Source organism: Mya arenaria, chromosome 7 (assembly GCF_026914265.1).
Source record: "Mya arenaria isolate MELC-2E11 chromosome 7, ASM2691426v1".
NCBI lineage: Eukaryota > Metazoa > Mollusca > Bivalvia > Myida > Myidae > Mya > Mya arenaria.
Window position 1 is genome coordinate 14,757,579 of NC_069128.1, and position 144,179 is coordinate 14,901,757.

General features: G+C 35.1%; 1 protein-coding gene and 1 long non-coding RNA gene across 8 annotated transcripts; both read right to left on the reverse strand.

The window, feature by feature from the left end:
• Positions 1-3,214: 3,214 nt before the first annotated feature.
• On the reverse strand, positions 3,215-106,734 carry LOC128239984 (neurogenic locus notch homolog protein 1-like). Of its 7 annotated transcripts, none has more exons than XM_052956462.1 (17): positions 106,562-106,734; positions 102,713-102,823; positions 101,214-101,336; positions 100,578-100,697; positions 24,067-24,186; positions 23,160-23,291; positions 22,344-22,475; positions 20,771-20,881; positions 19,207-19,317; positions 13,777-13,887; positions 12,539-12,655; positions 11,887-11,997; positions 11,518-11,637; positions 8,220-8,387; positions 5,321-5,521; positions 4,083-4,280; positions 3,215-3,582 (listed from the first exon to the last, which is right to left on the reverse strand). In XM_052956462.1, exons 1-17 carry the CDS (start codon positions 106,647-106,649, stop codon positions 3,290-3,292), a joined length of 2,367 nt encoding a protein of 788 aa, XP_052812422.1. In that variant the 5' UTR covers positions 106,650-106,734; the 3' UTR covers positions 3,215-3,289. The 7 variants fall into 7 exon arrangements, with proteins under 7 accessions (XP_052812422.1, XP_052812424.1, XP_052812421.1 ...); XM_052956464.1 differs by having other exon boundaries at positions 23,160-23,279; positions 24,067-24,198; XM_052956461.1 differs by having other exon boundaries at positions 22,344-22,463; positions 24,067-24,198.
• LOC128239985 (uncharacterized) lies at positions 87,815-98,473 on the reverse strand. Its single transcript, XR_008261985.1, has 3 exons — positions 98,434-98,473; positions 96,725-96,835; positions 87,815-87,858 (listed from the first exon to the last, which is right to left on the reverse strand). It is a non-coding gene; the product is annotated as an uncharacterized LOC128239985 (long non-coding RNA).
• Positions 106,735-144,179: the final 37,445 nt, after the last annotated feature.

The following is a 144,179-nucleotide window of genomic DNA, read 5'->3' on the forward strand; positions in this document are numbered from 1 at the left end:
ATTCGATTAAATGGTTTCATGAATTGGTAGGTATACAATCTCCTACAAATTCCACTATGGTTTCTAATGTTCTTGAATCGGCTAAAACATTTCTAGGAAAGTTTAAAGTTGGGAAAGAACCTTTAACTGTCAATATTTTAGAAAAGATTTATGATGCTTTGTACGTTGATATAAATATAAAAAACCGGCGTATTATATGCGCTTGTTTGGTGGCCTTTTCAGGGTAGTTCGCAATTACTAAGCATTAGAACATGTGATATTATATACACATATGTCATTGTTTATAGAAAGCTGTAAAACAGATAAATAGAGATGGATCATGAGTTATCATACCCCGAACTGGAAAAAAATTGTGTCCTGTTGAAAATGTTATAAAGTTTATAGATTGGTGTGAGTTTAAGAATGATGGTTTTGTATTCTGCAATTTGAGTAAGATAAAACATGGTTATAAACCAAGAAATACAAGTGTAAAAATGTCATATACTAATCTGTGTGAACTGTTTTTGGACGCTATTAAACCTCATGTCACGGATGTTTCGAAGTATTGTTTACATTCACTAAGGTTGGGTGGTGCTACAGCTGCCGCGAATAGTGGAGTGAAAGAATGTTAAATAGACATGGACGTTGGTCGAGTGAAACAGCTAAGGATTGATACGTAAAGGACAATTAAAATGAAAGATTATCAGTGTCTTCAAGTTTGGGACTATGAGAATGTGCATAATTTAATCAGTGATGTTGTATTTATTTCGACATTTTAAAGTGTTTTCAATCAATCCATTAGTATTTATTTTCCCGTTCTTTAATTTTCATTTGGTTGCCTAAGTGCTTAAACCAGGATTAAATCTTAAATGCTTGAAATGATATTAGCGTTCTGAGTTTTTTTTTAAGTTAGATATGAAGTGTGTTTATGGAATTATTGTGATGTAGTACATCCCTGGAGACTATTATGACTCTAGTGTTTTATTGTGACGTAGTTCACCAGGGCGCTGCGTACTTCCCTGAAGACAGTTATAAAGCATGACCCTAGTGTTTTAGAGGTCTTATGGGCGTCCATAGTGAAGGTAAAGTAGCCATCCTTGTTATTTACATTCATAATATCGCTTCCCTGATTGTTTGGAGCAATTGTACATGCATATTTGTAAAGAAATGAACCCCGATATTGCGGCTCTTATATTATACATTGGGTTATCTCGCAACATGTATGATATTTCACGCAAACAATGTGTAAACACAGATGACGTCCAGTTCTAGAACAATATTGAAATGCTGATGCCGTGTTGGTACCATATATACCCATGTGACAAAACAAGCAAAATCATTGGTTCATCGCAGGAGCAGACGAATTGTTTCGCATTATCTATCTTTGTATAAATGTTGTAGTGTTTTGTTACTACTTTGTTTTTGTACCATGCAGAAGAACACGTTATGTATATGAAACTGGTAAAATTCATGTCTTAAACATCCCTTGACCCTGACAATTTATTAAAATAAGTTACTTTAAGGGCCCTGTACGCCCCCACCCTGGCGCCAATATCGAATGACACCAGTACTTCCAGAATACATGCCATGTCAGCAAAAGCTCCTTCGGATCAACCAGAAAAAGGGCCACCAGATCTTGTATGACTTAAAAACCTAAATTTCCTGAAAATATTCGTCGCAAGCGATAATATGTATAAAATATCATATGTACCTTACACATGGTCAAGTGGAGAAAGTAACCTCTTGCTGGATGTGGTTTTACTCGTCGTGCAGGTTGAGCTTCCTCCTTCCCCGTGTCGGTTATGATTCACAAGAGGCGGCTTATGACCTGCGACATGTTGTCATAGAGACTCTAAGCTACGACATTGTTAACATGAATACCAGCAGGGTCTCTTGTACCGTACAGTGACTTCCAATCTGTTAAAATATCGTCATTGTCGACATGTATGGTACGTTAAAGGATTAGTTTAAGCGCAACCTCTGTGTACTGATTTGTGTAAGAGCACTGACTTCCAGTTTCGCCAGGCTCCGCCCGCTGCCTGTCCTGATATATCGGTGTGTTTTCATGTAATCTGTTGCTGTTGCCGGGGGAGCGGTATTCCCATCCCCAAATGCCGCAGGTGGCGGAGTCTGCGTGCACACTTCCGGTGATGACATGAACGGGTTATCTGTAATTGTACTATGTGTTGGTCCGGGTTGTCCGTAGGTCGACAAAATTTAAAGGGGTCACCGTCCCCGCCGGCTTTGGAGTTTGGCCCCTTTGATGTGTAATATCCATCCTCTGATGAAGCATCTCACTTCTCCAATTCTAAAGAGTCTTGACCCTTAATTACATCCGCCATGTAGTTTCCTTAGAGTTGCCTTGGGTACCTCATCTGGACATGACCTTCATCGCCACGGAAATGACAAAAGACATTTACGTCGAAGATTGTTCCCATGACAATTCCAGCAACTATAGTTTTGTACGTCAGGTTTTTCTGGCATGTTATTACATCAAAAATACGGATGAAATGAGTCTCCGCAGTATCGACACGGTGTTATGTTGTTATCCGCGAATTTTTGGATGATGAACTGACCTTTGTCGTTTGAACGGTAGCACATGTTACACAGTTAAGGATTTTTAAATACCTGCCGTTGTCAATATTTGTTTCTTTGATATTTCCTTGGGTAATACTACCCGACACAAAATCTCCGTATTTGGACATCTGAGCGATAATCTTTCACCGTTACGCTGGTGGTCAGGTTTTTCTACTTCATCTATAGATATTACCCTATTTCTAATGTTAGTCGTCCCTCAAATTAACCCTCAACACCAGAAACAAATGACTACATTAAAAATATACTTATGATCCCGAATGTCATGAAATAAAAAGAAATTGAAATATAGCCCGACAATTATAATATGCGAATGTACAAACCGGTAATTCTTTTAAATGTGTGATACGCATTTTGAATATAAATGCTTAAGCAATGTTTATGTAAGCATACCGAAATATGTCGAGTACAGATGTTTTTTCCTTACATATTATGCAGGAGTGAGTGTATAGACTTCAGAGAAATCATAGCATCCGCCTGTCTGAATCGCACCTCTGATGAATCCTTAATTCTACGAAATAGTTCTTACAATCAGTACCTAAATTAGGACGTGACCATGGGAAACGGCGGAAAATCATCTAAATGGATATGGGAAATTCGTCTCCCAGTTTTATCCAAATGGGTCTGTACAGACGGCAACAATATTGAACATGTTTATTTATCCAGGTCACCTTGGTACAATGTACTAAGATATATAATACAGACACACCAAGAATCAATACTGAAATCGAGCACACTGGGTATTTTGAAGCTGCCTTTGAATCTCATCAACGAGTGTTTTAAGGTCGTCAAAGCCTGGGATACTGAATATGTGCCGACTCGGAGGTGACGAGGCGCAGTTGGTTATCTCATTCTGTCCATCCGGGGTCCTGACACCAATGGCAAGAGCGTAGACCTTGGCATATTGTTGCAACTGGTATGCCTCTTTTAACGTTTCAGCTGGGACGTTTGACAAACCATCAGTGATCAAAAGAATCTCTTGCGTGACGTCTGCACGAAAGCGCATTCCTGTTTAAGGATACACATCATTATATTGACATAGCATACATATTTTCGATATTTGACAACGCCTTATTGCGTATCCTAATTTCAATGATGATTGTAAGCGTAATGGTGTCGAGTTTTTATTGATAGTTTTCATGCAACACATGTTTAACATGATATAACGTTTATACACATGCAATAACATTAAATTCATTGCATCATAGAAAATACCTGACCAGTTTAAGTTCGACCAAACTCAATGTAAAATTATTTCATAGAGAATTGCATACACATGTCTAAAATTGTACACTTTGGTTAGAATTAGTATACTCCAGATAAAATTACAGAGACGGGAAAGGTAAAACACGAATGTGTATTATCATTGTTAATACTAAATCCTCATCAACTGTTTCTTTAATGTAAAACTTAAAAAAAAACATGCAACTAAAATATTGTTTTTTATCTATGAACAAATAACAAATGCATGTCCTCACAATATTTGCATACCTTTGCACAAACCGTACCTTTAGTGGCAGTAAGCATATGAGTTCTGGCATACTCTAAAGCAAAATCTGTACGAGTTCCACCACCATGGTAAAAAACACTGCGAATCTTTGCCTGTACTTCATTTGTATCGTGCATATCGTCAAAATCAAATATTTCATCAACTCCATGATCAAATACGAGCAAAGCTGCCTTCTGGTGATCTCCGGCAAATGGATCTGAAAGTGATAAACATAACGAACGTTGTTGCCTGGTACCTATGATTAATGTAGATGATATTGAAGAAAGTTCGGACAGTACCATTATGGTTTTAACAATTTTTGCAATCATCAATTATGATAGTCAATCATAAGGTGCATATATTTTTATTTAGTAATTAAATGATAGCAACTACAGGCACAAACAAATTAAGTTGGCCCTGTTGAAAGCTGCACTCTCACAGATTGAACGTTTTGACAACTTTTTTTTTCTTTTTTTGTCTTAGAACGAGCCATTTTTTGCAAAAATGCATGGAAACCAGGTATATAAGTCTGCTGACAAAAATAGATCGATATCTATATAAACTAAGTTAAAAAAATTGATGTTTTATGCATTTTTCTTAAACCGTCAGTAATGGTTTAAGCCATAAAACATTAATTTTCGTACGGAAATATGAAAATCTGCGATCCGATCTTTTGTCATCAATCTTTTATCATCGGTTTGCAGATATTTACGCAAAAATTTGCTCTTTCCAAAACAAAAAATAAGAAAAGTTGTCAAAACGGAATATCTGTGAGAGTGCAGCTTTAAAGGCACAATGTCAAAGCCTAACAGGGACTAGAACAATCTTCATATTCTGCCTATGCACGCCGACACATGCCTTATTCAACAATCATTACAATACTAACCCTATGTGCATTCACCAACATATTATAAGTATTATAAGTGGTGTTTGCATAAAAAATATGTTCATTTAAATATACTTGCAATCTCTTAAAATTGATTTTTAGCTAGAAAAACGAAAGTAGAATACTTTCTTAAATTGAAATTTCTTATTATTATTATTCCTGGACACTTGAACCATTTCACATTTCAACCATCAAATTAGATTAGCTCGAACAGTAAAAAAAAAAACAGACACAGTTTTAACAACAAAGTTGATAATTTTCATTTTTATTCACTTGTCAACTTTATTAACTTGAAAACTGTCAAATGAGTGTTGAAGGTCACAGTGACACAAACGAATAGATCACAAACAAAAAAAAAAGAAATATCTCACCAGGAGTAGGACAAAACATTCCGACGAGGCGACTGAGCTGTGTTTTAGCATTGTCAAAGTCAGATGGTCCGATACTTCCAGAAGAGTCAAGAATAATAAGCAGGTCCCGTAGTTTTCCATAACCTGTCGAGCCTAATCCAGTAGGCGTCATAAAGTTGGACACCAGGTTTGTTGCTTGACAGTTGGGGCCACAGGACTGGTCTGAATGAGGTTATAAGTAGTTTGACTTAAACGTTTTTATAAGCGTTTCCTTTACGAAATTTTTATTTAAACAAGAATAACGTTATCTAACTATACAAAACGATATCGTTGTGGTACCTAAGTTTTGGAAATAACATCAAAATTCGACTCTGCCATGAATTATTGATTTATAGCTCACACAAACATAGATGCGGAAAAAGGGTGAAGGAAATTAAATGTTTAAACTTGAAGTTGATCCACAATTGTGAATGATTGTAACGAGACGTGATAAAGATGTGTTATCATCTCATACATTGATGGTTATTTTGACAAGCGTTTGGTGTTATTATTTATGAATAATTGTTCTTGCTGAAATAATCCACTGTTTTAACCATGAGAGAGTAGCTTGAAACAAGGCTTAGAAGTGGAAAGACATGTGGTGCTCGAAACATGGTCATTCGTTCTGAAGTACATGCATATCGATTACACCTAGTATATCGAGAAAGGCTACCTTCTCCAAGTAAACGTGTACTTAAAACGTCGTTATTTACTACACTCGTTCACTAAAGGAGCAGGCGTTGTGGACAAATAATTAAAACGTAAACAAGTGCTGAGAAACTAGGGGGAATGTTTAAGTGGGTGGATATATTAATGTCTGATGACAAAAAGCATTCAAGAAACTTTTGCGAGAAAAGGTTCAAATCAATTGAATTACCTTGAATAAATACCATGACTTATGTGTCAGAATTGAATATGTGTGTTGATCTGCAATGCGTCAAAGCAAAGGGTCGGCCCTGAGCGCCTCGATTCAGATACAATCAAATTTCATAATTGGCGATTTATAACCAATAAAGACACAAACGAGCAAAAAACCGTTACTTGGTGAGGTGCTTAAAGCGACATTAACGACGCTTAATTTTCCTCCGACAAAGCAATTTAGGTATCGAGGAAACGTGTTATTCACTTATGCAAGCTGACCTTAAATCGACCCTCGTGTAACCAGCGAAGGCGGTTACTCTGTAGCCTCTTACCATGATATTAAATATTAACACGTTTTTTTTGAACGACCTTCATCGAGAAATAAATAAACAGTATTTTTTTATAGTTTATGGACACTTTATAATATAGCCATATGATATTAAAGGCCGTTTGGTTCTAAAACGAGACTTGAATGTTAACACGTAGACAACGGCGGATTTCTTACCAAATTTCTTTAATGTTGTACACCAATTTCGTTCAATTTTATTGCCTTCTATAAGTCTAGAATTATGTTATTCGAAAAAAAAATCTATCGGTAATTTTAAATAGGGGTTTTGTGCAAATTTGAGCATGAAACCAAACTGACCCTTATGTTTACAAATATGTTTCTTTTTAAGAAATAATTTTTATCTATCATTTTTTATGAATAACAGCTGCAGACCATTAAACCCTACTTACAATTTTGCCTTGACACTTTACCAATGTTTGCATAAACTGCCTGTGGTTTTGTCTACCGTGAACATTAAGTGTGAGCATGCATTTAAAAATGTGCATCCATTAACACATATTTAGGACTAACGATATCTTTATTTGCAAAAATAAAGTGAAAATTTGAACTGAAACGACTACAATATAATTCTCGCATGCATTATTTTACTGCACATAAAATATGCGATTAATGTTTTTAGACAGCTATTATATAGGCATACTTGAATAGCAAAGTGCCTTCCTTAGTACAAAAAAGAAGTGTGGACGCAAAACAAAAAATATATCGTTCAACTATTTACGTATCATTTCCTTTTCAGGATCACTCTTTTTCTGGAGTAAAACATACGTCCTTTGTGACATGTAATGCAATAATAAAATGATTTGACCAATTTTTACGAAAGAAGATTTTATTTAAACATCTCAATCTTTGTGTTTTGTTAATGATATATTTCAAAAAGAATACAACAACAATAAAAAATAATACAAACAAATGGTAAAAAAGTGGATTTCATTCATTTCCTGATTACAAAATGGCAAATATACTTTTTAAAATAGAAGCAATCACCGCTCGACATTGCTGATGGGGTCGTGTAGAATATTTGAACAAGAAAATATATTCATTTTTGAAAGAATGTAATTGCTTTTAATTAAAAACGTGATCAAATCTTCTTCTGTAAAATGTGCGCATTTTAGTGTTACACCTACTCATGTCGCAAAGGATGTCTAGATTATGCATGCTAAATATTGAACCTTTAATCTTAATTACAAATGACATTTTACATGTTACGCTAAGGTATTTTGCCCTTTTGAAGGCCCGTAAACAAATCGCAAGTATACAAGATCTTACCAAAGTTTGCGTCAATCATTGACTGTTTTTCGTTGTAAAATTTCACCTATTAGTAATGCACCTTAGTTTATTAAAATAATATCATCATCTGAAATGAAAGCCTCTTTTCAGAGTTTAAAACTAAAAACACGTAAGAGTCAAGCTATAGTATTAATAATTTATCAAGTATGAGTTGAGCTACCGAGCTCGTCAAAGAAATGGGAGTTTTAGACGACGGAGGGAAAAACAATGTCGGAGGGACAGACTTTGCCGTGATTTGGAATCGTGGCAGCATGTAATCTATCTTTGAACGCGTAATTTTAATAATATAATCCTTATAAAGCTTGTTTCAATTTTCTTGTTTGCGTTTCTTAAATAACGCTTAATCAAAATTGAATCAACTAAATTATGGAATGGCATACGCACTGGTGTGTCTACTTTCCGACAATGGAGGGCATTGTTTGCCCCCTGGTGATGGCTGTTTGACAACGACCCTCTGTCTATCCTGTGATCCGAATCCAGCCACCGCAGACCACTGTCCCCATGGACTTACAACGCAGTCGCCTGGAGAGAGAATTCCGGGGCCACCGAAGCCTGAAATGTAACATATGAATAAGAAACCTAGTGGTATCACGTGATTTGTCTTGTGCGTATAACTATATTAACAGAGTCTACAATAACATTTGCAGATTTAATATTGTTGTACCAGTTAGCACTATTTTATGTCAAATACATGCTAAACCAACCTATTTTTCCAATAAAATTAAACATGGAATTGCTTTCTTATAAAATCTAAGTATTTCCAATTCAATACAACCGTTACTTCCGGTACTTACATTAAATCCAAATATCATACCTAAATATATTTCAGTAACTGGAGCTCTCATTAGACATTTGATAAGTCCTTACTCCAGATTAATGTCGGTACCGTAAACAACAGACATATTGTTTCCTCAAGCCGAAATAATTGGGTCTGAGAATTCCATCAGCATATGGTTTCTACCTATCATAGTTTATCTGATATCAAGGTGAGCGTTAGCCTTGTATCAACTAAACTTTCAAAAGTACAGACATTCAGTTATCTTGTTGCAAACATGCCAGACAATTTATTTCTTGGATTAAGCAGCTTTTCGTTCGTGATAACTCAAATTGACCTCGACCCATATTCAAAACATCTTCTTTCATTGGTTCTGCTAGGACTCCTGTTTTGGAATTCGCCGTTATTTGACTAAGGCTGCCGAAGTCTTTACCTTTCTGTTGATAAATGATCGATAGTGCTTTACATTTCCTGCATTTTCTTCATAAGGTCCTTCACATCGGTATACTTTGCGGTCTTTCGTTTGCGGCGAGGCTGAATTACACCCTGGCTCTTTCTTTCAGCCCTGTAGAAAGCCTCAAGCTCTGAGACATGAAACGCTGTGTCATTCAAATTTACTGCTGCTTTTATTTTGAATCGCAAATCTGGTTATACAAGAGCATCCACAAACTGCTCCTTTTCCAAAGACACCCACACATCTACCGGTGAGCTTGGATATGCTAAATTTGTAACTTGTAATTTTCAACCAATATTATGCCCTAGCACAGTCATCGACGCTGTTTTCTGACACATGTCCTTCAGCTGACCTGTATATAGTTCAGTCTGGGTCTGAGGAGCGAAAATATCATGACAAGCTAGCAGTTTTTCCTTGTAAAACAATTAGTTTAGGTGGCCTAATTGTAATTTAGGCCTTTCCTCGCAATGACACTGACAAATAAATTCCCTTTTGAATCGTGTTACAGCCATAATCTTTAAAACGTGCCTGATAATCATCTTCATGACTGTACCTTTGTCGGAACACTGCCTGCGCGTCCAGCACTAAAAGGCCCTGATAAGTCAACAGCTTTTGAATTTTGATCACTTAATCAGAACCGACCCCAGTTTCGTCTTCTCATGCTCAGTTTTCAACTGTCGCATCAATGGCAAAGTCCGTCCTAGCAGGTGTTTGCATACCTACATCACATCTTGTGGCCAAATTAAGCCCCTTGACTTTAGGCGAAGAAGTTACAAGTCTGTCACTGGACAAAATCCGTTGTGCCATCGCTGTTTCTTTCTCCAGTTGTAGGATTTGCATCATCCGATTTAATGTTTAATTTTCGCTGGCCATCGTCTCTCACTCTTTATGCAGGTCTTTCAGGTTTATGCAGGTCTTGGCTGTGATAAAGTGTGATACATTTTTAATGGTGTCCCTTTCGAGCCTCAAATTTTGTAACGGGCCAGCTGAATCTTTGATCGGTTTGGTAAAGACTATATAGATCGCTCGTATTTAAAAAAAAGTCTCAGGCTATTTCTTATTGAACAAATGATAATAAATGATTGGTAAGTAAAGAAAGGGTTCAAACATTACTCAGCGGTTCAAATAAACTTCAATCACTTACATTATGAATAGCCTTCTCTTCTATTCTCTTATTGGATATTGCATATTGGCGATGCAAAATACCTGAACCATTGTCAGCACACAGGCCGCAATGCTCTGTGACTAGCGAATATACCAAGTATATGGCTCCTGGAGTTCCAAGCCACCAGCCACCAGCTATGTTCAACAGACAAGAACGCAATGCTCTATGTTTCTGGCTACTTGGACCCTTGTCAGCACACATATCGCAGTGCTCAGTGACTAGCGAATATACCAAGTATATGGCTCCTGGATTTGCAAGCCAACAGCTATGTTCAACAAGAACGCAATGCTCTATGTTTCTGGCTACTTGGACCCTTGCCAGCACACATATCGCAGTGCTCTGAGGCCAACGCAGATACCAGGTATGAAGCCGAATAGTGTTTGTAGCCACCAGCTCCGTTCACCAGACTGGAGCGCAATACTATATGTGTCTGGTTTCTTTAACTGGAAAACGAGATAACCCCATAATATATATCACGTTCCTGGCGTTTTTTATTGTAATGCCCTGTGTTCAATACTTAGTATACCGCCAATCCAATGAGTTAACCTGGAACTATCTTCTCGCAAGTCGTGTGCTCCACCAGTTAAACGAACCGGTCTAGATGTACCGCATACATTCGAGCAACTTTAATGATATTTCTGTATATTCATAGCACATCCATACATTGATAATGGAAACAAACATGGTGTAATTGAATAAAAACTGGGAATATATTTGGGTGTCTATATGTATTAACAGACGAAAATGTGAGTAGAAATGTACGTAGATATAAGTTTATTTAAAGTAACGATGTAATTTATTTCATAAATAGATAATTTCGCTGTACTAATTGTTTCCTTTATATTCTTCTTGCCAGCAAAGACTATCTGAGCTTGTTTAGAACTGATGTATACCTACCGCAAATGAATTCATTAGACGTTTGGTAAATGTTATTGTTTCTTCTAAAAGTAATCATAAGAAACACTTCTTAAAAAACTTTTATCAGAAACAAACAGTAGCTCGAAAGTAGTATGACAGAGTTTAGTAGGTATTTCGTATTTGTGTATTTTGTTTTCGTGATTTCGATATAAATATTCTATGTTAAAAAATAAAACATTGCTATAGTTTGCATGCTCTATATTACGTATATAATATATAAACATCATTACCCGCCATAAGACATATGGTTATTTGAAATTACAGTTATTAAAAAGTACAAGTTCTAGACAAACTTGTACCGCTATGTATAAGTTAACTGTAGTACTAATTCAATTATAAAAATATAATTAATTATTAAAAACTTAAGCACCTGCAGCACAGGTTAATCCAGTGTATCCATAGAAACAAGTACATGCGTATCCACTCCCTCCGGATGACCGCGCACAGTTACCATGGCCGTTACATGGATCCGGTATGCATGGATTGTCAGCTAAAAAATAAGTTATACTCTATTACAACGTGCTATTAGTGTATAACGAATAACTCAAGGTTAGTAATTGATGTTTTTACTTCTTCTTTATATAATCTTGCAAATTACCCCAATTTGGCTGATATGCAATACTTAGTTAGTACATACTCAAGAGCCATAGGAAATTGCCCAGAGAGGAGAGATACAAGTCAGTAAGTTGGCAAGTAGATTTTTTGTGAAATGTTTTCCTAGATTTAAACGTTTACTTACGTTGATCACAATTCTGCCCGGTAAATCCTGCTGGACATTTACAAAAGTAGCTAGAAGAGCTACTGAAACACAATCCATGGACACAAGGGTTCGCATAGCAGGGATCTGTAGCTAATATGTGGAAAAGTATTATATCAGGTTAGTGTAGGTCTATGTTTATGATGCATTTTTCAACAAATAAAGATTGCACATAGCGTCTGATCATGAATATATATATCGTTCAAAGTTAAAGTGTATTTGATCATTCTAACCCCCTTTAATTTAAAACTATACAATGAAATAGAAGGACATAATTACTTTAGGATCTGATGAATAATGATTATTATGTATACCATATCCATTCTTTCCATAACAACATTTTAAATATTGTAAAGATTTAACGGAGAATCTTTGAAAGCTGTCAAATCATCCGTTTGGATTTTATCTTTTTTAAATAAAACGGTTATATAATCAAAATATACTTGAGTGTGAATTTTCAAATCCATCATTTTCTGCGCGACCGTTTGTATACATTATGGTTAAGGTTCAATACATTTTAATCATTGTTTTTTTTTAAATTTATATAAATGAAAACTGATTGTCCATTACAAAATACATTGGTTCATATCTACGTGACAGCTTCTTATTAACGTAAAATATAACGTGTACATACGCATATACACGTCACAATCTTTTCCAGTCCACCCTGTTTGACACTGGCAAACATAATCATGGCCGTTACTTAGGCAAGATCCGTGTCGACATGGACTAGAATCACATGGACCAATAGCTGCAATAAACGTGCAGAATTAAAATCAAAGTGGTAGAGTAGAATCACACCGGTCAATAGATGTAATTGAGAAGGTAGATTAGAATCACATCGGTGAATGTTAGTGATGGAGTAGAATAACATGCACCAATAGCTGTTATTGCAGTGATGTTGTAGTATTACATGTACCACAATATAGTGGTTGTGATGGAGTAGTATATCATGTTCCAATAGTTGTAATGGTAACTACACGTACCAATAACAGTAAGGTAGTGATGGAGTAAATCGGATTAAGCATGTACAAATAGCTGAAATGGTAGTGATAGAGTAGAAGTACATTTAACAATAGTTGTAATGGTGGTAATGTAGTAGACAAACAAATGTACCAATTGATGTTATGGTTGTAATGGAGGAGAACCAATTGCTGTAACGATATTGATGGAGTGGAATATCATGTAACAATAGTTTGAATGTTAGTGCAAGACACTGAACAAATAAAGCTAATTATTGTGATGGAAGTGAATGAGTAAAAATACATGAACCAATAGCTGTTATGATGGTGATTGAGTATTCGAACATTGTTCAATGGCTGTAATGAAAGTTACGGACAATACTCGCATGGATCGTTAGCTGTAATGGAAGTTACGGACAATACTCGCATAGAACGTTAGCTGTAATGAAAGTTATGGACAATACTCGCATGGATCGTTAGCTGTAATGAAAGTTACGGACAATACTCGCATGGATCATTAGCTGTAATGAAAGTTACGGACAATACACGCATGGATCATTAGCTGTAATGAATGTTACGGACAATACTCGCATGGATCATTAGCTGTAATGAAAGTTACGGACACTACTCGCATGGATCATTATCTGTAATGAAAGTGAGTGATATAGTTGAAATTGTTATACCTTTGGTTTCAATCGTAGTGACGAACTTACCGCAAAAAATAATTCGAAAATATTTTTATATATTATATATAAGTTTTTCAATAAAACATGTGAGTGCAAAGGAAATATCTAAATTCTTGCACTTGTGCTGGCACTCTTTTTAAGATAGTGAACAACATGAATGACAACCACAACGTATCACAATTAATGTTACGAAGTTTAATTCAATTGAACATAAATGTGCTTACGCGTGTCACAGTTTAGCCCCGTAAATCCACTCAGGCAACTACACACGTAACCAGAGGAGCTCAAAGAACACATTCCGTGGACACATGGGTGGCTGCTGCATGCGTCCATATCTGAGGTCAAATAGTTTACAAGATAACAGTAACTGACAAAATTTAATAATATATTGCTTTTCGAGAAAAATGATGACACCAATAATGCAACTATTTCTGAAACTGTGTACCTAAAAATATTGTATTTATCATCAGCGTTTATTCCGTCTTGTTCATAAATACCAACAGAATTAAACCTTCGGACTAAAATAGCAGTACACTGTATTTATATATTCATATACGGATATCAAGTTTCTGAATATTTATAAGAACGAATATTGTAACAGGTATTTTATCTGTCATATTCGGATACCCCCGATTCACTACTAAGCTATCCTTCGTTGTACAACGTGGGCAATTTGGCTAGAAAAACCCTCGTAATAATGAATTATAAATGAGGCTGTTTTATTTGGTCCCACAAGGTACTTAATGCGGATATATGCACAGACAATCATACTCAAATTTCCCAGTAGAAAAAATATTATAGCGAAAGCTAAAAATAAGCCCGGTCCGCCTTTTCACCACAACAAACCTTAACATAACTTAGATCAAGACCACTCGTCTATAGAGGCTATTGACATTATATGGTTATTGAATAATATATCCTTGTAACATGCGAATTCGTTGGAAAAAGAGTACACTGTCCTGCCTTTAACGAGATTTTTTTAGTAAATTGTTCCACGTTTTTTTATGAAGTGTATCGGAATAAAGAACCATGGTTGTCGACGATGAAAAGCTGAATATTTATAAAAATTATAGAAATAAACATTGAAATATGGGTATACGTGGTCTTTAAACACTTTCATAATATTGACTTGAAATACCACCGTGTACTGAGACAAGATTAAAGACGAATTTATGAGGGCCATTTCTTGTATAAGTCTTGTTTAATTCTACTAGACAGATCATTTTTATCGCCGTTTTTCAGGCTCTTTCGGTTTCCCACAGTCATTGATATTCGCAAATAGGTTTTTGAACACAGTTTAAAATCTTTATTATTTTAACATGTGCCTCGTTCAAATTGTTTACTTACTATCATCATAATTGAGAAGTTTTTGTTTTAACAAAGCATTTTATCTATGGCTGGATACAATTTGCTATTGAATTTAGAAACTATTAATACAGATATGAATACATTATTTCTAACCATATGGTTAAATGGTTATCCACTACTTAATAATTTACCTAACTATCTTTTGCAAACGGCCAATACTTTAAAGGGGCTATACACCTTGTATATGTATATGCATGATGAAATAGCGAAAAAAAGAGAAAATTGTCGAAAACTGACATAAACTTGGTATTGATGTGTACAATGCATTGAAACTAACTAACAAAAGTACCACATAATTTACAATTAATTAATGTTTCGCATTTATTTCGTATTTTTACATTATTATTTTTACTAGGTATGTATACTTAGTAGAATACATTCTTACGCGTGATTGGCTAGTCGATGTTATCACGTGTTATTACCAAGTTAGGTTAGCTTATATATTCCGTCGGTATTGGGTAAGCCTTCGTAGCACAGTGGATACTTCACTGGACTGCAATTTTGGCGACACCGGCTCGAACCCGGTCTCCGACTCGATTTGTTTTAACATTTTGGTATTATTTTGTTGCAAAGTTCTGATCCAACAAAAAGTATTTAATCTCCGAGATAATTATGATTGTTTTCAGGACTGAATAGTATAACAACTAAAACTGATGTGCCTTACTTAGCCTTAACCAAAGTATATTCTTCTGACTATTTAAGATAAAAAAAACATAAGGGCATTCTATGCAAAAGGGACCATCTAATCGACATTCGTATTGCACGGTCGGTTTTTCCAATTGAAAAGTTATGTACGAATATTACTTACTTCTAAAGAATTTTCGTAATTTGATCGCGTCATTCAGCAGTTTAATGGAAGTGTTTCGATCTTGCAAATATATCTTTTTCAATTCGCTTAGTAACATTAACAAATCTTAAACTAAAAACTTAACGATACTTAGTCGCGCGCTCGTTTGTACGATGATCAGATTATATATTAGAAACTAAATAGCTAACGAATTGTGTAAATCGAAGGCCTATGTTCACACATGCACATCGGTTACTATAAACACAGCGTTCATCTATTAGTTGTGTTTTATTAACATGATGATATATTAATTTGCGGTTTTGCGCGCACTAACATGTATAAAGCGAAACACTGAACATCGTAATCTTTTCATAAATAAAACGTTTTTAATTTGCTAAGTGGAGAACAATTTTCAAGCGCGATTTTCTTACAAAAATTACAGATATAAAGTTGGATGTACCTTTCAGTGAATTGCAACCTTAATAGTGTCTATGACATGATAAGCAATGACTATGACGTCTGTCTGTCACACGAGTGTAGGACAATAAGGTCATGCACATGAGTGAAACGTTTATAGAAGTGATAAGGCGCTGACCCTAAGGTTTTATAAACGCTTAAATATTTTATGTCGACTACGCAACTATACTTACAAAAACCATCTCGACTTGCAAATTCATCAGTTTTTTTAATTGATGTTGAAATGCCTATACAATGTTTTTAAAGGTTTAAAGTGCCTTTTCGCCTATTTTGGTAAATTCTTGAACACATTGGGAGGCATAGTGTTTTTGCAGTTTGCACTTTAGTAATGTATGGTATCGAAATATATTATTTCTGACAATTAAAAAAAGAAAATGAGATTTTATTTCAGTTAAACGTCTTTTATTTTCTAGTATATCGTTTATGAATGGAAAACAATAAAACTATAACATTTGTCAGTGATATTTAACTGAATGAAATATAACAATATTCAATATAAAACGGATTTTGCCTAGATATGAGACATAACCATTCCACTGTTCAAGTTAATTCATTGTCTTATTATGTTACAATGACATTAAAGATAACGTAACATAGACATACTATAAAATAACTGTAAGGCAATTTTAGAAAAGGTCAACATGAATTTGAACTTTTGTCACGATTTCAGGTGTGTCATATGCATTCAATCTCTGTTAATGACACAATTGCAACTATACATGTATTGGTCTTTGTGGCTTATGAAAGGTTAAAAAGTGCATATTGAATTGCACCGTTGCGAATATAATGTCTTATAATATGCAATTGCCTTAAACCATCTCGACTGTATTTCATTCATATTTCACTATAGCCTAAAATATGGAAGTTTTAGTGCAGTACACGAATTTTCCTTATTGGCTTTAATTAAACTAGAAATCAGCTCTTCAAAATGATGGAGGCAGAGTTTCTGATACAATTGTCAATGTTAACAACCGAGGATGCTTATAGTTTAGTTATGATGAGCTGACTTATATTTCGGAACTTAAAGGAGTAATTCATAATATATGTTACTCCCAGGTTACGTTGAACTCAGTGACTATAACTTAATATTCAAGCATCATACGCTGTAATTTATTAAAACCAACATGATTGTGACTATGTAAATACAAACTCAGAAGCTGTAACAATATATCGCTGACATGGCGATTGGTATCTATATTAACTAAGTGTTCCGGTATTCTGAGCTAGACTTAGAATATTATTTGGATATGTATACATATTAAATTCACCCATTATATAACCATACTTCATAAAGACCAGATGGTTGGAGAATCTCCTTAGCAATTTTTCGAATTATTCTCAACACTATAAATTTAAGACTGTTATATAGCATTTACGATTCAGTTATCTTGCTTCACTAAAAGAGGTTTTAAGAAATATTTCACCAGTCACCATACAAAGGGAACTTGCCTAACTTTCCATAATTTAAAGCCAAAATATTTGTGGACTGCTTCACATTCAACACCAATTTACAGAACTTGTGGTCTCTTTCTATCGCGTCCGAATTAATTTAACTCAAGACTTCAGAACCATAGTTAAGCACTAATTATATGTTTGCGTCAACTATATGAAACATTACACTTATTGCAGCTTTTATATAACGCACTAGCACCATCAATAAATGAAGAGATCGCAACCCATTTCCATTTAAAGTTTTTTGTAGCTTGCAGAAATGAAACACCACTAGTAAACACAACTCTTAGATTATTGGAAGAGCTAACAATTTCCACTTCCTTGATATCATAAAGCTTTTTATCCTTAATCCCCAATCTTCAACCTTTCCTGAAAACCACAACCTTATGTTTTATCTAGGTAAACGTTAAAGAAAAAGTTAGAGAACTCAGCAGCAAATAAATTGAAACATAATCAGTTTTACTACCGACGTCCAGGTTTTCTTGTAAATGTATTTCAATATCATTTAAGAAAAGAGAAACAAATATCGTCGAGGTTATCTTCCCTTGAAACGAGCCAATGTTACTATTAAAAATCTGATTATGTTCCCAAGTGTATTACATAAACTTTCACACCTCATAATACATTGATTTCACTATGGCCAAAACTCTACCATCGATTCCCAACTTTATAAATTTTTACCAGAGCCTTTTTTAGCAATGCAATCGTAAGCTTTTTTATAATCAATAAGTCAATAGTTCAACTTTTTTTTCCTTTCAGACTGCTTTTAAAATCAATGCTTGCAAATTTAAAAAAAAAACATGGTCCGCAGTACTGTTCTTATTTTTAAACCCAAACTGATCATATGTATATACATTGTTTTTCTCCGCCCACGCTTTTATTCTTTTTTATATAAAAGTAAACTTTTCAAAAACAGCCGGTAAGAGTTATTACCCTGTAGATATAAGGATCTGATTGATTACCCTGTTTATGGATTGGGATTACAACACCAGATGCCCAAGAATCAAATGTTACATTACTTTCTTAATCTCTATCAAACTGACCATCAAAGTCATAACAGTTATCATTATCACGAGATTCAACACCTGACATGAGGTTACTTAAACAGTCTGAAATTCTTCGTTGGTGATACTGTCGGTACCATTTGCCATTTTCTATGGTTTAAATATTTTTTGTTAAATACATTTAAAGACCTCCGACACTGAAACTTTTAGTCTTTCTTCGTGTTATACAAAGATGCTCTATCAATATCAATATCAGAATGAGTGGGAATAAATGACACACTGCATGTTTATAATCGTTATATTTATGTTGACACATACGCAAAACCAATCCTGTTTTTTTTTTTTAATTTCCATTCTGGAATCCGACATTACGTTTTTAGATGATTTACGAAATACTTATATCCGTGATCACATAACAGAGTTGATATCGATCTATCTACATACCCCTTCCCGCTAATCTCAGATTTATCTCTTACAAAATAAATGTTCACAGCAGAGACCCGGTTTAACTAGAATTAGGAGTTGTTTAACATGTGTTACCGACTAAGTTACACATCATTACATACGTTGGTCGCAGTTTGTTCCAGTGTAGTTTGGGTCACACTGGCACACGTGACTGTTCGGGCCTGAAAAACATGTTCCGTGAACGCATGGGCTGCTGCTGCATTGGTCGGCCTCTTGAATAACAAACATATGTTCAATTTACATAACTGCAATGATTAGGATTTGAAATAGTTCTAAAAACCTTTGAGCAGAATCTGAGTATAATCTAAAAAGTTAGTTTTATGGAGCAAAATGTAATAACATATTATAATTCTAGCATTCAGATGATATAATCCACAACGACCATAACGAAACAAATAATCAAATATCGGGAAAATTATGAACTATTTATATCAAATGTCGAGAGAATAACTCGATCCAAAAATATACAAAGCGGTCAAATGTATACACAAATCGAGCCAAAAAAAATTATTATTAGCTTGAAGTGCTAAAACATCAGAAACACATGACGACATTAAAAATCGATAAATTTGCTACATTAATGTGTTGACTAATAACACTCAGCGAACGCCGAAGCTCGTCTTTTGTTTGTTATTGTTGTTTTTTCCAGACGAACAAGGGCCATAATTCGCCAGTTATTAAAACTCGGTTGATATACATTGCTTTACAGGGACGTATTTGTTTTGGTACCGTATAAACCAATTTCCATTGAACCTGGTTAACATTTGGTGAATAATTGCCGAGGTTGATGTACGACAAACGATTAAGCCACGGCCGCCAGCACCAAGGCAATAACCTAATTATACGAAACAGACTTGCTTGAACACACTTTGGGATACAAACTAACATTTGTGACACAACATGAGATCTTGGGCCCAAATGAGGTATCTAGGCGAAAGTGAGTTATTTTCATATTCACAAAGCTTATTCTTTTTCCAACCCAATTTTTTTTGAGAATATCATGCATTTCTTACCTGACACTTCAGCAAAAGACAGAAAATGCTTTAAAATTATTTTTTATTGGAAAAAAAAGTTAATTGCGTGACGTCAAATATGAAAACGAGGATACCTCATCTGGACCCAAAATCACAGAGTGCGTCACATTTTTTGTTTTCCAAACGTGTTTTCATTGCACAGTGAAAAATTAACACAATTAAAAACAAAACTTTTTAAAGTATTTGAAATTGCATCAGATATATTTATTTATCAATAATTTCGATATAAGCATTATTGAACACTATATATTAAACGAGTCGCTTAAAGCATAAATGATCTTGATGATGATCAAATTCATTCATTGAAAATGTTGTTTTTCTAATGCTACTCATGAAAACAACATAAATTAAATAGTACTCTAATAAAATATTGTATGAATAAGTCACTTCTTCAAAATACAACACCTTACTCACAAAGCTGAAAGAACGTAATGGCTCTGCTTGTCAAGGGAGACCACTACGTAGGAATCAAACACCGTAGGAACATTCAATTTGAAGTTTTGTAAACAATAAAAATGATTGCGTACATTTGAAATGACCCGATAAACTTAGAGTATGCCACATATAAATTCGATATTTTCAATTTAGAACAAAAGATGACAAATAAAGAAATATTGAATTTAGCGCTTACTTTGACTGCAGGTCTTTCCAATGAAGCCCTTTGAGCACACACACGTGAAGTCATTGTTACTGTGATAACAAACGCCGTTAACACAGGGGTTAGAACTACAGGGGTCCGTTCCTGAAAAATAAATGTTGCAGGGGCAAGATATAGATTGGTGCAAGGACAAAACTTGGTGAAATGTTGGCAACATCAAGGATGCGTCAGGATATGTCTTAGTAAGATAAGATTTAGATGCAATTGAGAACTATTTGATTCGGCATTTTCATCTGTTTCAATCAATATCGCTGAGGTATTGTATCAGAATAACGTACTGCATGGTGTAAACAATTGTTCAAACTGTTAACATTTCTTCACAAACTTGAAGATTTCATCTAAAATGTAAATCGTATGTGCACAGCGGCCCATTTTTTGTAAAAGCCCGCCATAAAACATATGCTATGAGTCAATGTTTTCATATGTCTATTATATTTTTTTATTTAAAAACACATATCGCATGTGGAGAATATACACATCGCGGCCAGGACATGGTCAAAATATATCATACAAATGCGGTATTTTCTATACGGCTTACGCCTGAAGAAGAATTTCAACCACTGGCGTAGCTCGAGGCTTTTTTGCCTTAGATACAGCGGAAAACGCACCTACGGACAACAATGACACTTCGCCGAGGGAGAATGTCCCAAAAATACTGGTCATATGAGGTCGCTTCTGCACATCTAGATCGCTCATGGCCTTGCAAATTATGGATTTTCGGTTTTAAATCGTTTTTACTGTTATCATAATTTTATAATTATTGTTAACTTATTGTCTGTGTCGCTGTTGATAAAACATCAAAACCTTAGTGTCATTTAAGGTATCCGATGCACACATTAGCTTAACAATTGTTACGCCGTTAAAAATTATGTTAAAAGTTTGATGCTTGACGACCTCATGAAATGAGTTTTTCATTCAAAATGGTATTCGATACTAATTACAATAATGAAAGAAATAACAACTCTAAAATACATTGTTGGTGAAGTTACTGCAATTTGTTATTTTGTTCTTAATTTCCTCTGAAATCGACAATGAATGGCCTGTGTTGCAGTATTTCAAGGACTAAAAAGTACTTTTTGCAATATAGTATGCTTTTTTATATTTTACATGTCACATTTCACCTATTGAAACCAAATACCAAAGTGATACGAGGTCAACAGGCATTTAAAATTAAAATAAATGTATGAAGTGCTTCTTCAACTAGGCCTAGATTTAAAATCTTTCATCAGCATGTTCTTGTTAATGGAAGCGTTTCCGATCGATTGCAAATCTGTCGAATGATATTTTGTTATTTGTTACTACGCTGCTTGTTATATCAATGACTAGGTACAGGAGCAACGATCAGTTAAAACTCAGGGGGAAACAACTGCACCTAACCCTTCATATCGGACATCCAGGTTATAACAAACTGTTTATGAATAAGCTAACATCCATCAACCAACTCATTTAACACATATATATATAATTCAAACTGTTTACATGTGTATGCAAAAATGAATATTACGATAAAGTGAGGTAGTAAGTCCTGTGTTCTATAATAACCCACCAGTGGCGCAGGTTGTTCCCGTGTACCCTTGTGAACATTGACAGTAGAATGTGCTTCCGCTAGAAAGACATGACCCGTGCATACATGGATCTGGCTTGCAGGGATCAGGCGACGTAACAACTGAAGGGGTAACTGATGTCATGTGGACAAGACGTCATGTTAATAGAATAAGCAAATAACTGGCATAGTGAAAGCAATCTAATTTTAAATGTCAACTGGTAACGTTTATTTATAATAATCTGAAAACTTTTGTACTGTTGAAGGCCGTTTAGAAACATTAAATATAGTTTCAAATGTGCATTTTACTTTCATGAAATGTTGTTAAATAATTCTTTGATGATTTCGTTTCTAAATATAGCAAAATGAAACAAAATGCAATAAACCATGGAAGTGTTTGCGATCGATGGCAAATCTGTCGAATGATATTTTGTTATTGTAGCTACGCTGCTTTTTATATCAATGACTAGGCACAGGAGCAACGATCAGTTAAAAACTCAGGGGGAAACAACTGCACCTAACCCTTCATATCGGACATCCAGGTTATAACAAACTGTTTATGAATAAGCTAACATCCATAAACCAACTCATATAACATATACAAACCATCCAGTTGTTCAATGAAACATTTTGTGATAATATGTTTAAGCATACGATTCGGGTTAATAATATGATTCAAATTTTAAGATCTAAACGATTAAAACATGATAGAAATGACATATATATATACATGTATAATTCAAACTGTTTACATGTGTATGCAAAAAAGAATATTACGATAAAGTGAGGTAGTTAGTCTTGTGTTCTATAATAACCTACCTGTGGCACAGGTTGTTCCCGTGTACCCTTGTGAACATTGACAGTAGGATGTGCTTCCGCTAGAAAAACATGACCCGTGCACACATGGATCTGGCTTGCAGGGATCAGGCGACGTAACAACTGAAGGGGTAACTGATGCCATGTGGACAAGTCGTCATGTTAATAGAATAAGCAAATAACTGGCATAGTGAAAGCAATCTAATTTTAAATGTCAACTGGTAACGTTTATTTATAATAATCTGAAAACTTTTGTACTGTTGAAGGCCGTTTAGAAACATTGAAATATAGTTTCAAATGTGCATTTTACTTTCATGAAATGTTGTTAAATAATTCTTTGAAGATTTCGTTTCTAAATATAGCAAAATGAAACAAAATGCAATAAACCATGGAAGCGTTTGCGATCGATGGCAAATCTGTCGAATGATATTTTGTTATTGTAGCTACGCTGCTTTTTATATCAATGACTAGGTACAGGAGCAACGATCAGTTAAAAACTCAGGGGGAAACAACTGCACCTAACCCTTCATATCGGACATCCAGGTTATAACAAACTGTTTATTAATAAGCTAACATCCATAAACCAACTCATATAACATATAGAAACTATCCAGTTGTTCAATGAAACATTTTGTGATAAAATGTTTAAGCATACGATTCGGGTTAATAATATGATTCAAATTTTAAGATCTAAAATATATATATATATATATATATATATATATATATGTATATATATATATATATATATATATATATATATATATATATATATATATATATATATATATATATATATATATATATATATATATATATACATGTATAATTCAAACTGTTTACATGTGTATGCAAAAATGAATATTACGATAAAGTGAGGTAGTATGTCCTGTGTTCTATAATAACCTACCTGTGGCACAGGTTGTTCCCGTGTACCCTTGTGAACATTGACAGTAGGATGTGCTTCCGCTAGAAAAACATGACCCGTGCACACATGGATCTGGCTTGCAGGGATCAGGCGACGTAACAACTGAAGCGGTAACTGATGTCATGTGGACAAGTCGTCATGTTAATAGAATAAGCAAATAACTGGCATAATGAAAGCAATCTAATTTTAAATGTCAACTGGTAACGTTTATTTATTATAATCTGAAAACTTTTGTACTGTTGAAGGCCGTTTAGAGACATTGAAATATAGTTTCAAATGTACATTTTAATTTCATGAAATGTTGTTAAATAATTCTTTGATGATTTTGTTTCTAAATATAGCAAAATGAAACAAAATGCAATAAACGAAAATAAAAAGTTTACCCACAAGGTTATCCGGAACTATTAACCGCATACAGAGTTATTGCCCGATGATTTGTATATTAGTCATAAGAGTCATGTAATAAGATTAAAAAACAAGGGTTACCATAGCGATCAAGCAACTAATATAAATGGAAATATTTCTTCTTTATAACAATCATTTTACTTTAGTTTTGCTTTATCCATAATTTAATTCCGAAACCATAGTCTAACTTAAGATAAAGCAAGACTTAAACCATGATTGCAGTTCGGCCCTGTAAAGCCGCTTTGACACGCGATGCACGACCTCCTATGGTCTATCTATATACATATACTAAGCAACAAACAGAACACAGGCACTGGAAGTTTTATACAAGCAATGACTCTTAGCTTTAATCAATGATTGGGCATTAGTGTATCGATTTTTGGTTGCAAAGATCTAACAACGGTTTCTCCATAAACCATAAAACATGGCGAAATACATTTTACATTTAGAACATGTTCAAAAAAAAAATGATTGCACGTTTTAACATATATGATTATTTCTATAGCTCCAAAATTCACATCCATAAAATAGAATTGATTTTACGACTTTTAAGGTTATGCACAACTAAATCTTTTTCTTATACATCGTTGACCACATCATTGTACATAGTATATGTTACATCGATCCTTGTTTGTAAGTCAATCGACAAACATAAAACACTTATAGTTTTTTATATAAATATTGATATAATATATTATATGGTCTCAAACTCATACTCAAGACGTTCATGCAAAAAAGACCCAGCAGTTTCAGAGATAATAATTGTATTGTCAGCTCACGCAAGTATATATTTTTTAGAAGTTTATTGCGAGATAAAAACAGACAATTTATAAGCATCTTTAATTCAGACATATTGTCTTCCCTCGAACTCTTGGTATAAAACCGGCTTTAAGTTTGAATGTCATACTATATTATATTTTCCGGGCATTTTCACGTTCCTGATTAAACCACGCTTTTAAAAATTTCTTAATGGTAAGTGTTTTCCATTATAAATAAGACAACGTGGTGGTGGTAGTGGTTGTGGTGGTGGTGTTAGTGGTGGTGGTTATGATGGGGGTGGTGGTGGTGGGGATAATAATTTTAACTTAAAGTAGAATGATTTGATCATTTGGCTATAAGAGTAAATCATATTTTATCCCTAGACAGCTAAAAATCGTATTGTGGCTGTTCTGCTTACAGACTACATTCAAGACCAGTTTGAAAATTATTATCATGCTTTATACCCTGCATAGCGAATTAGAATTGCTGCTTTAATTGTTTCGGTAATAAGTTCATAATGATAATTTTAGCTTAGCAATACATATTACGTTAGAAGTTTGTTTAGTAGGTTATAAAATCACAACATTTAAAGGCATTGATCATTGTTTTGTTATAAAAATGTCCCTTTAAAACACTCGCCCTACAACATACCGATTTGATCACAGTCATCACCAATCCAGCCCTGGTGACAGACGCACTTGTAAAGGCTGATAGGACCCTGGTAACATGAACCATGCAGGCAGGGGCTAGGGTTGCAGGGGTCTGAAATAAGAGCAACTGAATCATATAGGTATCAGGAATGTTAAAACTAAGTATTTAATCGGTGTGTGAATCAGTTTGTCTAATCAAGTGAGGTTATCATGCTATCAGTGTTCTTAGAAGAAAGAGTCTTGTCCAATCCATAAATCATGGGTCTTACAACATTGAGTCTAAATCCGTCAAAAAACAGGTCTGGAGACAAAGTTGTAACATGTCTACATATTTTAAATTCCGTATTTCATTGTTTAATATTCTTGTTTCTTCCGAAGTGTCCTGGGTTCTTTAAAATAAGCTTTGTTTTTCCTCAATGCTGTATTAAGAACGTATTTATCAGGTTTTGTTATAATGATCTAGACGTTTCGCTAAATTTAATGATTAAAATATATCAGATATATTTATAAATTTGAGAAGAAGGTTTTAAAAAATTAAATGTGTGTTCTGGAACATTATTATTTGGTATTTGGAAATCTTCTCTGATCACTGGTTTTTGAAATTACAAGTTTCTTGGAAATTGTTATGTCATTAGGTGTAAGGACATTTCAAAATCCGTGAATATTTTCTATGAATTTTTTGACATAGAAGATTTCTTTTGTAAAACTAAAAGTGCATAATTGTTCGTTTTGTTTTTAAGCGTTTTGGTGGTTTCCCTTATCTGCTGCCATTTGTGATCGTGTTTAACTAGACAAGATCACAGCCAGCTAATCACACAGTATTAATTGTCTACACCAGTCAAGTAATCGGGTGTCTGAAACAGTCAGGTAATCAGTGGTAAAACAGTGTTCTCTAAACAGACCAGTAGAAAGAGGTTTGATAACAGAATGTCTAAATCATTCAGTTATTAAGGAGCCTAACTTATTACGATTTTAAAGAGTAACGTTTACGATGCTCTGAATATTTAAGATAATCATGAATCTTATTTCAAATTGCCACATTGACTGAATCAGTCAGGCAATCAGGTGTCTGAAAACATTGTGTCTGAAATAAATAATAAGGTTTTAAACATCAAACAATTGACAATTACATATTGCACGTTGCTGGAGAGCAGCAAAGACGTGTCAATAACGTGGTACGCGTGGCTGGATAGCAGCAAAGACGTGTCAATAACGTGGTACATGTGGCTGGATAGCAGAAAAGACGTGTCAATAACGTGGTACACGTGGCTGGAGAGCAGCAATGACGTGTCAATAACGTTGTACACGTGGATGAAGAGCAGCAAAGGCGTGACTATAACGTGGTACACGTGGCTGGAGAGCAGCAAAGGTGTGACAATAACGTTGTACACGTGGCTGGAGAGCAGCAAAGGTGTGACAATAATGTGGTACACGTGGCCGGGGAGCAGCAAAGGCGTGACAATAACGTTGTACACGTAGCTTGAGAGCAGTAAAGACGTGACAATAACGTTGTACACGTGGCTGGAGAGCAGCAAAGGCGTGACAATAACGTGGTACACGTGGCTGGAGAGCAGCAAAGGTTTGACAATAACGTTGTACACGTGGCTAGAAAGCAGCAAGGGTGTGACAATAACGTGGTACACGTGGCTAGAAAGCAGCAAGGGTGTGAAAATAACGTTGTACACGTGGCTAGAAAGCAGCAAATGTGGTAAACGTGGCTGGAGAGCAGCAAGGGTGTGACAATAACGTGGTACACGTGGCAAAAAAGCAGCAAAGGCGTTACAATCACGTGGTACATGTGGCTAGAAAGCAGCAAGGGTGTGACAATAACGTGGAACACGTGGCTGGAGAGCAGCAAAGGTGTGACAATAACGTTGAACACGTGGCTAGAAGGCAGCAAGGGTGTGACAATAACGTGGTACACCTAGCTAGAAAGCAGCAAAGGCGTGACAATAACGTGGTACATGTGGCTAGAAAGCAGCAAGGGTGTGACAATCACGTGGTACACGTGGCTAGAAAGCAGCAAGGGTGTGACAATAACGTGAACACGTGGCTGGAGAGCAGCAAAGGTGTGACAATAACGTTGAACACGTGGCTAGAAGGCAGCAAGGGTGTGACAATTACGTGGTACACGTGGCTAGAAAGCAGCAAGGGTGTGACAATAACGTTGTACACGTGGCTAGAAAGCAGCAAGGGTGTGACAATAACGTTGGACACGTGGCTAGAAAGCAGCAAGGGTGTGACAATAACTTTGTAAACGTGGCTGTAGAGCAGCAAAGGTGTGACAATAACGTGGTACACGTGGCTAGAAAGCAGCAGGGGTGTGACAATAACGTGGTACACGTGGCTAGAAAGCAGCAAGGGTGTGACAATAACGTGGAACACGTGGCTGGAGAGCAGCAAAGGTGTGACAATAACGTTGTACCCGTGGCTAGAAAGCAGCAAGGGCGTGACAATAACGTGGTACACGTGGCTAGAAATCAGCAAGGGAGACAATAACGTTGCATACGTGGCAAGAAAGCAGCAAGGGTGTGACAATAACGTGGTTCACGTGGCTAGAAATCAGCAAGGGTGTAACAATAACGTGGTACACGTGGCTAGAGAGCAGCAAGGGAGACAATAACGTTGTACACGTGGCTAGAAAACAGCAAAGGTGTGGCAATAACGTGGTACACGTGGCTTGAGAGCAGCAAAGGTGTGACAATAAAGTGGTACACGTGGCTAGAAAGCAGCAAGGGTGTGACAATAACGTGGTTCACGTGGCTAGAATGCAGCAAGGGTGTAACAATAACGTGGTACACGTGGCTAGAGAGCAGCAAGGGAGACAATAACGTTGTACATGTGGCTAGAAAACAGCAAAGGTGTGGCAATAACGTGGTACACGTGGCTTGAGAGCAGCAAAGGTGTGACAATAACGTTGTACACGTGGCCCGAGAGCAGCAAAGGCGTGACAATAACGTGGTACACGTGGCCCGAGAGCAGCAACTGTGTGACAATAACGTTGTACACGTGGCTGGAAAGCAGCAAAGGCGTGACAACAACGTGGTACACGTGACCGGGGAGCATCAAAGGCGTGACAATAACGTCGTACACGTGGCTGGAGAGCAGCAAAAGTGTGACAATAACGTGGTACACGTGGCCGGGAAGCAGCAAAGGCGTGACAATAACGTTGTATACGTGGCTGGAGAGCAGCAAATGCGTCACAATAACGTTGTACACGTGGCTGGAGAGCAGGAAATGTGTGACAATAACGTTGTACACGTGGCCGGAGAGCAGCAAAGGCGTGACAATAACGTGGTGCATGTGGCTGGAGAGCAGCAAAGGCGTGACAATAGCGTTGTACACGTGGCTGAAGAGCAGCAAAGGCGAGACAATAACGTGGTACACGTAGCCGGGGAGCAGCAAAGGCGTGACAATAACGTGGTACATGTGGTTGGAGAGCAGCAAAGGCGAGACAATAACGTGGTACACGTGGCCGGGGAGCAGCAAAGGCGTGACAATAACGTTGTACACGTGGCTGGAGAGCAGCAAAGGTTTGACAATAACGTGGTTCACGTGGCTAAAGTTCAGCCAAGAAGTGACAATACTGTTACAGTGTCTGAAGCATACTAGTAATAAGGTGTCTTAAAACAGTGATAATCTGACATAATAGTATACTTAACATTAATGCGACCCTTTGTTGCAAGGTTCGTGTTTCACTGTATTTTAAAACAAATCAAGATGTCATTGGTCCGTGAAATACTTTTGGCTGTTCCGTACCGCGTACGTCATAAAAATGATGAGTGCGGCTTTGCGCTTTTCATAACGGCGTAGAATAATTGTGCATTGTTTGTTTTGTTCACAAGTGCGTTATTAATGAAGCTATAATGGTAATATAAATTTATGTTATAATATTTGACAATTGAAACATGACATTGCTGGCCATACGACTTTTTCACGGACTGGACAGTCGGACTGAAATTATTTTAGACCGAAGAGAAGCGACGGATTAGGTGCCAAAATTCGATCAGGTAAACAGGTCCTCAAAATCGGCCAGGTAATCAGGTGGCCAAAATGATAAGGTAATCTGATGCCAAACATCGGTCATGCAATCTGGTACCCCAAGGCGTTCATGTAAACAGCATTATTCCCAATAACCATCCATTATCGGTATTGTTATGATGGGTATGTAACATTAGCCTAAAAAGTAGCCGCTGGTTCGAAATAACAGTACAGGCGCTTTTTGCAGAAAAGCATATTTACACAATTGAAAATGAATGAATGCAAGCTTAAACTTTTGAAATATATTTTCGAACAAGAAGCTGAATTCTGCTGTACGGTGGTGTTATGTATGCATTTACTCTGGCTAATAAAGGTACGTGGTATCTAAATGCAATCTGTAATTTAAATTGAATTTTTCAACATGGAATGTTTTCGCGAGTCCTTTAAGAAGTACAATTGTTACCTGCACTTGATCCTGTTATGATGGCCGACGACAATACCGCCAATGCTGTATAGAGAACGACAGGAAATGATACACCTCGAAAAGCCATGCTCACAAAAAGAAGATATTACCCTTCCTCTTTTTAGAGTAATTGCTAATGCTTGCACAGTGATGACCTGAGTTAAATGTGTATCTGTTTGCCTTATCTTTCAATGTGTGTCTCATAATGCCCTTTACGAACTGGAACGCTTCAAGTTGAATTTTAACGTAGGCTGATAAGAGTCGATTCACTGAGGGATTCACAGTGGTTATAGTAGATATTGATATTTGTTACATCAACAAGTTTCATGGAATCTATATTTTATTTGTATGTTTTTGTTTCTCTTATTTAACACCTTAGCCATCAATCAATCAAAATCGTCTTTAATCAACTACATGTATTACGTATGTGACGAGATACAGAGACAACTGTGGTACCAATACTAGACAATTGAAGACAATATAATTATGCTTGAACCCGCTCAATATCGAACAAACTCGGCCAAAATCAACAAAACTCGGCTTATAAGAGATTCCTCCGTTTTCATTGGCTACATTACTCGCCTAATATGGGATTTGAGAAATGGGCCATTTTCATTGGCTGTCGAAAATCGCCTAATATGAAAAATATGCTAGAAATTATCTTTAAAGGTAGACATTTTGTTTCCCGTTCCGATTGTTTTGAAAATTTTGTGCTTTGTATAAACCTATTTGGAATACTTGAACCTATTAAATGATTGAACGAAATTTTACGGTTTGATATTACAGTGGTATTTAGCCCGTTGGTGGATTTTACGACTATGTGGTGTCTTTCAACTTACTTTAATATCGTTGTGTACACACCGGTCTTACTGACCTGTGTGAAAGCACTCTAAGCATGATGGGAACGCACTACTTTTTCAAGATGGCGGCTTAAACACGGAAGTGTCAAAATGATAAAATTGTAAAGCGAAAAACAATTCAATTTAAACGCCGTTTGTGTGATCTACTGCAGATATTGATAATAAGCGAATAGAGAGTTACGAAGGGCGGATAAATGCAGATTTTAATCAGAATTATTGTTTATATGATAAAACAAAGTCAGGCAATGACAGTTATGTAGGAAAGACTGCTATGTGCAAGAAAACACTCTGAACTTAAGACTGATTTTGAAAAAAAAAGAAAAAAAAAGAATCCCTACCTCCCCTTCCTAGAAATTTTGGGAAGGTTACCCTAAACAAACATTTTTTTTTGGCCTTATACAAATACAGAATGAGCCGTTTATATACTTATACTTCTGGTTTAGACCCAGGGGTAAAATTCAGGATATAATTAAAAAGTTATGTAATTTATTAAGTAATTGTCCAAGGGGACCTGCTAAGCATACACTGACAAATGAAACATTTTATCTACAGAAATTACCATTCAAGTATCATGTGTGCTTCATCAATAGCTATGCAGGAAATAATTCCCTCTCTTTCCATTGCACTCAATAGACGGGTTCCATTATCATTGCTAAGTAGTGCTTCTGGATGTGCGTATATCAATGTGTATTTCCCTTTAATAATGTCATCTAGAGGCACATTAACAATACTTTGTCCCTGTTGAACAGTGTCTTCATCATCAGAATTGTCGTCATCGGCTGCGGCCTGACCACTTTGGCAATTATAGTCCAACCAGCACGCATTAATTCCTTGTTTGCTCATTGAATGTATTTGATCCATCATGATGCTGTTCAACGGTGTCAATATTAAGCAAACAGAAGAAACAAGGTCATACTTTGCTTTTAACACAAATGGGGCCACTTGAAAAATCAAACTTTTCCCATATCCGGTTGGCAAAATAGCCATCACATCATGTTTACTTAAAACATGCATCAAACATTCCCTCTGACAGTCTTTCAGTGGTTTTACAAACCCAATTTCCTTAAACACGCGTGTTATTATTTCGTCCATTGTTAGATAAAAACCGAAAGTGAAAGTACATAGTTTTAAATATCTGAATAAAATAATAGTAACACGGTCGAACTTTTAATTGTATCTTGAATTTTAAGACCACTGAAGAATAAGTAAAACATTTTTAATCACTTGAAAAAGATATTATGTGTTTTATTAAAAAATCGCCATCCCTACGCGGACTACTTTATGTCGGAGTCTTTTTTACCCGAAATGGGGGTGAGTAATGCGTCGTAAGACACAGGTCTATTTTTGAGACCGGTGTGTACACATTGACTTTAATATACCAAGTAGCATAAGTTACTTGGGACAATTACCTCTCCTTAAGGTATATGCGTAACCCGTATATTCGTCTAAGAAAGTGGCTTATTACCTTCAACTACAGCAAGCATGCTCCTGGTCTAATGCCTCGGATTCGTCTCCCTTCTTCCAGGTATTGGTTCCCGGATATCTCCCTTGGACTAATCTACTAGCTGGGTACCAGTACCCAGCGATAACACAACCATTATGATTTTGTACACCGACAAAATGGACGACGAAGGTGAAACATTTGACGTTTTGGCAAACGATTTACGAAATTAGGACGAAAAGACATGATTCCTTACAATGTACAGTGCTTTATTCAAGTATGTGCAAAGGATGCATGTCAAAACAGCAAAGTCAAGTCTAGAAAGGCAGACACCATTAATGAATAAGGGATAGAACGGCCTCACTGTGAACTAAAGGTAAGTTATAAGAATGTTTTTAGCCAAAATGGTAATAGTTAATTAATAGAATACTTATTAATAAGGTGATTTGATATTGGCCCAGTTATTTGTCATCGGTCAGCTCTATTTCCCTGCGCCCTTTTGGGCTCAGGCACATACAGCTAACCTCGGACAAATAACTAGGCCAATATGAAATCACCTATTTAATAACATTATAGTATTCCCTCCTGATAGGAAATATGCATACATATGTACAAATATACAAGCATTTCAAGGAAACATATCAGTAATTTGTAATTTAAAATGAAAATAACGTATAACCATATATAGTCAAGATTAGGGGTATCATCATCATACAACAGTATAATATTTGTGTAACAACTCACATACATGACAGACATTCACTTATAAATTGGTACGATAACAGGAGAAAGTCCTTATTGTCATTAATGGTAAGCGCTCCCACCTACCAAATAGACCCCGAGTTAACCGCTCCCACCTACCAAATAGACAGTGCGTTATCCGCTCCCACCTACCAAATAGACCCCGAGTTACCCGCTCTCACCTACCAAATAGTCCCCGGTTACCCGCTCCCAACTACCAAATAGACACCGGGTTTCTCGATCCAACCTACCAAATTGACACTGGGTTAACCGCTCCAACTTTCCAATCAGACAGTGGGTAACCCATCCCAACCATCCAAATAGACAGTGGGTTACCCGTCCCAACAAAATAAACGCTTATCCAACCGTTTTCTAATAGTTGGTTAGTTGCAAAATATAAGTGAAATTGTGTGTGTGTTTAAATGTATTAAAAGCTTATACTGAAACATAGATTACCTAAACAGTGCTTATGTTTTGACACCAAAAAGATGCTTTTCTGACTATTCATATGCAATAATTTATGTTATAACCATTTTAATATTTGATATCGAAATTGCAGAAAACATAATTGAAGTAAAAACACAATAGCACCAACGGTGACATTATGATTTTAGGACACTAAGTTTGGTGATAAGTGTTTGTGCGTTGGAGAGCAGACACTGTAAACACGGTTAAAGCCAATGTAAGGGTCATAACATTGGAGTGACTAAGGCAACATGGCTGGTTTTTGAGATATGACACCAAAATAAATTCTGACTACATTTTGCGATTATTGAACAAAGGCTTCTGAGTGAAGTTATTGAGCGGACAAGACCGATTTTAGGTAATTTCTATATTTAAAGGGCGAGTGTCAAGAGCGATAAGGCTGGTTATTAAACTTGTCCAAGATAATATGCCAATACACATTCTGACCAAATTTGGTAATGATAAGAACGGTCCTACTAAACACTGCAAAGCCTAGCAAAGTCAAGCAAAGCCTAGCAAAGTCAAGCAAAGCCTAGCAAAGCCAAGCAAAGTCAAGCAAAGTCAGTTGTATTTTCATTTATTTGTATTTATTTTTATGAGTTTTATATATTTAGTTGGAAAAATGTATAATTTATTGCCAATATTGTGTCAAATTTGTAAAATTATATTACTTAAAGATTGAAAAATCCAGCGAAACCTAGCAAAGCCTATGAAAACCTAGCAAAGTCAAGCAAAGTCTGTTTTATTGTTATTTATTTGTATTTATTTGAATAATTTATATATATTTAGTTGGAAAAAATTATAATTTACTGCAAATATTGTGTTAAATTTGTAAAATTACATTACTTCAAGATTGAAAAATATAGTTAATAATAAGACAACCTGCTAAAATCATTTAAATATTTTCTATGATGTCTAATGAACAATTCAAAAGACAATTTATGATAGTTTACCGTTCAGTTTTGAAGAAAATATACATAATGTCATGTAACTATACATATTTATAACTAATAAAATGCTTAAAAATCAACCTTTTTCTTGGACTTATTCATAAAATGTAATCATTCAAATAAATGAATTTTACTTATGATACTAACTCAGAATTCAGATTTAAAAACAATGAATGTAGTTTTAAATTAAAATATGTAAAGAAACAAGAACACTAAGTAGGCGGTAATGCCCCTCCAAAAATGTCAGAGTGAAAGTTCTCAACTAATGTCTTTTTAATATTATAACATGTAAACAGTCTCTGTTGGTAATCGATGTCTATTTGTTTTATTTAGTCAATGGTATTCTAACATTTAGAACTTTTCACAATAATTCTTCACTCTTCAACATTTGAAGTTTGGTTTGTTCCCATGCGTTTGTACTTGTACTGTCTGCACAGATGAAAATTACTCAATGCTGAGTCAATGCTGATTTAACAGGTCTTTACCCATCTAGAATGTTTAGTGCTGTAAAAGAAAAAAAGTACTTTCTAACTAATTTGTATAGATAATAATACTGCCATGCATATACAAAATAAAATATAAACAGTTTAATTTTTCTCAACATTATTTAAAAACAACAACAATAAGCTGATACATACATGTATATAATATAAAGAAAATTACTAAATTTATCAATACAATTCATCATCACCACCACCATCACCACCACCTCAACCACTGGATTATTGAAAACAGTGAGTTTATAAAACAACAAACACCAACTCAAATATGTTTTATATGAACTATTCACATCATCTCTTATCAGATGTGGATAGACATGGATGTCAAATCTGTCTCAATGATCCAACAAAGTATTTAATGCAGGCTGGAATTCTTCATATTATAGTAATATTCCGTCCTTTTCCTGCCTGAAAGAAATTAGACTTCTGATTATCAACCAACAGAAACTACAACCGTAAAATACAAATGCACATGTATTAATTATACATTCTGCACTAATATCCGTTTTAGCCAAGAGTAAGGGTTGGTAGGCACAAATGTGTAGATGTTGTGCATATGGTTGATAATGATTCACAACAGTATGGCGTTCAACGAGACCTACACCAAGCAAATGAATGTCGCTTGTGTCCAAGCTGTTGTGGCTTCCAGCCCGAAACCATGTACATCTTGTAATACAGGTTTATTTTGAAAATATGCAGTTTGTAAACAAATAATGGGTATTTTTAAGTCTAATATTTTTCTAAGATAAAACAATCAAATAAAAGATTACATACTCATATCATACATAAATGATGTACATAAGTACATTTAAAAATATGTAACATGTACATAATGCACCAGTCAATTGTAACCACGGCCCTCCAGGTCTGGGGAATCCCGGATATGCCGGGGAAATGGGCTGTGTTTTTAACTTTCAGGTGGCCTCGCAGTGCCGGGTGAATACGGTGGTTTTGTCTTTGAGCCAGATATAGCAGGGAATATGCCTTACCTAGGCTCCCTTGGGTACGGGGCATATGGCGAGGATTTGACCATCAGTTCGTCCCCGCAGGACGAGGATTTTACCCGGGGTTGGCTGGACAGAAAGTCAAAGTCCCAGCTATTCCTCGGACCTGGTGGGGCTTTGGTTACAATTGACTGGTGCATTATAAGTAGATGTAAAGCATGTAACATGTATATTTATAGTACATGTAGAAATATTAAAACGCTGTCTTAACGTAAAATTAAGATATATGATTTAAGAATTCCAAAGAAATTAAAAAACAAACATATTTAAACACATAAACTTACACAACTACTCAAGGATACTTACATGAATAGCCCATTGATACGAATATCCCAATTCCATGCTGATTGTTGACATTAGTTTTTTCGACAGAAAATCTTTTCTTACGCGTATAATTCACTTATAATCCATGTTTTACTGTAATGACTCAAATTGTTAGATGTATCGTAATCAACTGTCAGTGTGCACTTTTAGTGTTTACTTATTTTAAACGTATATTCATGACAAAACCGAGTTTCCAACTATTAATCGACGATGTAGAAATTCCATTATTGACCTATGAATAGCGGGGAAATACCTTCTGGTTCTAAAAATAGCAACATCCGAATATGTGTAGTGTTCTAAAAATAAACAACTCGGGGGCAATCGTAATACAATTTTACTAATGTCACCTTCAACACATTAAAAATAAAGTTAGGTGAACATTTAATCCAATATCGATTAAATTAAAGAAAACAGCTTACCTCATTGTTTATTAATGCAGTAAACATAACAAAACAACATAAAACATAATTATTCCGATTCACATAATTACCGGTCCACACATTTTACATTTCATTCGGAACTCCTCCGAATATTTACATTTCCGGCACATGATATTACAGTTAACCAATCGGAAAACGTAAACGAAACGGGAACAGTTATTAAACTTATTTGTCGTTCTTCAAATATAATGTTTTGAAGATAAATTGAAGACACTCTATTAAACCACAAATAGCATTTTTAACACCCATGCAATCGCCACCCATTTGCATTTTTTGATCATAATAAAATAACAGTAAAACCCAACTGTCAATCAACTTAAAAACGGCTCCTACCACTAACTAAAATAAATTCCCATTCCATAATAGGCGCGCTCTCCAGAGCGGCGCCAATAAACTAATTATTCACTAATCTCAAAATACAACAACACAAACAGTTTAGGAATTGGCAATGTATTTGGTGAACAAGTACACATGAAAAGACAGTATTCGGATGCTGGAAGATTGGTAATAGCGTCTAAGCACATCTGGATCGTAACCTTGGTCAAACGTGGCCACGTCGCCATTAGAGTCAGCAACAACTTTAACGGAATCTTGGAAAACAACATAAAGCAACTGGAACGACACTGAATTTACGGTGAATCTCAAATCATAAACGTAACAAATAAGTTACTAACTTATGTAAGACACTCACAGTGGAACTCTGTAAATGAAATAAATATACATATTAATAGAACGCATGATACAGCAAAATCAACCTGAAAATAGGGATGGGATGGGCGGGAAGTATGATCAAATTTATATCTTCACTTTCAGACATCGTAAAATACCTTCTAATGTCACCAAATGCAAAACATTGAGTGACGAAAACAGAATAGTTTCCCCCATATATCCAGCAAAAACACGAGGAAATCATGTTACTAGTGTCCCGCCACACTAATTCACCTGAATACTGAAGTACCACGGGTACCTGAACCAATCTGCTGAAATCAATAATGCATCTCAAAACGTGAATAGTTGTATACACTTAAGGACTAAAACATAAAAATTGCATGACAATCTAAAATAAAGGCAAGCAATAAATGTTACAACGAGCCGGTCGATATTGAAAGTTCAAGACATCATGTATTATTACCATACACTGATTTTCATGGTAACGGCAAAAGAGGAGGATTTTTTTAGCACACTTTACAAAATATATTCAGATTAGTGTAGCGCATATCAATTAGTTCTATATATTAAACATTTCCTATTTTTAAAATATAACCTTCATTTCAAGCAAAATCAAATCGCCTTTTTTCCATTCTGCCGGTCTGATTTGTAGTTTTACGAATAAATAAAGCAAGGGTGGTATTCAATATGCATCTTCAGTCAACATCATCATCATGCATCCGTGACTTTATACACTGTAAAGGATGGTTATTTATGAACATTCGGAACTCCTCGGCCATTTTTTCGAAAACAACCTCGGATGTATGCCGGTACATCAGTTGAAGTAGTTCGTAAATTTTTGAATTATATCATTTATGAAATATTGTGATTTAGAATTGTTTTTATTGATCCAAGTTTAAATTGATTGTCAGTAAAGTATATTATTGCAAACATAATTGAGATTTCCAAGAGTTAAGTCATAAAGTTTAACTGCTAAATAAAATTAATACGCGATCTACTTGCAGCGGACTTAAACGTACCTCTTTTTGAGTATGTAAACCGTCCAAATACATCCGAGGTTGTTTTCGATAATAATGGCCGAGGAGTTCCGAATGATTTATGACATGCTATCAGATTACCTACATTAATCATAGATCCAGTCTAGACCTTTACTGAATACCACCACAATTTGGTTCACCTCCTGAAGAGAACAGCTTATAATCTTAGATGTATAAAGTAACTTAGTGACAGAGTCATTATGATATTACCAACTACGCTCTTAACATATTGCAAACATAACCATTATGGCATTTTGAGTAACTATATTATACAAAGATTTTTAAATTGGAAAAAGTTGACCAAAATGTGTCTTATACTGACCTCCACCTTTTCAATGTCCGTCATATGTTAGTGGGCTGTCGTTGCGATAATATTGACATCATATAACAGCTAGTTCAGCAGTGTAACAACCAGTGTAACTCCATTTAGAATGCGACCTACATTTTCAGCCTATCATTAATTTCTATGCTTTATCGTTACGTATTTCAACTTCACGGCATTTAACTATTGCATAATTGTAATGCGGCAACCCTAACATTATTGACAAAGCTTATACGTATCCTTAATGGCCGCGAGTGTAAGATAGGTAAATCCCAACTACAGCGTAGGGTCTTTTGCAGAAACGGGATTTGCGAGTTTCCGTAGAACACCCTGCGCGAGGTAATTGTTATATCGTTGCCCTCGGGTAAGATAACGATTTCCAGCATGGCCAAGCTTTGGGATCTACTTATCAGAGGTGGGAACAATTTTGTTTACTTATTTATTTACCTATCATTACCAAACAACAGCAAGCCGTTCTGAAAAAGTCAGCATAATGCCAGGTGCTGAGTGCTGAGTGCTGCCTTTGGTAAACTGCAGTGCATCAGTTTTTACGACACCTTATGATAAACCAATAACATATGTAGAAGGTCCGAAGTTTGATAAAGACAAAGACACTTCTCGGGTTCTGGTTTATTTATTGTGGTTATTTAAACCTATAAACATAACATTCATTATAGAAAACTAAAAACATAATATATTTGAATAGAACACAAGACCAATGTTAAAAATACAGGTTACAATACAATGACCACGCCCGTGTAATGGATCATAATAGAAATACAAATGTGTTTAATAATTATTTAGATATTATCTACTAACCTTTATCTGTGTAATAAAACAAAATAACTCACCCGGATATGATACGATATACTTATAATATTAAGAAGAATAAACAGTTTTGCGATAAACTGAGTAATACTGTAGTAAAATACCTTCAAACTTTACATTTTGAAGTTCAGATCAAGAGTGGTTAGAGGAAAGGAGAAAGTTAGCGTGGTGCAGTGAAGATACAAATATCGTCCAATGAAATTTTGAATTAAATATATAAAACCTGTTTAAAACATCACCCCATACAGAACATTGTACATACATGAAGATTACATGGACTGAACGAATGACAATTACATGGACAGCACAAGTGACAAAACAAAACGGACTGCTAGGGTGGAGTTGACCTGTATACAATATTAATTTCAGGAACTGTTTTTCATAAAAAAAAAAAAATCCGAAAAAGTCATCTGCTGTGTATTCATTTCATTGCATCAGAAAATAACCATTTTTAGAATAAAGAGATGCCAACTTAAACGCCGTTTATATTAAAAGATTTACCATAGGTGGCAAATTTGCTTCGCACTCCGTCTTCTGGATTTGCCACACATTGTTTAACATTATGCTAATATCATGCTAGCTGAGTATATGTATATATGCAGGATTCTAATCGAGACATAACATGTTCAGTGAGGATAAAGAACTATCAATTAAGCAACGCATTCAAAAATTATAAGTGCATGTATGTTTATCACCCAGTATACATGTGGTTCAACACGCAGCCATCCATCTGTGAGGTACTCCCCATTGCTAATGGCAATCTACATTGTCTGTCGTATACTGTTGAGGTACTCTCCATTGCTAGTGGCAATCTACATTGTCCGTCGTATATTGTTGAGGTACTCTCCATTGCTAGTGGCAATCTACATTGTCCGTCGTATACTGTTGAGGTACTCCCCGTTGTTAGTGGCGATCTACATTGTCTGTCGTATACTGTTGAGGTACTCCCCATTGCTAGAAGAAATCTACATTGTCCGTCGTATACTGTTGAGGTACTCTCCATTGCTTTTGACAATTTACATTGTCTGTCGTATACTGTTGAGGTACTCCCCATTGCTAGTGGCGATCTACATTGTCCGTCGTATACTGTTAAGGTACTCTCCATTGCTAGTGGCGATCTACATTGTCCGTCGTATACTGTTGAGGTACTCCCCATTGCTAGTGGCTAATCTACATTGTCCGTCGTATACTGTTGAAGTACTTCCCATTGCTAGTGGCAATCTACATTGTCCGTCGTATACTGTTGAGGTACTCCCCATTGCTAGTGGCAAATCTACATTGTCCGTCGTATACTGTTGAGGTACTCCCCATTGCTAGTGGCAAATCTACATTGTCCGTCGTAAACTGTTGAGGTACTCCCCATTGCTAATGGCAAATCTACATAGTCCGTCGTATACTGTGAGGTACTCCCCATTGCTAGTGGCGATCTACATTGTCCGTCGTATACTGTTGAGGTACTCCCCATTGCTAGTGGCAAATCTACATTGTCCGCCGTAAACTGTTAGGGTACTCTCCATTGCTAGTGGCAATCTACATTGTCCGTCGTATACTGTTAAGGTACTCCCCATTGCTTGTGGGCAACATGATCATTTTTTAAAGGAAGGGTGAATACTTCAAATACAGTTACTATCACCTAAACAGCAAGCTGTTGTTATTGATATGAATCAGGTTTATAAACAGTGGCTGGCCCAGTTTCCAGGTAGTTTACACAATATAATGTAGACCACTATTAACAGCGTCGCATCTTTGCTTTTATTTCTGTATGAACATACTTACAATCTTCATCCTAATTTTTTTTAAATACTCATGTAAACGGGCATGGAGCGGGGTTATATTTGACGCGATATTACATTTATTGTCTGCTTCACATAAACCATTAGGTTGAGTGGGTATATTTACCGCGATATTACATTTATTGTCATCTTTAAATTTATTATTAGGTTGAGTGGATATATTGACCGTGTCTAAAATTCATTGTCACCTTTACATGTATTATTAGGTTACGCGACATATTACTGGGATTTTATCCGTGCTCATTATGCGAGCGTTACGCAGGAAAACTTTTCTCTTAGGAATTATATTTGTTGTTAGTTCTGTGACAGTGCTTAGGCTGACAGGTTTGTATATACATGTATTTGATATAAGAAGTTCTTTAAAAAGGAAGTATTTTTCAAAAAATATAATACTATGAATAAGCAAATATAAAATCATGTTTCGTTACGGTTCACGCTTAAATCAAGCTTTTGAATCGATTGCCGTTATTCGTACTACGCTGGTTTAAAATTCTGATTTCCCTTAAAGCGGAATTAGGCTAAGCACACTATTTCGGGGTCGGTATAAATTGTATTTGTAACTATTTTCACATAATTTTTAGACTTGAAGGAAATTGTTTTTATCATGATAATCTATATTACATTAATAAAATCTGTGTTTGTGTTACAGATATGGCTAAATGAACTAAGATACTAATATACTTGAGGGCAATATCCATTACACTTAAGATATTTCGAGATATTTGAGCTTGAGGATTATACGAAAGTAAATTATCAATTTGTTATTTCTATCTTCAGATATGGCTAGCGGTGTTATGCAAACGTTTCCACAAAGGACACAAAGCGTTCGGGAAATCATTGTACCTGTTGAACTGAACATGTCGGTTTTCCAAGATTTTCTTGTACCCACCGATGCGAGAAAACCACTTATTCCACATCTCATACACCAGACGTTTGAGACGGTCATGATTCCCTCTAAATTGGAGAGTCATGTTCGCACAGTTGTCAACATGAACGCCAACTGGACATACCATTTTTGGACAGATGACTCAGCTAGGAAACTAGTGAAGGAGAGACATCCAAATCTGCTTCCTATTTGGGATAAATACAAGCGTAACATAATGCGAGCTGACGCGTTACGCTACGTTGTGTTGTATGAATTCGGTGGTGCGTATTTGGACCTTGACGTCGAGGCATACCGCTCGTTTGACCGGATAACATACAAGTACGGATGTATTATCCCCCCAGAGCCAATAGAACACAGTGCGTTGTTGTACAACATGTCCTTACTGTTGAACAATGCAATCATGTTTTGTCGACCAAAACATGCGATAATGAAGGCACTAATGAATGGACTAGAAGGTACAATGAACCATAAAAATGTTTTGGATGCAACAGGTCCGATGTATCTGACTGAAATCTTTATTTCCTTTGTAAAAGAACGTTTATTGAACAAATCTGTCACAATAAACAATGACAACAGCGGGATTACCGTGTCATATCTGACAAGAGAAGACTATATACACGACATTCACGTCGCAAATGTTGCATTCTTTAATGATGAAATTGACTACAATTTGCAGGATAAGAGATTTCATAATACCTGTAAAAATGTCTCAGATTCCTCGAATCTTGTGAGACAAGCTTGTGGCCACTTTCTCAACAAGGCGGTGAAAAGACAAAATAATTCTCTGGCATTCACAGGACATAAATGGGTTCACCTGTGGCTCCGAAGTAAAGCGGAAATACATAAGAATTTAAAGAATATTTCTGAAATACTCGCAGGAAAATCAATTACGATATTTTAAACCACGTACAATTATGAAATTTGACAGTGTTATGTCACGTTAATGATATATTTTGAAATCTCAATCGATAAATTTCTATCGTTAATGCATTTAAGCATCGATTCCGATTTCAAAATATAACATTTACTTGACAAAACGGGGTAAAATGTATGTTTTCCCGAGTCTTGGAAAGACTCAAAAGCAAACAAGTTACTTAATTTTATTGTTTGTAATAAATAAAAAATCAATTACTGGGTCTGAATCTCAATACTTATGTGAAAAACTACAGAAACAAGCTCAGTGGTCAAAAGTTTAAACAAGTTAAAGTTAAAACTCATCAAACAGCACAGTACTATATAAAAAAACTAGATACGTTTATCAAGGATTGTTAGATACCGCCTTGGATCGGTCAGTAAAATGTAAATTTACAGTGAAAATTGTGACTTGTTGGTATTGTATTTTAATTATAGAATGATACATGGTTGACCATGGCCTTTGGTAGATAATTGCCCCGGTGAGGAAGAATAATTACCCGACGGCTTTAGCTCTAAAACCTTTATTATATCACAACATAATTTTAAAGACCGTTTGAAATCATCGGTCAATTGTTGTTTCCACTGGGGCAATTATAATTCTGTAAGTAACAAACATCCAAGGATATTACGGAGCTAATTATTTAAGGACACGTTGCAACAAAAATAAAAACAGCACTTATTTTCATTTCCTGTAGACGTAACGAGGTCATTTTAACAAAGTGAATGTTCCTGGGATTTTTTGACGATTTTACATGCAGAATTGCGCGAAGTTCGTGAGTCAATCCCTATTATTATCGAGACGCGGATTCGCCTCCTTCTTTGTATTTGCGAGCTGCTCATGTTTATGATAATGCTACAATTTGTTATTTCGAACTGGCAGACAACTAGTTGTCCAAATAGATTTGAAGTGTTCGCAGCTTCGTGCTTATCATCATATTTCTTTGAAGAACAATGTTGCGGAATATTTACATGCTTCTGGTGGCGTGAGTAAAGTTAGGTAATTTTATGTATCTAAAGTTGACAAGTTTAACCAGTTGTTTGTCACCTTATTTTTAGCGATGCCAAAGTAGTTCCTATACTAAACACGATACAGTAGAAACTCACTAAACCGGAACTCCACAAAACCGGAATCCTCGGGATACCGGATTTTTTTCAGAGTCCCGGTTTTCCCCTTCTTTTTTCAATGTAAAAAATCCCTACAAAACCGGAACCCCGGAATTCTGGATACCGGGGAAAAAATCGAGAAAATTTGTTAGTTGTCAACGTAATTTTACCTCACCAAACCGGACATATATTTGTTCCAACATGTCAAAATAATGTACTAGCATGATACGGAATCAGAAAAGGACAGTATGGTGATACTGTTTTTTAATACGGCTTGCTGTTTTTTTCACTGTTGGATATGAAAAATGAAATTGCAAATAATAGCATATATCATATGCCGTAGGACAATACGTTATCATTTGTGTGCGTATGCAATAAAATGGCGTAGTTCACTTCTTATTTTTTCACACAAACAACATGTTTAGGAATCATTGATAATGCTGTCACTGTAGTGTGCTTGATTCCCTGTGTGCGTCATTGTTTTGTTAAAACTTTATGCTATATATCAGCCTTAATATTCTTGTACAACACATACATAGCAGGGGATTTGTTCTTATAAAAATGATTTTTTCTATGTCCTGACTGTATTCATGTTAACACTTTATAGTACCTTCTTGCTTGTAAACGTTATATATCAATCAACGTGTCGTTATATCGTTATATTATCGCGATGGGTTCAAGACATTATAAAGAAATAGGCATGGACAAACTATGAAAGTCTTATACATCCACCTCCGCAAACAGTATACTATGTCCACAAAATCCTCCTTTTTTTAAAAACAATACATCATACAAAAATGAATAAAGTTTATACTATATATTTCAATAAACGTATTCGAATTGCTGATTTTGTCCCTACAATTAATTTCCTTTATATCTTGTTTCCTAAAATTGATCTTGATGTGTCATTCAATCGATGGAACATCTTATGATTACAATTGTTGTGATAAAATATAGATTAATAACGAAAGATATCAAAAGTAAAATTTCAGAAGAAATATGGATGTTACCCATTTACTACTTACTATACTTGACCCTATAGAAGGCTTTACTAATTGTTGCTGTCCACGTGATCCTAAATTCTGTGTCATGTGAGGCTTGACCCTGGAGAACGCTTTACTAATTGTTGCTGTTCATGTGATCCTTCAATCCTGTGTCATGCGAGGCTTGACCCTGTAGAACGCTTTACTAATTGTTGCTGTTCACGTGATCCTTCAATCCTGTGTCATGCGAGGCTTGACCCTGTAGAACGCTTTACTAATTGTTGCTGTTCACGTGATCCTTAATTCCTGTGGCATGCTATGCTTGACTCTGGAGAACGCTTTACTAATTTTTGCTCTCCATTTAATCCTTCAATCCTGTGACATGCGAGGCTTGACCCTGTAGAACGCTTTACCAATTGTTGCTGTCCACGTGATCCTTAAATCCTGTGTCATGTGAGGCTTGACCCTGTAGAACGTTTTACTAGTTGTTGCTGTCCACGTGATCCTTAAATCCTGTGTAATGCGAGGCTTGACCCTGTAGAACGCTTTACTAATTGTTGTTGTCCACGTTATCCTTCAATCCTGTGTAATGCGAGGCTTGACCCTATAGAACGCTTTACTAGTTGTTTCTGTCCACTTTATCCTTAAGTCCTGTGTCACGCGAGGCTTGACTCTGTAGAACGCTTTAATAATTGTTGCTGTTCATGTGATCCTTCAATCCTGTGTCATGCGAGGCTTAACCCTGTAGAACGCTTTACTAATTGTTGCTGTTCACGTGATCCTTCAATCCTGTGTCATGCGAGGCTTGACCCTGTAGAACGCTTTACTAGTTGTTGCTGTTCACGTGATCCTTCAATCCTGTGTCATGCGAGGCTTGACCCTGTAGAACGCTTTACTAATTGTTGCTGTTCACGTGATCCTTAATTCCTGTGGCATGCTAGGCTTGACCCTGAAGAACGCTTTACTAATTTTTGCTCTCCATTTAATCCTTCAATCCTGTGACATGCGAGGCTTGACCCTGTAGAACGCTTTACCAATTGTTGCTGTCCACGTGATCCTTAAATCCTGTGTCATGCGAGGCTTGACCCTGTAGAACGCTTTACTAAATGTTGCTATCCACGTAATCCTTAAATCCTGTGTCATGTGAGGCTTGACCCTATATAACGCTTTACTAATTGTTGCTGTCCACGTGATCCTTCAATCCTGTGGCATGCAAGGCTTGACCCTATAGAACGCTTAACTAATTGTTGCTGTCCACGTGATCCTTAAATCCTGTGTCATGCGAGGCTTGACCCTGTAGAACGCTTTACTAGTTGTTTCTGTACACTTTATCCTTAAATCCTGTGTCATGCGAGGCTTGACTCTGTAGAACGCCTAACTAATTGTTGCTGTTCATGTGATCCTTCAATCCTGTGTAATGCGAGGCTTGATCCTATAGAACGCTTTACTAGTTGTTTCTGTCCACTTTATCCTTAAGTCCTGTGTCACGCGAGGCTTGACTCTGTAGAACGCTTTAATAATTGTTGCTGTTCATGTGATCCTTCAATCCTGTGTCATGCGAGGCTTAACCCTGTAGAACGCTTTACTAATTGTTGCTGTTCACGTGATCCTTAAATCCTGTGTCATGCGAGGCTTGACCCTGTAGAACGCTTTACTAATTGTTGCTGTTCACGTGATCCTTCAATCCTGTGTCATGCGAGGCTTGACCCAGTAGAACGCTTTACTAATTGTTGCTGTTCACGTGATCCTTAATTCCTGTGGCATGCTAGGCTTGACCCTGGAGAACGCTTTACTAATTTTTGCTCTCCATTTAATCCTTCAATCCTGTGACATGCGAGGCTTGACCCTGTAGAACGCTTTACCAATTGTTGCTGTCCACGTGATCCTTAAATCCTGTGTCATGCGAGGCTTGACCCTATAGAACGCTTTACTAATTGTTGCTATCCACGTAATCCTTAAATCCTGTGTCATGTGAGGCTTGACCCTATATAACGCTTTACTAATTGTTGCTGTCCACGTGATCCTTCAATCCTGTGGCATGCAAGGCTTGACCCTATAGAACGCTTAACTAATTGTTGCTGTCCACGTGATCCTTAAATCCTGTGTCATGCGAGGCTTGACCCTGTAGAACGCTTTACAAGTTGGTTCTGTACACTTTATCCTTAAATCCTGTGTCATGCGAGGCTTGACTCTGTAGAACGCCTAACTAATTGTTGCTGTTCATGTGATCCTTCAATCCTGTGTAATGCGAGGCTTGACCCTATAGAACGCTTTACTAGTTGTTTATGTCCACTTTATCCTTAAGTCCTGTGTCACGCGAGGCTTGACTCTGTAGAACGCTTTAATAATTGTTGCTGTTCATGTGATCCTTCAATCCTGTGTCATGCGAGGCTTAACCCTGTAGAACGCTTTACTAATTGTTGCTGTTCACGTGATCCTTCAATCCTGTGTCATGCGAGGCTTGACCCTGTAGAACGCTTTACTAATTGTTGCTATTCACGTGATCCTTCAATCCTGTGTCATGCGAGGCTTGACCCTGTAGAACGCTTTACTAATTGTTGCTGTTCACGTGATCCTTCATTCCTGTGGCATGCTAGGCTTGACCCTGGAGAACGCTTTACTAATTTTTGCTCCCCATTTAATCCTTCAATCCTGTGACATGCGAGGCTTGACCCTGTAGAACGCTTTACCAATTGTTGCTGTCCACGTGATCCTTAAATCCTGTGTCATGCGAGGCTTGACACTATAGAACGCTTTACTAAATGTTGCTATCCACGTAATCCTTAAATCCTGTGTCATGTGAGGCTTGACCCTATATAACGCTTTACTAATTGTTGCTGTCCACGTGATCCTTCAATCCTGTGGCATGCAAGGCTTGACCCTATAGAACGCTTAACTAATTGTTGCTGTCCACGTGATCCTTAAATCCTGTGTCATGCGAGGCTTGACCCTGTAGAACGCTTTACTAGTTGTTTCTGTACACTTTATCCTTAAATCCTGTGTCATGCGAGGCTTGACTCTGTAGAACGCCTAACTAATTGTTGCTGTTCATGTGATCCTTCAATCCTGTGTAATGCGAGGCTTGACCCCATAGAACGCTTTACTAATTGTTGCTGTTCACGTGATCCTTCAATCCTGTGTCATGCGAGGCTTGACCCTGTAGAACGCTTTACTTATTGTTGCTGCCCACGTGATCCTTAAATCCTGTTTCATGCGAGGCTTGACCCTATAGAACGCTTTACTAGTTGTTGCTGTCCATTTGATCCTTCAATCCTGTGTCATGCGAGGCTTGACCCTGTAGAACGCTTTACTAATTGTTGCTGTCCATTTGATCCTTCAATCCTGTGTCATGCCAGGCTTGACCCTGTAGAATGCTTTACTAATTGTTGCTGTCCACGTGATCCTTAAATCCTGTGTAATGCCAGGCTTGACCCTGTAGAACGCTTTACTAATTGTTGCTCTCCATTTGATCCCTAAATCCTGTGTCATGCGAGGCTTGGCCCTATACAACGCATTACTCATTGTTGCTGTCAACGTGATCCTTAAATCCTATGTCATGCCAGGCTTGACCCTGGGGATGGCTTAACTAATTGTTGCTATCCACGTGATCCTTAAATCCTGTGTCATGTGAGGCTTGACCCTGTAGAACGCTTTAGTAATTGTTGCTGTCCACGTGATCCTTTAATCCTGTGTAATGCAAGGCTTGACCCTGTAGAGCGCTTTACTAATTGTTGCTGTCCACGTAATGATCCTTAAATCCTGTGTCATGTCAGGCTTGACCCTGTAGAACGCATTACTAATTGTCGCTGCCCTCGTTATCCTTCAAGCATGTGTCATGCCAGGCTTGACCCCTTAGAACGCTTTACACTATTCAAATGTTTATAGCATCGCCTTCGTTCCACTCTCTTTAATTATATAATTAAAAGTAAATCAAAGTAAACAATATATGTTAATAACATTTATCAATAAAATGCGAACAATTATATAGGATCTGACACGAGTTGTCATTTAATACAAGATTTTATTAAACGAGTTTATGAAATTTGTTAGTAAGCGAGCCTCTGGCGAGTAGAATGTCAACGATGCACCATATAAATAGTTTTAAATTAAAATGTCAAAAGTAACTAGCAGTTATTAAGTTTTAATTCTGATAAAGCGCTTAACAAGTCACAACAATAAAAATGTGTAGTAAAATATCCAACAGCATGAATAACGAACAATTTTAATAAAAAAAAACCCAATAAGTACACAATTTGATGACGTCACACTCAGAGTACATGCATTTACGCGGTTTATGTGACCTACATCGGTCTGTCAAGTTTTACTGTTTGTACGGATTTAAAAGTTATTTGCTGTCTACGATGATTTTGCAGCGTTTTCTTAGTGTACATGGAGTTTCACAACATGCAGATGATTACGGCAAAGCCTTACTCTGTACTGCATGGATGTTGATGTTGAAAATGTTCCACCAAGAATGTTTCCAAAAACATGATGTTCTAGCCGCCATGGGATGTGTAAGGAGATGTCTGTGCTGCGGAATTCGTATTTATGTTTTCGGTAACCGACAGCTGATTAAACTGGCAAGCAAATGGCATTGAATGCATATTGCTTGTGTTGGTCAAGATGGAAATGTTTGAAATGTTCTTGTGGTGTTTGTCACTAATGTGGCTGTATTTGTTGACTGACTGGATATTTCTGTGACTAATGATATTCATTATCTGATTGGCGGAACATTGTTATCAGAAAGTTTTTGTACAAGATGCTTTCTGGCACTATGATTCGTTAGTCATTTGTCTCCCTGAAGTCTTACAGCTTCATTATTGAGGTAAGTATTTGTTGGCATTTAAACCATTTTGTTTACAAACAATGCGGAGGGATATCTAGGTTGCGTGTGATTAGTCTAGCCAATAGAAATGTGTGATAGGTTATCTTACACATGTGTAAGATAAAAATATTCTTAATGGGTATATTACACGGAAAACAAGGGTAAGCATGTGATAAATATTAGTTCGTCATGAGTTTTGCTATGATCCAGCTATTCCGAAATGTTAAAAATGTATGTAATTTTTAAGTTGCATTCACGTTTTGAAATAGGGTTACAGCTTTAACACAGATATCACTCGCATCTGTAACACATATTGCAAATATATAAAAGGAAATATATCTGTGACTATTAATTGGAATCCGTAGCCTTGTTAAGTATCACAGATAACCTGCTCAGCATGCTTTAAGAAATTGGCTATACACTTTCCAAGAAATTCTAAGCCATAATGAAAAAGATAGTGTTCCCGAAGGGAAAATATTACAAAGATCATCTTAGAACAATGCATTTTCAAGAAATTCTAAGCGATGATGAAAGCGATATTGTTCCCAATGGGAATGTCTTACAACTATCATATTAAAACAATCACTGGTATTTCTGATTGCCAATTTTTCACTACGTAGACATGATAAAAACAATCCTGTTTAATAAGTGTCGGCTTTGGTGACGAGATTCCCCATTACCTTACCCCCCAATACGCGGTGTATACATGTGTACGACAAACGACATATGATTTGTAAGAAATGCCGCTATACCATAGTTATTAGCTATTTCTTTTTCCACTGCTGTGATTGTTTTCATTTCGGTGCTAACTTATATTGTGATGATAAAGTCACTGTAAGCGGTCGTCTCAACTAGTCCTAAGGGATAATTCGAAACTTAGAAACTTATTGCCCCTTTTCAAGTAGGGGTTCATGCAGATAGTAACGATGAAAGGCTCCAAATCCGTTATGAACGAGACACCTTTAGATCGATAGGTGTAGGTCACCCACTGATTTACCATACTTGAATCAAAAGAAAAACAGTCCATGGCTGAAATCTGATGGTTTCGTTTTGTCTTTGTTCATTACAAAAGTTTTTAACTTTTAGGTGAAAACAAATATATGGAGTTCAAGACTGCATGGAAACTTGCTATTTGCAAACCAAACTTGTATTGTGGTTCATTTCTACATATTTCTTATTGTTCCTTTTGTATCGTTTTTTCGCCGTATTTGATCACTCTACACAAATATGTCACTACTGATGTAGCCAAAACGTGAGTTCTAGCACAGAGCACCCCCTATCACAACGAAAGTGATTGTTTCCATTATTGTGAATGATTTAGTCGACTAAAATAGAGTTACATATTCATTGAAGATCCTTGCTTTAGAATATAAGAAGCATACTAATTTATTTCAACGAATCTTAGTGATTTCTCAGTTGTTTTACATAATGGAACGCACAACGGAAATGTCAATAATAATTTAAATATTCTAAGTTGACAAAGTGTAGGTTTTCAAATATAATTCATAACAACTTAGTATTCAATGTTCGAAAATCAATTGTATGACCTGCTAGTTGATAAATAGAACAAAAAGATGTTCCAGAAAGCAATTCGAAAAAAATAATATATTTCCCTCCGTCAAGTCTTCCAATATCATACCCTGAATTAATCACAATACATTTAAGGCATATCTATATTGACATCAGTGCTATTACGATTTTTTATTACATTCCTTCAATAATATAATTTATAAGAAAACTGCAATAGCTAGAACGGTTTATAAGCTATTCAATCTCAAAACCCCCAGTTTTTTCCTATCTGAAAGGATGATAGTCAACTTCGTGGCTCTGTGTACCCCATGGGGGTGATTCACTGCAAAGCATAGTCGGTCAGCATTTTACCGCGGTTGATCACTGTCTCCGCTTCCTCGCGGATGTGTATAGATTTAGATGGCATTCATCGGTGTTAGAAAACCACTATTAGTTGCCAAGATATTTTTGTTGGCTTGAGACCTCATTCAACCCTCCCCTTTTCAACTTAAACCACTGAGGATGCGTTAAGTCAAGCCATAATGCAGCAAGTAGACGTGGACAGACCTTTAAAACTATAACTCTTCTATCTCCAAAATGTCGAACAATATTTTTTTATGAAACAAGACAAGACGGTATATTTATATAAGTTACGACAGGAAATTCAAGTAATATTTTTTATTCAAAATTGCATGTATGTCATTGGATAATTGTTGATGCACACGTAAAACTTTAATCCTGAATTAAGTTTGGTTTGTTCCTATAGATCGTTTACAATTTATTGAGATCAGTCTGGCAGTGCCTACATTAACCTCCCTTTAAACTAAAAATAAACTGTCTACTGATTTTGAAATAGCTTTCACTTTGATTTAGGTAGTTCGCGTACGGAAATGTTTCCGCAATTGGTGGGCATTACAAGCATTTCAAAGTATGATAAACATACCCTAAAAAATATTCATATTCATACCAAAAGCGTTTAATTTATATGTGACAACGGTCGCAAAACATACGCGACAGCGCCATCATTACATAACGACACCATCACTATAGCAACAGCGCCATCACTTATATAAATAATGTGTTCATCTTTTTTAATTAGTACCAGTTAGTTGTGCTGTGTTCCGGGGTAGGTACTATACATAACAGCTATATGTGTATGCGCCATAAGGTTCTTAAGGTGTGTGTAAGCAATGAAGTATACTTGAAATGCTAGCAGATCTACACATATGCACAAGTCCGATTTGGAAGAAATGCTCCTGGCACGATAGTTCGCACAATATTGAAAGGATATCGTAGTCAAATTTCAATTAAAGTGTTCTTCCACGGTACCTCTTTCTCCGATTTTCGAAATATATCCGTTTGATAAAATTATCAAATATAATTCATTCGCACGTGTGTAGAATTAACCACAAGCCATAGCTGTACCATTTAAGTCTCGACAGCTCATTTTCTTTGTGACTCTGTAAAGTGGCGGAGCTGGCGGTTAATAGCCATGATATTTGGTCTTTGTTATTTTGGTCTTTTCTCAAAATGTGTCCAACTGAATTTGTTCTAAATGTAATATCGAAAAAAGTGTTTATATCAAGTGAAGAATAATGGGTGTCAACACAAACACTTCTTCAATGGGTAGTGAAAGATGGCGAAACAAACACTGTGTAAATGGTTAGTAAAGGCTGGCAACTCAATCACTGTTTCATTGGTTAGTAAAGGATAGCGAAACAAACACTTTTTCAAAGGTAAGTAAAGGAAAGCAACACTGCGTCATTGGTAAGTAAAGCATAGCAACACAAACAGTACTTCAATGTTAAGTTAAGCATGGCAACACAAAAAGTACTTCAATGGTAAGTTAAGCATGGCAACACAAAAGTACTGCAATGGTAAGTTAAGCATGGCAACACAATCAGTACTGCAATGGTAAGTTAAGCATGGCAACACAAACAGTACTTCAATGGTAGGTAAAGCATGGCAACACAAACAGTACTTCAATGGTAAGTAATGCATGGCAACACCAACAGTACTTCAATGGTAAGTTAAGCATAGCAACACAAACAGTACTTCAATGGTAAGTAAAGCATGGCAACACAAACAGTACTTCAATGGTAAGTAAAGCATAGCAACACAAACAGCACTTCAATAGTAAGTAAAGCATAGCAACACCAACAGTACTTCAATGGTAAGTAAAGCATGGCAACACAAACAGTACTTTAATGGTAAGTTAAGCATGGCAACACAATCAGTACTTCAATAGTAAGTAAAGCATGGCAACACAAACGGTACTTCAATGGTGAGAAAAGCATGGCAACACAAACAGTACTTCAATGGTAAGTAAAGCATGGCAACACAAACAGTACTTCAATGGTAAGTAAAGCATGGCAACACAAACACAGTTTCAATGGTAAGTAAAGCATGGCAACACAAACAGTACTTCAATGGTAAGTAAAGCATGGCAACACAAACAGTACTTCAATGGTAAGTAAAGCATGGCAACACAAACAGTACTTCAATGGTACGCTAAGCATGGCAACACAAACAGTACTTCAATGGTAAGTAAAGCATGGCAACACAAACAGTACTTCAATGGTAAGTAAAGCATGGCAACACAAACAGTACTTCAATGGTAAGTAAAGCATGGCAACACAAACAGTACTTCAATGGAAAATAAAGGATGGAAACATAAACACTGCATCAATGGTTAGTAAAGGATGACAATACAAACACTGCTTCGATAGTTAGTAAAGGATGACAACACAAACACAAAAGTAAGTAAAGGATGGAAACACAAACACAGTTTCAATAGTAAGTAAAAAATGGCAACTCTAAAATTGTTTCAATAGTAAGTCAATGATGACAGTACAAACAATGCTTCAATAGTTAGTAAAGGATGACAATATAAACGCTATGTCAAGAGTTAGTAAATGTTAGCAACACAATTACTGTTTCAATAGTTAGTAAAGCATTGCAACTCAAACACTGTTTCAAAAGTAAGTAAAGCATTGCAACTCAATCACTGTTTCAAAAGTAAGTAAAGAATGGCAACTCAAACATTGCTCCAATGATCAGTTAATGATGATGATACAAACACTGCTTCGATAGTTATAAAAGGATGGCAACACAAACACAGCTTCAATGGTAAGGACAGGAAGGCAATCCAAACACTGCTTCAATGGTAAGGATAGGAAGGCAAGTCAAACATTGCTCCAATGATAAGTTAATGATGACGATACAAACACTGCTTCGATAGTTATTAAAGGAAGGCAACACAAACACTGCTTCAATGGTAAGAAAGGAAGGCAACACAAACACTGCTTCAATAGTAAGTAAATGATCAAAACACAAACATGGCGTCAATGGTAAGTAAAGAAATGCAACACAACACTTCGTCAATAGTAAGTAAAGGAACGTAACGCAAACATTGTTTCAATGGTAAGTAAGGTAACGTAACACAAACACTCCGTAAGTGGTAAGTAAAGGATACACTGCCTCAATGGCTAGTAGTGGATGGCAACACCAACACTCCGCAAGTGGTAAGTAAATGATACACCGCCTCAATGGCTAGTAGTGGATGGCAACACAAACACTTCGTAAGTGGTAAGTAAATGATACACGGCCTCAATGGCAAGTAGTGGATGGCAACACAAACACTCCGTCAGTGGTAAGTAAAGGATACACTGCCTCAATGGCTAGTAGTGGATGGCAACACCAACACTCCGTAAGTGGTAAGTAAATGATACACCGCCTCAATGGCTAGTATTGGATGGCAACACAAACACTCCTTCAGTAGTAAGTTAAGGATGGTAACACAAACACTGCTTCAATGGTATGTAAGGGATGGCAACACAAACACCTCGTCAGTGGTAAGATAAGGATACACTCCCTCAATGACTAGTAGTGGGTGGCAACACAAACACTCCGTCAGTGGTAAGTAAAGGATACACTGCCTCAATGGCTAGTAGTGGATGGCAACACAAACACCTCGTCAGTGGTAAGTAAAGGATACACTGCCTCAATGACTAGTAGTGGATGGCAACACAAACACTCTTTCAAAAGTAAGTTAAGGATTGCAACACAAACATTGCTTTAAAAGTTAGTAAAGGATTAAGAAACAAACACTGCTCCATTTATTAGTAAATGATGGCAACATCAACAATTCTTCAATAATTAGTAAAGTATTGCAACACCATTATTTCTTCAAAGGTAATTAAAGGATGGCAAAACAAACATTTCAATACTGGTAAGTAAAGCATGGCAACACCAACATTTCTTCGATAGTTAGTAATGGGTGGCAACACCAACATTTCTTGAATAGCTAGTAAATGATGGCAACACCAACATTTCTTCGATAGTTAGTAAAGGATGGCTACACCAACATTTATTCGATAGTAAGTAAAGGGTTGTAACACCAACATTTCTTGAATAATTAGTAAAGGTTGGTAACACCAACATTTCTTTAATAGTTAGTAAAGGGTGGTAACACCAACATTTCTTTGATAGATAGTAAAGGATGGCAACACCAAAATTTCAACGAAAGTTAGTAAAGGATGGCAACACCAAAATTTTAACGAAAGTTAGTAAAGGATGGCAACCCCAACATTTCTTCGAAAGTTAGTAAAGGATGGCAACACCAAAATATCTTTAATATTTAGTAAAGGGTGGTAACACCAAAATTTATTCGAAAGTTAGTAAAGGATGGCAACACAAAAATTTCTTTAATAGTTAGAAAAGGGTGGCAACACCAAAATTTATTCGAAAGTTAGTAAGGTTGGCAACACATTCACTGCTTCAATGATAGTGACGGATGTCAACTCAAATACTAACAACAGAAAATAGTTGTTATTTGTTCTTAAAGAATGTGTTTACCTAATAAAATACAATACAATCACTATATATGTTCTTTGTAAGTCATTGACCACCAACGCAATCAGTTTTTGTTTGGCCATAGCTGCCTTTTCCCTTCATTTAAGGAATGAATTGCGGGGTTGATGTCATTATCTGGGTATGAACGCAATTGGGTTGGTCAATGTGTGTGGAGTCCGAAGGACTCCACGCGTACTTTGACCAACCCAATTGCGTTCATATCCCCGATAATGACATCAACCCCGCAATTCATTCCTTATATTTACACCAATAGTCCATTATTTTATTCAAGAAACGTTAAAAAAATACTTCATGTCATTAAGGAAAACCTTTCAGTAATCCGTTCTTACCCATTCTGTAAATAGAACGACCCGACTATAACCGGAAACATTTTTTTCAAATGACGTCACAATAACGCGGGAAAAGATCAACCACTTGAAATCACTTTAAAACGTAAAATTGAAACACTTCTGGTACCAATATATTTAAAATATAATAAACTAACACTTTTAAAAATGTTGATCTATATTTTACGGGACCTGCATACACAATACAACCAATAACAAGATCAATCGCGTTCAGGTATATTGTTATGCAATGAATTACGATCCGAACATATTCGAATATGTTGCGTTTATCGATTGATGAACGCAATTGCATAAAGGCAGTTCATTTAAGGAATGGAAGTTGAGGTGTAAATATTGTTACTTGATGGAGTTTGATATAAGGGTATGGTGTGGTATAAACTTGTAGTTTGTTAAAAAGACAAACAAAACGTAAACGCCTTTACATATTAATCGTTAATCACTTCTATCTTCCACTTACCAAATATTAAATCCGATTTGTTTACAAAACTATTTTTACGTAACATAATACACCCAATATACTCTATAAAGACTATAATTTTAAAATGTTCCATGAAAAAAAATGTTTGATATGTGGAAACTGTGTTGCAAATATAGGAAAAGACAACGATATATAATTTGATTAATCTGAGATTGTGTCCATAATCGTGTTGGGATGTCTGTTGTATACAAACGATTTGTTTACATTCATGTTTTTCCCGTAGTGTTCCAAAAACTTTCCTATCAGATCGATGAAGAAGCTAATCTCGACTTAAACACGCAAAATATACTCGTTACTTAGCATTCTTACTTGGACATGATAGTAATCGTTGCAAAGAGATGTTAAGCAATAATGAAAGCTTACGTTTTGAAATCCAAGTCTGAGAAATGATATCAAGCTTAGAATTTTGGGAGGTGTGTCAAACTTTGTTCTTCAACATCCGACATTATAAAAATATGTTTTACTCCGCAATATTCCAAGTCTTGAGTAACGTTTTAAAAAAAGGGTGAAATAAAAATATTAAAAGCACGTATTTCTTTTAATACCGCCAAAGCCAGCGTACTGATGAATCAATATAGTAATTACAATAAACAAAAGAGAACCTACATTTTTATTTGATATGTGTTTTATTTGATTAATAACTTGATAAATAGAATAACTTCTGCCATGACAAATACAGGGAGAAACCAAGAAGAAGAACATAAAAAAAATATGAGGCACAAGGGAATGACCAAAACGACAATGTTAAAATGGCTTTACCGATATATGATGGGATTGTCGCATTAAAGCGGTCAGTGAAACCCGAGTCCACTGGTAAACGAGTCTTCTTGGGACTTAAATTAGTTTTTATAGCCATTGCCTCAATTTTGTTCCAGAATTAATATAAAAAAATCAGAATTCGAAACATAGACCTCATCAAAGATAGCATCAACCAGAAAACAATGTACAAATAAAGTAAATTATAGCAAACAAACTGATATTGAGCACTCAATCATTTATACAAACATCACATGAAAACGCATGAATATAGCCGGTGCAAGAGTGCTAGGTTAATTAAAGCGCGAATGCGCTGAAAGACTATCTGCGGGCAAATATGTGAGAGTTGCAAATTGTATTTGAACAATGGGAATGGGTGAAGGGCACATAATTTTTTTTTTATATAAAAGTGAAATCTGTGCCGAAGGTCAAGAGCGCTTGTGCAAAGATTGAGCGAGGAAACAAACATATATATATATTTGCTATGGCGTCTTGTGTCATTTTGTTTATGTTAACGTCCCTTCAATCGTCGTAATCCACCATTTTCATGTATTTAATGTAACAATGCATGCTCCTTTCAATCGTTTCTAATGGTTTTTCGTTGCTTTGATTAGATATCATACGATTGAAAAGTATGATACATCATATATATCATTTCCTTTTATGAACATACACGTTTAGCTTAAGGAAAATCATTTGTTTACAAACAACTTCAGCAATAATTACATTCAAAATGAACAGCTTATCACTTCAGTCGACGTATCCCCCATCCCCATGTATTTAAAGTTATAATGCATGCCCCTTTCAATCACTTCTAAAGTTTTATCGGTGCTTTGATTAGATATCATAGGTAAGGCAAGATTTATGAACATACACGTTTTAATTGTTTAAGGAAAATGATTTTATTTGTTAGTGTATAGCAGGCAAATCATAATAGTTGAAGCATTAGCAACACGAAACCTGAGATATAACTTTTTTGACACTCAGACAAGCATTCACGTTTCTTATCTCATAAAAGTAATATAAAAATACACCATTACAAATAATGGTACTTCAGGGTCATGTCAGGTTATAATAACAAACCCTGCAGGCGATGGGACATTTACGGTGGTAATAATTTCTGGAACATCTTGGGATAAACTCAGAGTGAATATCATTATGTTACCTTCCTACAAGAGCCTCCATTATTTTGACCCACATAAATCTGATAAATATAGCGATCTAAAAATATTTATATTCTGCTAAAAATAAAACGCCGGGATACAGAAATACAGCGCTGAAATAGCCGAACAAGGTAGAACTCATACTCGGACTGCAAAACAACTAATCTATTTTTATGGTTTCGACGTCATTCTGCTAAACATGGAGCGCATTGAGACAATAATTTGGTTAATACGACATGAAAAGAAGTAGTTCGTTGGAGTTTGCGGTCTACCTGCGCGCATGCGTGAGGAAGAACACAATGAAAATAAAATAAAATGTTTATAAAATGTCCAATATCTTGCGAGATATAAAAACGAAATAGTAAACTTTATGAATAGTATCGTATATTTGAGGCAGGATCGGCAGCTGAACCCAGAAAATTATATTTTAACACAATTACATCTAGCTAAACGTTAGAGACCTTTGACGGTATGCACATATATTTTAGTTCCAAGATACTATAGACTTTCAAATCAACAATTATTTGCAACGTTCGAATGTTAAGATAGATTGTCAAATAAGGAAGACAAATACATCCATAATTTACTTTAAAAACTCTAATATTATTAATAAAGTTCATATAATATAATCAATTATCAAAAGGAAAATGAACAATGTTCTTTTGAATCTCAAATATTAGGTCACATGGAACTACTCCTTATCTTTCAGTACTTTTTCCTTTGAAATCAAATGTTGTTCGAAAATCAAATAAAGCATTTAAGGGTCATGACCACGTTCCTCTGAAAAATATGAATGTCGGCCGATTTTAATGAAACTTGGAACAAACAATCGTCAATGACCCTACTTTAACGAGGTGTGTTTATTTATTTTTTAAATCCCGTTGTTTGTTGATTTACAGCGCCACCTAGCGGACACCTCGTTAAAGTAGAATCATTGACGATTGTTTGTTCCAAGTTTCATTTAAATCGGTCGACATTCATATTTTTCGGAGGAACGTGGTCATGTACCTTAACCCTACTTACAATTTTGTCTTGACACTTTACCAATGTTTGCATAAACTGCCCGTGGTTTTGCCTACCACATATTGAGGCAAAAATTAGGCTGAAATTAGAAAAAGAAATACATTTTTATTAAACAACATCTTTGAATGTAAATGCAACGAACATTTCTAGATATTGTAATATAACTAACATCCGCATACATCACTTTAATCGTCACTAGAGATAACCAATTGTTTTTATTTAGGTCCTTTCTTGTTCTGCCGTATTCACAATGATGCATCGTTAATGCGCAATATAGGGAAAAAATTGCTGCTTTGTGTTCCATAAATCTGAAGTATAGTTTGGCCTACATCTGCTAACTAACATTTGTTTTAACAGATGTAAAGTTTTATTGCATCCTGATATATAATGTTCAGTAAAGTTTCGTTTGAATGTCCTTTAACACGAATTATTTTATACAGATCAGATGTGTGTGTGTGCGTGTGTGTGCGTGCGTGCGTGCGTGTGTGCGTTTACACGTTCACCTTTTCTTTCACCCGACCATTGAGTGTGCACTTCACAAGCAACTCAGTTGCAATATACATCACAGGTTAAATATAGCGTAAACTACTGGGAGTAATGAAATATCTGTCATGTTACTACACAAACCATTCAAATTACAAAACTGTTGTACAAAATGAAGTTTGTCCTTAATTGTAATGATAATTGTTTTAAGTTGGCGAAAAAAGTAGTGTCATTTTTCTAAGCGTTTTAACAAGAATATCAATGGTATTATTGGTACTGATGCAACAACAAAACATTGTTCTACATTATTCTTAAAACTGCACAACCTGCCTGTACCAAAAATAAAAACCCAGTCACATTGTTTGTTAAACATATTTATATTTCTTATACTTGCTTAGGAACATACCTTTATACTACTTTATTTCCATCAAAATCTATTGCTGAAAACAAAAAAGAGACTTATAAAAACGAGTTATTTCGTCTCAATTATGGAACGCTTTCACTTTTGTTTACCACTCCACTTTATCCTTAAAATTGTCAATATGTTGAAACATATTTATCTGATTCAATGCTCACAATTTGATATAATTATATTTGTATATTTGTAAGTAAGGCAGATTAACCCCAAAACGATCAAATACGTGGCATTGCTGTCACATTACGAGCTTGTTTTAGCACACATGACATTATCAACACGGGACTAGTTTCGCACATATTTGTTGTGAAAGTACAATTCTATGAAAACGTTATCAGCGATTTATTTAATAAAATAAAATATTTCAAAAATCTACCCTTTGAGCAAACACATGTTACGTTATTTGTAAAGGAGATTGACGCCTTTGGAAGACAAGTCTTTATCAGCTACCAAATCATATGCGCAAAGGCGCTGATATACAGATAAACAGATATGCAACTAAAACACTTCGCAAGAACACAATAACAAGTTTCGCTAAATGTGTAATAATGATGGATTGGAAAGAGATAAACTCAATGCATTTTAGCAACGGCATACTTTATTCAAAGAATATTATTCATTGACATCAAGAACTGTCGCGATAGATCAGCGACAGTCATCACTTTCAATTGTTTGCCATGCGAGGTTTCACATAAATTTCTCCTAATTCGTTTATGCATTGCATAAAAGCCAAAATGGGCCATCTAAAGAAAGACATAAAACGGACAGCAGTTATTTTAAAACGGACAACAGTTATTCCTCCAATGCCTTTTGTCAGTAATTTTTTTTATAGAAATAATGCATTTAATACAGTTTAAACACATAAGCAGACACTTGCAGCGACGTGCTTCATATTGGAACAACAACCTTTCTAAAGTGTTACAAATTTGAAGTTTTTTAAGGAAATAGCCGCCATTTAGCCCGAAACATGTGCATCATGTTCTGATCGGGAACTCAGCAGGATTAAAAAAAAATATCATATGCTCTCCCTTTATAAAACCAATGCGTGACAGTTTTCAATTCAACACGAAAGGGAGATAAAAAACGCGATTTCCTTTTTAGTTACTTAATAATCATATCTGTAAATTGCAAAAAAAGTATTTCAAATACACTGTAGAAATGCTACATTACATAACGTCTAAGCAATGAGGTGCTGTATCTAGACACATTTGGTAAAGGCCACAATTGTCCTTCTAGTCTCGTCTGCTTCATCTAAAGTCGTATCTTTTCTTTATTGAAACTCGTTGTGATGCGCAAGTTCACTATTCTTTGCTCCACAAAAGGTGAACATGTGTTTGTCATGTTTGTGGTGTTTGTCATGTTTGTCTCCCGGTCAGTTTCATTTGGGCACTGACCTAAAGTTTATTTTTTTTATACAACTGCACTTATTCCTATAAAAGAGTATCATTGTTATGACCAAATATATTTTAAACAGTTATGAAAGTAATAGTTCTCGGATATTTTTTTAACAAATACTAGTAACATCTCTGAAAACAACCGCCGATATTAAAAATTAGAATTTAGCGTCAAAGTAACGTATTTTCTTAGAACACACATATTTGTACAAACTACATTTCTCCTACACATCTAACACTTGCACAGCTCAGGGTAAAATGCTACAATATCCTTCAGTTGTAGATTAACAAGAATACTACAACGCCTTTGATTGTTGTAAGTTCGGGTGATAAGGTCAAATATGCTTACGTACAAAGTGACAATCGCAACAAAACAGGCAACGCTGAATTAAGAATGCAAAATAATAATGCCAATTTAACATTGCCAAATTAGCTATGATAATTAAATATTGATTAAACCAATTTAGTGCCAAAAACAAAACTAATGTAACACCACTAATTTAACAAAAACAGTTGAACAAGACTGATTTAAAAATAAAACAGTTTAAAACGATACCAGGTTTACAATACCTGGTTAACTATATTTAGTTTACTATGCCCATTAAAAGTACTGGAAGGAGAAACAGCGAGGTCTGAACATTGTTGGCAATTTGATACACAAAACAAAAACATACAATCCAACCTCTTCGTCAATTTGGTTTCTATTATTATTTATTCATGAATGAATACAATTATAGTAGCTCTCTAACAGAAGAACACTTACGGTTTACGTTCAAAGGGACTCTACACTAGATTGGCACCAAAAAAAAAGTTTTTTTCTGTAACGAATCTCAGGACAATTATTTAATAAAATGTTTTACTCTTTGATATCATAATTGTAAAAAAAATACCAAAATGTAAAAAAAAACAAACTCGGAGATCGGGTTCGAACCGGTGTCGCCAAAGTTGCAGTACAATGTTGTAACCACTGTGCTACGAACGCTTACCTTGATCAGTTGGAATAGTTAAGCTATAGACCTAACATAGTAATATCACGTGATAACATCGACTAACCAATCACGCATAAGGAATTAATTCTACTAGGTAGACATACCTAGTAATCTTTTTTAATGGAAAAATACGAAATATCTGCGAAAAATTAATTACAAATTATTGTAAATTAAGTGGTACTTCAGCTAGTAAGTTACAATGCATTGTACACATCGATACCAAGTTTAAGTCAGTTTTCAACAATTTTCTTCTTTTTTTTGCTATTTCATCATACGGAGTAAGCCCCTTTTACAAAGACTGATAAGAATGTTTGTTTATGGATAAGTTTTTTTTACTTTTTGACATCGCCAGACCTTTTTTCATTACGTTCAAATGATGTGATTCATCGAAAGGTTTAACCCAATACCTTGGTAATTAGTTAATGAATTATTTGTACAAGGAATATTATCAGCATTAAAAAAACATTAAACGGAAAGCAGTTACTTTACTCCAAGGTTTGATTTCGTGTCTATAATTCTACTTTGAAGAGATACAATCTAAGACATTGAATACAATACATTACCAGGCATTCAAAGCGAAGTTCAGTATTTTTAACATTAACCTTAAAGGCTTTCGAATATTCCAATTATTTCGTTTTGCCATATAGTTCTCATGAAAAATATATTCTGATTCAGGATTAAAAGCATATATCATATAAGCTCCGTTTAGAAAATCGTCAACGTCTCATCCTTTGAAACAATGATTTCTTACCATTCATTGCTGCTATGAAATCCGTTTATCTTACAATGTTTGCAAATCCGTGAACTCTAGTAATAAAATAATCGAATGATGAAATATATGTTTGCTTACATAGTATAAATTTGCTTCAGGAAACATGTTTACAAATAAATTTAGACAGGACAAGTTCCGATTACTTGGGAGACTGACTGGAAGAATTGCATCAAATATGTAAGTATCAGGGAGATATATAATATATAAGTAAAACATATATCGACACATCATTTGATTTTTGATTAATCACGTGACTTAGCGTTTATAGGTAAAACATTTTCAGAACGTAAAATAATTTATAAATCGATTCGACAGCAATTTCCAGTGACCATTTTGGTGTTGATTTGTACTTGAATGAATGTTCGAAACTATTTAATTATTGACATACCATGTGGTTTGTGACGTCACATTTGTTTATTGCAGAAAGCAAAAACACCTTGATTCAGATAGGATCATCGCTGTAAGTTTGTTATCTTCATTTCAATTTATACAAAACATAGCACAGGCTAAGGGAAAAGATAGTACACTATACTCGGTTACTGAGCGATATGTTGAGCAATTTATACGTTTATCAAAAAGCGTGGGCAAATGGGCAGAATGTATAAAATATTGTTTGTTATAGCGAAAAGTAAATTACGTTTATAGTCTTAAAATATGTTTATATATTCATTCACAGTGTTTGCCTTTTTTAGGCACAATGGTCAACCTCTCTCCTTCTACTCATCCATCATTTGTTTTCAATATTAAGCAGCGCTGTCGAAATGCATCACAATACCATTTATACAAACAACACTATCGAGGTAACAGCAAATCGAGGAAATGTTAGAGTGATGAAATATAAATGATTGATATGTCCTGAATGTGGCGATAAAGTCGACAATCATTCCAGTGGGAACACGGAGACAAATAACAAACTGACGTGACTTGCATCAGTCTTTCTATGCGGAGAGGCGACAGTTTTCAATTCCAAGAATACGGAGAACAATATCTGAAAGCAATATCCCTTTTTACTTTTGTTTTTCTATATTGCGAAGAGCAATAAATAATCGAAAATAAAATTATGATTTTCAGCAAAGTATTGAGATAATGTAACATTTCATAAGAATTCAGCAATGAAGTGCTGCCACTTAACACAACACTGATGAACCATTGTCCTTCCTGTCAGGTTCGGTTGTAAATTAGTCGTATTTATATGAACAACTACAGAAACAAGTAGTCGCTAGCTTAAATTACATCCCAGTGCACATACACAGCGCCAAAGTCAGACTCATAGTACAACAACATGTATATCAACAAACAACACACATATCAACAAACAACACACATATCAACACACAACACACTTGTCAACAAACAACACACATATCAACAAACAACACACATGTCAACAAGCAAAACGCATATCAACAAACAACACACACACACATATATATATATATATATATATATATATATATTTATATCAAATATCAACAAACAACACACATATCAATAAACAACACACGTATCAACAAACAACACACGTATCAACACACATATCAACAAACAACACCCATGTCTACAAACAACACCAATATATAGGATATATAAAAATAGGAGTGTGTATCGAGGATAGTTAGAGAACAGCTTTAAATAAAAGGTTTAAAACTGAATGATTATATGGTTTCATAATAAAAATCATCACTTGATAACGCTGGTAATAACCAAATTAGTCTATAGATGCTGATGGTTTCTTCCAAATGCCAAAACTCGGAGAAAATATTGGAGGTATGTGACGTCATACGCTGAGGCAGAAAGTGTTCAATAGTTCAAGCAGAGTATCGATGGAAATTTTATAGAAATACGCTGCATGTATTTCAACGCATTTATTTACAGGATGGATACACTTGTAATGATTAATAAGAACATACATAATAAGACTATCATCGTACCTAATGTAACACACCTGTCTCATTTTAATTTCTGCCAGGATGATGTCTAATCGACCGATGTGAACAACTTCAACAACACGGTGATGATGCAAAGCGGATTCTTTCCATCCCCATTTTTCATTTTCACGGTGCCGGATAGAACCAGCAAATGAACAATGTGGACAGAAAGAATTCGCTTTGCATCATCACCGTGTACAAGAAAAAACAAAGTCTTTCATTTTGCGATAACGTCCTATTTATAGCTTCATAGTTTAATTATGTATTTACATATATATACACTGACGAGGCGTATGTACAAACACCTAGCGGCACAATGCCCAGTGTCTTCTCTAAAAGCAAAACAATTGTTATTATGTCTGCGTATTCATAACCAGCTAGCTATCTTCTCGGTGAATAAATAATATCAGCTATTAAATACTAACGTAACGGTATAATATATTTAGTTTGTGTTTTTAAATATTGCCTACCAGTTTTGGAATTTCAAATGGCGATGACATTTAAGGATCTCTAGGTTGTTGTTTAAGAATGTTAAATCGTTGAGTGATCAAAACTGAGTTCGACCCACAGGGTGGTGGTGTTAGTAGTTTATATTCCGTGTCCCGGCGTGAGCACATTAAAGGATCCCGGAATAAGAGTTCAAGCACCGCACACCTATCCGGGGCAGACAATCTGGCGGTTAACAAGAAACTGACAACTTATGTACATGCCAGGGGAAGTGTTGCTATGCGAATGGTCGTAAAAAGGAGTTCATAACCAATCACAACAAAGTTACCTAGTACGCCCGGGAATCAACTCAGGGTTGTCCGAACCAGCGCTCTACCGATTTCAAGAGCTAACCGGGCAGATCCACTGTTTGTTTGTTTATTTGAGTTTATCAAGGTCTGCCCTCGCCAATTGGCTGCATTTTGGATTGACTTACCCGTGACGCCATCACGACTTAAATTGTGAATAAATGTCATAAGCGACATAGTTTTTTTTTTTCTTTTCTATGATTTCAATTTTATTCACGGAAATCAAGACAAGTAATTGATTCAGTAATACTGTTTTTCGAGTTTTAATTTACAAAGCGCAAAACGAAAATCAATTTTCATGTTTTCACATGTACTTGATGAATTCACCATATATGTTAACGCCTACTAAGCTACATAAGGGGCGATATTTCCAGAGGCCTTTCAAGAATCCAACGTGAAGTTAACACAGATTTATTTCTGAGGTGAGTATTTTTATTAAATGTTTTCATACTTATAGCTCTTGCGTTCATGCTTACATTTCAGGCGTTCATGCTAATAGCCCCGGCGTTCAGGCTTATTTCTCAGGTTTTCACGCTTATAGCTTATAGCTCTTGCGTTCATGCTTAAATATCACAGGCGTTCATGCTTATAGCCCCGGCGTTCATGCTTATTTCTCAGGCGTTCATGCTTATAGCCCCGGCTTTCATGCTTATATCTTAGGTTTTCACGCTTATAGCTTACAGCTCTTGCGTTCATGCTTAAATATCTCAGGCGTTCATGCTTATAGCCCCGGCGTTCATGCTTATTTCTCAGACGTTCATCCTTATAGCCCCGGCTTTCATGCTTATATCTCAGGTTTTCACGCTTATAGCCCCGGCGTTCATGCTTATATCTTAGGCTTTCACGCTTATAGCCCCGTCTTTCATGCTTATATCTCGGGCGTTCATGCTAATAGCCCCGCCGTTTATGCTTATTTCTCAGGTTTTCACGCTTATAGCCCCGGCGTTCATGCTTATATCTCAGGTTTTTACGCCTATAGCCTCGGCGTTCATGCTTATATCTCAGGTTTACTTGCTTATATCTCAGGTTTTCATGCTTATATCTCAGGTTCACATGCTTATATCTCAGGTTTTCATGCTTTCATCTCAGGTGTTCATGCTTATAGCTCAGAAGTTCATGCTTATATCTCAGGTTTTCATGCTTATATCTCGGGTTTACATGCTTATATCTCAGGTTTTCATGCTTATAACACAGGTGTTCATGCTTATAGCTCAGACGTTCATGCTTATATCTCAGGTGTTCATGCTTATAGCACAGACTGTCATGCTTATATCTCAGGTTTTCATGCTTAAATATCTCAGGCTTTCATGCTTATATCTCAGGTGTTAATGATTATAGCTCAGACTTTCAAGCTTATTTCTCAAGTTTTCATGCTTACAACTCAGATGTTCATGCTTATAGCTCAGACTTTCATGCTTATTTCTCAGGTGTTCATGCTTACAACTCAGTTGTTCATGATTATAGCTCAGACTTTCATGCTTATTTCTCAGGTTTTCATGCTTACAACTCAGGTGTTCATGCTTATAGCACAGACTGTCATGCTTATTTCTCAGGTTTTCATGCTTACAACTCAGGTGTTCATGCTTATAGCACAGACTGTCATGCTTATATCTCAGGTGTTCATGCTTATAGCACAGACTGTCATGCTTATTTATCAGGTTTTCATGCTTACAATATAGGTGTTCATGCTTATAGCACAGACTGTCATGCTTATATCTCAGGTTTTCATGCTGACAACTCAGGTGTTCATGATTATAGCTCAGACATTCATGCTTATATCTCAGGTTTACATGCTTATATCTCAGGTTTTCATGCTTATATCTTAGGTTTTCATGCTTACAACTCAGGTGTTCATGATTATAGCACAGACATTCATGCTTATATCTCAGGTTTTCATGCTTACAACTCCGGTGTTCATGCTTATATCTCAGGTTTTCATGCTTATTTCTCAGGTTTACATGCTTATATCTCAGGTTTTCATGCTTACAACTCAGGTGTTCATGCTTATAGCACAGACTGTCATGCTTATATCTCAGGTTTTCATGCTGACAACTCAGGTGTTCATGATTATAGCTCAGACATTCATGCGTATATCTCAGGTTTTCATGCTTAAATATCTCAGGCTTTCATGCTTATATCTTAGGTTTTCGTGCTTACAACTCAGGTGTTCATGATTATAGCTCAGCCATTCATGCGTATATCTCAGGTTTTCATGCTTAAATATCTCAGGCTTTCATGCTTATATCTCAGGTTTCATGCTTAAATATCTCAGACTGTCATGCTTATATCTCAGGTTTTCATGCTCAAATATCTCAGCCATTCATGCTTATATCTCAGGTTTTCATGCTTAAATATATCAGGCTTTCATACTTATATCTCCGGTTTTCATACTTATAGCTCATGCTTTAATGCTTATACCGTATATATGATCTACAACTCTATTACTACCACATATGGTCAAATAAATAGTTAACCGATACAACTCGGCAAGCGGACCATGAAATAGATCATATAAAACTGTGTAAGTTTATCCATTTATGATATGTATAATCAATCAAAAGTTTGTATTAAAAATATTGCATAGTTTGATATTGACAGATCGGCTATAATTTGTCTATGATTACACTATAGACGACAACAGATGTAAACTTTAAAATACCTTTTCAATTCAAGGGAAGCGAATGTTATAAAAGGGAGAAAAAGGTAAGTCCCGAGTTGTCTGCAGTGAAATGGTCGTTAAGCGATTGAACTGATCAAGTTATCACCCAATATTTTTTTCATTCTTTCACCGATATGCCTAAAATAATGTTGTTTATACGTTTTTATTTCCTCACGATATACCTTAATTTACAAACTCTATGTTAACATGAACAAATGGAACTTGTGTCCAATAAAAGTCCCTACTTACTTGGCAAACTCCATGAATGTTTCCTCCATTGTTCTTCTAGCAGCATCAACCGTACAACGCGCTACTGAGAAATGTGTGCTCGAAAGATTTTTTTTTTAGATTAAATCATATTTACATCATATGGAGATTATTAACATTTTTATAATTGCCATAAGAAAAGTGATGTCAAATGTGATAATTAGCTAGTATATATTTTGCTATATATGTAAATAAACATTCAAACATTGACAGTATATCTTATATATTATCATTTGAAAGACAATAAGTTGTAAGTAACATAATGTCCAATGCCAAGACCTAACTAGTTATACATATACCTTGACACATGGAATATACTATGCGCTGTGCCTTCTTATTCCAACATCCATGACGGAAAGTATTTATAATTTATAATTATATTATTTGTATGCCGTTCATAGTTATTGAATACGAGGTAAAAACGGGCACAAAGAGTGTAGAAAGTATTAATTTCGAAAAAACTACATGGAATATATTTCAGAAAATCGTCTCAAGTGTTTATATATCAGTGTGTGTATATCACGTGATAAATTGCGTCATAAATGCTAATTCGGAAGGCCATATTTTGCTTCGAATGCAGACTTAAAACAAATATATCTTCACTATTTCTTCACCATATTAGATGAAACATAGCACAGTCTACGCCTTTTACGGAACCCCGCCTTCGGTCTTTTACCAGAGTTTGATTGAGAGTTTTGTTTCTCCAAACACGGCCGTCTGACGGAGCACATTCAAAACATTATTATGGAAACATGTTCGTGTGTCCATGTTAACCTAACAATGTACCTAGTCGCGTTTTAGTCTATGAGATCTTTTAAATGTATTTATAGACTTGTTCTAGATAGGATTCTTTCGTTTAGCTTTATAATGAGTCCTACAGTATTGAAAATTCATTCTTGAAGTCAGTAGTAAACCTTATCTAACTATGTACAAAATGCATGCATGTAAGTCCGTCCGTTCGTACGAGAGCGCCGGGCAATGTTGGTATTGACTGATATTGTATTATGCTTTACGTTATTTGGGTATTTCGTTATTTTGAGTGTCAACTTTCGAGATACTTGCTTAAAAAGTTTTAGGTATGTACGTACAAATAATCCCCGTCAAATGGTATACAAACATCCCGTCGGCCTTTAAGGGCCGTTGGTGGTCAGAAGCTCAAATGAACAATATGTATACGTGTTTAAATGGTAATGGTGGAATCTTGGCCCGGGTCAAATGTCAAAATGGGGTAACTCTTCTACTAACATCTTCAGGCTCTCGGCGGCCGGCTTCCATTGACGACTGGAAGTCAAAATGAGCAATGTCTATGTCTAATTATGGAAGCCATGTACCTCTCGTGGGAATGAAGCCATAACATTTCGGGTTGGCTGGGGATACTATATTAACTTGACAACGTTTAACTTTGGATGTTGTTTTGAGAATAGGCCGAGTACCCATAATAATACTGACATGAATAGTAATTCTATATGATATAACACGTCGACATATGTACTGTTCACGGAGTATTCACTGGGCTCAAAAGTTATCTACTATTTATTATTTACAATTTTAATCAGAGCAGAACAGAACAGTCATTTCATTCAGACGTGTGCAATATACATCGTCTACATATACATACATAGTTTTATATATCATATCAACGTATAAATGAGACGTGCAAATGAATAAATAAATACTTGACAATGTAACTTATAGGATGCCCCATCTGTTATGTTGAATAAAAATCACCAATCCTTATTGTGAATGTTATGCGTTATGTAATGCCGTCCGTTGTTCCAAAGTATAATTTTATGTTTTATTCTGTATCAGTTACAAAAAAGACTCTATTAGGCAGAATATATGGCAAATATGATACTGTTTATTTTCCGCCAATATATGTAAAATGTAGCACCTGGTATTTAATACCTAATTGAATTATTATATTTTACCTCATTAAAAGTATTTCTCGCTGTTCCTGTAGGGATTTTACAATACCACATGTGTTTAAGAAATTGTAAAATAACAGATTGATTACAACACTTATAAGAGGCTGAACTAAACAATTTAAATGAACTATTACTAAGTAAGCAAGTAAGCAAGTAAGCAAGCAAGCAAGCTAGCCAGCCTGCCAGGCAGCCAGCTAGCAAGCAAGCAAGAAAGCATACATGTATGCAAGCATGCAAGCAAGCAAGGCAGCCAGCAAGTTAGTTAATTGTTTATTACCGTTTTGTAAGGGTTTTATACATCAGTAAATGGAAGTATAAAGACAACAGGAGAACATACAGCCCTATGGGCCTGTTTGTCGCCGTTTTACAAAATAAACTATAAATGTACAATCATGATCAACATCATTTTACATAATACAGTTGATCAATACGTTAATATGTCGTTGTCATACAATAAGCACTTCAGATACAATGTGGTTAATATAAGGTGTTATTTATGATGATTTGAAATTGCCGTCTATATATACCAAATCTCCTTATGGCTACTAAGACTGTTGCAGTTTCTTATTGTAAAGAAGTGTTTTTTACATAGTCAAGACTGAACTATTGTTTAGCGTACAGAGCCAAATCTTGTTTACAGTATCTAATAGTTTAGCTTTAAATTCATACACAACTATTTTTCAATCAATTGTGGCCACATAATCGAAGATAAAAGAGAAACCTTGGTCGTCTAACATTGAAAAAGAGTTAATTTCTTCGTAAGTCAGGTGCCGTCCATGGCGCTTCTGCCAGATACTGTTTCTTACCTTGTCTATGATCTGTTTCTCGGATTTCTCCGGAAACAGACTACCCCTCAACATCCTGACAGTGGCGACTGGAGTTGTTCTGCAACGAAATTTTTGTTCAAAAGTAACCAATCAATTTACAATCATTCCATGCATGCTATTACTCAAATAGATATATGTTTACAACAGTAGTGAAATAGCCTTAGCAGCAAATTAGTGCCCAACACTATGGTTGTCCTTTACAAATGTGTTATACAAAAATATTATGTTATTGACAACCATTTTGAATAGGTATTGAAACTACTTACAACAGGTATGTCTAAAATTAGAAATGAGATGCTGTGACTTATTTGTATAGACATATCCAGTGTCAGTATACCGCGTGATAAAATGCTTCGTCGGAAGGCAATATTTTGTTTTGAATGAAGACTTCAAACCACTTTAAATGAATCATAGCGCAGTCTACGACGCTTACAGTCGCCCCGCCTTTTATAGTTTATTTTCACAAAACCTTCCTCTGACGGAGCACTGTCAAAACATTATTTTGGAAAGGTTTGTCGAAGTGCTTAAAGAAACTAAAATGTTGACTTCCGACATAGCATATATTACAATATATGATATCGTTAAGTTGATGCTAATCGGCGTGAAGAAGGCACTTTTTGGTAAATATATTTTCGATAAAAATGGCCGCGGAGCTCCGAATGTACTTCCACCAAAATAATGTCTGCTCTGATCAGCGTTTCTTATTATAATTTACAGGCATGGTCGTTAACTAACCCTCCGCTGCTTGGCTGAAAAGTGGCCACAATACAAGAAGCTCTCTCACCCAAATATCTTTTAACAATTTTCCCACTCTGTGGCATCTTTATTTATTTATGATTACCAAATATCCCAGCATTCTTGTTGTTTTTTCATAATTAGTATATGGCCTTACTAGTTTTAACAGCCTTTAGTAGGGATTGCTAATTGTGTTCCTTCAAGTAATTAAATGTTAATTGTATTCAAATAAATTACCAGATTGTATCAAGACTGTTAATGGAATGACTTCCAGATCATTTTCATACCATACTCCCAAGTCACCTAACACGGTGTGACTTTCAGGGCTCAACCGGATGCTGCTGTCCCGAGATAGGAGGTCTACGGCGGAGCTTTAAGACGGTTGTGGTTCTGAAATAAGTATGGCTAAATACGTTACCATGAAGGAAAATTGTAAACTGGGTAAATATGTTGTATTATTATTTTTATAAGTGTTTTCTTAACAATATGACAGTTTATGTATTAAATCAATTGAATATACCTTCCCACAGGGCGTCTTGCAACAGGGCATTTTCCTGGTCGTCATTCGCTTTGATCGCACATCGTAAAAGCGATCTGCGGTCGCAGCTCTATGACTCATCAGGACTGCCAGATCCTCACGCCTCTCGCGAAACCGGGAACCTGATTTCGCTCGAGGTGAAGGTCTTATCGGTTCCCACTCTGAAAAAAGTTAACCTATTTTAACATCAATTAACAAATTACCAGTATTATTTGGATATGATTATATTGTCAAAGTTGAATATTGTCAAAATTGATGGTACATTGCTCAACTTACACTTTCCACACTCTGTTCCAGCACGGAATACAGGCTCTGTGAGGGCACAACTGAAAAGGAAGTGCTTCACGTGATTGTCAATTTTACTAAAATAGGTGACCACCAATGTTTTCATTTTCATATTTTTAAACACTGATTATTTTATGAATAATTTAAGATGCACAATTACTCCTTAAAAAGATTCACCACAATTTGAACACCAAAAAGGATGAATACGTACATGTCGAAGGCAATGATTCGTATGAAGGATACCGAGTTTAATTGGTATATGTACCTTTTGAGACGAAAGTAGATCGCAGTAAATATTCAAGCACGCACAATTATTTAATATTAGTGTGTTTATGGCCATTAAATACACGGTCATAATCTTGTTATCGGTAATTTATATATACCATGAATGCATTTTTTAGGAAATATTTTAAGGTTTATGCCTTAAAATTAATGTTTGATATGCATGACTTTGTTTTTGTTTTGATTTTGAATAAGAGTGTCACTTTAATCATACCCAAACTTGCTCCTTGTAGCTGTGTGTTGTGACGTAGTTCAACAGGGCGCTGTATAAATCCCTGAATACTGTTACGAAGCAACACGTTGAATGTAGCATAATATCCGCTAGGTGGCGGATAACAGAAGGTTGCAAGCACGAGGAATTAAAGTGTAACTGTCATTCAGCTTTGGGCAGTTGACGTGGTAACTTCAAATACTTTTCTATCGATTGTACATGTACCTGTAATAGCTAGTGACGAAAACCGGTCTGACCAGAATGCGCTCGAACAAGTGTTAGCTGAGCTGAAGCAAACAGAGGCAGGACTATTTATCTGTAAGAGACGAAGATCGTGGAAATTCAGCGAGTGTTGCTAACGACGTAAAGAATTTAAAATCAGGAAAAGACATATCTTTGAAATATCAGGGCAATTAACTGCAATTTGATTTCAATAGCGAAATTGAAGATATCGCCAAGCAGTCACTCTAGGCGTCAGAGCATTTTAAGCAAGAATATTGTCAGGAGCAGCTCTAGGAACTTCTTGACAAATTGCGTAAGCGCAACAAACTTATTCACATCGCTGACTCTTCTTCCGGTGGCTGGGAAACAGTCCAGCAATTCGAAAGTAATCCAGTAGCCAGTGACTCGAATGATGGCTAAGTCAGTCAGTCTGCAGGGGCCGGCTTTTTTCGAGGCCACTACGGAGCTTTATACGGATCAGGATTCGCTGCCAGTTCATCTTCCGGACCCACGGGACCCTGTTTTGCCTGTGGCGAATTCAGTCATTTTCGCAGAAACTGTCCATACACTGCAAGAACCCCATCATCCGCCACAGTTACGTGCGGGGACCAGTCAGCAGTCCGAAAATTAGAGTTCGGGTTCCGTTAGTTCTTCAGTTTTGAAAGATGAGTATAATTATGACTTTGAGACATTTACACACGATTTTTTTAATATGAACAAGGTCAAAAGAATAATATTGTTAGTGGCAGGTTAGGAAAGGATGTTCAATTTAGGCGAGATATTGGTTGTAATAATTTTATATTAGATGTATTAGAGAATAGGTATAAAATTCCCATCTGTTCGCAACCTTTTCAATCATTCAATATCCATCCTCTGATGAAGCATCTCACTTCTCCAATTCTAAAGAGTTTTGACCCTTAATTACATCCGCCATGTATTTTCCTTAGAGTTGCCTTGGGTACCTCATCTGGGCATGACCTTCATCGCCACGGAAACGACAAAAGACATTTACGTCGAAGATTGTTCCCATGACAATTCCAGCAACTATAGTTTTGTACGTCAGATTTTTCTGGAATGTTATTACATCAAAAATACGGATGAAATAAGTCTCCGCAGTATCGACACGGTGTTATGTTGTTATCCGCGAATTTTTGGATGATGAACTGACCTTTGTCGTTTGAACGGTAGCACATGTTACACAGTTAAGGATTTTTAAATACCTGCTGCCGTTGTCAATATTTGTTTCTTTGATATTTCTTTGGGTAATACTACCCGACACAAAATCTCCGTATTTGGACATCTGAGCGATAATCTTTCACCGTTACGCTGGTGGTCAGGTTTTTCTACTTCATCTATAGATATTACCCTATTTCTAATGTTGGTCGTCCCTCAAATTAACCTTTCTCAACACCAGAAACAAATGACTACATTAAAAATATACTTATGATCCCGAATGTCATGAAATTAAAAGAAATTGAAATATAGCCCGACAATTATAATATGCGAATGTACAAATGTTTACCGGTAATTCTTTTAAATGTGTGATGCGCATTTTGAATATAAATGCTTAAGCAATGTTTATGTAAGCATGCCGAAATATGTCGAGTACAGATGTTTTTTCCTTACATATTATGCAGGAGTGAGTGTATAGACTTCAGAGAAATCATAACATCCGCCTGTCTGAATCGCACCTCTGATGAATCCTTAATTCTACGAAATAGTTCTTACAATCAGTACCTAAATTAGGACGTGACCAAGGGAAACGGCGGAAAATCATCTAAATGGATATGGGAAATTCGTCTCCCAGTTTTATCCAAATGGGTCTGTACAGACGGCAACAATATTGAACATGTTTATTTATCCAGGTCACCTTGGTACAATGTACTAAGATATATAATACAGACACACCAAGAATCAATACTGAAATCGAGCACACTGGGCATGTTGAAGCTGCCTTTGAATCTCATCGACGAGTGTTTTAAGGTCGTCAAAGCCTGGGATACTGAATATGTGGCGATTCGGAGGTGACGAGACGCAGTTGGTTATCTCATTCTGTCCAGCCGGGGTCCTGACACCAATGGCAAGAGCGTAGACCTTGGCATATTGCTGCAACTGGTATGCCTCTTTTAACGTTTCAGCTGGGACGCTTGATATACCATCAGTGATCAAAAGAATCTCTTGCTTGACGTCTGCACGAAAGCGCATTCCTGTTTAAGGATACACATCATTATATTGACATAGCATACATATTTTCGATATTTGACAACGCCTTATTGCGTATCCTAATTTCAATGATGATTGTAAGCGTAATGGTGTCGAGTTTTTATTGATAGTTTTCATGCAACACATGTTTAACATGATATAACGTTAATACACATGCAATAACATTAAATTCATTGCATCATAGAAAATACTTAACCAGTTTAAGTTCGGCCAATCTCAATGTAAAATTATTTTATAGAGAATTGCATGCACATGTCTAAAATTGTACACTTTGGTTAGAATGAGTATACTCCAGATAAAATTACAGAGACGGGAAAGGTAAAATACGAATGTGTATTATCATTGTTAATAATAAATCCTCATCAACTGTTTCTTTAATGTAAAACTTAAAAAAGAAACATGCAACTAAAATATTGTTTTTTAACTATGAACAAATAACAAATGCATGTCCTCACAATATTTGCATACCTTTACACAAACCGTACCTTTAGTGGCAGTAAGCATATGAGTTCTGGCATACTCTAAAGCCAAATCTGTACGACTTCCACCACCATGGTAAAAAACACTGCGAATCTTTGCCTGTACTTCATTTGTATCGTGCATATCGTCAAAATCAAATATTTCATTAACTCCATGATCAAATACGAGCAAAGCTGCCCTCTGGTGATCTCCGGCAAATGGATCTGAAAGTGATAAACATAACGAACGTTGTTGCCTGGTACCTATGATTAATGTAGATGATATTGAAGAAAGTTCGGACAGTACCATTATGGTTTTAACAATTTTTGCAATCATCAATTATGATAGTCAATCATAAGGTGCATATATTTTTATTTAGTAATTAAATGATAGCAACTACAGGCACAAACAAATTAAGTTGGCCCTGTTGAAAGCTGCACTCTCACAGATTGAACGTTTTGACAACTTTTTTTTCTTTTTTTGTCTTAGAACGAACCATTTTTTGCAAAAATGCATGGAAACCAGGTATATAAGTCTGCTGACAAAAAATAGATATATCTATATAAACTAAGTTAAAAAATTGATGTTTTATGCATTTTTCTTAAACCGTTAGTAATGGTTTAAGCCATAAAACATTAATTTTCGTAAGGAAATATGAAAGTCTGCGATCCGATCTTTTGTCAGCAATCTTTTATCATCGGTTTGCAGATATTTACGCAAAAATTTGCTCTTTCCAAAACAAAAAATAAGAAAAGTTGTCAACACGGAATATCTGTGAGAGTGCAGCTTTAAAGGCACAATGTCAAAGCCTAACAGGGACTAGAACAATCTTCATATTCTGCCTATGCATGCCGACACATGCCTTATTCAACAATCATTACAATACTAACCCTATGTGCATTCACCAACATATTATAAGTATTATAAGTGGTGTTTGCATAAAAAATATGTTCATTTAAATATACTTGCAATCTCTTAAAATTGATTTTAAGCTAGAAAAACGAAAGTAGAATACTTTCTTAAATTGAAATTTCTTATTATTATTATTCCTGGACACTTGAACCATTTCACATTTCAACCATCAAATTAGATTAGCTCGAACAGTAAAAAAAACCCAGACACAGTTTTAACAACAAAGTTGATAATTTTCATTTTTATTCACTTGTCAACTTTATTGACTTGAAAACTGTCAAATGAGTGTTGAAGGTCACAGTGACACAAAAGAATAGATCACAAACAAAAAAAAAGAAATATCTTACCAGGAGTAGGACAAAACATTCCGACGAGGCGACTGAGCTGTGTTTTAGCATTGTCAAAGTCAGATGGTCCGATACTTCCAGAAGAGTCTAGAATAATAAGCAGGTCCCGTAGTTTTCCATAACCTGTCGAGCCTAATCCAGTAGGCGTCATAAAGTTGGACACCAGGTTTGTTGCTTGACAGTTGGGGCCACAGGACTGGTCTGAATGAGGTTATAAGTAGTTTGACTTAAACGTTTTTATAAGCGTTTCCTTTACGAAATTTTTATTTAAACAAGAATAACGTTATCAATACAAAAAAACGATAACGTTGTGGTACACAAGTTTTGGAAATAACATCAAAATTCGACTCTGCCATGAATTATTGATTAATAGCTCACACAAACATAGATGCGGAAAAGGTTGAAGGAAATTAAATGTTAAAACTTGAAGTTGATCCACAATTGTGAATGATTGTAACGAGATGTGATAAAGATGTGTTATCATCTCATACATTGATGGTTATTTTGACAAGCGTTTGGTGTTATTATTTATGAATAATTGTTCTTGCTGAAATAATCCACTGTTTTAACCATGAGAGAGTAGCTTAAAACAAGGCTTAGAAGTGGAAAGACATGTGGTGCTCGAAACATGGTCATTCGTTCTGAAGTACATGCATATCGATTACACCTAGTATATCGAGAAAGGCTACCTTCTCCAAGTAAAAGTGTACTTTAAACGTCGTTATTTACTACACTCGTTCACTAAAGGAGCAGGCGTTGTGGACAAATAATTAAAACTTAAACAAGTGCTGAGAAACTAGGGGGAATGTTTAAGTGGGTGGATATATTATTGTCTGATGACAAAAAGCATTCAAGAAGCTTTTGCGAGAAAAGGTTCAAATCAATTGAATTACCTTGAATAAATACCATGACTTATGTGTCAGAATTGAATATGTGTGTTGATCTGCAATGCGTCAAAGCAAAGGGTCGGCCCTGAGCGCCTCGATTCAGATGCAATCAAATTTCATAATTGGCGATTTATAACCAATAAAGACACAAACGAGCAAAATACCGCTACTTGGTGAGGTGCTTAAAGCGACATTAACGACGCTTAATTTTCCTCCGACAAACCAATTTAGGTATCGAGGAAACGTGTTATTCACTTATGCAAGCTGACCTTAAATCGACCCTCGTGTAACCAGCGAAGGCGGTTACTCTGTAGCCTCTTACCATGATATTAAATATTAACACGGTTTTTTCGAACGACCTTCATCGAGAAATAAATAAACAGTATTTTTTTTTATAGTTTATGGACACTTTATAATATAGCCATATGATATTAATGGCCGTTTGGTTCTAAAACGAGACTTGAATGTTAACACGTAGACAACGGCGGATTTCTTACCAAATTTCTTTAATGTTGTACACCAATTTCGTTCAATTTTATTGCCTTCTATAAGTCTAGAATTATGTTATTCGAAAAAAAATTAATCCATCGGTAATTTTAAATAGGGGTTTTGTGCAAATTTGAGCATGAAACCAAACTGACCCTTATGTTTACAAATATGTTTCTTTTTAAGAAATAATTTTTATCTATCATTTTTTATGAATAACAGCTGCAGACCATTAAACCCTACTTACAATTTTGCCTTGACACTTTACCAATGTTTGCAAAAACTGCCTGTGGTTTTGTCTACCGTGAACATTAAGTGTGAGCATGCATTTAAAAACATATTTAGGACTAACAATATCTTTATTTGCAAAAATAAAGTGAAAATTTGAACTGAAACGACTACAATATAATTCTCGCATGCATTATTTTACTGCACATAAAATATGCGATTAATGTTTTTAGACAGCTATTATATAGGCATACTTGAATAGAAAAGTGCCTTCCTTAGTACAAAAAAGAAGTGTGGACGCAAAACAAAAAATATATCGTTCAAATATTTACGTATCATTTCCTTTTCAGGATCACTCTTTTTCTGGAGTAAAACATATGTCCTTTGTGACATGTAATGCAATAATAAAATGATTTGACCAATTTTTACGAAAGAATATTTTATGGGATGATAGATATTTTTTAAAAGCCTTTGAAGATGAGTAAATGATTTTTCAAAATGCTTTAAACATCTCAATCTTTGTGTTTTGTTGATGATATATTTCAAAAAGAATACTACAACAATAAAAAATTATACAAACAAATGGTAAAAAAGTGGATTTCATTCATTTCCTGATTACAAAATGGCAAATATACTTTTTAAAATAGAAGCATATCACCGCTCGACATTGCTGATGGGGTCGTGTAGAATATTTGAACAAGAAAATATATTCATTTTTGAAAGAATGTAATTGCTTTTAATTAAAAACGTGATCAAATCTTCTTCTGTAAAATTTGCGCATATCAGTGTTACACCTACTCATGTCGCAAAGAATGTCTAGATTATGCATGCTAAATATTGAACCTTTAATCTTAATTACAAATGACATTTTACATGTTACGCTAAGGTATTTTGCCCTTTTGAAGGCCCGTAAACAAATCGCAAGTATACAAGATCTTACCAAAGTTTGCGTCAATCATTGACTGTTTTTCGTTGTAAAATTTCAACTATTAGAAATGCACCTTAGTTTATTAAAATAATATCATCATCTGAAATGAAAGCCTCTTTTCAGAGTTTAAAACTAAAAACACGTAAGAGTCAAGCTATAGCATTAATAATTTATCAAGTATGAGTTGAGCTACCGAACTCGTCAAAGAAATGGGAGTTTTAGACGACGGAGGGAAATCAATGTCGGAGGGACAGACTTTGCCGTGATTTGGAATCGTGGCAGCATGTAATCCATCTTTGAACGCGTAATTTTAATAATATAATCCTTATAAAGCTAGTTTCAATTTTATTGTTTGCGTTTCTTAAATAACGCTTAATCCAAATTGAATCAACTAAATTATGGAATGGCATACGCACTGGTGTGTCTACTTTCCGACAATGGAGGGCATAGTTTGCCCCCTGGTGATTGCTGTTTGACAACGACCCTCTGTCTATCCTGTGATCCGAATCCAGCCACCGCAGACCACTGTCCCCATGGACTTACAACGCAGTCGCCTGGAGAGAGAATTCCGGGGCCACCGAAGCCTGAAATGTAACAGATCAATAAGAAACCTAGTGGTATCACGTGATTTGTCTTGTGCGTAATTATATTAACAGAGTCTACAATAACATTTGCAGATTTAATATTGTTGTACCAGTTAGCACTATTTTATGTCAAATACATGCTAAACCAACCTATTTTTCCAATAAAACTTAAACATGGAATTGCTTTCTTATAAATACTAAGCATTTCCAATTCAATACAACCGTTACTTCCGGTACTTACATTAAATCCAAATATCATACCTAAATATATTTCAGTAACTGGAGCTCTCATTAGACATTTGATAAGTCCTTACTCCAGATTAATGTCGGTACCGTAAACAACAGACATATTGTTTCCTCAAGCCGAAATAATTGGGTCTGAGAATTCCATCAGCATATGGTTTCTACCTATCATAGTTTATCTGATATCAAGGTGAGCGTTAGCCTTGTATCAACTAAACTTTCAAAAGTACAGACATTCAGTTATCTTGTTGCAAACATGCCAGACAATTTATTTTTTGGATTAAGCAGCTTTTCGTTCGTGATAACTCAAATTGACCTCGACCCATATTCAAAACATCTTCTTTCATTGGTTCTGCTAGGACTCCTGTTTTGGAATTCGCCGTTATTTGACTAAGGCTGCCGAAGTCTTTACCTTTCTGTTGATAAATGATCGATAGTGCTTTACATTTCCTGCATTTTCTTCATAAGGTCCTTCACATCGGTATACTTTGCGGTCTTTCGTTTGCGGCGAGGCTGAATTACACCCTGTCTCTTTCTTTCAGCCCTGTAGAAAGCCTCAAGCTCTGAGACATGAAACGCTGTGTCATTCAAATTTACTGCTGCTTTTATTTTGAATCGCAAATCTGGTTATACAAGAGCATCCACAAACTGCTCCTCTTCCAAAGACACCCACACATCTACCGGTGAGCTTGGATATGCTAAATTTGTAATTTGTAACCAATATTATGCTCTAACACAGTCATCGACGCTGTTTTCTGACACATGTCCTTCAGCTGACCTGTATATAGTTCAGTCTGAGTCTGAGGAGTGAAAATATCATGACAAGCTAGCAGTTATTCCTTGTAAAACAAGTAGTTTAGGTGGCCTAATTGTAATTTAGGCCTTTCCTCGCAATGACACTGACAAATAAATTCCCTTTTTAATCGTGTTACAGCCACAATCTTCAAAACGTGCCTGATAATCATCTTCATGACTGTACCTTTGTCGGAACACTGCCTGCGCGTCCAGCCCTAAAAGGCCCTGATAAGTCAACAGCTTTTGAATTTTGATCACTTAATCAGAACCGACCCCAGTTTCGTCTTCTCATGCTCAGTTTTCAACTGTCGCATCAATGGCAAAGTCCGTCCTAGCAGGTGTTTGCATACCTACATCACATCTTGTGGTCAAATTAAGCCCCTTGACTTTAGGCGAAGAAGTTACAAGTCTGTCACTGGACAAAATCCGTTGTGCCATCGCTGTTTTTTTCTCCAGTTGTAGGATTTGCATCATCCGATTTAATGTTTAATTTTCGCTGGCCATCGTCTCTCATTCTTTATGCAGGTCTTGCAGGTTTATGCAGGTCTTGGCTGTGATAAAGTTTGATACATTTTTAATGGTGTCCCTTTCGAGCCTCAAATTTTGTAACGGGCCAGCTGAATCTTTGATCGGTTTGGTAAAGACTATATGGATCGCTCGTATTTAAAACAAGTCTCAGGCTATTTCTTATTGAACAAATGATAATAAATGATTGGTAAGTAAGAAAAGGGTTCAAACATTACTCAGCGGTTCAAATAAACTTCAATCACTTAAATTATGAATAGCCTTCTCTTCTATTCTCTTATTGGAGCTTGCATATTGGCGATGCAAAATACCTGAACCATTGTCAGCACACAGGCCGCAATGCTCTGTGACTAGCGAATATACCAAGTATATGGCTCCTGGAGTTCCAAGCCACCAGCCACCAGCTATGTTCAACAGACAAGAACGCAATGCTCTATGTTTCTGGCTACTTGGACCCTTGTCAGCACACATATCGCAGTGCTCAGTGACTAGCGAATATACCAAGTATATGGCTCCTGGATTTGCAAGCCAACAGCTCTGTTCAACAAGAACGCAATGCTCTATGTTTCTGGCTACTTGGACCCTTGCCAGCAAACATATCGCAGTGCTCTGAGGCCAACGCAGATGTCAGGTATGAAGCCGAATAGTGTTTGTAGCCACCAGCTCCGTTCACCAGACTGGAGCGCAATACTATATGTGTCTGGTTTCTTTAACTGGAAAACTAGATAACCCAATAATATATATCACGTTCCTGGCGTTTTTTTATTGTAATGCCCTGTGTTCAATACTTAGTATACCGCCAATCCAATGAGTTAACCTGGAACTATCTTCTCGCAAGTCGTGTGCTCCACCAGTTAAACGAACCGGTCTAGATGTACCGCATACATTCGAGCAACTTTAATGATATTTCTGTATATTCATAGCACATCCATACATTGATAATGGAAACAAACATGGTGTAATTGAATAAAAACTGGGAATATATTTGGGTGTCTATATGTATTAACAGACGAAAATGTGAGTAGAAATGTACGTGGATATAAGTTTATTTAAAGTAACGATGTAATTTATTTCATGAATAGAAAATTTCGCTATACTAATTGTTTCCTTTATATTCTTCTTGCCAGCAAAGACTATCTGAGCTTGTTTAGAACTGATGTATACCTACCGCAAATGGATTCATTAGACGTTTGGTAAATGTTATTGTTTCTTCTAAAAGTAATCATAAGAAACACTTCTTAAAAAACTTTTATCAGAAACAAACAGTAGCTCGAAAGTAGTATGACAGAGTTTAGTAGGTATTTCGTATTTGTGTATTTTGTTTTCGTGATTTCGATATAAATATTCTATGTTAAAAAATATAACATTGCTATAGTTTGCATGATCTATATTACGTATATAATATATAAACATCATTACCCGCCATAAGACATATGGTTATTTGAAATTACAGTTATTAAAAAGCACAAGTTCTAGACTAACTTGTACCGCTATGTATAAGTTAACTGTAGTACTAATTCAATTATAAAAATATAATTAATTATTAAAAACTTAAGCACCTGCAGCACAGGTTAATCCAGTGTATCCATAGAAACAAGTACATGCGTATCCACTCCCTCCGGATGACCGCGCACAGTTACCATGGCCGTTACATGGATCCGGTATGCATGGATTGTCAGCTAAAAAATAAGTTATACTCTATTACAACGTGCTATTAGTGTATAACGAATAACTCAAGGTTAGTAATTGATGTTTTTACTTCTTCTTTATATAATCTTGCAAATTACCCCAATTTGGCTGATATGCAATACTTAGTTCATACATTCTCAAGAGCCATAGGAAATTGCCCAGAGAGGAGAGATACAAGTCAGTAAGTTGACAAGTAGATTTTTTGTAAAATATGTTTTCCTAGATTTTAACGTTTACTTACGTTGATCACAGTTCTGCCCGGTAAATCCTGCTGGACATTTACAAAAGTAGCTAGAAGAGCTACTGAAACACAATCCATGGACACAAGGGTTCGCATAGCAGGGATCTGCAGCTAATATGTGGAAAAGTATTATATCAGGCTAGTGTAGGTCTATGTTTATGATGCATTTTTCAACAAATAAAGATTGCGCATAGCGTCTGATCATGAATATATATATCGTTCAAAGTTAAAGTGTATTTGATCATTCTAACCCCCTTTAATTTAAAACTATACAATGCAATAGAAGGACATAATTACTTTAGGATCTGATTAATAATGATTATTATGTATACCATATCCATTCTTTCCATAACAACATTTTAAATATTGTAAAGATTTAACGGAGAATCTTTAAAAGCTGTCAAATCATCCGTTTGGATTTTATCTTTTTTTAAATAAAACGGTTATATAATCAAAATATACTTGAGTGTGAATTTTCAAATCCATCATTTTCTGCGCGACCGTTGTATACATTATGGTTAAGGTTCAATACATTTTAATCATTGTTTTTTAAATTTATATAAATGAAAACTGATTGTCCATTACAAAATACATTGGTTCATATCTACGTGAGTTCTTCTTATTAACATAAAATATAACGTGTACATACGCATATACACGTCACAATCTTTTCCAGTCCACCCTGTTTGACACTGGCAAATATAATCATGGCCGTTACTTAGGCAAGATCCGTGTCGACATGGACTAGAATCACATGGACCAATAGCTGCAATAGACGTGCAGAATTAAAATCAAAGTGGTAGAGTAGAATCACACCGGTCAATAGATGTAATTGAGAAGGTAGATTAGAATCACATCGTTGAATGTTAGTGATGGAGTAGAATAACATACACCAATAGCTGTTATTGCAGTGATGTTGTGGCATTACATGTACCACATTATAGTTGTTGTGATGGAGTAGTATATCATGTTCCAATAGTTGTAATGGTAATTCTTTTGTGAAACCACACGTACCAATAACAGTAAGGGTAGTGATGGAGTAAATCGGATTAAGCATGTACAAATAGCTGAAATGGTTCTGATAAATTAGAAGTACATTTACCAATAGTTGTAATGGTGGTAATGTAGTAGACAAAAAATGTACCAATTGATGTTATGGTTGTAATGGAGGAGTACCAATTGCTGTAACGATTCTGATGGAGTGGAATATCATGTAACAATAGTTTGAATGTTTGTGAAAGACACTGAAAAAATAAAGCTAATTATTGTAATGGAAGTGAATGAGTAAAAATACATGAACCAATAGCTGTTATGATGGTGATTGAGTAGTAGAACATTGTTCAAAGGCTGTAATGAAAGTTACGGTCAATACTCGCATGGATCGTTAGCTGTAATGGAAGTTACGGACAATACTCGCATAGATCGTTAGCTGTAATGAAAGTTACGGACAATACTCGCATGGATCGTTAGCTGTAATGAAAGTTACGGACAATACTCGCATGGATCATTAGCTGTAATGAAAGTTACCGACAATACTCGCATGGATCATTAGCTGTAATGAAAGTTACGGACAATACTCGCATGGATCATTAGCTGTAATGAAAGTTACGGACAATACTCGCATGGATCATTATCTGTAATAAAAGTGAGTGATATAGTTGAAATTGTTATACCTTTGGTTTCAATCGTAGTGACGAACTTACCGCAAAAACCAATTCGAAAGTATGTTTATATATTAAGTTTTTTAATAAAACATGTGAGTGCAAAGGAAATATCTAAATTCTTGCACTTGTGCTGGCACTCTTTTTAAGATAGTGAACAACATGAATGACAACCACAACGTATCACAATTAATGTTACGAAGTTTAATTCAATTAAACATAAATGTGCTTACGCGTGTCACAGTTTAGCCCCGTAAATCCACTCAGGCAACTGCACACGTAACCTGAGGAGCTCAACGAACACATTCCGTGGACACATGGGTGGCTGCTGCATGCGTCCATATCTGAGGTCAAATAGTTTACAATATAACAGTAACTGACACAGTTTAATAATATATTGCTTTTCGAGAAAAATGATGACACCAATAATGCAACTATTTCTGAAATTGTGTACCTAAAAATATTGTATTTATCATCAGCGTTTATTCCGTCTTGATCATAAATACCAACATAATTAAACCTTCGGACTAAAATAACAGTACACTGTATTTATATATTCATATACGGATATCAAGTTTCTGAATATTTATAAGAACGAATATTGTAACAGGTATTTTATCTGTCATATTCGGATACCCCCGATTCACTAGCTATCCTTCGTTGTACAACGTGGGCATTTTTTTTTTTTTCATGACTACCACCAATGAAAAGTTTTTTTTTTGTGTTTTTTTTTTTTAGTGTGTTACCTTTTATTGTCCCCGTACATTTATGGTATGCGTGGTTCGGGGCACACCACAGGAACATACCTCACAAAACATTTCATAAATATAGGGAATTTTATACATACTAGTGTATTAAATTTTAGTTATATCAATAATGATACCATCTTCAACAAAACATCATCTATAATTTGAATTATTATATTACATCCTTGTCTTTTTATTTCTATTTCAGATGTTAAAACAAGTATGACATAACTAAAAGGGTGAACATATACTATGTATATATATATACATATATACACATACACACACATACACACATATACATACATATATATATACACACATACACACACATACATACACATACACACATATATACATATATCTATATATATAAACAAAGCAAAGAGGTGAAAAAATAAAGAAAATATAAACACTATGTTCTTGTACAAAGTATATAAGTTTTTACTGTTTTTAAAACGTATGTGGTCTAGATAAACAATTTTACAACTGACCAACTTTTAGGTTCTGTTTCATTAATATTTGATTTTTCATAAATATTCCAAGCAAATTTTAAACTACTCTTTAAACCAATAAAGGATGGTCTTATTTTTCTCCTTTTACAGAGATATATGTATTTTTTTAATTTCATAACTAAGTATATTATATTTAATTGAATTTTTACAAGTGGTTCCCAACAAAAATGTCTGGCAATTTAATGGGAAAAAAACATTTAGGGCTGATAAAAACTCTTTAACACAGTTTATTAAGGTTTGAATAATCTCACAATTCCAGAATATATGAATCAAGGTTTCCTCTTCAGACAAACAAAATGTACATAATCTATCATTAACAATATTCATTTTAAACAAAAGTGAGTTTGTAGCTAAAATCCTATGTATGATTCTTGTTTGAAACCATTGAATATATGTATCTCTTGTAATACTAAATACCAATCCATAGATCTTTTTCCAATTTACATCCTGGAAAACAATGTCCCATTTAGCCTGACATGTTGGAGTATCCTTATTTTTTATCAATTCATTATAAACTTTTTTACTTCCTTTGGTTTCAAGCAAAATATCCTTAGCATAACATGACATTGATGGGTTTTGAGTTATATCATTATTACTAAATGTAATTTTACATGTTTTAATGTAGTTCTTAACAACTCTAATTAAACCTTCAAACAATATGAAATTTATATTTGTCCCTGTACAATTCTCTAAGTATCTCTTTGTTACAAATGTGCCTGTATCATCAACAATATCTTTAATAAAACGTATTCCTCTATTATAAAGACTTTTGACAAAAATACCTTTATTACCAATCTTCAAATGATGGTTGTAAAAACAAAGGTGTGTCTAGTATATTCTCAACAGTATCAGTGGATAATTTATCAATGTAGCTATTAAATATGTTTAGTACATCAATCTAAAAATTATTTTTTAATTTCTTTATTATACTTTCAGCAAACAATTTTCCTGTATTAAATACTTTACAGACATCAAACAATGAGTTCATTAACACATAACATTTTCCTTCACTATTCACAAATTTTCTAAGCCAAGAGAGTTTTAAGCTATTACAATATGCTACAACATCTATCATTTTTAGACCTCCATTACTGTACTCTTTTACTAAAACAGAGTTTTTTTTATCTTATGGGGTCCATCCCAAATGAAATCATAGAACATATTTATGATTTTATTGAACACATGTGTACTAGGGTTTGGCAATGACATAAAAGGATGTGTAAAAATGGGTAATAACAATGATTTTACAACAGTGATCTTTCCAATTGGAGTTAACTTCCTTCTTTTCCAATAACTGATACATATCTTCACCTTTTCTAGTTTGCTTGTAAAATTTAATTCTATCATTTTGCTAAGATCTACATCAAAAATTAAACCTAATAATTTAAACTGTGTAGCTCCCCAGATCAATTTATATTTTGTTTTAATTGACCTTGTGCTATATTTTAGGGAACCAACCCATATTAAATGTGTCTTATCAAAGTTAATTTTCAAGCCAGAATATAAAGAAAAATCATGTAATAATTTTAAGGTAGCATTCAATGATAAATCTGATCCATCAAGTAACAGAGATGTATCATCTGCAAATTGAGATATTTTGTATTCAACACCGTCCACTGAAATGCCCTTGATAGATTTACAATTTCTTATTTTTATTGATAAAATTTCAGCACACAAAATAAAAATATAAGGGCTTATCGGGTCTCCCTGTCTACACCCTCTCCCAATTTTAAAGAAATTTGACAGAAAACCATTCATTTGAACAGCAGTTTCAGTATTATTCAGAAACAAAGAAATCCACTGTATAAACATTGGTCCAAAATTAAAGAAAGAAAAAGTTTTTTTAATAAAACTAAAAGACAAAGTATCGAACGCTTTCTCAAAATCTATCATCATTAACAGACCAGGTATATTATTATCCTCAGTGAATTTCATCAAGTCATATAGTAGCCTAGTATTTTCACCAATGTGTCTTCCTTTTATAAAACCAGTTTGGTCTTTTGCAACTAAAAAATCTAATACAGTCTTTATTCTGTTTGCAATGGAACCAGATGTAATTTTATAAACTGTATTGAGCAAGGTAATAGGTCTAAGGTTTTTAAGAAACTTCCTTGGTTTATTATCTTTTGGGATACATGTAATGATACCTTGTTTTTGTGTAATAGACATTGATCCATTTTCTAAAGCAAAATTTACAGCTCTAACTACAAAATATCCAATACGAGACCAAAAAGCCTTAAAAAATTTGCAGTGAATCCATCCGAACCCGGGCTTTTATCATTTTTCATATTTTTTAAGAAAGAAGAGGCTTTTTCAAAAGTTATAAGACCTTCTAAAGACTGTGCCTGATCAATTGACAGTTTAGGAACAGAACATTCATTCAAGTCATTTTCAATATTATAGTCAACTTCTGAAGTACTCTTAGAGTATAATTTTTCATACAACAAGGATGTTTCTTTTAAAATATCATTTTGCTCATATACAAAACAACCATCTTCCTTCTCAATAAAAGGAATGCATTTACTAATAGAGTAATTCTTTTCAAGCCGACAAAAAAAACTGTTGGTTTTTCACCATTATCAATAAATTCTGCTCTTGATCGGATAATATGTCCTCTTATTTTCTCTGTTCTTAATGTACTTAATTCATTCTGTAAAGCCTCTAATCTATCCTTATTTTCATCATTCAAATTCTTTCATATATTTCCAATTTTTGTTAAAATATCATTTTCTGAGTATTTTTACTTTTAGCTTTATATACAACGTGGGCAATTTGGCTAGAAAAACACCCTCGTAATAATGAATTATAAATGAGGCGGTTTTATTTGGTCAAACAAGGCACTTAATGCGGATATATGCACAGACAATCATACTCAAATTTCCCCGTAGAAAAATATTATAGCGAAAGCTAAAAATAAGCCCGGTCCGCCTTTTCACCATAACACACCTTAACATAACTTAGATCAAGACCACTCGTCTATAGAGGCTATTGACATTATATGGTTATTGAATAATATATCCTTGTAACATGCGAATTCGTTGGAAAAAGAGTACACTCTCCTGCCTTTAACGAGATTCTTTAAGTAAATTGTTCCACATTTTTTATGAAGTGTATCGGAATAAAGAACCATGGTTGTCGACGATGAAAAGCTGAATATTTATAAAAATTATAGAAATAAACATTGAAATATGGGTATACGTGGTCTTTAAACACTTTCATAATATTGACTTGAAATACCACCGTGTACTGAGACAAGATTAAAGACGAATTTATGAGGGCCATTTCTTGTATAAGTCTTGTTTAATTCTACTAGACAGATCATTTTTATCGCCGTTTTTCAGGCTCTTTCGGTTTCCCACAGTCATTGATATTCGCAAATAGGTTTTTGAACTCGGTTAAAAATCTTTATCATTTTAACATGTGCCTCGTTCAACATGTTTAATTACTATCATCATAATTGAGAAGTTTTTGTTTTAACAAAGCATTTTATCTATGGCTGGATACAATTTGCTATCGAATTTAGAAACTATTTATACAGATATGAATACATTATTTCTAACCATATGGTTAAATGGTTATTCACTACTTAATAATTTACCTTACTATCTTTTGCAAACGGCCAATACTTTAAAGGGGCTATACACCTTGTATATGTATATGTATGATGAAATAGCGAAAAAAAAAGAGAAAATTGTCGAAAACTGACATAAACTTGGTATTGATGTGTACAATGCTAACTAACAGAAGTACCACATAATTTACAATTAATTAATGTTTCGCATTTATTTCGTATTTTTACATTATTATTTTTACTAGGTATGTATACTTAGTAGAATACATTCTTATGCGTGATTGGCTAGTCGATGTTATCACGTGTTATTACCAAGTTAGGTAAGCTTATATATTCCGTCGGTATTGGGTAAGCCTTCGTAGCACAGTGGATACTTCACTGGACTGCAATTTTGGCGACACCGGCTCGAACCCGGTCTCCGACTGGATTGGTTTTAACATTTTGGTATTATATTGCTGCAAAGTTCTGATCCAACAAAAAGTATTTAATCTCCGAGATAATTATGATTGTTTTCTCGCTGAGTGAAGGTTCAGGACTGAATAGTATAACAACTAAAAATGATGTGCCTTACTTAGCCTTAACCAAAGTATATTCTTCTGACTCTTTAAGATAAAAAAAACATAAGGGCATTCTATGCGAAAGGGACCATCTAATCGACATTCGTATTGCACGGTCGGATTTTCCAATTGAAAAGTTATGAACGAATTTTACTTACTTCTAAAGAATTTTCGTAATTTGATCGCGTCACTCAGCAGTTTAATGGAAGTGTTTCGATCTTGCAAATATATCTTTTTCAATTCGTTTAGTAACATTAACAAATCTTAAACTAAAAACTTAACGATACTTAGTCGCGCGCTCGTTTGTACGATGATCAGATTATATATTAGAAACTAAATAGCTAACGAATTGTGTAAATCGAAGGCGTATGTTCACACATGCACTTCTGTCACTATAAACACAGCGTTCATCTATTAGGCGGTTTTATTAACATGATGAAAGATTTTTTTGCGGTTTTGCGCGCACTAACATGTATAAAGCGAAACACTGAACATCGTAATCTTTTCATAAATAACACTTTTTCAATTTGCTAAGGGGAGAACAATTTTCAAGCACGATTTTCTTACATAAATTACAGATATAAAGTTGGATGTACCTTTCAGTGTATTGCAACCTTAATAGTGTCTATGACATGATAAGCAATAACTATGACGTCTGTCTGTCACACGAGTGTAGGACAATACGGTCATGCACATGAGTGAAACGTTTATAGAAGTGATAAGGCGCTGACCCTAAGGTTTTATAAACGCTTAAATATTTTATGTCGACTATGCAGCTATACTTACAAAAACCATCTCGACTTGCAAATTGATCAGTTTTTTGAATTGATGTTGAAATGCCTATACAATGTTTTTAAAGGTTTAAAGTGCCTTTTCGCCCATTTTGGTAAATTCTTGAACACATTGGGAGGTATCGTGTTTTTGTAGTTTGCACTTTAGTAATGTATGGTAACGAAATATATTATTTCTGACAATTAAAAAAAGAAAATGAGATTTTATTTCAGTTAAACGTCTTTTACTTTCAAGTATATCGTTTATGAATGGAAAACAATAAAACTATAACATTTGTCACTGATATTTAACTGAATAAAATATAACAATATTCAATATAAAACGGATTTTGCCTAGATATGAGACATAACCACTCCACTGTTCAAGTTAATTCATTGTCTTATTATGTTACAAGGACATTAAAGATAACGGAACATAGACGTACTATAAAAAAACTGTAAGGCAATTTTAGAAAAGGTCAACATGAATTTGAACTTTTATCATGATTTCAGGTGTGTCATATGCATTCAATCTCTGTTAATGACATAATTGCAACTACACATGTATTGGTCTTTGTGGCTTATGAAAGGTTAAAAAGTGCATATTTAATTGCACCGTTGCGAATATAATGTCTTATAATATGCAATTGCCTTAAGTCATCTCGACTGTATTTCATTCATATTTCACTATAGCTTAAAATATGGAAGTTTTAGTGCAGTACACGAATTTTCCTTATTGGCTTTAATTCAAACTAGAAATCAGCTCTTCAAAATGATGGAGGCAGAGTTTCTGATACAATTGTCAATGTTAACAACCGAGGATGCTTATAGTTTAGTTATGATGAGCTGACTTATATTTCGGAACTTAAAGGAGTAATTCATAATATATGTTACTTCCAGGTTACGTTGAACTCAGTGACTATAACTTAATATTCAAGCATCATACGCTGTAATTTATTAAAACCAACATGATTGTAACTATGCAAATACAAACTAAGAAGCTGTAACAATTGTCGATATCGCTGACATGGCGATTGGTATCTCTATTAACTAAGTGTTCCGGTATTCTGAGCTAGACTTAGAATATTATTTGGATATGTATACATATTAAATTCACCCATGATATAACCATACTTCATAAAGACCAGATCGTTGGAGAATCTCCTAAGCAATTTTTCGAATTATTCTCAACACTATAAATTTAAGACTGTTATATAGCATTTACGATTCAGCTATCTTGCTTCACTAAAAGAGGTTTTAAGAAATATTTCACCAGTCACCATGTCTTTCAATATACAAAGGGAACCTGCCTAACTTTCCATAAAAGCCAAAATATTTGTGGGCTGCTTCACATTCAACACCTATTTACAGAACTTGTGGTATCTTTCTATCGCGTCCGAATTAATTTAACTCAAGACTTCAGAACCATAGTTAAGCACTAATTATATGTTTGCGTCAAATATATGAAACATTATACTTATTTCAGCTTTTGTATAACGCACTAGCACCATCAATAAATGAAGAGATCGCAACCCATTTCCATTTAAAGTTATTGTGGACTCTTTCTATCGCGTCCGAATTAATTTAACTCAAGACTTCAGAACCATAGTTAAGCACTAATTATATATTTGCGTCCATAAATAAATGAAGAGATCTCAACCCAGTACCATTTATAGTTTTTTGTAGCTTGCAGAAAGGAACCAGCACTAGTAAATACAACTCTTAGATTATTGGAAGAGCTAACAATTTCCACTTCCTTGTTATCATAAAACTATTTATCCTTAATCCCTAATCTTCCACCTTTCCTGAAAACCACAACCTTATGTTTTATCTAGGTAATCGTTAGGAAAAAGTTAGAGAACTCAGCAGCAAATAAATTGAAACATAGTCAATTTTACTACCGACGTCTATCTTTTCTTGTAAATGCATTTCGATATCATTAAACAAAAGAGAAAAAAATATCGTCGAGGTTATCTTCTCTTCAAACGAGCCAAATGTTACTATTAAAAATCGGATTATGTTCCCAAGTGTATTACACAAACATTCACACCTCATATTACATTGACTTCTCTATTGACAAAACTCTACCATCGATTCCCAACTTTATAAATTTATATCAGAGCCTGTTTTTATCAATGCAATCGTAAGCCTTTTTATAATCAATAAGTCAATAGTTCACCTTTTTTTTTCCTTTCAGACTGCTTTTAAAATTAATGCGTGCAAATTTAAAAAAAAAAACATGGTCCGCAGTACTGTTCTTATTTTCAACCCCAATTTGATTATCTGTTGATACATTGTTTTTCTCCGCCCACGCTTTTATTTTTGTATTTAATATAAAAGTTAAAATTTTCAAAAACAGCCGGTAAGAGTTATTCCCCTATAACATAAGGATCTGATTGATTGCCCTGTTTATGGATTGGGATTACAACATCAGATGCCCAAGAATCAAATGTTACATTATTTTCTTAATCTCTATCAAACTGACCAACAAAGACATAACAGCAATTATTACCACGTGACAACACCTGACATGAGGTTACTTACACAGTCTGAAATTCTTCGTTGGTGATCCTGTCGGTACCATTTGCCATTTTCTATGGTTTAAATATATTTTAGTTAAATACATTTAAAGACCTCCGACACTGAACCTTTTAGTCTTTCTTCGTGTTATACAAAGATGATCTATCAATATCAGAATGAGTGGGAATAAATGACACACTGCATGTTTATAATCGTTATATTTATGTTAACACACACGCAAAACCAATCCTGTTGTTTTTATTAATTTCCATTCTTGAATCCGACATTACGTTCTTAGATGATTTACGAAATACTTATATCCGTGATCACATAATAACATCATAACATATCGATGTCGATCTATCAACATACCCCTTCCCGCTAATCTCAGATTTAATATGATGTATCAGACTATCAATATGTTGTGTAATATCTCTAACAAAATAAATGTTCACAGCATATATACCGGTTTAACTAGAATTAGAAGTTGTTTAACATTTGTTGCCGACTAAGTTACACATCATTACATACGTTGGTCGCAGTTTGTTCCAGTGTAGTTTGGGTCACACTGGCACACGTGACTGTTCGGGCCTGAAAAACATGTTCCGTGAACGCATGGGCTGCTGCTGCATTGGTCGGCCTCTTGAATAGCAAACATATGTTCAATTTACTTAACTGCAATGATTAGGATTAGAAATAGTTAAATTTGCATACTATATACGAAATATGTAATTTTATTATCTGTTTAAACGCAAACTGTTGTATCTCATTATTACATTTGCTAACCTGTTAAGTTCACATCAAAGACCTAACAATAGCTGGACTATACTTTGACATAGTTCTAAAAACCTTTGAGCAGAATCTGAGTAGAATCTAAAACATTTAAGTTAGTTTTATGGAGCAAAATGTAATAACATATTATAATTATAGCATTCAGATGATACCATTCGCTACGACAATAACGAAGCAAATAATCAAATATCGGGAAAATTATGAACTAATTATATCAAATGTAACGTCGAGAGAATAACTCGATCCAAAAATATACAAAGCGGTCAAATGTATTAACAAATCGAGTCAAAAAATTGATTATTAGCTTGAAGTGCTAAAACATCAGAAACACATGACGACATTAAAAATCGAAATATTTGCTACATTAATGTGTTGACTAATAACACTCAGCGAACGCCGAAGCTCGTCTTTTGTTTGTTATTGTTGTTTTTTCCAGACGAACAAGGGCCATAATTCGCCAGTTATTAAAACTCGGTTGATATACATTGCTTTACAGGGACGTATTTGTTTTGGTACCAATTTCCATTGAACCTGGTTAACATTTGGTGAATAATTGCCGAGGTTGATGTAAGACAAACGATTAAGCCACGGCCGCCAGCACCAAGGCTATAACCTATTTATACGAAACAGACTTGCTTGAACACACTTTGGGATACAAACTAACATTTTTGACACAACATGAGATTTTGGGCCCAAATGAGGTACCTAGGCGAAAGTGAGTTATTTTCATATTCACAAAGCTTATTCTTTTCCCAACCCAATTTTTTTTTTTTGAGAATATCATGCATATCTTACCTGACACTTCAGCAAAAGACAGAAAATGCTTTAAAAAAAAAAATATTGGAAAAAAAAGTTAATTGCGTGACGACAATTATGAAAACGAGGTTACCTCATCTGGACCCAAAATCACAGAGTGCGTCACATTTTTTTGTTTTCCAAACGTGTTTTCATTGCACAGTGAAAAATTAACACAATTAAAAACAAAACGTTTTAAAGTATTTGAAATTGCATCAGATATATTTATTTATCAATAATTTCGATATAAGCATTATTGAACACTATATATTAAACGAGTCGCTTAAAGCATAAATGATCTTGATGAAGATCAAATTCACTCATTCAAAATGTTGTTTTTTCTAATGCTACTCATGAAAACAACATAAATTAAATAGTACTCTAATAAAATATTGTATGAATAAGTCTCTTCTTCAAAATACAACACTTTACTCACAAAGCTGAAAGAACGTAATGGCTCTGCTTGTCAAGGGAGACCACTACGTAGGAATCAAACACCGTATGAGCATTCAATTTGAAGTTTTGTAAACAATAAAAATGATTGCGTACATTTGAAATGACCATATAAACTTAGAGTATGCCACATATAAATTCGATATTTTCAATTTAGAACAAAAGATGACAAATAAAGAAATATTGAATTTAGCGCTTACTTTGACTGCAGGTCTTTCCAATGAATCCCTTTGAGCACACACACCTGAAGTCATTGTTACTGTGATAACAAACGCCGTTAACACAGGGGTTAGAACTACAGGGGTCCGTTCCTGAAAAATAAATGTTGCAGGGGCACGATAAAGATTGGTGCAAGGACAAAACTTGGCGCTTTTTAGCAACCTGATTTGTGGATATTTGTTGTAAAAACACATTTATAAAGGCTCATTTCTTATTTCGATTTGATCATTAACTTTATGTGAGTCAAACATAATAAAGCATTCAAATTAAACAGATAAAAATACAAAGATCCATCTTGTGCCTATTAAAGGATAATGTCATAAACAGAACAGGACAAGGACGCAATGAACCCATACGAATAACTTTATTTTGGTCTCTCAAAATGGACTCAAGGTACAAAATTGCTCCCATGTATCCGTGTGTACACTTACAGAAGAAGTTTGCGCCAATGACATAAAATGACCCGTGTATACATGGATTTGGCTGACATTGGTTTGACACTGAACCTGGTATGTACACACGTGAAAAGTTGGCAACATCAAGGATGCGTCAGGATATGTCTTAGTAAGATAAGATTAAGATGCAATTGAGAACTATTTGACTCGGCATTTTCATCTGTTTCAATCAATATCGCTGAGGTATTGTATCAGAATAACGTACTGGTGTAAACAATTGTTCAAACTGTTAACATTTCTTCACAAACTTTAAGATTTCATCAAAAAGGTAAATCGTATGTGCACAGCGTCCCGGTTTTTGTAAAAGCCCGCAATAAAACATATGCTATGAGTCAATATTTTCATATGTCTATTATATTTTTTTTAATTAAAACACATATCGCATGTGGAGAATATACACATCGCGGCCAGGACATGGTCAAAATACGTCATACAAATGCGGTATTTTCAATACGGCTAACGCCTGAAAATGAGTTTCAACCACTGGCGTAGTTCGAGGCTTTTTTGCCTTAAAACGCACCTACGGACAACAATGACACTTCGCCGAGGGAGAATGTCCCAAAAATACTGGTCATATGAGGTCGCTTCTGCACATCTAGATTGCTCACGCCCTTGCAAATTATGGAATTTCGGTTTTAAATCGTTTTCCTGTTATCATAATTTTATAATTATTGTTAACTTATTGTCTGTGTCGCTGTTGATAAAACATCAAAATCTTAGTGTCATTTAAGGTATCCGATGTACTCATTAGCTTAACAATTGTTACGCCGTTAAGAATTATGTTAAAAGTTTGATGCTTGACGACCCCATAAAAAGAGTTTTTCATTCAAAATGGTATTGGATACTAATTACAATAATAAAGAATAATAACTCAAAAATACATTGTTGGTGAAGTTACTGCAATTTGTAATTTTGTTCTTAATTTCCTCTGAAATCGACAATGAATGGCCTGTTTTGCAGTATTTCAAGGACTTAAAAGTACTGTTTGCAATATAGTATGCTTTGTATATTTTACATGTCACATTTCACCTATTGAAACCAAATACCAAAGTGATACGAAGTCAACAGGCATTTAAAATTAAAATAAATGTATGAAGTGCTTTTTCAACTAGGCCTAGATTTAAAATCTTTCATCAGCTTGTTCTTGTAAATGAAAGCGTTTCCGGTCGATGGCAAATCTGTCGAATGATATTTTGTTATTGTTACTACGGTGTTGTTTTTTATATCAATGACGAGGTACAGGAGCAACGATCAGTTAAAAACTCAGGGGGAAACAACTGCACCTAACCCTTCATATCGGACATGCAGGTTATAACAAACTGTTTATGAAGAAGCTAACATCCATAAACCAACTCATATAACATATACAAACTATCCAGTTGTTCAATGAAACATTTTGTGATAATATGTTTAAGCATACGATTCGGGTTAATAATATGATTCAACTTTTAAGATCTAAACGTTTGAAACATGATAGCAATGACATGTGATATATTTATATATATATATATATATATATATATATATATATATATATATATATATATATATATATATATATATATATATATATATTTATACATGTATAATTCAAACTGTTTACATGTGTATGCAAAAATGAATATTACGATAAAGTGAGGTAGTAAGTCCTGTGTTCTATAATAACCTACCTGTGGCACAGGTTGTTCCCGTGTACCCTTGTGAACATTGACAATAGGATGTGCTTCCGTTAGAAATACATGACCCGTGCACACATGGATCTGGCTTGCAGGGATCAGGCGACGTAACAACTGAAGCGGTAACTGATGCCATGTGGACAAGTCGTCATGTTAATAGAATAAGCAAATAACTGGCATAGTGAAAGCAATCTAATTTTAAATGTCAACTGGTAACGTTTATTTATAATAATCTGAAAACTTTTGTACTGTCGAAGGCCGTTTAGAGACATTGAAATATAGTTTCAAATGTACATTTTAATTTCATGAAATGTTGTTAAATAATTCTTTGATGATTTTGTTTCTAAATATAGCAAAATGAAACAAAATGCAATAAACGAAAATAAAAAGTTTACCCACAAGATAATCCGGAACTATTGACCGCCTACAGAGTTATTGCCCGATGATTTGTACATTAGTCATAAGAGTCACGTAATAAGATTAAAAAAACAAGGGTTACCATAGCGATCAAGCAACTAATATAAATGGAAATATTTTCTTCTTTATACCAATCATTTTACTTTAGTTTTGCTTTATCCATAATTTCATTCCGAAACCATAGTCTAACTTAAGATTAAGCAAGAGTTAAACCTTGATTGCAGTTCGGCCCTGTAAAGCCGCTTTGACACGCGGTGCACGTGAAATTCGTTCCCTGGCTCATGCATGTTCCATGGAGGCAAGGGTTTGGGGAACAAGGACCCGGAGTACTCGCAGCTGAAACATAAGAACACAGACCAAAATGGTTAATTTAAACTCATTCAAATAAATGAAATGAAACCTTTTCACATTGTTCTCCATCATCCATTCACTATATAATCTTCGAAACCATTGCATTCTTTAAACAATATATAGCTAAATATTTTCTCGACATATTTAATGTAGAAAACCATTCATTTAAGAGTGCCAGAAAATGCATGACGTACCCAAATATAAACCATAGGAGGTATATCTATATACATATACTAAGCAACAAACAGAACAGAGGCACTGGAAGTTTTATACAAGCAATGACTCTTAGCTTTAACCAATGATTGGGCATTAGTGTATTGATTTTTAGTTGCAAAGATCTAACAACGGTTTCTCCATAAACCATACAACATGGCGAAATACATTTTACAATCAAAACATGATCAAACCAAATGATTGCACTTTTTCACATATATGATTATTTCTATAGCTCCAAAATTCACATCCATAAAATAGAATTGATTTTACGACTTTTAAGGTTATGCACAACTAAATCTTTTTCTTATACATCGTTGACCACATCATTGTACATAGTATATGTTACATCGATCCTTAAACATTGTTGTTTGTAAGTCAATCGACAAACATAAAACACTTATAGTTTTTTATATAAATATTGATATAATATATTATATGGTCTCAAACTCATACTCAATACGTTCATGCAAAAACGACCCAGCAGTTTCAGAGATAATAATTGTATTGTCAGCTCACGCAAGTATATATTTTTTAGAAGTTTATTGCGAGATAAAAACAGACAATTTATAAGTATCTTTAATTCAGACATATTGTCTTCCCTCGAACTCTTGGTATAAAACCGGCTTTAAGTTTGAATGTCATACTATATTATATTTTCCGGGCATTTTCACGTTCCTGATTAAACCACGCTTTTAAAAATTTCTTAAAGGTAAATGTTTTCCATTAGAAATAAGACAACGTGGTGGTGGTAGTGGTTGTGGTGGTGGTGTTAGTGGTGGTGGTGATGATGGTGGTGGTGGTGGGGAAAATAATTTGAACTTAAAGTAAAAGTTGATTTGATCATTTGGCTATAAGAGTAAATCATATGTTATCCCTAGACAGCTAAAAATCGTATTGTGGCTGTTCTGCTTACAGACTACATTCAAGACCAGTTTGAAAATTATTATCATGCTTTATACACTGCATAGCGAACTAGAATTGCTGCTTTAATTGTTTCGGTAATAAGTTCATAATGATAATTTTAGCTTAGCAATACATATTACGTTAGAAGTTTGTTTAGTAGGTTATAAAATCACAACATTTAAAGGCATTGATCATTGTTTTGTTATAAAATGTCCCTTTAGAACACTCGCCCTACAACATACCGATTTGATCACAGTCATCACCAATCCAGCCCTGGTGACAGACGCACTTGTAAAGGCTGATAGGACCCTGGTAACATGAACCATGCAGGCAGGGGCTAGGGTTGCAGGAGTCTGAAATAAGAGCAACTGAATCATATAGGTATCAGGGATGTTAAAACTAAGTATTTAATCGGTGTGTGAATCAGTTTGTCTAATGAAGTGAGGTTATCACGCTATCAGTGTTCTTAGAAGAAAGAGTCTTGTCCAATCCATAAATCATGGGTCTTACAACATTGAGTCTAAATCCGTCAAAAAACAGGTCTGGAGACAAAGTTGTAACATGTCTACATATTTTAAATTCCGTATTTCATTGTTTAATATTCTTGTTTCTTCCGAAGTGTCCTGGGTTCTTTAAAATTAGCTTTGTTTTTCCTCAATGCTGTATTAAGAACGTATTTATCAGGTTTTGTTATAATGCTTAGACGTTTCGCTAAATTTAATAATTAAAATATATCAGATATATTTATAGATTTGAGAAGAAGGTTTTAAAAGTTAAATGTGTGTTCTGGAACATTATTATTTGGTATTTGGAAATCTTCTCTGATCACTGGTTTTTCAAATTATAAGTTTATTGGAAATTGTTAAGTCATTATGTGTAAGGACAATTCAAAATCCGTGAATATTTTATATGAACTTTATGACATAGAAGATTTCTTTTGTAAAACTAAAAGTGCATAATTGTTCGTTTTGTTTTTAAGCGTTTTGGTGGTTTCCCTTATCTGCTGCCATTTGTGATCGTGTTTAACTAGCCAAGATCACAGCCAGCTAATCACACAGTATTAATTGTCTACACCAGTCAAGTAATCGGGTGTCTGAAACAGTCAGGTAATCAGTGGTAAAAAAGTGTTCTCTAAACAGACCAGTAGAAAGAGGTTTGATAACAGAATGTCTAAATCATTCAGTTATTAAGGAGCCTAACTTCTTATGATTTTAAAGAGTAACGTTTACGATGCTCTGAATATTTAAGATAATCATGAATCTTATTTCAAATTGCTACATTGACTGAATCAGTCAGGCAATCAGGTGACTGAAAACATTGTGTCTGAATTAAATGATAAGGTTTTAAACATCAAACAATTGACAATTACATATTGCACGTTGCTGGAGAGCAGCAAAGACGTGTCAATAACGTGGTACACGTGGCTGGATAGCAGCAAAGACGTGTCAATAACGTGGTACATGTGGCTGGAGAGCAGCAAAGACGTGACAATAACGTGTGGCTGGAGAGCAGCAAAGACGTGTCAATAACGTTGTACACGTGGCTGGAGAGCAGCAAAGACGTGTCGATAACGTGGTGCACGTTGCTGGAGAGCAGCAAATGTGGTACAGGTGGCTGGAGAGCAGCAAAGGTGTGACAATAACGTTGTACACGTGGCTGGAGAGCAGCAAAGGTGTGACAATAACGTGGTACACGTGGCCGGGGAGCAGCAAAGGCGTGACAATAACGTTGTACACGTGGCTGGAGAGCAGTAAAGACGTGACAATAACGTTGTACACGTGGCTGGAGAGCAGCAAATGCGTGACAATAACGTGGTACACGTGGCTGGAGAGCAGCAAAGGCGCGACAATAACGTTTACACGTCGTAGAGAGCAGCAAATGCGTGACGACAATGTTGTACACGTTGCTGGGGAGCTGCAAAGGCGTGACAATAACGTTGTAAACGTGGCTTGAGAGCATAAAAGGCGTGACAATAACGTTGTTAACGTGGCTGGCAAGCAGCAAATACGTGACAATAACATGGTACACGTTGCTGGAGAGCAGCAAAGACGTGTCAATAACGTGGTACACGTGGCTGGAGAGCAGCAAAGACGTGACAATAACGTTGTACACTTGGCTGGAGGGCAGCAAAGGTGCGACAATAACGTGGTACACGTGGCCGGGGAGCAGTAAAGGCGTGACAAGAACGTTGTACAGGAGTCTTGAGAGCAGCAAAGGCGTGACAATAACGTTGTACACGTGGCTGGAGAGCAGCAAAGGCGTGACAATAACGTGGTACACGTGGCTGGAGAGCAGCAAAGGCGTGACAATAACGTTGTACACGTGGCTGGAGAGCAGCAAAGGCGCGACAATAACGTGGTACACGTCGTAGAGAGCAGCAAATGCGTGACGACAATGTTGTACACGTTGCTGGGGTGTGCAAAGGCTTTACAATAACGTTGTAAACGTGGTTTGAGAGCAGAAAAGGCGTGACAATAACGTTGTTAACGTGGCTGGCAAGCAGCAAAGACTTGACAATAACGTGGTACACGTTGCTGGAGAGCAGCAAAATCGTGTCAATAACGTGGTACACGTTGCTGGAGAGCAGCAAAGATGTGACAATAACGTTGTATACGTGGCTGGAGAGCAGCAAAGGCGTGGCAATAACGTGGTACACGTGGCTGGAGAGCAGCAAAGGCGTGACAATACCGTGGTACACGTGGCTGGAGAGCAGCAAAGGCGTGACAATAACATTGTACACGTGGCTGGAGAGCAGCAAAGGTGTGACAATAACGTGGTACACGTGGCCGGCAAGTAGCAAAGGCGTGACACTAACGTTGTATACGTGGCTGGAGAGCGGCATGCGTGACAATAACGTTGTATACGTGGCTGGAGAGCAGCAAATGTGTGACAATAACGTTGTACACGTGGCCCGAGAGCAGCAAAGGCGTGACAATATCGTGGTACATGTGGCTGGAGAGCAGCAAAGGCGAGACAATAACGTGGTACACGTGGCCGGGGAGCAGCAAAGGCGTGACAATAACGTTGTACATGTGGTTGGAGAGCAGCAAAGGCGTGACAATAACGTTGTACATGTCGTTGGAGAGCAGCAAAGGCGAGACAATAACGTGGTACACGTGGCCGGGGAGCAGCAAAGGCGTGACAATAACGTTGTACACGTGGCTGGAGAGCAGCAAAGATTTGACAATAACGTGGTTCACGTGGCTAGAGTTCAGCCAAGAAGTGACAATACTGTTACAGTGTCTGAAGCATACTAGTAATAAGGTGTCTTAAAACAGTGATAATCTGACATAATAGTATACTTAACATTAATGCGACCCTTTGTTGCAAGGTTCGTGTTTCACTGAATTTTAAAACAAATCAAGATGGCATCGGTCCGTGAAATACTTTTGGCTGTTCCGTACCGCGTACGTCATAAAAATGATGAGTGCGGCTTTGCGCTTTTCATAACGGCGTAGAATGATTGTGCATTGTTTGTTTTGTTCACAAGTGCGTTATTAATGAAGCTATAATGGTAATATAAATTTATGTTATAATATTTAACAATTAAAACATGACATTGCTGGCCATACGACTTTTTCACGGACTGGACAGTGGGACTGAAATTATTTTAGACCGAAGAGAAGCGAGCGATTAGGTGCCAAAATTCGATCAGGTAAACAGGTCCTCAAAATCGGCCAGGTAATCAGGTGCCCAAAATGATAAGGTAATCTGATGCCAAACATCGGTCATGCAATCTGGTACCCCAAGGCGTTCATGTAAACAGCATTATTCCCAATAACCATCCATTATCGGTATTGTTATGATGGGTATGTAACATTAGCCTAAAAAGTAGCCGCTGGTTCGAAATAACAGTACAGGCGCTTTTTTTGCAGAAAAGCATATTTACACAATTGAAAATGAATGAATGCAAGCTTAAACTTTTGAAATATATTTTCGGACAAGAAGCTGAATTCTGCTGTACGGTGGTGTTATGTATGCATTTACTCTGGCTAATAAAGGTACGTGGTATCTAAATGCAATCTGTAATTTAAATTGAAATTTTCAACATGAAATGTTTTCGCGAGTCCTTTAAGAAGTACAATTGTTACCTGCACTTGATCCTGTTATGATGACCGACGACAATACCGCCAAAGCTGTATAGAGAACGACAGGAAATGATACACCTCGAAAAGCCATGCTCACAAAAAGAAGATATTACCCTTCCTCTTTTTAGAGTAATTGCTAATGCTTGCACAGTGATGACCTGAGTTAAATGTGCATCTGTTTGCCTTATCTTTCAATGTGTGTCTCATAATGCCCTTTACGAAATGGAACGCTTCAAGTTGAATTTTAACGTAAGCTGATAAGAGTCGATTCACTGAGGGATTCACAGTGGTTATAGTAGATAATATTTTGATATTTGTTACATCAACAAGTTTCATGGAATCTGTATTTTATTTGTATGTTTTTGTTTTTCTTTTTTAACACCTTAGCCATCAATCAATCAAAATCGTCTTTAATGAACTACATGTATTACGTATGTGACGAGATACAGAGACAACTGTGGTACCAATAATATACAATTAAAGACAATATAATTATGCTTGAACCCGCTCAATATCGACCAAACTCGGCCAAAATCAACAAAACTCGGCTAATAAGAGATTCCTCCGTTTTCATTGGCTACATTACTCGCCTAATATGGGATTTGAGAAATGGGCCATTTTCATTGGCTGTCGAAAATCGCCTAATATGAAAAATATGCTAGAAATTATCTTTAAAGGTAGACATTTTGTTTCCCGTTCCGATTGTTTTGAAATTTTGTGCTTTGTATAAACCTATTTGGAATACTTGAACCTATTAAATGATTGAACGAAATTGTACGGTTTGATATTACAGTGGTATTTAGCCCGTTGGTGGATTTTACGACTATGTGGTGTCTTGCAACTTCCTTTAATTATCGTTGTGTACACACCGGTCTTACTGACCTGTGTGAAAGCACTCTAAGCATGATGGGAACGCACTACTTTTTCAAGATGGCGGCTTAAACACGAAAGTGTCAAAATTATAAAATTGTAAAGTGAAAAACAATTCAATTTAAACGCCGTTTGTGTGATCTACTGCAGATATTGATAATAAGCGAATAGAGAGTTACGAAGGGTGGATACATGCAGATTTTAATCAGAATTATTGTTTATATGATAAAAACAAAGTCAGGCAATGACAGTTATGTAGGAAAGACTGCTATGTGCAAGAAAACACTCTGAACTTAAGACAGATTTTGATAAAAAAGAACAAAAAAGAATCCCTACCTACCCTACCTAGAAATTTTGGGAAGGTTACCCTAAACAAACAATTTTTTTTGGCCTTATACAAATACAGAATGAGCCTTTTATATACTTATACTTCTGGTTTAGACCCAGGGGTAAAATTCAGGATATAATTAAAAAGTTATGTAATTTATTAAGTAATTGTCCATAAGGGGACCTGCTAAGCATACACTGACAAATGAAACATTTTATCTACAGAAATTACCATTCAAGTATCATGTGTGCTTCATCAATAGCTATGCAGGAAATAATTCCCTCTCTTTCCATTACACTCAATAGACGGGTTCCATTATCATTGCTATGTAGTGCTTCTGGATGTGCGTATATCAATGTGTATTTCCCTTTAATAATGTCATCTAGAGGCACATTAACAATACTTTGTCCCTGTTGAACAGTGTCTTCATCATCAGAATTGTCGTCATCGGCTGCGGCCTGACCACTTTGGCAATTATAGTCCAACCAGCACGCATTAATTCCTTGTTTGCTCATTGAATTTGTTTGATCCATCATGATGCTGTTCAACGGTGTCAATATTAAGCAAACAGAAGAAACAAGGTCATACTTTGCTTTTAACACAAATGGGGCCACTTGAAAAATCAAACTTTTCCCATATCCGGTTGGCAAAATAGCCATCACATCATGTTTACTTAAAACATGCATCAAACATTCCCTCTGACAGTCTTTCAGTGGTTTTACAAACCCAATTTCCTTAAACACGCGTGTTATTATTTCGTCCATTGTTAGATAAAAACCGAAAGTGAAAGTACATAGTTTTAAATATCTGAATAAAATAATAGTAAAACGGTCGAACTTTTAATTGTATCTTGAATTTTAAGACCACTGAAGAATAAGTAAACCATTTTTAATCACTTGAAAAAGATATAATGTGTTTTATTAAAAAATCGCCATCCCTACGCGGACTACTTTATGTCGGAGTCTTTTTACCCCAAATGGGGGTAAGTAATGCGTCGTAAGACACAGGTCTATTTTTGAGACCGGTTTGTACACATTGACTTTAATATACCAAGTAGCATAGGTTACTTGGGACAATTACCTCTCCTTAAGGTATATGCATAACCCGTATATTCGTCTAAGAAAGTGGCTTATTACCTTCAACTACAGCAAGCATGCTCCTGGTCTAACATTCGGAGCTCCTCGGCCATTTTTTCAAAAACAACCTCGGATGTATATGGACGGTTTACATACTTAAAAAGTGGTACGTTTAAGTCCGCTGCAAATAGATCGCGTAGTAATCTTATTTAGTAGTTAAAATTTATGACTTAATTCTTGGGAATCGTAATTATGTTTGCAATAATACACTTCACTGGCAATCAATTTAAACTGAGAGCAATGAATACAACTCTTAAACACTACATTTAATTAATGCTTTTATTAAAAAAAATACGGACTACTTCAACAGATGTACCGGCATACATCCGAGGTGGTTTTTGAAAAAAATGGCCGAGGAGTTCCAAATGCTGGTCTAATGCCTCGGATTCGTCTCCCTTCTTCCAGGTATTGGTTCCCGGTTATCTCCCTTCGACAAATCTACTAGCTGGGTACCAGTACCCAGCGATAACACAACCATTATGATTTTGTACACCGACAAAATGGACGACGAAGGTGAAACATTTGACGTGTTGGCAAACGATTTACGAAATTAGGACGAAAAGACATGATTCCTTACAATGTACAGTGCTTTATTCAAATATGTGCAAAGGATGCATGTCAAAACAGCAAAGTCAAGTCTAGAAAGGCAGACACCATTAATGAATAAGGGATAGAACGGCCTCACTGTGAACTAAAGGTAAGTTAAAAGAATGTTTTTAGCCAAAATGGTAATAGTTAATTAATAGAATACTTATTAATAAGGTGATTTGATATTGGCCTAGTTATTTGTCATCAGTCAGCTCTATTTCCATGCGCCCTTTTGGGCTCAGGCTCATACAGCTAACCTCGGACAAATAACTAGGCCAATATGAAATCACCTATTTAATAACATTATAATATTCCCTCCTGATAGGAAATATGCATACATATGTACAAATATACAAGCATTTCAAGGAAACATATCAGTAATTTGTAATTTAAAATGAAAATAACGTATAACCATATATAGTCAAGATTAGGGGTATCATCATCATACAACAGTATAATATTTGTGTAACAACTCACATACATGACAGACATTCACTTATCAATTGGTACGATAACAGGAGAAAGTCCTTATTGTCATTAATGGTAAGCGCTCCCACCTACCAAATAGACCCCGAGTTAACCACTCCCACCTACCAAATAGACAGTGGGTTATCCGCTCCCACCTACCAAATAGACCTCGAGTTACCCGCTCTCACCTACCAAATAGTCCCCGGTTACCCGCTCCCAACCTACCAAATAGACACCCGGTTTCTCGACTCAACCTACCAAATTGACACTGCGTTAACCGCTCCAACTTTCCAATTAGACAGTGGGTAACCCATCCCAACCATCCAAATAGACAGTGGGTTACCCGTCCCAACAAAATAAACGCTTATCCAACCGTTTTCTAATAGTTGGTTAGTTGCAAAATATAAGTGAAATTGTGTGTGTGTTTAAATGTATTAAAAGCTTATACTGAAACATAGATTACCTAAACAGTGCTTATGTTTTTACACCAAAAAGGTGCTTTTCTGAATATTCATATGCAATAATTTATGTTAAAACCATTTTAATATTTGATATCGAAATTGCAGAAAACATAATTGAAGTAAAAACACAATAGCACCAACGGTGACATAATGATTTTATGACACCAAGTTTGGTGATAAGTGTTTGTGCGTTGGAGAGCAGACACTGTAAACACGGTTAAAGCCAATTTAAGGGTCATAACATTGGAGTGACTAAGGCAACATGGCTGGTTTTTGAGATATGACACCAAAATACATTCTGACTACATTTTGCGATTATTGAACAAAGGCATCTGAAGTTATTGAGCGGACAAGACCGATTTTAGGTAATTTCTATATTTAAAAGGCGAGTGTCAAGAGCGATAAGGCTGGTTATTAAACCTGTCCAAGATAATATGCCAATATACATTCTGACCAAATTTGGTAATGATAAGAACGGTCCTACTAAACACTGCAAAGCCTAGCAAAGTCAAGCAAAGCCTAGCAAAGCCAAGCAAAGTCAAGCAAAGTCAGTTGTATTTTTATTTATTTGTATTTATTTTTATGAGTTTTATATATTTAGTTGGAAAAATGTATAATTTATTGCAAATATTGTGTTAAATTTGTAAAATTACATTAATTCAAGATTGAAAAATCCAGCGAAACCTAGCAAAGCCTATGAAAACCTAGCAAAGTCAAGCAAAGTCTGTTATATAAATGAGCAATTGTGCATGTGAATTATATCATTTCCTTGAACAAAACAAATATTTGTCCATTCTAAAAAAATCGTACCTTTGTGAAAATAATGTTGAAACGAAAGAGCGCTAACTTAACAGAGGTGAATATATCTCGCCCCATATTTTCTTCCTGTTGAATGGCGGAAAATCTAAATGTTGATTCACCTTAATTATATTAAGCAATTTATCAAATCCAATAACCAGAATTCATAGATGTATTCAGCATTCATTCAGTAGGACTAACCTCAATGAGGAACTGTAAAAAAGTGTCAAGAGTTGTGTCCCTTGGTTAAGTGTAAATAGCCTTTAATAATATTGAGGCAATGAAATAAAAAGCAGAATATAACTAAAACTGTAGCCTTGTGTATCTAAACATGGTACTGGATAAAGAATTGGCTACTGGGCTTGTCCCTGTAGTGTCCCCTGTAGCCTTGTGTATCTAAACATGGTACTGGATAAAGAATTGGCTACTGGGCTTGTCCCTGTAGTGTCCCCTGTAGTCTTGTGTATCTAAACATGGTAATCAATAGAGGTGTGGCTACTGGGTTTGTCCCTGTAGTTTTCATTGTAGCTTCGTGCATCTAAACATGGTACTGGATAAAGTTTTGGCTTTTGGGCTTGTCTCCATAGTTTACATTGTATACTCGTTGTAGTTCATATCAATAGATCAATGGATACTAAGAGAGTCCATATCAATGGCAACCATAGTAGTTTTGTTCAATTCTGCTTTTGACAGACTTGCATATAAGGAATGTTAGAATGCCAAAATGTCAATTAAGTGTACCTGAATGCCCATCTTTGTAACTACCTTCAGAATCAAGGATATATCTCAATGTATATATCTACTTGTAGACACAAACTTATAAGCCAACACTTGAGAGAAACTCTTAATACACAGGCACTGCTTTACAACAATCCAAGATTTACATGAAGGCATTTATTATGAAAAAATAGCATATCAAGAACATACAAAATAACAAGTTTACTTATGATAAAGATGTAAACTAAGGTAATAATATATACAGTACATCAGCAATATTCTTCACCACAGAACAAATGCATTTACACAGAAAAAAAAATAAGAAAGCAAGAGGGCCTTGATGGCCATATCAGAGGCGGTAATCACGTGGTACATTGTTTTGATACCAAGCACTAAAAAAGCCAGCGCCCAATGAGATTGTATGTATTTTTGTTTATTTTCTCTCCATAATTAAACAATTAAATTTCCTTACATCAACCATGTTCCAGCGCCCAATTTTCCCTGTAATTTGGTACCTTCATTTTGTCAGACATTTCTGTAATTTACATGGAATGCGTGTCACAAGTTTTCAAGGCGAAATGTGCTGCGGAAATCTTTGAACCAAGTATGAACTGTCCATTTTTTCATAATTTTGTGCTTAATATATGCAATTTCGTTAACAGAGCTATTTATAAACATTGCATGTTCACCTATCGATATGCTCTAAGTTATGTTTCCATATCAACGTACGCATGTTACAGAAATAGTGCTACAACCATTTTTCAAACCAAGCACTTACGAAATATTATTCAAACCAAGCACTACATAATTTTTATTCTGTTGTAGAATATGCTACGCCGACATTGTGGGAAATCATACAATACCAAAGGCACAATATGTTTTAAATTAAGGAAAATATAGAGGCTAAGCACCATACAGATGTTCTTTAGCCAACGCCACTTGAAAAGCCACAGGTAAACTATCCCTTTCAGACTGCCGCATTGCCAAGTCGTTACTTTTATGATAATGTATGCATATGAAATAGTAAATTCAATGTAAAGAAAGATTTAAAATGTTTCAATTTGCAAATACATGATACGAATACTCTTAAAATAGTTATTAAATCATATTTCAGGGGATGTGCCCAAGTTGAGGGAATGCAGTGCAAGTGCACCGACTTTGACAAAGCGTTTGCCACCAATGGTGATTTTTAAACCATCTGAGAATGGTACATACAGAAGCACAGATCAATTGTGACATTTGTGGTGCTTAATACCACATTTGACGAGATCTGGCGGTCATCTGTCATCCCACCGAGGGGAGAAAATGTATAAATGTAGCTGTGCTAGAGGATACGTTTCACGTTCCGGCCTGAGCTATCATAGAAGGGTCCAGAAGTACGCAAATAAGTGATTTTGTGAACTGTTGTCTTCATATTAATGCGTTGTTTAATTACTTAAAACATTTGAGAAAGGCTAGGCTTGAATTAAAATAACTTTATCACAAAAACGTAGTTCAATTTACAGTACGCGCTTTTGCCATGGTACAAATTTGCTTAGGCAAATACACAAAACGTTACTTTATTTAACAAACATGGTTTTATAATTCTTTTTCCGGAATCCTGAAGTCAACAAATATATTTTGCAACGATAAGCGATATACTTGCCATGAATCTTTTGTATTGATTTCATTGTTTATGTCCTGTTATACATATAATGTGTTGCCTTGCTCGGCACCGGAAGTGCAATTCTGTAATTAACACTCTCATTATTTAAATGATCTCTCTTATATTTGTTTTGCTAAGGCCGGGAGCGGCTATAATCGTGTTCTTTGTAATTGTGTAACCTTGAAGAACGATTTTTAATAGTTGTATCATATATCTTTATATAAATGTATATATATTGGGCTCAAACTGTATTTTTTCCAATTTATTGCATGTTCTGTGCATTGATAGAGGGTGTATTGTTGTAAAATTAGAGTCATTATTTGCTTAGGTCAGGTTTTATTTCCTAAAGCATTTAACAATTTGGTATTGTGTAAGAATGTTGGTCAATTTGGGTTTTATTTCAAATTTAAATTAATGATTACTTTTGTAAACTGTCTACATTAAAGCCAATAAACATCATTAAAAGAGTATTTCTGATTTTGGTCAATTAGGGGGCAAAATTGATAAACTTAACCAATAAATTAAGATGTTCGTCATTTATATTCGGTGTTTAATTAAGCACCAAATGTGCAATAAATTGCTTATCTTGTAAAAACATCTGTGATTATCAGCTCGCCTATGATTTAAGTACAAATGGAGAAATTGTGATAGCACTGTAGTCCTTATCGTCGGCGTTCAAAATATTCACAAGAAACCTTTAGTATTATAATAATGTTGTTGAAGCGTGCATACGCACACGTGACTCAGTTTTTTTTTTATTTTTTAAATTTAATAGTGTTATCATCGGCTTGCGATGATAAGTTTTTAATCCAAGTTATTGTTATATTAATCTGTGATAATATTCAGTTTATGTTTGCCATTTGCAATTAATATGTTGATAACACGGTTCTCGAATTTTGTTTAATTATTGCAATATGGTTATGGTTGTACATATTTGCAGAAGTCAAAGAAAAAAATTACAATATTTATTACATGAATATAGCATGTCCATGTTTAACAATGTTTTATACAAAGTTTATACACATCCAATACAAACACTAATACTGTTACGTTAGTTATGTGTGTTGTTCACACTGTGCACATTCTTTTCTCAGGAAAATAATAATCATTTATTCCAAATGATTATTTGTTCCTCAGCCAGTTCCCGAAACTAATACTTTTAAAGGATAAGAAATTTATAAGCTAAATGTTCATTGATGTAGTTTTGATTTTTTAAAAAACAATATGTTAAGGTAGGCAGATCAACAAGAGACAATTCGACAGACACATTCAATGTTAAGAGCTAAAATGCATAGCAACATATATGCTCTTGGTTATTTTTAAACGTTATAATATGCGAAGTTATTGTACGATGTACAATGATGTTCAGTACACTTCTCATTGAATTAATACTACGGTAAATCGTTATTTATTCAAAGCCCTTCCGTTTTGTAGCAAGCATTTTCGAGACATATCTACAGACTTTCTCCGAACGCACACCCAGATTGCCCTTAAGTGAGGCGTTTCTGTCAGTTGAGACAGTCGCATATGTTGCCTCATATTGGTGATGAATCAAATGCATGATACCTGTTTATGTATTGCTACTGAATAAGGAGGGTTCAACTAAGTGAGAGACGTGAATAATAATCCACAGTCATTGAAAAGGACATTTATTCAATGTCAAAACTAAATAATAAATACGAGTTTGACATCCTCGTAAAATATTATTCACGACTAGCACATTGGGCGTCCAAATAACCACCATAAGTGTAACCACACGACGCCCAAAGAGAGGAACGTTGGCATGGCACTGCGCCGTAACATACACGAAAACAATTTAATTTATGTTTTCCTATATAACGTGAAAAAAGAAAATGAAATAAAAATCTATCAAAAGAAAAACACTTTGACAACGTACTTGTTACAAAAGCTACGGCATAGACACGTTAGATAACATAGCAACACTACACACATATGTACAAGTTACAAGCAAAAACAAGCGAATACAAACAGTTTTTAGACTGTCGGCTGCAGTCTTTAGAGAGCGGTATTTCAGAAACGCGACTAGTCGCCTGACACGACATATTGAACATGAATATATTAATACACACCACCTGCGTAGCAACAGAACTACTTACGTGAATGCGGGGCGTCAAGTACTTGCTTATTTGTATTTAACGCGTTATTGCCTTTTTTTATGACAAACATTGCGTGTTACTCTTTGTATAGTTGTACTTGCAATTTGGTGAGTTTTATTGAACAAAGTAATGAAAAATAATGAAAGTATAGCATTTACATACGAAGTCATTTTACCATACAACCAATAGTAAGCTACACCACATGTTTGCACCCCGTGTGACGTCACACATATCCCGGCATTCAAGACTGACCCGGCAAACCCCGGCAAAGAACATATTTTGTGAATGAAAGCTATTAAGAAATAAATCATACGCGGTTAAAGAGTTCATATCATGTAATATTTTGTTAAATTTTAAGCTTTTATGTTTCAAATGATTTATTTTCAGCAGCAATCGAACTATTGTATTTGTTTGAGTAAGTTATTCGGATTATCACAGTGTGTCAACGTTATGCCTATTGTTATTTTGCACTATACGGTGTATTTTTTAAAGTCATACACAATATGGCGGCGATTATGCGGAAATAAAATTGAATGTTACTTCGAACACGTTCCTCTACAAAATAACCGACCTGTATTTAGTGTTATTGCTTCAACATCAATCGAAAAAAATGGCATCAATGTATGCGTCTAAAAATGTTAAATTTAGATGGAGACAATCCAGAAATGAGCTGCCCGGAAGTGATCGATTTCGGACACGAAGGTACATGTACATTAGTCTGAAATAATAGACGTGTTATTCGGGATACTTCCAATCCCTAACGTCTAAACGGGTTTGTGCAAAAAGCGGGAGTGTTTGAAAAATATTGAAATTGTTTTAAATGAAGTATTTTATGGTTGAAATAGTTTATAAAGGTTTATATTCATATTTCACCATGGAAGTGCAAAGCTATTTTGCAAAAAAAGCATTTAATGCATTAAAACACAGTTTTTACTTTTCCATTGAAAGTAAAGTTGACTGACACAGACAACAATTATGCCAAGCGGAACAACTTGACCCAATCGTAATAACTCGGCCACCTTCGACAAGCTTCGAGATAATACAATCGTAACAACTCGGCCATGGCCGAACAATGGGAACACCTAAGCCAGTATCCAACAGGAATTGACTATCTCGAAGCTTACAAAAGATGGCGAGTTGTTACAATTGATGGCCGAAATGTTCCGATTGTTGTAAAATTGTGAACTGCAGCCTTGCAGGTGCCCTTCATGTATATATTGTTATGTTTTGACAGAATGAAATGAAGAAAAAAACATAAAACTCATAATTATTTGCTAGATATTACTTTTTGGTTACGGAATTTATATAAAATAACATTGTCTGGTAATATTTCTTGTTTTTATGAAATGTTATAGACGCAATATGCTTTAACCCCGGAATGCCGATCGGAGTAACTACCCACTTGTCGTACAAAACAATTTGTACGTGAAGGATTTGTTGTATCAAAAATCGTTAAAAAAATCTGTCAACATACAATTATTTGGACTGGAAGGTACATCTAGCTGATCTACATCTCTTTGTCTAAATATTTGTACATTGACGGACTCTTTTTACGATTCCAAAAAAATTAAATATACATATATATACATTATATAAATATGGCAAATCCTTCACTACAACATCTTCATGTTACTTTCAATTCAGAGTTGATTATTCACTAAAATTATTTTGAATTTTTAATTGTTTAACCTGAAACGTCTCAACCATCAAAAAAGAACATATGTGCTTCAATAGTCGTGTTATATTTGATTCTTACAATCCGTTACGTCTAATCGGGTTTTATGCAAAACAGATGGGGGGGTTGAAAGATATTGAAATCGTAGTTAGATAAGTATTATATGTTTGATATAGATATTAAAGGTTTATATTCGTATTTTAGTTATAACCATTTAAAGTGCAAAGCTTTTTTTCACAAAACAAGCATTTAATGCATTTAAACACAACCATTTTACCTAGCATAACAACTGGACCATCTCAGGTTAACTTTGAGATAGACCAGTCACCTTTTGTATATATAATTTTAACAACTTGGCCATGGCCAAAAGGCTCCGATTGTTGTAAATCTATGCACCGCAGCCTTGCAGGTGCTCTTCATGTATAACAAGTTATATCATTATGTTTTGACAGTATGAAATGAAGGAAAACACTCATCAAACTCATAATAATTCGTCGCATTTTATTTTTTGTGTACATAACTTATATTATAGATAATTATCTGACCAGAATCCCAATCGGAATAGCTACCCACTTTGGGTACAAAAAATGTATGTGAAGGATATGCCATTTCAAAATTTGTAAAAAGATCAGTCAAGTTACTATTATTTGGACTAGTGCTTCAAGTGTTTGATTTATTTTCTTTATAATGTATAATGCACCTGTCAATTGTAGAGTCAAGCTGGGAACTGCCTAAAAATCAGTTACCCGGTTAGCTCAATTTGACAGATCTCCATGCATGTGTTCACATGGTAGTGGGTTCAAGCACCATACCAGTAGTATCTTTTCTCACAGGTTTACTTTAGAACCCATCATCCAGGGGTTGACGATTATGATTTTTTTATTAAATATTACAGGCCATGTTCTTTTGTAAACTTTCAGATTGAGAAGTGCCTGGATACAAGGCTAGTATTGTTAACATCATCTGATAAAATCAACTGGATCAAAGCTGAAATGGCTGCCTGACCTGACTTAAAAATCGGATGGCAATACATCAGACTAGAAGATTATTAGTATTGAGATGGACAAAATGAAACCTGAGCCTACCAAAGCTGACAGATTGTACAGGAAACACATAAATGCAGGTATTTGCTGAGATATTGTAATTATTGTTTTAAACTTCTCATTCATTAAGGAAAGTTCAGTTGAAACAGAGTTGGCAAAAAAAAGGAACTAAGGTATATATATTTTGAATCCTAATTTTTAAATGAGAACTTTACTGGCCAGCACAGATTGGTAAAATGCTAGTCTACCAATATAAATGTGCCTGGCTCGAATCAGTAAAGCTGATGAATGTACTGGTTGTGTAGCCAGGATGTGAATAGGTCTGCACTTGGCTGATACTGCATATCACATTAAATGTTAAAGCTGCACTCTCACAGATTTTCTGTTTTACTTACTCTCTTTTTATTTCTTGATCTTGTAATGAATTATTTTATGCGAATTTCTGAACACTGGTCATAACAGACAACTGGAAAAAGTAGATCGCTGCTTTCTTATATTAATTCAGTCAAAAAAGACAACTGAAAATATTGGAACGCTGATTTCTTATTTTAATATGGTCAAAAGATGATGTTCTATGCCAAAAATCTCATTATTAGTAAAGCGTTAGTAATGCTTTTAACCATAAAACAATAAGTTACAAATGTAAATATAAAAAAAACATGATCATATCTTTTGTCAGCAGTCTTATATCATCAGTTTTCATACTGCTTTTCATTAGCTTATTTCAAGCCAAAAAGTAAAAGAAGTTGTCAAAACATTCAATCTGTGACTGAGAGTGCAGCACTCTCACAGATTGAACGTTTTGACTACTTTATTTATTTTTTGTCTTGGAATGGGCCAATTTATGTGAAAATGCATGTTAACCATTCATATAAGATTGCTGACAATAAATTAGTCAGAAATTGTTTATATTTAAGTTCAAAATGTTTTATGCATTTTTCTTAAATCGTTAGTAACGCTTTAAGCCATAAAACCTTAGTTTACGACCTGAAATATGGAAGTCTGCAATCTAATATTTTGTCAGTAGTCTTATATCACTGGTTTGCAGATATTTACGCAAAAAAATAGGTCATTCCAAGACAAAAAATACAAAGGTTGTATGGCACTAAGTAAATCTGTGAGAGTGCAGCTTTAAATGACTAAATGTTTTGATTTGGCTCAATTCTCACCTAAAATCTTATAGTTTTGTTGCACCTAAATGGTTTGTTTTTAACAACATTACACTTGCATATGTATAAATTTGTTCTTGAATTTGTAATTGAGATTGGAAGATTCATTCTCTGGAAAGTAGAAAAGGGCATGTTACATACTGTTATCATTGCCATGACAGAAACCATATTGAGGAGCTGGTCCACCTGTAGGAAGAATTGCGCTATTGGTTGGAGCAGCACTATTCCCCAGCCATACACCAGCACTTAATTTGTCATAGGGAGCATTTCTGAGCAGTTATGGAGACCACTAACTATGCAGGTATGTCATAATCAAAATCTTGGTTTATATATATTTTTTTTATAATTTAGCATATATTGAGAAGAAATTTATTTCTAGATTGAAGGCACACACTCTAATTTGATGCCCAAAAATATATTTCTTATTTTAATGCGTTATCATGTCTAACTCATTTGACTTAAATGATCAAAGCAAAAGAAATGCAATTGATTAATCTGCAGATATGCAAATGTAAGCTTTTTAACTGGGGAAATTGTTGCCACTTGCCTATTTATTCAAGAACATATTTATAATTAATAATGTCTAATCTGTACACAAATCATATGCCTTCTTTGTTTTAACCATCAATGTCAAAGAATCCAGCATGATAATGGATTAAATTGAAAAAATGCATTAATTTATATGAACCCTTTAAAACAAAGACATTTCCTAAATCCAATAAAATATAATTGAATATTGATGCAGAGTTCAGTGAGAATATAATATAACTTTTTTTGCAGTTGTTGCAGTGAAACTTGCACCAGTGTGTTTTCTGTGGAAATAAAGAGACAGTGTCCGGCAATAAAGACCCAACTCAAGATCTGACCTTGAAAGGCCAATATGAAATAACTGTGTGGAAAAATGGGAAAAACCTGCAGTGAGGAATGCACGGAAATCATTAAAAGAACAGTGTTAAACTAATCTTGAATAACTTGACATTTATTTTGTTTGACATATTTATTCATGGTGCGGTGAAAACATGTTGTTTTTTCCTCATGGTTATTTAAATTTAGAATTGATAGGAGGGAACATCACTATGTAGTTTCATGTTCATAGTCAGATCAAAACCCATGTACATGTATAAATGAGCATTCTAGAATATCAAAATGGAACTTGTTGTATGTAGTGCAAGTTAATTAACATAATAAACAAAAATATTTAATAAATTTCAATTTATTATGCCCCCTTCAAAGAAGAAGAGTATATTCCTTTGCACATGTTGGATGCTACGTCCGTCTGTCTGACAGTAGACCAAAGCTTTTCCGGGTGATAACTCTACAATTCCTAGACCTATTGTCAAACTTGACATGAAAGTTTGGTTTGACTAGTAGATGACGCCTTTTGATTTTAGGGGTAATATGGTCAAAGGTCACAGTGACCTTGAACAGGAAGGTGTCAAAGCATGTCTGATTGATAAGTTGACAATACCTGCACCTATGGCCCTGAAACTCAACATAGAGGCTAAGCCTGACTATTAGATGATCCTATTGATTTAAGGGATCATTGGGTCAAAAGAAATGTCACAGTGACCTTGAATGCTTAAAGGTTGTACTAATAATGACTGGACAAAGCCTGCACCCACGGCCCTTCAACAACTTGACTTTGGGGTTTGGCCTGACCAGTAGGTGAGCCCTATTTATTTGTCACAGAGACATTGAAGCAAAAAGCTTGCCTGTGTGACAACTCGACAAAGTCTGCAACCATGGCCTTCAAACTTGAAATTTAGGTTTGGGGTGACCAGCAGATGACCCCTTTGGATTTGGAGGTCAAGGTCACAACTCCAGTATTGGTCATTAAAACTATGTCATTTACTTATTCCCTGCTGCTAAGAGGATACATGTTTATCAGCAAATATCAGCCATCATCTGAATATGACTGAAAATTTTACCAAATACCCTCATATTTTGAATAGCATAATCTTATAACTGCCTCTAAGGCATCTTTTGTCAATGAAAAACCAGCTGTCATTTCGGTCCAATTGTCCAGACATTCTTGACAACATGGCGCTAATTAATGCTGCAGGTTTGAAATTTAAGACATTAGTTTTTTTTCTTCAGCACCATGCAGATTTATTAGCACTTTTATAATAAAAACAAACTAGAAACAAATTTTAAAGATATTGTATTTTTCATGGTATGATGCCACAGCACCATGCAGATTTGTTTTCATTTTTATATCAAAGAAAGTAACTCGAGCACAAATTTTGTAGATATGTGGACTCTGTTGATAGAAGTTCTGGGAGGCATTTTTAGGCTTGAAAGAGCATCATTTTAAAGTTATATTTTTATTTTGTCCCTTGAATCTTGGGTATAGTTTGTATTGTATTTGCATTTTAGAGACATTGGCTTCTACAGACCCAAATGAAATGAAGGAATGTAATTGCTTACTGAAACTGTTAAAAGCGACGTCATAAATTGAAGCAATTTTAACATAATGAATATGCATTTAACTAATTTAAAGCGGTTAAGACTTAGGAAACTTGAATAAAGAACCTTGTAGGCCATTGGATACATGATTAAGTAGGGCCAATATATTTGTGCTTATTATAATCATCATGATCCTTCTTCATCTACCTTAAAAAGAGTGTTCATCATTTGTATAAAATCATTTGATCACGTTTCATTTGAAAGAACTTTGCGGTAGTGTTTGCTTGCGTCAGTTACATCACCGACAGTCTTGCAGCGCTTTCAGCGCTTTGATTTTACACGGTAAGTACACAATAAAATAGAAACCCGCTTTTCACGATGGGCAACACAGTTACAATTGGGTCTCCGCTTCGTAACGGTAGGTAACACTGTTAATAAACATATTGAAATAGGACCTCCGCTTTGTAACGGTAGGTAACACTGTTAATGAACATATTGAAATAGAACCTCCGCTTCGCAACGGTAAGTTACACTGTTAATAAACGTATTGAACTAGGACCTCCGCTTTGTCACGGTAGGTAACACTGTTAATAAACATATTGACTAGGACCTCCGCTTTGTAACGGTAGGTAACCCTGTTAATAAACACACTGAAATAGAACCTCCGCTTCGTAACGGTAGGTAACACTGTTAATAAACATATTGAAATAGGACCTCCGCTTTGTAACGGTAGGTACCACTGTTAATGAACATATTGAAATAGAACCTCCGCTTCGTAACGGTAGGTAACACTGTTAATAAGCATATTGAAATAGAACCTCCGCTTCGATACGGTAGGTAACACAGTTAATAAACATATTGAACTAGGACCTCCGCTTTGTAACGGTAGGTACCACCGTTAATGAACATATTGAAATAGAACCTCCGTTTCGTAACGGTCGGAAACACTGTTAACAAACGAATTGAACTAAGACCTCCACTTTGTCACGGTAGGTAACACTATTAATAAACATATTGACTAGGACCTCCGCTTCATAACGGTAGGTAACACCGTTAATAAACACATTGAAATAGGACCTCCGCTTCGTAACGGTCGGAAACACTGTTAATAAACATATTGAACTAAGACCTCCGTTTCGACACGGTAGGTAAAACGTTGAAATGTTTACCCCTGCTTTATCACAGTGAGTAATAGACATAGTTTGACCGCCACTGGGTCATTGTAGAAACTATAGGAACAGGTAATGGCACACTGAGTCATACAGAAAGTATGGGAGCAAAATGGCGACCCCGTGCCCCTAACTGGTAATAGGCACTGGTTTCAGACGGATGTACTTAAGATATGCATTAGAACGCCAGCGGCCAAGTTGTTGAATCTGTGTTGCAGGCATATGCAATAGATGGGCGTGAGTAGTGCCTCCGATCCGCAGAGAATGACTCGTATAGGGTTTTGGGCCAAGATTACATTTTATAACGCATTGTCTTAAAACCTGACGAAACGCAGATGTAATTATTGGAATGCCATGGGGTTGATGAAATAGGGAGCCCTGATAAGCGCATGAGCGGCGTAGATAACGAGTTAAAGCGCGAACCGGACAGAGTGATTTTAAAGGCTGTCGGGACAATGTAATCCTGGCGCCCCGACCCGCGGAGTGTTTATAAGCTTGTTACTCAACCTGAACACCGGATACTTTACCGTTTGCGTATTCAAACTGAATGCCTGCCTTTTGGATCAAATTGTTTTGCCCTAACTTTGATAATGCCAATTCGCCGATGCGGAATAGACCGAAAAAAGCAACCAGTATTATAGCTTTATATAACACCGCATAATAGCCGTTCACGCAGAAGGATGGTAAATAAGAAATTATGTTTTCTAGGTCGTTGAGGCAGAACGCGAGCCATTTGTCTTTCGCACCATCACGCCGAAGACCGCGTAACAATTTTTGTACTATCAATGCTTCTGCCAGTTCGGAAAGTTTTGAATTTTATGAACATATGCAATAGCAGATACGTATGATGTGACTGTAGAAAGTTTGAGCTGACGATGTTGGCAAGTGGCAATAAACTGTGTAAGATGTACTACTGGTACGGGCAAAGGAGCGCATTGTGAATAATACAGTTGGTGAAAGGTCATGTAATGCTTCCAAGCATTTCTATAGCTATTTATCGTGGAGGGTGCCAGAGACGTATTTAGAAAGGTACACACACTGTAGTTCAGAAAATTGTGGTCAGATGTTCTTGCACTTCATACACGCTAGTACCATGCGACGGACCAAAACCATAATATTCGAAACTTTAGACGTTTGCCTATTAATTATATGCGTGACAGAAATGTTCTCAGTGTGTAACACAACACAACAATTTGTAAATGTTGACCCCATAGCTCCAAAGCCAAAACAATAGGAAAACGTTCTTTTAACGTTATGGCTGTGTTTGTGCAGATACTGTGTTGAAAGAGGTACACGCCAATAACCATAATTCTGTGTGTAACCTGTCCCATGGCAAAGGTGCAGATGCTCGGGCCATACGAAACTGGGTGTCGTAGAAAGCAAATGTAAGACCTGGGCGCCGTGAAGCGATATCCCGAACTATCTCCATATACTTCGTGAGCTGAGAAGTTTCAAGTGGATATCTGAATGAGTAGACGGCGATAAACCGAATAAAAGCCGATGTCCATGACTCAATGGTAGTAATTTTCTTAGCTTTGTGGGGTGGTGAGATAGATATATTGGATTGATTGTCCACATGTAAAGAAAATGTTGGAGATTGGTGTTGATTGATTAATGCCGGCAGAAGCGAAGCTATGTCGATATATTTATGTGCCAGGTAGCTTTTTGGACCGACTTCTTTATTTGCGATAGGATTGGGGAGCTAATAGGCTCAGAATATTGAATTAGTGTGCCATTACCTGTTATTAACTCCGAGTGTTGGCGAGAATGGTAGTCTGTGTCTTCCACAGACTCATCTGAGTCTGAAGTGTTGCTTCCAGGAGTATGAACAGTCTGAACACCTCCAGGAGGGATATACATTGTGTAGATGGTTGATCTTCTCAGACGTGAACTGTTAGGGTTCGGAAGGGCTGGGATGACTATCTCAGCTTCACTTTTGGAATCTTCATGAGATAATGATATGAAGTGATGACTGCTCATCGATGTAGAAGATACAGACGGATTTGCCAGAACCGGGGCTTCCGCCTCCGCCTCACAATCCGAATTGCCATGTGACAGCAAAAGCCTAGTACGTTTTGACACGTTTGGAGAGGTATCCGGAAAAGCGGTGGCGCTGGCCGTTTTCTTACTTCTAGGCCGTCTAGTCCGCCTCTCAGTTGCCACCTTCTTATTTCGACCTGCAGTCAGGGCATGACGAGAGTTGTCTCGACTTGTTCCATGTAGTGGAATTGGTGCTTCTTTGTTAGTGTCTGTGACGGGGCAGCAAGGACAACTAGATACTGTGGCAGCCTTACGTTTTTGACGCCGCATCTGAAAAATATCAAAACCTATAGAAAAGAAAATGTGGTTGCATTATGCACCGCACAATGCAACAGAAAAAATGTCATGCTGCACCAAACAAGGTTGACCCGCGCCACAACGTGGTCGCAATGTGCACAACACAAAGTCAAAAGATGTGCACAATGCACTAAATAAAAAGTTGACCCGCGCCACACCGTGGTCGCAATGTGCACCGCACAGTCAAAAAATGTGCACCGCACAAAATAAAAAAGTTGACCCGCGCCACACCGTGGTCGCAATGTGCACCGCACAAGGCCAAAAAATGTGCACAATGCACTAAATAAAAAGTTGACCCGCGCCACACCGTGGTCACAATGTGCACCGCACAAGGTCAAAAATGTGCACCGCACTAAATATGGTTGGCCCGCGCCACAACGTGGTCGCAATGTGCACCGCACAAGGTCAAAAATGTGCACCGCATTAAACAAAATATTAAAAGTTGACTCGCGTCACACCGTGGTCGCAATGTGCACCGCACAAGGCCAATAAATGTGCACAATGCACTAAATAAAAAGTTGACCCGCGCCACACCGTGGTCACAATGTGCACCGCACAAGGTCAAAAATGTGCACCGCACTAAATATGGTTGGCCCGCGCCACAACGTGGTCGCAATGTGCACCGCACAAGGTCAAAAATGTGCACCGCATTAAAAAAAATATTAAAAGTTGACCCGCGTCACACCGTGGTCGCAATGTGCACCGCACAAGGTCTAAAATGTGAAGACTGCAAAATCAATAACAATGACCACACCGTGGTCACATTCCAAAGCCACCTGTGGACATTTTGTGCACCACACAGACAAGAACATGTGCATACCCCACTGAAAACAGTGAAATCATGACGCACTGTCGTAACAAACAATATTTTTAAATTAATAAAACTGTAAAGATGTATTTTCAACTAATCAAACTGAAATATCAAGCATAAAGCTTATCGTAATGGAATATCATTGACGAAGTTGAATATTCGTCATAAATTAAAGAAATGCAAAGCTATTCCAAACTTTTGCGTAATGTACCAAACTAGTTATTGAAACATAAAAACGTAACTTGCGTATCACTCGACTGTGGTACGGAAGGCTGCAACTATGGCTGCCCGAAGATTTGTCAAAAGTTTGAACTGCCTGTCTCTGATGGCAATCATCCGAACTGAAGTGTTTTGCCTTCGCCTCTGTCGACCAAAATCCCTTGAATCGCCATAGATATGCACGCTCAGGAAAACGGGAATGCAGATTGATGTAAAGTTTTATGTTCAATGCCTCCACTCGATCATTGAACCACTCAATGTCAACTGGGTAGCGGATTTGCACAGATGCTGGACATCGATGTAACACTTGGCATACTATGACCTGTGTAATGTTCAAAATATGAAGTGCACTGTCAACTTTCAAGTACGTTTAAAACAAAAAAGTGAGCCTTGGATTGATTCTGATATATTGGACCTTATAAAGAATAGGGATTTTTATAAGTATAAGTTTAGGAAAACAGGCAATACAGATTTTTACAAGCTCTTTTGCTCATTTAGAAATAAAGTTCAAAAGGCTGTTAAGAAAGCCAAATCTGAGTATATATGCAACAAACTAGAAGAAAATAAACACAATCCAAAAAGTCTGTGGTCTCAGTTAAAGGATCTAGGATACAGTAATAGTAGTAAATCGTCCCCTAGTGTAGTTCTTAACATAGGTGACAAACTGTGTTTTGACGCTAAAACAATAGCAAATCATTTTAATCATTTTTTTACAACGGTCGCATCAGTTCTAGTGGAGAAACTGCCTGTTGCATCAAATTTGTTCAGTGTTTCATCTAGTGTTTTCCAAAACTTCTACAAGCACAGAAACCCTGAGTCAAAATCCTTTAAACTACATACTGTTTCAAAGCAATTTGCCCTGAATGAATTATCCAAACTAAATTGTTCAAAAAGCACTGGGCTTAATTGATGATATTTCTGCTAGATTTTTAAAGGATGCAGCTCCTTTTATTAAGATACATATCACATTTTTAATAAATAGTTCTATTGTTAATGAAAGCGTGCCAAATGACTTAAAGAGTGCCAAGGTCAAACCGCTTTTTAAGAAAAATAGTAGGTCAGAAGTTTCAAATTATAGGCCTGTTAACATTTTATCAATTGTGTCCAAAATTCTTGAGCGAGCTGTCTACACTCAGCTGGAATCCTTCTTAGTAAAAAATGGTTTGGTGTATGAATATCAAACCGGTTCCGTGGTAACTACTCTACCGACTCCTGCCTAATACACCTTACAGATTATATACGTAGACAATCTTCTAAAGATCTATTTACGGGCATGATCATGTTGGATCTACAAAAAGCTTTCGACACAGTAGATCATGATATTTTATGCCGAAAACTACAGGTCTTGGGTGTGGAGTCGGTGGAGTGGTTTCGCTCATACCTAACCGACAGAAAACAGTCTGTTCATGTTAACAATACCAAATCAGATTTTGATCAAGTTGTGTGTGGTGTACCTCAAAGAAGTATATTAGGTCCTCTGCTGTTTTTATGCTACATTAATGACATGAATACAAGCATCAGTTCTAAATGCAAACTTATACTTTATGCTGATGACAGCGCTATCTTATTTTCTCATAAAGACCCAAGAATTGCAAAACTGCAGCATGTGGTTAACTGATAACAAATTATCCCTTCATTTAGGAAAGACCGAATGCATTCTTTTTGGCTCCAAACGTAAACTTTGCAAAATAGGGGATTTCAGCATTCAATGTAATGGCCATGAAATCAAGTCTCAAGATTCAGTCAAATATCTTGGGTCAATTTTGGACTCTGATTTGTCAGGTACATCTACTGTGAACAATATTGTTAAGAAGGTTAACTCTAGAATCAAAATTTTATATAGACAACGTGAATTTTTAAACAAATATCTTAGGAAAACTCTTTGTAATGCATTAGTTCAATGTCATCTTGCTTATGCTTCATCATCTTGGTACTGTGGCCTTACCATGAAGTCTAAAAATAGACTCCAGGTGGCACAAAATAAAATTGTTCGTTTTATTAATAATTTTCATTGTAGAACCTCGCCTTCAGTGGCAAGTTTTGCTGATCTTGGTTTTTTAAATGTCGAACAAAGATGTAGACAACTTAGGCTAAATCATGTACACAAAATATTTTATGACAAGTGTCCAAGTTACATGAAGGATAATTTTGCCAAATGTAACGAAGTTCACTCATATGGCAGTAGATCCAACTTAAAATGTTATGTCCCACATAATGGTGGTTTTACAGCAGCTTCTTTTTATTTTAATGGTATACGGGATTGGAACATGCTTCCAAATAACATCAAAGACACAGAATCAAAGTATGTTTTTAAGAAATTAGCCAAAACTCACCTTTTAAATGAGATGGAGAAGTTTGAAAAGTATGTCTTTTTGTATTCATATTTTTTATGTATTAGATAAATATAAGTGCGCTTTCTAAGAAAACGCACACTTTTTATATAGTTGCTTTGGTATTTTTTAAATATTCCTTAACTATTTGTATAATTGTGTGGTATATTATATAATTATGTGATACTGATAGTACTTTATTTGTGATGAATGTCATATATTAATTTAATTCATCTGAGTATATGATACAATATTATATAATACTGTTCACTAAATCAATAAATGCCAACTTTAATACCTTAGACATGGACCCCGTTGGAAATAAGCTTTTATACTTGTGTAAATCTTTACGGGTTATCCTGTGCAATGTCATTTATTATGTTAAACTTTATTTGGTAAAACTTTATTTGGTAATAAATTAGATAGCTTTATCATTAACACCAGAAGTAATACTTGTTTTAGTAGATCTAGTATTATGTATTTCATGTTAAACTTTCTGTGATATAACTTATTAGGACTCTAAATATCATGCAAATACAATATGTGATATATCCTATATTGATGTAAAATGTACTGTAATTGACATAATGCACGAATAAAACTACTTACTACCATAACTATATCACAAATTTGATTTGTAATGCCTTGCACGGTTAATTTAGAGTTATATACGTCAATAGTGCCAATCAGTAATAGGAGAATATCCGGAGAAATAGCTAAAGAACTTCAGCGAACACGTTGTATATTACCGTTAAATGAATATAAAACCAAATGGGATTTGTCTTTCTAGTACCTTTTATAGGCCTTAAAATCAACAAATCAGTACTAAATAATCACATCAAGAATCAACTTAAATGTTCGTTTTCTAAGCAAATTGGAAATTAACTTGTTTGAGCGCTCGAACATTGAAAATCCTGACACAGAGAGACAAACTCAGAAAATGGGTCTGAACAGGCCAAATTGTTTGAGCGCTCAAACAAAATTATAGGAAGATGGCCGGTTTGAATGCAAATGGTTGGTTCAAGCGATAACACATTATTTCATTGGTGGCAAATTGTTTGAGCGCTCAAACATTTTCCTGTTTAGAAAGTTTGCTTGGGCACCTAAAGACTTTTTCATTGAATGCATTTTGTTTGAGCGCTCAAACATTTTAGTGTTTGAGCAGTGTGTTTGGGCACCTAAATTTCATTGAAGGCATTTTGTTTGAGCGCTCAAACATATTCCCCAAAAGCAGTTTGTTTGGTTCCCCATACCCTTTTTATTCAAAGTATTTTGTTTGAGCGCTCGAACATTTTCCTGTATTAACAGTTTGTTTGGGCGCTCTAAATTTCATTCCTGGAATTTTGTTAATCTAAATGTTGAACATTTTACTTTGTGTCTACAATGTGTTTTGTTGCTCGAACACTTTCAGTAAAGGCATATTGTTCGAGTGCTCAAACAAAATGTCAATGCATAAGGACTGTTTAAAATTCTCTAAAGTTGATGGCCGAAAGGAAAAAGTCAATCGCACTACATAAAAATATAATTTATTTTTTAAAAACACATAAACAACAAGAGGTTATTCTATCACAATATATATGCCTTAATTTCACAAGACAATGCTTGTTGTAAAACTTGATGAACAAATTCTGCCATTACACATTCTCACAAAATTTGGTGACTGGAAATGCTTGTAATTGATTGGACAAGATTTAATTAAGGTAATTTATAAAATATAAGGATGTGACCTTAATGTGACTCAAGTTATAGGCTGGTTAACAAACTAGTCCAAAACATTGTTTTCATACACATGTTGACCAAATTAAGTGAAGATTGGGCAACAATTCAACATAAAATGATCTTATATTATAATTTCTCAAAAATAAATTTGATAATCTCAAAAATGACTTAAGAAATACTGTTGGGTATCAACCTTGACCAACATATTATGCTCATACACCTTTAAACCAAACTTGGTGGTGATTGGACAATGGCCTCTTTATTTATTCCTTAAACTATATATACTATATACAAAATACTGAAGGCTACTAGCCTGACAGCCCATACACTGTAGGTTAAACTGTAAAACGTTCTGCACTATGAATGAGTGTATAAAAGGGGCCAAATACAAAACATTACCATTTGCATAAAAATAACTAAAAAATACAAGAGTAACTAAAGATGTATAAATACAGAAATATATATAATAATATCAACACATCTCAAATTTGATGACTTTGTTTTACTACAGCTTGTTAAAACAAGAGAATAATACAGCTCAGTAATATATGAAAATAAACCAAGAATAGCTAAATTTAACCAATTATAATCATTTTGGTCTATATCATCAGTCTACAGTATGTATGCACTTAGTGCATCAATAAAATAAACTTTTACAGCTGAAAGTCAATTACTTTATTGAAGCAAAACATCTTATACATTCTGCAGTGCTGCATCCAAACAACTAACATATAATCATCTTAAATATGAGACAAGAGCAGTTAATTGTATAAAACTTGGATAATATCCCCACAGGTCATCTTTAGGCTAATTTGTAAAGGTAAATGATATCATTGGTAATTATGACTTTTTAGACAAATATTGACCAATCAAAAACAATTTTGGCTACTTTTACCTTACCAAAGAACTTAACCAGTTTTATTCAATAAACTGCAGAAAATTAATTAAATTCATAGAAATCAACAGATATAATTACTATATCCTGTTTGATTCTCAACCAATAGAACAATAGTATTTATCCTATACAGATGGGAACAGTGTAAAAAGGAACCATATATATTTACATTATTTACATTATTAACAACATCACAAACATAACAATTGTTTTAGATTTGTCTTTGTCCTTTACATCTTCTTCAGGGATGCCTGTCCAACTCTACACCTGTGGTTATCTGCACCATACTTGATGTAATACTCTGAAGATGAAAAACAGGTTCATGACTGTGAATCAAATAATCAAGTTAATATTAAAACAGACTCATAATTAAACATGGTCATTTTGGCCATAAATTACTCTATATTATATATATCTTGCATTATGACAGCTATTTGAACAGACTGATAGTTCACATAATTTTCTGATGATACACAACACGGGATTGTTATGTCCGTTTGAGATGAAAAACACTTCATTTTCTCAAAGGAAAGATAAAACGAATACGTACACAATCACAAACATATTAAATGGATGTCGGTAACACAAGGTAAACTTATGAACTAAACATAAATACTGAATGCTTAAAGGGTCTGTGTCATGTGAGTTCAAAGAAAATTGCTAATAAGAGTTAACTAAATAAGTGTAGTGAAAAAAGGAATCCCGGAATCAGCTTTTAACTCCAATGTCAGTTTTTGAACAATTTTGGTGAAGAATTACTACATGAGTCTACATACTAAACTAAAGAGCTGTCACAGGAGTAACGGATACCACCTACGCACAGGAATGGCAAGGTATTTCTTTGTAAATAGGCCATACCATTATCGAACACTATATTTTCATGTATCATGCTTATCCAATGTGTGTTGTTTAATTAAATCCATTGAAATCTATTTGAAAAAATGACGCAGTTGACAAGAAAGGTGACCAAGCACTAAACTTGCTAGAAATTGCATACTCCAATAGTACTAAAGTATGCCCCCCCCCCACTTCCAAATGTGTGACTAAAAAAACTGTTTGATATATTGAAGGCATTATCCATTTGAAAATAATCCAACAAAAATTGAGGAAAATAAGTTCATTTCTCAAAATCAACCAAAATCAATAAAAATTCATGTTATCACCCCAAATGCAGGTGAGTCACTCAGCATCTTTAGGGTACAATTTTAAGAAGAGTATTAGATGAACAAGTTACCCAAGTTTCAAAGTGATAGCTTTGTTAGTTTCCATGTAAGTGACCTAATCGAAAAACTAACTAAAACAAAACGCCAAAGCGGCAACGCCGCATTAAAGCCGGATTTTTTTTTTGACAATGAAATTTTGCAAACTGAAGATTTGAGCTAGTGACCTAGTATTTTTAACCAAAATAATTAGCTGAAATAGAATTGCGGTTCCTGTACACTGCAATCCCTCTCATTATGATCTATCACTGTATGAAGTTTTATTAAATTCCATCTAAAGGTTTTCAAGTTATGCTCCAGACAAGAAAAAGTAACAAAGGGCAGTAACTCTGTAATAAGCTGAAATAGAGTTATGGTTCTTGTTCACTTCACTTCCTCTTATTTGTGCTTTACCATTGTATGAAGTTTTAATAAATTCCATCTAGTAGTTTGCAAGTGAATGTCTGGAAAAATAATTGACAGCAAAATATAAAATAAAGGGCAATAACTCAGTAATAAGTGTAGGTAGAGTTATGGTTCTTGAACACTGCACTTCCTCTCACTGTGCTTTACCATTGTATGAAGTTCCAATGAATTCTATCCAGTACTTTTCAAGTTATACTCAGGACAAAAAACGTAACAAGGGGCAATTACTCAGTAATAAGCAAGAATAGAGTTATGGTTACTGTACACTGCACTTCCTCTCATTATGCTCTACCATTGTATGAAGTTTGATTACCATGGGATAAAAACTCTTGATCTTATTACATAAAATGAAAACTTTAACGCAAAATTGTTAACGCCCACCCGCCCGGTTTTTACCATTCTATAACCCGTAATTTTGCGATGAAAAATCCAGCTAAAAACAATCAACCTAGCTTAAAAGATGCATTCTTACTCCCATATATGATTTACAACAATTAATACCATCCTTCAAAAATACCACAAGGATTAAAAATATCAAAAACAATGGTTCTTATGAAGGATACAGAATTTAATTTGTAAGAAAGATGCAGGAAACACGGTACTTCTACCTTAAAAGATGAAAGTTAATCACCCGTAAATCTTATAACACTCACCAATCATTTGATATTTTTGCGTTTTCAGCTATTAAATACACGGTTACAATCTTGTTTACAGTTATTGATAGGTTCCATAAATGCATTATTTTGTAGGTATTTAAAGATTTATAACTCAAAATGCATGTTTGTTATAAATGTGTCTGTACTGATTTTGAATAAGAGTGTCACTTTAAAATTACAAAGTCAAAGAATACTTAAATATCTCCAACCCTCTCCCTACCAATCCAAATGTGTGACTCAAAAACATGTTTTAAACATTGATTGCATTATCCATTTATTGTCTGTGAAAAATATTGAATTCAATCCATTAAAAATTGAACAAACTATGTCCAATAATCTAAATCAGCTAATATTCATGAGACAGAATTTTCAGGGTACAGTGTGAAGAGGCGTTCAAGATGAACAAGTTCCCCAAGTTACAAAGTGATAGCTTCGAAAGTTTCAATCTAAGTAAGCTACAGTCAAAACATAACAGACACCTCCGGCAATGACAATGATGACAATCAAGTGACGACAATAGCTCCTTATTTAGTTAAGAAATTAGACGAGCTAAGAAAAGACAATGACTGTAGTAGGCTAAGCTAGAGTGATTGTTCTAGTTCAATTAAGCTAAAAAGCAATGTATTTTCTGTTGAATTCAATATGAACAGAAGTATATGTGAATTTAACATGGATCTTCCATATCGGGTGTGCCATTTACATGTTATGACATTTTTTAAATTTATTTGAAGCGTTACTAAACAACCATGTGAATGTGTATTCAAGTTAGAGCAAACAGACAGTGTCATGTTGAAATGTTACTATTAAATAAATCCAGTGAATAAAATTAGGGTAGTTCCAATGTTACTTAATTCCAATTTTATGTTCCTTTTCCCATTGATCACACTTTAAGCTCCAGATGGTTAATAGTACTCATCTTGGGGCAAGGCCTTTTTGACCAATTGTGGCAGGAAGAAAATTCTGCGCTCTAAACCCAACATCATGTTTGGGATATTTCTACTGAAAAACCTTAGGGCTATTCCATTTAAACATATAACCCCCAGGGGAAAGGCACTTTTAAAATACACCACCCCCCTACAGAAGCAAATTTTCTCTTTCAGGGTCTAACTTAGCAAAAAAGACACCCACCCATATACTATTTAAATAATATTGCCTTCCCCCTAGGCCTGTGGGTTATATGTTTTACTGGAATAGCCCTTAGTTATTGTGTGAAACATTATTTTCTATTTAGAACTGATGTGAGTGGTTTTGAAGTAAATGTAAAGGCAAAACACATTACCTTTCTTTATGATAACAGCATCATACCAAATGGTCTGACCGTCCTCAACCCACTTGGCTGATACCTCCTCCCCATCACTGAAGTCCTGCAATATGATAACATAAGTAACATTTTGAAATACAAAAATTTTAAACTATCACCATCAAATTCTTAACTTTTCTTGTTTCTTTCAAAAATTCATTACATCAAATACTAAGAATATGAACATACCCTGAACTACATCTAGGGTTCTCATTTGTCTAAACACAATCATTTACTCAACCAATCCCAATATAACTGAAAGTAATCAGAACTTACTTCTTTCATGGACTGCTCTTCCTTCAGGCGGTTGAAGGCTTCCTTGAGGTCATCGTAACGTTTCTGGAAGCAAACTCAATAGTTTACAGATATTATTTTATGTGAGGTCCTAATGACCACTTCTTGGCATATTTACTTATTGTCACTGGTTAATTAATTCCAAGTTGAAGTATTTTCTATCACAACAAAACATTCTGCAGAAGGTTTTACATGCCAGAGAACCTAACAACAAGGCTATGACAAGGCCACATTAATTTGACCTCTGAGTGCTTTGAAAACCAGAAAAGCAATTTTAAGCAAGATCAAGAATAGAAATTATATTAATAGAAGGTTACTTTTGAAACTATTTTATAATTACCCTTAACTCTTCTAATTCAAGAGATGGTGATGAATCCACTGCACTCTCCTCCTGCACAACCTCAACATCATCTTCAGCCTGAAAAGAAGACATTTAGACAACCTTATTTTTTCTGTCCTAAAAGACGTAAAATATTAACTTAAGTGTTCTTTTTGGACTTTAGTTTTGTCAAAATAACAAAGCTGCAATCTTTAAAATAACATATCAATTTCATGCCTGTTGCTATTTTTTTTTTCAAGGCACATAGACCAAACAATGTTCTTTTGAAATTATTTTAGGTACATTATTTTTCTCTTATGTAAAAAAATAGTTATTTATAAAACATGACCACTCAGACATATATATTTTATATATATCCTAACTTTCGCTTATTGGATTGTTCCTCCACTTCCACAGACTTCACACTGGCACTGAAATGAATGTTTTTTATTAACCATCTGATAAAACGTAGAAATACAGATTTTTAAAAATGAATGTACTTATGTTTTTCCTACCTAGAACGGTATATCAATGATTATTATAAATACATTAAAAAAAGATTAATTTTTTTTTTTGGATACATTTCTCATTACAGAAATGCTACCGGTAACTAGAATCAGGTGACAAAAACTTTTGCTTGATTGCCTTAGATCCTTTTAAATGATTTCCCCACAAAGAATTGTTTCACTTTGCAATTACCAAAGTAAATTTAGGAGTATAAACAATTTCATTAGTTCAGAGTATCATTTAATGGTAAACAAATGCTCACATCAAACTTTTGAAGTTGTTCATTCCCTTTTCAAGGGCTTCCAGCGCATCCCTCTTGCGGTCAGGCAGGACCTTGATCATAGCTTTTACGATGCGGGTTGACCTCCACCCGCACAGCAAGCTCCCACAGGCTGTCCTCCAGGGATGCCACTGTCATGTACAGGGAAAACTTTCGCATCACCTTCCTCAGGTTCTGTAATAAATAGATGTATTTCAATTATTGTACTTTTCCTTAGTAACCTTTTATTAGACCTCTGGATTCATCATCTTTTTGCATGCTGGAGCAGGAATACTGAGCATAAAGTTCCATGGAATGCTTTAATACTACATAAATGGCCTGACTTTATCATTATCAGTCTTGTGACTAAAAATGGTGTATTTTTTATAATATCCATGACAAATATAAAACATCTTTAAAGTATAATGCCACCTCATCATATCTGCATTTTATGACTTGTCTAGAAAGATTGCTTGGTAAATGTTCAGATATAAAGGTAGTTTTACAAAATCAAGTGAGGTACAACATGTATATATTTTAGTTACATCTTCCTTGAAGATGAGGCCAATCCTCCTCTTCCACTTCTTCGAGTCCCGATCCTCTGGCCTCACATCCCTCATGATCTTAGCCTGAAAATAAATGAAAAGAAAAACATGTTTAGGTAACATTACAAAAGGAATGATGAGTAGAATAAGAAGGCTGGATATGACATAATAAATGATTTTTTATGTTATGTAACATTACACAAGCAGCAAGGTTGAAGAAAGTTAAATTATTGATTAATGATGAAATGGATGAGCAAAGTTTAGATCTACCATAACAAAATTATAAATTTACCAAGAAAGTTAAATGAAAGAGTGGACCAATTTCTTATAACTGTAAAAACAAGACGCTGTTTGCTTGCAGAAGAATGTTGCAAGAAAGTTATTGGCAAACTTGAATTATAAAAATCTCTTTCAAAAAGCACAAAATATGTAAGTCTTAATACTAAACGTATAAAAAAAAACCAGCTTACAAAATATATTATCTAAACACATGGTTTGAATGTGAATCAAGTTTGCTTACTGAAACTATACTATATGCATTGACATTGATGTTAGCTCTCAAGCCCCAAGTTGTCTTACCTTATCCAGGAACGAAAGCGGCTTCTTCATCTCTTCCTGCACCATGTTATGATGGAGTCCAAGGGCTAGAGCATTCTCCCGTGGGATTGTGTTGCAGTACAGATGGCACTGCACTCGGGAGGGTGTCTCCACACCTTTACACCTTTAGGTTTAAAAATTGAACTATAGGCATGGTTAAAAGTGGTGTCACTATTTTTACAATCAGGTTAACAAACACAAATAATGTTCATACATTAACTACATCATTAGAATGCCCATTGTTTAATCATGAGGTTAAACCAAGAAAACTCCAGTGATTTTTTTTGGTGCAATTTACTGCCTTTCAAAGGCTGTTTCCATTGCTAAAAACTGTCCATTTTTCCCAAAATTGTATAATTTTTTCCAAATTTGTTAAATGCAGATGAAAAGTAAAGCAATGAATTTCTAGAAATATAAACAATATCTTGACAAGACTTATGAGTTGTCACTGCATAACAAATGCATAAAAAAGTTAAAACATTTGCCATAATATATTAGCTGTTTTGGCCTGATTTTGATTTCCCTATTTGCAAGGCACGGGCGGTAAAAAGAATTCCAAAAATATCACTGAACGCCTAAATGAAAACAGCGAACCAGATATTAAATATCAGGTTTAAAGGAAAGTTTGCGAAATTATGTGATCTTGGATATGGCTTAATTACTAATAAAATATTTAAAGCAACCATTGCAAATGAGAAATAAACAGTTTATAGTATAAACTAATAAAATAGTATAAACAGTATAAACAATAGTTTATAATTCACTGTAACTTTTCTATAACATGTTCAGCAGTCTTAAAATATGAATAATGAGTAATACTTTCACTGAAGCAGTTATCAATCCTTGTCTTCAGAAATAATTTTTGTATTTACATTTTCACGGTTTACCAGATGCCTAAAACTTAAACATGTTAATATACCTCAGTTCTTGGAGCGCAATGCGGGTGTGATTCCCCCCAATGGTTTGAATTTGGCAGGAATCAGGCTCCTCAACCTTGCCTAACATCCGCCTATCAACAATGCCATACAGAACGACCAGCTGTCCGTGAAAACTCCCCTGGAAAGATGACTGGAGGTCCTGTACATGACCGTGGTCTACTGCCCGGGTGCTGACCTTCCAGTCTGGTCCAACCAAATTACTAATATGGACAGGATGTGGGCCTAGAAAATTATAGGCATAACAGAATACATTTTTTTCTTATTTCTGCCCCTTAAACTTATTTATGAGGACATCCTCTACCTTCTTCATTATTTTCAGTTTTGGGGATTATTTCTGTATGAATTGGACATCTGTTTTCCATTTATATTTATATCCCTTATATCTTCCACTCAAAACTTAAAAATCTAGCGATATATTTTCATCGTTTGTAAGGTTGAATTTATACGAAGATGCATTACAATTGCATATATAATGTTATTTATAAATATAAATGTACCTCACAATACATTAAACTTTACATCAAACATGATCCAATAACCTGGGGTTTTGAGATGGGGCTTCAATTTCATCAAATTGATTATGGTTTGCAAGTAGTTTAAAAACCAATAGGCTTTAAAATATAATCCAACTGCAATATGCTTCTGTTGTTTTTTAAAATTCCTTGCATTGGTAAGCATTCATCTTAAGTATTTAACCTAATTTATTTAAATAACCTTGAGCGATAAATATCATAGACTTTTACTTTTAATATGTTTGACTCACCAAGATACTTCCTTTTAGACAGCTGGTTATGTGCATCTGTCAACAAATAACGCATATTAATAAGTAATCTTGGTTTAAAAAGCATAATTGTTGACAATAACCTAGTTCAAAACATGATCACTAAAGAACTGCATAGTTGGGGTTATCCAACCTGTTAATATGATCCAAAAGTCATTCACATAGATCTTTTAATATACCCCGGTAAAGTATATTTACCAACAGATAACAATATGGAGCAATTTACTTAACAATGCTTTTATCAATAGATAATGGCCTGGCTATATACAACATGTCAGTTTCTTTTTCATCTGAAAGCTTGAGCAACATGGTACAAAATATATTTTTAGTAGTTGTGAGTTATGATCCATGTGTAAGTGCTAGGGCTATGACGATGACGCCATATCTATCACAATTTTTAGGCATTTTTATTTGAACAACAGACACAAGTAGAGTATAATTGTTATGTACCTGAAGCAGACAGGTTTTCAGATTCATCATGACTGGAAGTTTCTGCTCCTGAAACTAGTGAAAGTGAATGTCACATGTAGTGTTGGGAATTTGACCAAAAATATACTATCAATAATCAGGTCATTAAACCGATCAATGATCAATTATTTATTGATTCACTCAGAATGAGTATTAAATTGTCTTTGGTCATGATATTTAAGGCCCACAGATACATTACATGCACCAATTTTAAGCACTCATGTACCTGTACAATAATTTGTTTGTACCTTTCTTTGTATACATTATTTATTCAGAACGGCAACTATCCTTCAGTATTTACTAACTTTACTACTACAGAACATGAAACCATTAGGCTCTATTTATTTTTCATACATTTTGTTCTGTATATATGTGTAAAAAACACAAAGGAAGATAATAATTTCCTTTCCATAGTAACTAAGTCAATCAGTAACAAGTACTACAAGCAGTTGAATATTCTAATAAAGTATGTGTTTTACAAGAGCATTTTCTTTCTGAAAAGTAAGAAAACTAAATTCTTACATGGTAAGAAGTAAATTGTTATGTTTTAAAAATGGCTTTTAGAGCTGCACTGTTACAAGTTGAACGTTTTGACAACTTTTATTTTTTGTCTTGAAACGAGCCATTTTTTTGCAAATGCAGGTAAACCAGTTAAATGAGACTACTGACAGAAAATAAATCGCAGATTCTTTAATTTAAGTTAAAAAAATGATGTTTTTTTATTTCTTTAACCGTTAGTAAAGGTTTAAGGCAAAAAAGTAAATTTCAAACAGATATATAAAAATTTGCAATCTAATCTCTTGTCAGAAATCTTATATCATTGGTTTGCAGATAATTACTCAAAAATTTGCTTTTTCCTACGCAAAAAATAAAAAAAGTTGTAAAATGGTTTGTCTGTTAGAGTGCAGCTTTAAACCAGGTTAAGAACCATTTAGCAATTCAATTGCAAAGAAAATTTGTAATAAGGTACTGTAGTGACTTACTGACTTGATAAGAATATGACTAGATAACTTAACATATTAACCCCCCTAATACTTCAACGTTAACTAGCAAATTTAACCAGAAACAAAACATATTTTCATGATTAAATTTCTACTGGATGTCGGTAGTGGTTATGTCCTTTGTTTCAACAATCGATTGTTTAAATATCAATATCGATTGTCACCAATGTAGGCCTTTCTGATCAATTGTTGATTATAATCGACCATCAGCAGAGCACTATGCGCGCATTGTATAATTATTAGTACATACTCAAAGCAAAGTACAAATTATAGCATTTTTCTTTTTGAAGTCTGTAAACTATGAAGTGAGAATTTTAATTCCAATTCAAAATGAGGAATTAATATATATATTTTCCAAGACTTCAGTATAAATTTCATCTCATGATATTTACTGTTTTGTTACATAAAGTATGTTTTTCCTTGTTTTTTTGTGATTGACTAATTTGCCTGTCTACCCTGTTTTACAAGCTGACACTGTAAATCTAAATTAAATCTAATTAAATCCAGTAAATGATATATCCCTTCTTTTGTAATAAGAACCAAATTGCTACCAACAATCCCCTCCCATCCTTTAAAAGTTAACTAATTTAAATTACCTCCACTGCCTTCGGTCTGCTCTGTGGATTCTTCCAGAACACTGTCATTCACTGGAATAACAAGGCAATATCACAGACAATGATAAAACCTACAAATGTTTGTGTTTTAGTCTAAGATCACAATATATTTACTGTCAGTGAGCAATAATAGCTATAGTTCAAAAGAGACCAAGTGATATAACCAACATTAAGTGTGACTGATAAAACCATTAACTTGTAACTTACTAAATAGAGCATTTATGGACAATATTAATTACTGATTATTGATTGTAACCGTGTATTAGCTTAAAATAATAAGCTGAACACACATTAATTTTAAATGATTGGATTTGGTGAACGCTAAAAGTTTAACTGTGATCTACTATGGTATTATAAGCTCCAAAAGGTAGAAATACAATGTTTTATGCTCATTTCTTTCAAATTAAACATGGAATTCTTCATTAAGCCATTGTTTTCAATAGTTATTTATCTATTTCAGAATAATCAAACGAAACATATTTTTCAATTGTGGCAAATGATATTAAATCGTTTTAGGGAGTAAAAGTGCACCTTCAATGTCTGTTATAAATTATTGTCGAAATACACTTTTTAGTTCCCTTAGACACAAAACAATGCTTAATGTATTGATAAGGTCATTGATTGTATATATGTATAAATATATATATATGTACATTTAAAGTAGGAATGCAAATGAATATTCGAATATTTGATCAAACGTATATGGTATTCGAATGTCAAAATCGGTATTCGAATATTTGAAAAAAACATCAATAAAGAGAATAAAATCACATTTTGCCTTCATCACTGATGTTGTTTAAGGATATATTTCCTCTTTTGTTGTACAATAGATGAGTCCAATCCACTTATGATTTTTATTTACTATTTTACTAACTCCCGAGTTGTTTTGGGTTTTCCCTAGTTAAAATTAGTCATTAAGAGGTCAATCTCAGAACGAGGCAGCGAAATTGAACTTATACGATTTTTGTTTGTCTGTTTATAATGTATTGTTTTTTTCTTCCTGAGAATGGAGAATTTCAAAGGCTCATCTGGAGAAAATCATGGTCCACCGCAGCTATTACCCTAGCGAATAATAATAGCAGTTTACTACATCTTCTAAAATATGTATTTCGGTAATCGTAAATTCAAATAATCGAATGAAAGAATTACCAAATATTCAAATATATATCTATTTTGCCATTAGTTTGCATCCCTAATTTAAAAGCAAACCTTTTTATATAGGATATTCTATGATTTGGTTACACTACTTTGTTATCAAAACATTTATTTACTCAATAATTTATTAATATATATTGCTTCAGTTCATGCTCACTAAGAGGTTAAAATACATTAACTTAAGTGAGCAATTAAAGCTATTTCCTGCATGAATTTAATTTGTTCTTGTGAAAAATGTTGCACTCTTACACTGAAAACAAACAACCTATTATATATATATATATATATATATATATATATTCCTAGGGCCTAAAACAAAAATTGTTTGGTTAGGGATACATCCTTCTCAAAAATAGGTAGGGTAGGTAGGCTTTTTATTTTATTTTTTATTAGGCTTTATACAAGAATGTCATTTTCATCATTGGAGAATGTTGTTAAAGTTATCTTCTATATAAGCAATTAAGGTTTTAAACTACATATTGAAAAGAAAAAAACAAGTTTTTTAGTTTTCATTTTTTTTTTCAAACTGACTATAAAGACGGTAGGGTCGGAGCCTATTCCGTAGGTAGGGTCGGGTAACCCGAACCAAATGTATTTCTTTTAGGCCTAGAAAGGATACTCAATCAGGCAATGAGTTAATTGCTATTTTTCTAGAGAACAGGCCAAGTTGTATGCGAACATGACGCCATTCCAGAAAAGACTTAAAGTATGTTTAATTTGTGAATTATTTCAACTATTTCGTAGAATGAAGATTTTTTTTATTTCACTGATAGAATGAAATATCTTTTTTTCACTGATACGTCTAGATATAAATCTACAGGACACATTAGAAGTTAACAAAATGAAAGCATATAACAAAACAAAAATAGAGACATTGAGAGTGTGGGCTTGTCTGGTTGAATTAAGTACTAAGAGAAACCCGACATGTACTCTTTGCTGACCACAAAGCTTTTTTCAGTTAGCCGATTTTTGTAATTATTTCAAATATTCAGACGGAGAAACTAATACAACAAGTTTATAAATGAAAGTCATAATCTAAAGCAGAGATTCTAACTTTCCAAAACATCATGTATATTCTCTTGGATATCTAAATACAGTACAAGTTTATCAAGATATAATCAAAACTGAAGACTGTATCGTGTTCACAAGCAATTGTTTACAGATGCACAATAATAGCATTCTTATATACTTCCAAGGCCCATTATCTAGGCATGTATGGCGGTTCCAGCTAGTTTGGAAAGTAAAAAAGCTCATATGAATATCTAATTACTGTACAAGTTTCATTGAGGTACACTCAAAACTGAAGAGTGTAACATGTTCAGAAGCAATTGTTAACAGATGCATGTTCTACATACACATTACCATCGCATAAGCTCTTCTGGCTTTGGTCAATATCTAAAAATTAAAATAGCAAACTTTTGAAAAAAAATGTCGAGCAAATATCTGTGTTTCAAGCTATATTTACTTCCGAATTTCTGCAAAAAAACTTTCAATATTGATGGTTAGGTTCATACTTTTACTTTCAAATACTTATAAAACTAGAAGCCCTGATTTAACAAAACAGACCATTAACAAATGCCCTATAAATAGAGATTAATCATTAGGATAATAACTTGTACTTACCAATTCTTTTGCACCACTGGTCGCAGAAACTGGCTCTA

Excerpts from the sequence above, each read along its gene's own strand:
- LOC128239984 (XM_052956460.1), bottom strand. The coding sequence starts at position 106,649 with ATGGCTTTTCGAGGTGTATCATTTCCTGTCGTTCTCTATACAGCTTTG. Across the intron at positions 5,522-8,219 it reads GTCGGAAAGTAGACACACCA|ACCAGTCCTGTGGCCCCAAC; the intron begins GTGCGTATGCCA and ends AACCTCATTCAG. Across the intron at positions 3,583-4,082 it reads TATGCTTACTGCCACTAAAG|GAATGCGCTTTCGTGCAGAC; the intron begins GTACGGTTTGTG and ends ATCCTTAAACAG.